Here is a 144,179-nt window from a genome sequence, read left to right on the forward strand (position 1 = left end):
TGTATAGTTTCCTAAAGGGACTGATGGGCCTCGGTGGATGTATGTGACTCTCTAGTTTATTTCTGTTTCTTCAGTTCAGCTCTAGGGTTTTAAATCAGATCTTACAACAGAACAGAATTTCTTTTCTCTGACTCTTTAGGTGCTTATTATTTATGTTGACCTTAAAATCATCAAGATCTACCACTAAATTGACTGTGAGCGGAGATGGAATATAGAATTTTTCACGTTTAAACCAGTTTAAAAGCTAGAACACGAATTCTCCCCCAAACAATATTGGCTTTTTCAGTTTTTCCACATAGTGTGATACAACACGGTGAGTAAAAGATGCTGAGGAAGTCTTCAGGAGTAATACTCCCCCTGGCACTATATCATGTGACGTAAGGCAATGAAATAAAGGCGAGATGATGCAGAGAGACCTGCTGAATGCTACCGTGATGAATAATATCAGCATTAGGGTCACATGTCTCCGAATCTAGCCAACGAGACCAATCAGAGCCTGTCTTCCCTCTAATCTGTCACTTCAGTGGAAAGTTTAAAACAAACATGTCGCTCGTGTGCGTCCATCTGTCTTGATGTTAGCAGAGAATGGAGGTCTGTTTCCTCATTAGCAGCTTATTAACAGCCCCGGCCCAGCAGAGAGCACTCTCCCTGGAGGACGGCGGCTCGGGGGGGGGGGGGGGGGGGGTTGCGCACATTCGAATGGCAGAGAGAGCTTTGTTTCTGGGTCTGGCCTCCCAGACCGACCCCCTGTCCGGGCCTGCCCAGGGGATGCTATGTTATGCGTGGAGGGGATAAGGAGATCCAGAGGAGAGGGACGGAGAGAGGAGGAGAAGGGAGGATGGAGCGGGGAGGTGACGGAGAGGGAGAGTCGAGTGGAGGTCATCCGTCAAACCTGCTGTCAATTTGACCGCCTCCTGTGGAGAAGGAGATTAAATACTGTCGACAAACAACCAGACCAAAACAATTCAGAGTCAAACTGAAATGTATTTGTTCTAATAGGTCAGCATTGTTTTTTAAATGTTTGTGTACTGAGCTGCCAGTAAAATGATAAAAATCTGAAATCAATCAAAAGGGACTTTATAAAATTATAAAACTAAAAAACACGATCTAAAAATATAATATAAAAATAATATAATATTGTCACATCTAACCAGCTTTAAGCAGCTGAAATTGAGGCCACGACTTCTCGCTATTTGAGACATTTGTCCCTTTACGTTAAACTTGAAACTCTTCTTCCTGATCAGAAGTGGAGGACAGCAGGCTAGGCTAACTAGCTCAAGCACATAAAGTGGAACCCCCTTTAAAAGCACAGATGTCTCAATGTCACCGTGAAACAGCAGTAGAGCTTATTTTCGTCAGCGATGCCACGAGTGAAACAGAATGTGTGGGCGATTCGTTACGAGAAGGATTTAAACCAAATGGTGGATGTGAGATAGAGTTTTTACCAAATAAGTCCAAACACACATCTCTTACTGTACCAGGATATTGCTCTGCTAAATATAGCTAATGGTCATGTGTGGTCTTTTAATGTTGGACGGTGTTATTATTATAATGGTGTTAATGTGTAATTGACAAAAAAGACACCGACAAGAAAAGAGAGAGATTATGATGTGTACTTAATCTTCCATGTATAAATAAAACGCATCTGGCTGTAAATCACAGTGACCAGTATAATGAGGATTTGTTTAAATATAGGGAAAAACTGTTTTGTAAAATAAATCTACTTAAAATAAGTAAATCTACAGATTCTTGAAAGATTAACGTAGGTATAGTAACGGAGTAAACATGATATCCCACCACTGGAAGCTGTCAGATCATGTCCTATCAGAACGAGTTCCCAAATTTAAGACAAACACAACCATGAGTTCATATTAACTAACAGATAAGAGAAGAGGTATTTAAATTAGTTTGATTTCCAGGGACCTGACTCACGCCCTGAGGTCTTTACCTCGACAGCAGCGACTCCTCTGCACTTCTCTGAGCTGCGATTGGTCCCCGGATTTGAATAACACATGTGTTCAGTGAGTGTTGGTGCCAGCACAGACATGTGTTGACCAGAGCTGGACCCTGCAGGTCTCAAGGTATTTGTTGGGTATGAGACGGCGATGAGGGCGACAAGGGATCAAGTCTCTGATGCTCACACCCATGCAGCTCCCATCTGTCCAGCGTGGCAACATGTGCTGTACATGTACGACCAATTGTGAATACATACAGTGCCACAACAAACACATGCAGACAAAGACACACCGGAGCGCATAAGTTCAGGGACACACACACACACACACAAATGTGGCCAGCTTCCCAAGAAACACACACTTTAACAAGGAAAACACCATATTCCACTGGTTAAGTGTCTAATTATACAGTCGTCCTCGTATTTACAGAATTGTAGAAGTGAAAGGCAGATGACACAAGCTGGCAGTTCCTCACTGTGCTTTACTGGGCTCTGTGAGGCAGCTGGTTAGCAGAGGGCCCGAGTAGGAGGAGGGAGCCAGCAACAGCTGCTGGGAGGGAATGTGAGTAGTTAAACAACAAGTCCTCCAGGGGCCCGGCGTTTGAGATGATCACCTGAAGCTTTATATTCCTGCACGATGAAGAAAATAAAAGGGAGACGAGAGTTGTGGGAGAAACTAAACTGTTTCTAAATTGTGTTAAATTAATACATCCTCTGTTACTGCCCTGTCTGACCACACATTGATATTGGGACTTAGTCCAATGACAACTACAGAAGAACTTTATCCACAAGTTCACTAAAAGAAATGACAAAAGCCCTCAACACAATTATTTTACCGTCATTCAAAATGCGACAAATTGTGTATTTTGTTGTTTCATTTGACTTCCTGCGTAGAAGCTAATTCCTCATGTGACAATGAGCGTCATTCGTCTCTGTCATTTAAACTGTTACAGATAACGTGATGAAAAAAAAAATCGGTTTTATCAGTCAATCATCAGTCAATCAACTTTATTTGTACATCCCATTCTCACAAATCACAATTTGTCTCAAAGGGCTTAACAACAGGGAAAAACACCCCCCCCCAAAAATCGTAAAAACCTCAGAGAGAGTGACATGTGAAGGATCCCTCTCCCGAATGGACAGAAGTGCAATAGATGCCGCGGGTAACTGAACACATCACTAAAATAACATACATCCAAATCCCTCTGGAAACACTATTTCCTCCTCTCCTCCAATTCCTATATTAGAGGCCTTTGTCGTTTGAATATACATCTGTCACTTTGGGACTTTTACTGAAACATATGATTCTGTTGTTATTGTCCAACACAACATAGTTTGAGTTCAATCCCACTTTCTGCTCCTGCTCTCTACCGATTGTCCATTCCTGCTACTCTTCCCCCTTCCTCCTCCTCCTCCCCCTCTCCTCTGCAGGCCACCCTTCCCTTCCCAGCCTGCCTTGCGGTCCCGGAGGCGCCAGCCGCACCCTGTCCCTCGCAGTCTCCCGCCGTCCTGCTGAAGACCGTGAAATCAGCATGATTAATAATTATAATTATTGGCAAACGTGCCAGCTGCTCTGTGGCAATGGGCACCTCTGATTTATGGTTCTGTAAATGCAAACAGTCATTGTCCATATTCAGAGAAGAAAGGAGGGAAGGCAGGAGGGGAGACGGAGGCAGACGGGGAGTTTTGGACGCCTGCCCTCGAAATATGATTTTATCTTCGGAAGTCAGCGGCCCTGTCCTGCAGGCATTGTCCCGTGTCCCTCCCTCCTCGCTTCCAACCATTCGTCTCTTGTTCTGCCCATACTCCTCACCTAGTCTGTGCTCCATGGAGCATTGCTTTTTGATCTCAGTGTGCTTCAAAGGCGTCTGGGGCCACAGGGTTTCGAGCATTGTGCAGGCCGACTGCTTCTTTATGGACGGCCGATCGTTAGCATTGTATTACCGTGGTCTTAGCCCTCAGTGTTGAGGTGTACGTCTGCAGGGACAGAGGAGAATTAATGATCCAGAAGAAAAGTAAAGCTGGCCGTCGAAAGATGAATCATCAATTATCTCGGAATAATCCAGTTTTATCTGATCTGATGATAAACTGGAACAAAACCAGGAGTCTGTCACAAAGTCCACAGCAGTTTCCCTTCCTCATTTGTGTTTCCCTTTGTGTGTGTGTGTGTGTGTGTGTGTGTGTGTGTCTGTGTCTGTGTGTGACTGATGGAGCTGCGCAGTCTGTTCATCAGGCTCTGGGGGTCTGTTGATGTGTCTATCACTGACAGAACGAGACTATGGATTACCTCGCTCATTAATCACCATCACTGTGGCAGCGTGCGCGCACCCCCTCTCACAGACTTGTGTAACACATACAGTACATTCACCGACACAAACTCACACAACTATCCCTTCATGCAAACACACACACACAGACACACACACACAAACTTACACACACATAAATCTCTCCACACATAGACAGAACAGTTGTGACAGCTACTGGCCACCAACCTGTCCGCAGCCTAATCTCATTAGGGTCCTTCTGGCATCTGGGCCGGTTCTGCTGAGGGATGGTCTATGATGGAGTGAAGAAGACAGGGCCGTTCAAGCGTATAATAGATGTCTAAATCATCCGGCCTCAGCCAGCGGGTTCTCTTCCTCTGTGAAGGTCTAGTAGCATGCAGAGGAATACCCTCAACTATCTAAAACCCATCAGAGGAAACAGATTCGTAAACCTTGAATCTGTAAAGTTTTATATGAAGATGGTTTAACAAGGCGGGGACCACTTGGCCACAGTAATAAAGTGCATGTAGCAGTGGTCGGTGGTGGCCCAGTGACACTGATCGCACCTGTCTGCCACTCTCCAGTCTGCTGCAGGCCTGTCCTGTCCTGTCTGCTCCTGGAGTGCAGTGCTGTACCTGTCAGTGTTGTGCAGATGGGCTACAGCTCCCCCAGGTACCTGGGCTAAATACCCGTCATTAATCACCACATAAAGCCTCCCCCAGCGGGAGATGCCCCAGGTTAGACCACATCAAAAAATAAATTGGCTGAAAAATGGCTCTGGATGAAAGCTCTGTCCCAGGAGAGGAAGAGGAAGAGGAAGAGGGGACGGGAGGCAAAAATGTGAAAGCCGCCTCCTCCAGCCCGCTAAGTGATCTGTCAGCCAGCTAAGTGACATCATCATTCACTTGGCCCCTATCACGTTCCCGCTGGTGCTGACAATCTCGGCTGTTTGCTTTCAGATTTGGACTCATTCATCTTCTTTATTTGCCAAAGTGGCGGAAGGCTGAGTTTAACTCTTGGAGTGTGGCGGCCTGTGGGTCCATCAGGCTTTAAATAAACACCCCTGAAACATAGGAAGCAACAGAAGAGGAAACACAGATTGAAAAAAGATGCAGAAAGACAGAAAATGGAAATAGGACTAAAAGTTTCTGCATTTTTTAAAACCCCAATCTCACTGGTCAGTATTGGATCCTTTGCTTTATCTCTTTTTCTGTTATTTTCCAACATCTCTCTATCTTTTGACAATAAAAACAAGGTAACTCTATCCATATCCATATCCATAATAATCTTCCCACCTGACCCACTTTCAGGTCATGATCCAATCTCACTGGTCAGTATTGGGTCCTCTGCTTTATCTTTTTTTTGTTCTTTTCCAACATATGTATATCTTTTGACAATACAAACCAAGCAACTCTATCCATAGGCATATCCATATCCATATCCATATCCATAATAATCTTCCCACCTGACCCACTTTCAGGTCATGACCCAATCTCAGAACAACATTGCTTTAGGGCTCACACTGATTTCGGGCCCAATACCAACTGAAAACCTAAATTGGGACACTGACCTCTGCTACACGGGGTCGTATCAGCGAAAGAGCGAGCCGTCATCTGTCAGCACTTAATCAATCAATCAATCCAAATGTACCCTCGTGATATGTTTCCTCCATGAATCGTGTGAAACAATGGGAAATAATCAAGCAACAGAGATACGTAAGATAAAGGAGTTGCTGAAATAAAGTGGCTAAAATCAAAGATAAGGTCAAGGACATGCTGCGCTCCAGTGGCCCAGACCTGTCCACCTCGGAGTGACGTGTCTGCGGCTGTCCAGTCCTATGATTAATGACCAGAGAGATTCCCCTGGTCACTCACTGAACCTCCGCTCTATCGAGGCCGGTCCACCTCTCACTTCCTGATGGTCTGCAGCCCCCTCAGGGCCTCACAGAGCCGCCAGCGCTGAGCTGTACATCTCCTCAGACAACGTGACAATCAAACATGTAATGATCAGTGTTAATCTGTTTGACCTGCTTTGATGATTTATGTGTCACATTTAGTAAGTGGTACAGAAGGTTCTGCACAATGCTTATCTGTACATTAATTTATTATATTTACTCAATCACTTATTAACTGTTATTTACATATTTGTACTTGAGTTGAGTATTTCAATTATAATCTCTGCTTCGTCAAAGCTACAGTTATTATGTATATTTTGCAGATTGTGTTTCATGCAAGACATAATATACCTAAATCAGTTGAGACCTTCACATTTCAAGAGAGATTCTAATCAATTAAAAAAAGAAATAATCATGTTTTCACCCTAAATATGTTTTTTTGTTCGTTTGTGTCTTTTTGTGAGTAAGATTACACAAAACAATTGATTTGGTGGAAGGATGGAACATGGTTCAAGAAGGAATACATTCAATATAAAAAAAAATGGTGTATCTTTTTTTTTATTTTCACAGATTTTACAGGGATTTTACAGCTTGACAGAATGTCAGGGACTCTCTACTGAGTGTCCCTGACGCTGCAGGGAAAGACTTGACGATGTGTTTCAACCCTGTGGCGATCACAAGAACTGAAATCCCTCCATAAGTCAGCCCGGACGTGGAGCTGACACATTTACCTCTCTGTCTCTGCACATCACAACATGCACTCAAAAGCCAGAGCAGAGGACCAGAGGCCATTATGTATTTTAAAAAGAGGGGCATGGTGAGCGGCCAGGTTATGCTCCTCTATTCTTCTTGTTCTCCCGTCACCAGAGCGCTGGGTGTCAGTAGGAGATGGCGGCACAATGGAGGTGATCTCTCTGATCTCAGTGCTTCTATTGTGGCGGCTCGTATTATTAATGTTCATCTCTGAGAAAAGCCACCGCCTCTGTCTCGCTGCCCCTGCATCGCTCTGTCATTTTCTCTCTGCTGGACTTTCTCTCTTGTCTCTGTTGTACTTTATCTCTTTATGTCTCTGCTGTATCGTCTCTGCCTTAAAAAAAAAATAACACAAAGCACCAAAGGAAATTTAAATCCTCGGACCCGTTTCATTAGGGTCAGTTCTGTAGGGAAAAAAATCCACAGCCACATTCCACTGTTGTTACAGTCTCTTAATACACATTAGGTCTTGTCACTATCGCTGATCTTACATCAAATTTAATCCTTTTTAATCTTGTTTTTAATTCAGTCCAAATCTGTCTCATTACTCTGTCGATGTCTGTCATTATTTTGTCTTGTTTACTTTTATTTACTGTCTTTTCTTTGTGTCTAAACTTGTTTTTCCCTTGACCGTGATTGAAAAAGCACTAAATCTATTTCATAATCTGTTTGAAATTTATAATCTTTTTCTGAGATTCGCTTTCTTGCCCTTGCAGTGTTTCATTTTGCTCAATATGCAGAAAAACAAATATCACAGTTGCATGTTGTTCCCGAGGATGTGAGAACCCAAATGTTCATGGCTATTTCCACAGCAACACCCGGGTGTTCAAAGCACGTCATGACATTGCACAAAAAAAAAAAATGCAGCGTCAGCATCTAGACTGCCGAAATAGAGAAGAAGAAATAAGCCCCTTTCTTGTGAGCCACATACTGTAAAAACCTGTGTCTACTGCAAAGTCATTTGAATGGCTGCCAATTGCATCCATTCAAATTGCAGAATAAAGCAAGATAGTGGGTTTTGTGACCATTGAAAAAGAGGCTTCACATGCACTCTGGTAACTAATCAAGTAGCATTTTACCTCTGAATACCAGTAGGTCGGTGTCATTCTCTGGGCGGCTGATAGAACCCTTAGCTGCACAGAGGTAATATCTTTAAAGTACTTCACAAAGTGCCCTCTCTTCAAACAACCTTCCCACTGACGGGAACACTTTGAAGGTATGCCGCCCGCTCTCCATGCTTCTCTTTTTAAACACACACAAACAGGGGGGGGCTGCGGTATCTGTGGTTCATTTATCAGCCGTACCGTGGGCCGCTCACGCCTTGCTGTGCCGTGCCTGGGGTCAGGCTTCCTTCACTGTGAACTCAGAGTAATTATTAACCCACTGGGATTGTCCAGCAGACCCCTGCTCATCTGGGAGCGCTGGGGGTCAAAGGTCACGACAAGGCAACACAGTGATGAAGAAGGATTCAGAGGGTGAAAACGGACAGAGGCAGAGGCCAACTGATGATTTAAGACCCAACTGGAAAATTGGATCACAAGGACCGTGGATCACCGATGACACACTTCTTTTCTCTGTGCCAACATTTAAAGGAGAGGTCTGTCAATATATTTAAATTTTTCTTGTTGTTGTACCAAAAGAAGAGTAAATTCAACAATGAGCTGATTCTTTTATGAAGAGCTTGTTCCTCTGCAGCTTAATCAGCAGCAAATTAAACCTATTTCCCACTCGAATTACACACAAACACCAAAACTAAACACAATCAGCATTCACTCCGGGTCCAAGCTGTTTTTATCAGCAGATATGTAAACATGACGCCTGACACATGACAGCACGGTGAGAGAGCGCCTCAGTTTCCATCGAACATGACGCTCCAGAGGGAAAACCGGAATTGACTCTGCATGAACCCCCCAACCTAAATTAATACATCTGTGGAAAGAGCAGTGTGGTACCGTCTCCACCACTGCAAAGTTGCAATATCTAACTTTTGTGCCTTCTTAGCTGTGGTGGTAATGGTGGCTGCTGCACACTCAGGAACCAGAGTGCTTCACTGTGAGGGCAGGAGCATCCAGTCCTGCATCAAAGCCGCACAGGTGGCTGCGCTGCTGGGGGGGTGTTGTTGAAGGCACCAGTGGGACCATGAAGTCCAGTTTGTAATAGATTAATGTGTTGGAAGTTTTAGCACCGACGACGGATTTTCATTTTGCAAAGTAATCCACAAGGGAGGTGCACTTACATGCATATGACATTTTGCATGATGTTGCATTGCAGCAAAACTTGGGCCTGGGTTTTATTGCTGGAGCAGCATGAAGCTGAACACGTTCTGAAGCTCAGTACTGATGGTCAATATATATATATATATATATATATATAAATGTACGTTTTATGTTTGTTTAAATGCGCTTGACAGTTGGAGTTGGACTGTGTTATGAAAGTGAAGTAGAAAGTATAATAAAAAGTAGTGTCAATTCCATCATCTTCATCTTTAGTGTTAAAATGCAATTATTGTGTTAAAAGCCTCCCTGTGTCATAGCAAAATTAAAAGGCATTTTAATCAGATTATAATGTTTCATTAGATCTTGTTTTTTCTTTTAACATTTTCATTTCTGTGTCCGTGCTCTTATGCTGTGTGAGCTTCAAATCGTGTTTTATTGTTTGCTTTTGAATTTTTCATTCTAAACTTGTAAAGCCCTTTGTCACTGTGTTTTGAAAGGTGCTTTAAGAATAAAACTTATTTTATTTTTCTTTATCTTTTCAAATGTTTTTCTCTTGCACTGCAGCTTGTGTTTTCTTAACTTTGATTAAAAGGCTCTTAAGTTCAACTGTTTTTAATGTGCTTTATAAATAATCCGACTTGACTTCTTCAATTACAGGTGCGATGATGCTCCGGACTAAAGATTTAAATTAAGACGTTTGATATTATTCATTCCTGTGATTTTACTTCCTCCACCATGAGTCCTGTATGTTCTCTCTTGTTAGTATATCTTCTCCAGATCCTTCTCTGAATGATAATCTTTGGTCGGACTCTGACTCTCTATTTGAACTTATAACTAGACTAGACGCTTCTAATAGTTATTATTTATGATTATCTGTTATAGAATACCCATGAGTGATGTGACCTGAATTCTACACGTGTTTATCTTTTGTGATTTTGTATCACAGCTCTTCAAACAAACTATAAATGATATAAAATCAGGGATAGAGCTTCTATCTGCTTCCCCCAGTTCACTCAGCCAGACCCCCTGTGTGTGACATAACCTGGGAAAAGTGCTTTTTTTTTATCATGGGAAGATCAGTCACTGCATGTTCTCTACATAAAACCCCGCCACCTCAAACTGAAGGTTATTTATACTGCTGCTGTGACATTGTGGCCGGCAGAGCCTTTGTCAGGCTGCGCACAACGCATCTTCAAAAGATGTTTGGGTTTTGTGGGGAATAAATCGAGTGGTTTGTCCGCGGCCCGGCTCTATATCATATTCAGCTAGCTTGTCGTTGCAACTGTGGTGGTGAATGGGCCACTAGAGGCCCAGCCACTGGCGGGTGGTCTGACACAGAAAGGTTAAATATGGTTCAGCCACTGACGCTCTCAAAGGGCCTCGCTGTTAAAAAAATAAGTTATGGCGGCAGTACGTCTTCACGCAGTCAATAAATTGACAACACTGGCGCAGGGAGGCACAAGACTGTCCCAGAGCTGAACTTCATGGTTGACCGTCCTATTGAAGAAACGAGTCACAACAACACTTGTTTCCGGTGGATTTATTGACAGCTCATCAAAGCCCCGGCTAGACAAGAGGTGTAAAATCACCACAATGACCATGTGTATGTATTGGATTTGTTCACTGAGTGATTTTGTGTGATTTTGTGTGATAAACTTGAACATTTCAGTGACAGCAGAAATGGAAGTCTACAGAAGTGTGTCAGTTTTCTCACGTATTTTATTGAGGCGGCGGCAGAAATCTCAGAAGCAGATAAAAGGCTTGATAGATGAAAACCAAACTTTTAGCCTGAGCAGCAAAAAGAGATGAATTTCTGATGCTGGTTAAAAGCAGTTGCAGTGTGGATCACTGAGGGAGAAAATCAGTCAGTGCAGTAAAGAGCTGAGCTGAATTGGAGAGCAACTACTGACCCATCTCCCAGATGCAGGTCAGAGGAAGGGTCTTCATCTTTTCTTTGAGGACTTCGTCAAAACGCTGATTCTGGGCCACAGTCAAGTGATTCTTCCAGTCGCCCGCCACCCCTGTTCATGTAAACAATTAGACTGCATGTTTGCACGGTGTATACAATGTAAATAAAGAGTTTAACCAATGCAACCTCAGTGGGGTAACAAACCTTTACGCATGGTTTCCTTCTTGTAGCGGTCTTTTTCGATGAACTCCTTGTAGTTTGCATTGGGGTTGGTCTTCATGTTTTTGAAGGTGGAGCTCTCCACCACACGATCGATGGCTTCATCCGTCAAGTCTTGTCCAAGGAAAGAACAGATCTTCACAACTTCCCCTCTGAGGTCCTGTTAGTGGCAGATGTTTGAGAATAATTTCATGTCATTATTTTGCTGAATTTATGAAACAGAATGTCCTGAATCCAAAATCTGCAGGAAGCATTCAGGAGCTGTAAATCTGTAAAAATCTTTCTGACATACACGTGCACGATAAGGACTTTTATAAACTTTATAAATGCAATAGATGAAAGAATGTCCCAAACCTTCAACAGGTTCTCATACTGCACAAAATGGATGTTCAGTTGGTTCTGTGCTGCGGAATACTCGCTCACATGATCAAACCATGATCCCATGTAAACTGTTGAAGAAAAACATATGTCAGAGCTGAAAGAAAATATTTAAAAAGTCAATGAAACTTGTTACTATTCTAGGTTGTTTCATAAATACATACTATCAACCTTTTAAATCAAGATTCATAAATACATATTTTCTACATGAATATTGGTTTCTTAATTTGTTGGAATTTTTTTCTTTAACTAAAACTTGTATTAACACATTTTTTAAATGTTTCTGCAGCAAGTTGACTGAATTGAGCTTTGTCTCTTCTCACCGAGTGAACAAATACACCTGAATAAAGGATGTTAATGCACGTAAGATGAATGGTTTGCCAGAAATGTTTTCCTCATACAGACAGATGTCTGTGGAGTTACTAACAAGTTCCTGTGAACTTACCTTTACCATCCAGGAACTGCTGGAAGAATTCCTCAAAGCTCTTTGGCGTTTCCAGTAAAACCCAACTCTGGGCAAAGTGATATAAGGACACCAGGACATCCTTCGGGTTCCTCCAGACATAAACAGCCTATTGCCAAAAAATATTAATACAATCTTGGCTTCAATGTTTTTTTCACAGCTCAACAAAAATACTCTTTTCTTTGTCAATTCGTTCACACATGAATGTCCAGAATGTTTGGACTAACTCAGTTCATGATTACAGCAAAGTGCATATTACCTTGATTTGCTTGTCTTTCACTGCGAGGGGCAACATGTCAGGGGGGAGATGTGTGCCAAAGATCCGAGGATCTGGCCTTTCTCGGTTCGGGTCATCTGCAGATCTTTCCTCCAACCAAGGAACTCGGATCCTGTTGCTGGCATCTTCTGCCTGTTCCGGGTGGGCCTCATCCATGATCTGGACAACGATCTGTTGCATCCAAACTGTGCCTGCAGAGTAACATATGTAAATATGAACATATAGATTGACCCTAATGAGCCCAGGTAGCACCTACCAGAGAAAGGTTTCCGTTACTAATCATTCATAGGATTTTGAATCTTTAGCACATTTTTGTTCACTTCCTGTTCGTAGGTTGGATTTTCTACCTGACTTGGGGTACGTGATGAGGAAGACATCAGTTGGACGGAGCTCAAAATGCTGGAGAGTGTTGAGGTCGTTGGGTCGCAATTTGTCCTTAACCAGAAAGTTCCTCTTTTTGTACGTGAACAGGTAAGGGCTCACTAAGTCCAGAGAATCCATGGATCCTCAAATTAAACAAAGGAAAGAGATTCATGAAGCATTTGTCTTTAAGTCACTTGATTTGCGTCATCGAAGATATCAAAGCGACTTTCAGTCATACAAAGTTATAACCTGCTGACACCTCATCCTTTCACTGCTCTGAGATGGCAGCTGCACAAAATCTTCCTGTTATTGATTTAACATTCAAGCCAGTACATCTGGTGTTTCTGTTCTTCTCTAATCCAATTAAATGTTTATAGACTGACAGCACAGACTCTTTATCTCAAACGTGAATTTTCATTGCACCAAACAACTAATTTAAGCAAAACTTTCAGAAACAAACACTTGCACATATAATCAATGTGAACAAAACTACCCAAAATGACAGAAACCATCTTAGAGAAAAAATCATTTGACACAAGTATAAGCAAAAGCTATTGATAGAGCAAGATAAGGCTCGTTGTCACTGTGGAAGCACACTGACTGCTGCAGGAGCACAAGTGCTGCGACAATTCAAACAATTTAACAAGAACTCAACTCAGCCACCAGAATAAGAGGAGAAGGAGGACATAACTCAGTTGATGTGACTGACTGTGTCAGGAGCATGTGTGTTAAATCAGTGGTCCCCAACCCCCAGGCCGTGGACCGGTACCGGGCCGTGGGTCATTTGGTACCAGACCGCACAGAAAGAATAAACAACTCACATTTTTTCTGTTTTATTTATTATCTGATTCTGAACAGTGTTTTATTTTTGAAAAATGACTGGATCCTCTCAGTTATGCCTCATGCTTTATGCATATCAAGACGCTTGTCTCGGTCACATGAATTTTTCGCTAAACACAAACCTACACGGTATTTTTCAGACCCATTTGTCAACAGACCAGGTGATCCAGCATGTCTGTGCTGTGCAAGAAGGAGATTAGCTGCTGGAGAATGCAAATGACGGCGGCATTAAAAGTATGTTCGAGAAAACAACTCTGCCGGTGTTCTGGATTAAAGTCAAGGCAGAATACCCTGAGATCGCCACAACAGAAAGGTCCCTTCATATGCTATCACTCTTACACAAATACAAGATTCATAAACATATTTATCACACTAAGAGGTAACAACCTAAACTTACATCAGGAAATAACTGGCTTTGAATTTTTGCAATCTTATATCCAAAAGGACTCCGGTCTACAGTCCGGCTTGCCAGTGGGAGAAGTCACTTCACATGCTTTCATCCTTAGACAAATATAAGATTCATAAACATATTTATCACATTAAGAGGTAACGACCTAGACAATCAGGAAATATCTGGCTTTAATTTATTGCAATTTCATATCCCCTGGTAGAAACCCTCTGCCTTAACCTAAACGCACATTAGCAAATGTTAAGGATGTTTCTGCAGCAAGAAGAGTTAATGAACACATATAAAGGCTGTGATCCTACATATAATGAATATACAAACATCTTGTGAACCAGGTACTGTTCATTTCAGGAACAAATTTCTTTGAACCTACCTTTGTCATCCATGACTCTTAGCCAAGATACCAGTAAATCCTCAGAGTTCCTCCGATCATACGTACACAGCCTCAAGGTAAATTTGCACGTTCATGCAGGTACGACTTGTTTCAATGTTACCTGCAGCTCAAATGCTATACTTTTGAGTAGTTGGTGCTTAAATACTGCAACGTGTTGTCAACCTTGTTTTACCTGACTTGCAATATGTCATGGGGAGTGAGCAGGCGTGGCTCAGAAGCATCATCTAAACCTCTTCCCCTGGGCCTGTACTACACAGCAGGATTTGCGGTTACAGAGGTATTTTCAGGTTTAACTCAGTCCTACGAAGCTCATTCACTTCTTCTCGCAGTAAATCAACATGATAACTACTGCAAAACGGCTAACCGGCTCCGGAACAGGCTAAGTTGGAGACAAGAGATCAACCCGTATAGATAAAGCAACTTTTTGGTTTTCTACTTCTTTTCATTTAGTGTCTGACTTGTTTACAACCCTCGTTGTGCATTGAGGGTTGTACAGGACAAATGTCATGTCTAGTACTACACAGCCCATCTGAAACACCAGAGATTTTCTGCTTAATAACATAAAAAGGCAAATTGTTGATATGGGTTGTTTTTGCAGCTGACATGGCAAGTAAAATGTTTTGCAAGGGTTGCAGGAAGTGGACTAAGTCACGATCATTTTTTTAAAACATCATCGTATCAGGCCGTCATGAAGTACCAGGAGCGGGCGAGTGTGTGTGTGTGTGTGTGTGTGTGTGTGTGTGTGTGTGCGTGCCCCAGATAGCGCACTGGTCCCGAGGCTCCGCCCCCCGCGCACTCGCTCAGAGACACAAGACCAGAGCTCCTTCACGTGAAGGAGCTGGTCACTGACTCACCGGCTGCTCAGTGGAAACAGTGAAAACACAGAGTTTCTCTGGTCTCAGCTGATCAGAGCTCAGCGTCTTGATCAGAGCAGAAGCTGCAGTTGGTTTCTACCGAGCTGCAGTTTCTGTGTCCGCCTCCAGCCTGACCTGCTCTCACTTTTCGTTTAAATATTTCGCCAACTAAAATATATATTTTTAAGCTATTAGGCTGCAGCTATATGTTTTTATTTATTTAAAAATAGGGTACTTCTTATTTCATACATTTTCCACAAATACGGGGAGGACTCAAATAACCCTACAAAGGTCTGTGTTTAATTTATTTCAAAGTAGGCCGACACTTGCCTGTGTATTTTCTTCTCTTCATAAGCGTTTGGTTTTTCCTTTGTTGTAACAGGTAAAAATATCAATCAAATGTCAACAGTTTTCTTTATTGTTGTTCGATAATTTCATAAATGCAACAAACCATAGTTTAGTATAGTATAACTTTATATAAAACTTTATTAGCTTTGTTATCAAATATGTTTTGCGGCTCCAGACAAATTTTATTTTGGGGAAGAGGGTCCATTGTGTTGCTTAAAAAGGCTACTGTTTAAGCACTTTATTTGTTGCACTTTTTTGTCTGATGGAAAGTGTGGTGGGAGGCGAACATAAATCATTAACTGCTCTTAAGAATAAAATTATTTAAAATATAGGTTAGGTTTCAGTTCAGAATCAGTTGAAAACCATTGCAATCAAAATGTCAATCAACCTACCTTGGTCAAATCTTAAACAAAGGTCTATTAATTAGGCTATATTGTGGTCATTGAGGCACAACAATAGTTTTCTGGTTGAATGTTCAGCTCAAGGCTAGAAGGCCCTACAAGTCATGATCAGAGGAACATGAATCAGAAGAAGTTCAGGTATTGCACATCTTTAGCATACCACCCAAAAATCCACTAGAATGCAGGAAACAACATCTACTTAAACCAACATTTCCTGGGGGTGGACCTTCAGCTATGTCTTTGCGTCACAGAATGTAACCAATGTTGTCCATCTCCAGTCGGCCGCTCCTATCAACGACTTCGGGCCCCAAAGGCCACCAGAATGCAGCGAACAACATGGATACAACGCCAAATTCCAACAATTCCCTGATATTTGAGCCAACGTGTGTGGCTGTGTGCGCGGCAAAATGTTGGTCACCCCCGACAAAATCTCACTCCAAGGTTTTTTGAAAAGTTGGCAGCTCTGCAAATGACTGACAGAAACATGTAAGTAGGAGGACAAACTGAAAGATAGACACAGTCTTTCAGTCAGAAGGACACGACCCATCAGTCAGTCAGACATCAACAGCAAAAAGAAGGTTCAACACCACCAGTGTGGTGACGACAGGAACTAGCATTAGCATCACAATGCTAACTTATCAGTGACATCAGAATTGGAAGTCGACAGAAGTGTTGGAGTTCGAGTCAGTTTTCTCTTACTTCACATATTTTATTGAGGCGGCAGCAGAAATCTCAGAAGCAGATAAAAAACTGGACAGATGAAAACAGATGCAGCAACTGAGCAGCAAAGAGAAATTAATTTCTGGTTCTGGTGAAAAGCAGTTGCAGTGTGGATCACTGAGGGAGAAAATCAGTCAGTCACTGCAATAAAGAGTTGAGCTGAATTGGAGAGCAGCTACTGACCCATCTCCCAGATGCAGGTCAGAGGAAGGGTCTTCATCTTTTCTTTGAGGACTTCATCAAAACGCTGATTCTGGGCCACAGTCAAGTGATTCTTCCAGTCGCCCGCCACCCCTGTTCATGTAAACAATTAGACTGCACGTTTGCACGGTGTATACAATGTAAATAAAGAGTTTAACCAATGCAACATCACTGGGGTAACAAACCTTTACGCATGGTTTCCTTCTTGTAGCGTTCTTTTTCGAGTAATTCCATATAGTTTGCATTGGGGTTGGTCTTCATGTTTTTGAAGGTGGAGCTCTCCACCACACGATCGATGGCTTCATCCGTCAAGTCTTGTCCAAGGAAAGAACAGAGCTTCACAACTTCCCCTCTGAGGTCCTGTTAGTGGCAGATGTTTGAGAATAATTTCATGTCATTATTTTGCTGAATTTATGAAACAGAATGTCCTGAATCCAAAATCTGCAGGAAGCATTCAGGAGCTGTAAATCTGTAAAAATCTTTCTGACAAACACGTGCACGATAAGGACTTTTATAAACTTTATAAATGTAATAGATGAAAGAATGTCCCAAACCTTCAACAGGTTCTCATACTGCACAAAATGGATGTTCAGTTGGTTCCGTGCTGCGGAATACTCGCTCACATGATCAAACCATGATCCCATGTAAACTGTTGAAGAAAAACATATGTCAGAGCTGAAAGAAATAATTCTGAAAGTCAATGAAACTTGTTACTATTCAAGGCTGTTTCATAAATACATACTATCAACCTTGGAAATCAAGATTCATTAATTTATATTTTCTACATGAATATTGGTTTTTTATTTTGTTGGAATTTCTTTCTTTAACTAAAACTTGCATTAACACATTTTTTTAATTTATTCGCAGCAAGTTGACTGAATTCAGTTTCGTCTCTACTCACCGAGTGAACAAATACACCTGAATAAAGGATGTTAATGCACGTAAGATGAATGGTTCGCCAGATATGTTTTCCTCATACAGACAGAAGTTTGTGGAGCTACCAACAATTTGTTGTGAACCTACCTTTACCATCCAGGAACTGCTGGAAGAAATCCTGAAAGCTCTTTGGCGTTTCCAGTAAAACCCAACTCTGAGCAAAGTGATATAAGGACACCAGGACATCCTTCGGGTTCCTCCAGACATAAACAGCCTATTGCAAAAAAATATAAATACAATCTTGGCTTCAATGTTTTTTTTCACAGCTCAACAAAAACAAGCTTTTCTTTGTCAATTCGTTCACACATGAATGCCAAGAGTATATGAAATTAACTCAGTTCATGAAGACAGCAAAGTGCATATTACCTTGATTTGCTTGTCTTTCACTGCGAGGGGCAACATGTCAGGGGGGAGATGTGTGCCAAAGATCCGAGGATCTGGCCTTTCTCGGTTCGGGTCATCTGCAGATCTTTCCTCCAACCAAGGAACTCGGCTCCTGTTGCTGGCATCTTCTGCCAGTTCCGGGTGGGCCTCATCCATGATCTGGACAACGATCTGTTGCATCCAAACTGTGCCTGCAGAGTAACATATGTAAATATGAACATATAGATTGACCCTAATGAGCCCAGGTAGCACCTACCAGAGAAAGGTTTCCGTTACTAATCATTCATAGGATTTTGAATCTTTAGCATATTTTTGTTCACTTCCTGGTCATAGGTTGGATTTTCTACCTGACTTGGGGTACGTGATGAGGAAGACATCAGTTGGACGGAGCTCAAAATGCTGGAGAGTGTCGAGGTCGTTGGGTCGCAATTTGTCCTTAACCAGAAAGTTCCTCTTTTTGTACGTGAACAGGTAAGGGCTCACTAAGTCCAGAGAATCCATTGATCCTCAAATTAAACAAAGGAAAGAGATTCATGAAGCATTTGTCTTTAAGTCACTTGATTTGCGTCATCGAAGATATCAAAGCGACTTTCAGTCATACAAAGTTATAACCTGCTGACACCTCATCCTTTCACTGCTCTGAGATGGCAGCTGCACAAAATGTTCCTGCTATTGATTGAACATTCAAGCCAGTACATCTGGTGTTTCTGTTCTTCTCTTATCCAATTAAATGTTTTTAGACTGACAGCACAGACTCTTTATCTCAAACGTGAATTTTCATTGCACCAAACAACTAATTTAAGCAAAACTTTCAGAAACAAACACTTGCACATATAATCAATGTGAACAAAACTACCCAAAATGACAGAAACCATCTTAGAGAAAAAATCATTTGACACAAGTATAAGCAAAAGCTATTGATAGAGCAAGATAAGGCTCGTTGTCATTGTGGAAGCACACTGACCGCTGCAGGAGCACAAGTGCTGCGACAATTCAAACAATTTAACAAGAACTCAACTCAGCCACCAGAATAAGAGGAGAAGGAGGACATAACTCAGTTGATGTGACTGACTGTGTCAGGAGCATGTGTGTTAAATCAGTGGTCCCCAACCCCCAGGCCGTGGACCGGTACCGGGCCGTGGGTCATTTGGTACCAGACCGCACAGAAAGAAAAAACAACTTATATTTTTTCTGTTTTATTTATTATCTGATTCTGAACAGTGTTTTATTTTTGAAAAATGACTGGATCCTCTCAGTTATGCCTCATGCTTTATGCATATCAAGACGCTTGTCTCGGTCACATGAATTTTTCGCTAAACACAAACCTACACGGTATTTTTCAGACCCATTTGTCAACAGACCAGGTGATCCAGCATGTCTGTGCTGTGCAAGAAGGAGATTAGCTGCTGGAGAATGCAAATGACGGCGGCATTAAAAGTATGTTCGAGAAAACAACTCTGCCGGTGTTCTGGATTAAAGTCAAGGCAGAATACCCTGAGATTGCCACAACAGAAAGGTCCCTTCATATGCTATCACTCTTACACAAATACAAGATTCATAAACATATTTATCACACTAAGAGGTAACAACCTAAACTTACATCAGGAAATAACTGGCTTTGAATTTTTGCAATCTTATATCCAAAAGGACTCCGGTCTACAGTCCGGCTTGCCAGTGGGAGAAGTCACTTCACATGCTTTCATCCTTAGACAAATATAAGATTCATAAACATATTTATCACATTAAGAGGTAACGACCTAGACAATCAGGAAATATCTGGCTTTAATTTATTGCAATTTCATATCCCCTGGTAGAAACCCTCTGCCTTAACCTAAACGCACATTAGCAAATGTTAAGGATGTTTCTGCAGCAAGAAGAGTTAATGAACACATATAAAGGCTGTGATCCTACATATAATGAATATACAAACATCTTGTGAACCAGGTACTGTTCATTTCAGGAACAAATTTCTTTGAACCTACCTTTGTCATCCATGACTCTTAGCCAAGATACCAGGAAATCCTCAGAGTTCCTCCGATCATACGTACACAGCCTCAAGGTACATTTGCACGTTCATGCAGGTACGACTTGTTTCAATGTTACCTGCAGCTCAAATGCTATACATTTGAGTAGTTGGTGCTTAAATACTGCAACGTGTTATCAACCTTGATTTACCTGACTTGCAATATGTTATGGGGAGTGAGCAGGCGTGGCTCAGAAGCATCATCTAAACCTCTTCCCCTGGGCCTGTACTGTACAGCAGGATTTGCGGTTACAGAGGTATTTTCAGGTTTAACTCAGTCCTACGAAGCTCATTCACTTCTTCTCGCAGTAAATCAACATGATAACTACTGCAAAACGGCTAACCGGCTCCGGAACAGGCTAAGTTGGAGACAAGAGATCAACCCGTATAGATAAAGCAACTTTTTGGTTTTCTACTTCTTTTCATTTAGTGTCTGACTTGTTTACAACCCTCGTTGTGCATTGAGGGTTGTACAGGACAAATGTCATGTCTAGTACTACACAGCCCATCTGAAACACCAGAGATTTTCTGCTTAATAACATAAAAAGGCAAATTGTTGATATGGGTTGTTTTTGCCGCTGACATGGCAAGTAAAATGTTTTGCAAGGGTTGCAGGAAGTGGACTAAGTCACGATCATTTTTTTAAAACATCATCGTATCAGGCCGTCATGAAGTACCAGGAGCGGGCGAGTGTGTGTGTGTGTGTGTGTGTGTGTGTGTGTGTGTGCGTGCCCCAGATAGCGCACTGGTCCCGAGGCTCCGCCCCCCGCGCACTCGCTCAGAGACACAAGACCAGAGCTCCTTCACGTGAAGGAGCTGGTCACTGACTCACCGGCTGCTCAGTGGAAACAGTGAAAACACAGAGTTTCTCTGGTCTCAGCTGATCAGAGCTCAGCGTCTTGATCAGAGCAGAAGCTGCAGTTGGTTTCTACCGAGCTGCAGTTTCTGTGTCCGCCTCCAGCCTGACCTGCTCTCACTTTTCGTTTAAATATTTCGCCAACTAAAATATATATTTTTAAGCTATTAGGCTGCAGCTATATGTTTTTATTTATTTAAAAATAGGGTACTTCTTATTTCATACATTTTCCACAAATACGGGGAGGACTCAAATAACCCTACAAAGGTCTGTGTTTAATTTATTTCAAAGTAGGCCGACACTTGCCTGTGTATTTTCTTCTCTTCATAAGCGTTTGGTTTTTCCTTTGTTGTAACAGGTAAAAATATCAATCAAATGTCAACAGTTTTCTTTATTGTTGTTCGATAATTTCATAAATGCAACAAACCATAGTTTAGTATAGTATAACTTTATATAAAACTTTATTAGCTTTGTTATCAAATATGTTTTGCGGCTCCAGACAAATTTTATTTTGGGGAAGAGGGTCCATTGTGTTGCTTAAAAAGGCTACTGTTTAAGCACTTTATTTGTTGCACTTTTTTGTCTGATGGAAAGTGTGGTGGGAGGCGAACATAAATCATTAACTGCTCTTAAGAATACAATTATTTAAAATATAGGTTAGGTTTCAGTTCAGAATTAGTTGAAAACCATTGCAATCAAAATGTCAATCAACCTACCTTGGTCAAATCTTAAACAAAGGTCTATTAATTAGGCTATATTGTGGTCATTGAGGCACAACAATAGTTTTCTGGTTGAATGTTCAGCTCAAGGCTAGAAGGCCCTACAAGTCATGATCAGAGGAACATGAATCAGAAGAAGTTCAGGTATTGCACATCTTTAGCATACCACCCAAAAATCCACTAGAATGCAGGAAACAACATCTACTTAAACCAACATTTCCTGGGGGTGGACCTTCAGCTATGTCTTTGCGTCACAGAATGTAACCAATGTTGTCCATCTCCAGTCGGCCGCTCCTATCAACGACTTCGGGCCCCAAAGGCCACCAGAATGCAGCGAACAACATGGATACAACGCCAAATTCCAACAATTCCCTGATATTTGAGCCAACGTGTGTGGCTGTGTGCGCGGTAAAATGTTGGTCACCCCCGACAAAATCTCACTCCAAGGTTTTTTGAAAAGTTGGCAGCTCTGCAAATGACTGACAGAAACATGTAAGTAGGAGGACAAACTGAAAGATAGACACAGTCTTTCAGTCAGAAGGACACGACCCATCAGTCAGTCAGACATCAACAGCAAAAAGAAGGTTCAACACCACCAGTGTGGTGACGACAGGAACTAGCATTAGCATCACAATGCTAACTTATCAGTGACATCAGAATTGGAAGTCGACAGAAGTGTTGGAGTTCGAGTCAGTTTTCTCTTACGTCACATATTTTATTGAGGCGGCAGCAGAAATCTCAGAAGCAGATACAAAACTGGACAGATGAAAACAGATGCAGCAAAGAGAAATTAATTTCTGGTTCTGGTGAAAAGCAGTTGCAGTGTGGATCACTGAGGGAGAAAATCAGTCACTGCAATAAAGAGTTGAGCTGAATTGGAGAGCAGCTACTGACCCATCTCCCAGATGCAGGTCAGAGGAAGGGTCTTCATCTTTTCTTTGAGGACTTCATCAAAACGCTGATTCTGGGCCACAGTCAAGTGATTCTTCCAGTCGCCCGCCACCCCTGTTCATGTAAACAATTAGACTGCATGTTTGCACGGTGTATACAATGTAAATAAAGAGTTTAACCAATGCAACATCACTGGGGTAACAAACCTTTACGCATGGTTTCCTTCTTGTAGCGTTCTTTTTCGAGTAATTCCATATAGTTTGCATTGGGGTTGGTCTTCATGTTTTTGAAGGTGGAGCTCTCCACCACACGATCGATGGCTTCATCCGTCAAGTCTTCTCCAAGGAAAGAACAGAGCTTCACAACTTCCCCTCTGAGGTCCTGTTAGTGGCAGATGTTTGAGAATAATTTCATGTCGTTCTTTTTCTGAATTTATGAAACAGAACGTCTTGAATCCAAAATCTGCAGGAAGCATTCAAGAGCTGTAAATCTGTCAAAATCTGTCTGACTAACACGTGCACGACAAGGACCTTTATAAACTTTAAGAAATGTTTCTTTGTTGACTATTAATTGCTGCAATAGATAAAATAATGTCACCAACCTTCAACAGGTTCTCATACTGCACAAAATGGATGTTCAGTTGGTTCAGTGCTGCAGAATACTCGCTCACATGGTCGAACCATGATCCCATGTAAACTGTTGGAGAAAAACATGTCAGAGCTGAAAGAAATTATTCTGAAAGTCAATGAAACGTGTCACTATTATAGGCTGTTTCATAAATACATATTCTCAACCTTTTAAATGAAGATTTATTAATACAATTTTTTTCCATCAGGGGTCTTCAAAGTTTTTCAGGCCAAGGACCCCCAAACTCATGGAAAGATGGAGCAGGGACCCCCTACTATATATTTTGTGTAAAATTGTGTTTTATATTAAACTTGTCCTAGTGCTATGTAAAAACATAGCTACCCTGTTATTGTGCATTCAATACTAAGCTATTCAAATAATACACAGGTTCATATATTCCTGTTTTTCTTACTGTGTGTCATTGAATGTGTGCATTGCTGACTGAAAGATAACGTCTTCTGCCTCCATTTATCCATTTGCTACAATATGTCCGATTCATATTAATGTATTTTTCTCACAGAGTGTGCAAATACACCTGAATAAAGGATGTTAATGCACGTAAGATGAATGGTTTGCCAGATATGTTTTCCTCATACAGACAGATGTTTGTGGAGTTATTAACAAGTTCCTGTGAACCTACCTTTACCATCCAGGAACTGCTGGAAGAAATCCTCAAAGCTCTTTGGTGTTTCCATGGGAACACAACTCTGAGCAAAGTGATAGAAGGACACCAGGACATCCTTCGGGTTCCTCCAGACATAAACAGCCTATTGACAAATAATATTAATACAATCTTGGATTCAATGTTGTTTTCACTGCTCAACAAAAACAAGCTTTTCTTTGTCAATTCGTTAACACATGAATATCAAGAGTATATGAAATTAACTCAGTTCATGAATACAGCAAAGTGCATATTACCTTGATTTGCTTGTCTTTCACTGCGAGGGGCAACATGTCAGGGGGGAGATGTGTGCTAAAGATCCGAGGATCTGGCCTGACTCGGTTCGGGTCACCTGCAGATCTTTCCTCCAACCAAGGAACTCGGCTCCTGTTGCTGGCATCTTCTGTCTGTTCTGGGTGGGCCTCATCCATGATCTGGACAGTGATCTGTTGCATCCAAACTGAGCCTACAGAGTAACATATGTTATATATGTAGGAATACAGATTGACCCAAATTATCCCAGGTAGCACCTACTTTTATTCACTTCCTGGTCGTAACTTGGATTTTCTACCTGACTTGGGGTACGTGATGAGGAGGACATCAGTTGGACGGAGCTCAAAATGCTGGACAGCATCAAAGTCCTTCGGTCGGAATTGGTCCTTAACCATAAAGTTCCTCTTTTTGTACGTAAACAGGTAAGGGCTCACTAAGTCCAGAGAATCCATGGATCCTCAAATTAAACAAAGGAAAGAGATTCATGAAGCATTTGTCTTTAAGTCACTTGATTTTACCTGCTTCATCAAAGATATCAAAGCGACTTTCAGTCATACAAAGTTATAACCTGCTGACATCTCATCCTTTCACTGCATCAAGATGGCAGCTGCACAAAATCTTCCTGCTATTGATTTAACATTCAAGCAAGTACATCTGGTGTTTCTGTTCTTCTCTTATCCAATTAAATGTTTTCAAACGTGTAATGAAAAATCATATAATCATACTGTTCTATGTATTATCTCTGCTCATGCGTACCATGTGTGATCTGACAAGATGACAGTTGGTGACCTGCCTCATGGCAGATTTATCATGATCTTTATTTACTAGTATCTATGATTTGGTGCCTTATATCCTGGAAGTTTACTTCGTACTCAATTCTCACATACACACATTTTCCTCTTCACTAAATCTGCATAAAAGATAAACATAAAACATATTTTTCACATTAAGAGGTAATAACCGAGAAATACATACGGAAAAAAACTGGCTTTGATTTATTGCAATTTTATATCGCCTGGTAGAGACCCTCTGCCTTGAGCCATATTAGCAAATGTTAAGGATGTTTCTGCAGCAAGAAGAGTTAATGAACACATATAAAGGACTGTGATCCTACACATAATGAATACACAAACATCTTGTGAACCAGGTACTGTTCATTTCAGGAACAAATCTCTCTGAACCTACCTTTGTCATCCATGACTCTTAGCCAAGATACCAGGAAATCCTCAGAGTTCCTCCGATCATACGTACGCAGCCTCAAGGTAAATTTGCATGTTCATGAATGTACGACTTTTTTCAATGTTACCTACAGCTCAACTGCTATACATTTGAGTAGTTGGTGCTTAAATACTGCAACGTGTTATCAACCTTGATTTACCTGATTTGCAATATGTCATGGGGAGTGAGCAGGCGTGGCTCAGAAGCCTCATCTCAACCTCTTCCCCTGGGCCTGTACTGTACAGCAGGATTTGCGGTTACATAGGTATTTTCAGGTTTAACTCAGTCCTACGAAGCTCATTCACTTCTTCTCGCAGTAAATCTACATGATAACTACTGCAAAACGGCTAACCTGCTCCGGAACAGGCTAAGTTGGAGACAAGAGATCAACCCGTATAGATAAAGCAACTTTTTGGTTTTCTACTTCTTTTCATTTAGTGTCTGACTTGTTTACAACCCTCGTTGTGCATTGAGTGTTGTACAGGACAAATGTCATGTCTAGTACTACACAGCCCATCTGAAACACCAGAGATTTTCTGCTTAATAACATAAAAAGGAAAATTGTTGATATGGGTTGTTTTTGCCTCTGACATGGCAAGTAAAATGTTTTGCAAGGGTTGCAGGAGTGTGTGTTTTGTGTGTGCTGAGTGTTGTGTGATGGGCCAGTGCTGAAACATGAATTGCTGACTGAAAGATAATGTCTTCTGCCTCCATTTATCCGTTTGCTACAATATGTCCGATTCATATTAATTTATTTTTAAAGACATTTAAATTCGTGGAATAAAATTGGTTAAAACAAATATTTAAAATTAGAAAATTTATTAAAATTGTCTAATCAACCAAATATTTCGCGACCCCCTGCAGTACCTCCGCGGACCCCATTTGAAGACCTCTGTTCTACATGAATACGTCTTCTTCTCCAGGTGGAATTTCTTTCTTTAACTTAAACTTGTATTAACACATTTTTTTAATTTTTCCGCAGCAAGTTGAATGAATTGAGCTTCGTCTTTTCTCACCGAGTGTGCAAATACACCTGAATAAAGGATGTTAATGCACATAAGATGAATGGCTTGCCAGGTATACTTTCCTCATACAGACAGATGTTTGTGGAGTTATTAACAAGTTCCTGTGAACCTACCTTTACCATCCAGGAACTGCTGGAAGAAATCCTCAAAGCTCTTTGGTGTTTCCATGTGAACACAACTCTGAGCAAAGTGATAGAAGGACACCAGGACATCCTTCGAGTTCCTCCAGACATAAACAGCCTATTGACAAATAATATTAATACAATCTTGGATTCAATGTTGATATTACAGATCAACAAAAATAAGCTTTTCTTTGTCAATTCGTTCACACATGTATGTCAAGAGTATTTGGACTAATTCAGTTCATGAATACAGCAAAGTGCATATTACCTTGATTTGCTTGTCTTTCACTGCGAGGGACAACATGTCAGGGGGGAGATGTGTGCTAAAGATCCGAGGATCTGGCCTGACTCGGTTTGGGTCATATGCAGACATTTCCTCCAACCAAGGAACTCGGCTGTTGTTGCTGACATCTTCTGCCTGTTCTGGGTGGGCCTCATCCATGATCTGGACAGTGATCTGTTGCATCCAAACTGAGCCTGCAAAGTAACATATGTTATATATGTAGGAACATACAGATTGACCCAAATTATCCCAGGTAGCACCTACTTGAGAAAATGTTCTGTTACTAAGAATTCATAGGATTATGAAACTTTAGCATATTTTTTTTCAACTCCTGGTCATAAGTTCGATTTTTTACCTGACTTGGGGTACGTGATGAGGAGGACATCAGTTTGACGGAGCTCAAAATGCTGGACAGCATCAAGGTCCTTTGGTCGGAATTGGTCCTGAACAATAAAGTTCCTCCTTTTGTACGTGAACAGGTAAGGGCTCACTATGTCCAGAGAATCCATGGATCCTCAAATTAAACAAAGGAAAGAGATTCATGAAGCATTTGTCTTTAAGTCACTTGATTTTACCTGCGTCATCAAAGATATCAAAGCGACTTTCAGTCATACAAAGTTATAACCTGCTGACATCTCATCCTTTCACTGCTTCAAGATGGCAGCTGCAAAAAATGTTCCTGCTATTGATTTAACATTCAAGCAAGTAAATCTGGTGTTTCTGTTCTTCTCTTATCCAATTAAATGTTTTAAAACGTGTAATGAAAAATCATATAATCATACTGTTCTATGTATTATCTCTGCTCATGCGTACCATGTGTGATCTGACAAGATGACAGTTGGTGACCTGCCTCATGGCAGATTTATCATGATCTTTATTTACGAGATTTACTAGTGTCTGTGACTTAGTGCCTTATATCCTGGAAGTTTACTTTGTACTCCATTCTAACACACACAGACACACAGACATTTTCCTCTTCACTAAATCTGCATAAAAGATAAACATAAACACATTTTTCACATTAAGAGGTAACTGAGAAAAACATCACCTCTGCAGGAGTACAAGTGCTGCGAACAATTCACACAATTTAACAAGAACTCAACTCAGCCAACAGAATTAGAGGAGAAGGAGGACATAACTCAGTTGATGGGACTGACTGTGTCAGGAGCATGTGTGTTAAATCCCATGTTACATGTTTTGAACCTGTAATGCAGGATATGTCATAACAGGTTCTGGTTTATTGCGGGAACTGGGTCAGGTCTGTTGCAGAGCTTTGCCAGCGGGTTTGCAAAAAAGGACCCGTGCAGGACTCCGGTCTACAGTCCGGCTTGCCAGTGGGAGAAGTCACTTCACATGCTTTTATCCTTAGACAAATATAAGATTCATAAACATATTTATCACATTAAGAGGTAACGACCTAGACAATCAGGAAATATCTGGCTTTAATTTATTGCAATTTCATATCCCCTGGTAGAAACCCTCTGCCTTAACCTAAACGCACATTAGCAAATGTTAAGGATGTTTCTGCAGCAAGAAGAGTTAATGAACACATATAAAGACTGTGATCCTACACATAATGAATACACAAACATCTTGTGAACCAGGTACTGTTCATTTCAGGAACAAATCTCTCTGAACCTACCTTTGTCATCCATGACTCTTAGCCAAGATACCAGGAAATCCTCAGAGTTCCTCCGATTGTACGTACGCAGCCTCAAGGTAAATTTGCACGTTCATGCATGTACGACTTGTTTCAATGTGACCACAGCTCAACTGCTATACATTTGAGTAGTTGGTGCTTAAATACTGCAACGTGTTATCAACCTTGATTTACCTGACCTGCCTAGTCAGGGCACTCCCGCTGACATGTTGCAGTCCTACGAAGCTTGTTTACTTCTTATCGCAGTAAATCAACATGATAACTAATGCAGAACGGCTAACCAGTTACAGAACAAGATAAGTTTGAGACAAGAGATCAAACCGTATAGATAAAGCCCCTTTTTGGTTTTCTACTTCTTTTACTTTAGTGTCTGACCTGTTTACAACCCTCGTTGTGCATTGAGGGTTGTACAGGACAAATGTCATGTCTAGTACTACACAGCCCATCTGAAACACCAGAGATTTTCTGCTTAATAACAGATAAAGGCAAATCGTTGATATGGGTTGTTTTTGCCTGTGACATGGCAAGTAAAATGTTTTGCAAGGGTTGCAGGAAGTGGACATGTGTGTGTATGTGATGTGTTTCTGTGTGATGGGCCAGGGGGTCAAAGAAGCTGTGAACGGGATGGGAAGGAGTTATAAAGCCCGGGGAAGAGGTCCCTGGCCCCCTACTGCAGCCTTGTTCACATGAGAATCAATCTGGTGCCAGTGTTTGATGTGAACCGCAGATAAAAGGGACGAAGCAAAGAGTGACAGCGGGGATATGGAATGATAGGGCACACACAGACAGGGAGATTAACGGGAAGAGCAGATACAAAATGTGGAGGTATGAAGAGGTGCCAAAGGGCCACATTTACCAAAGAAGGACAAGGATATGATGCGTGAATAATAATCTGGGACAAACATCATCATGTATACAGGTACGGAAAAAAGAGGTATGAAGATGCTGGAGGCAAAAAAAGCAACTCAACCCAAATGACTGACAGAAACATGTAAGTAGGAGGACAAACTGAAAGATAGACACAGTCTTTCAGTCAGAAGGACACGACCCATCAGTCAGTCAGACATCAACAGCAAAAATAAGGTTCAACACCACCAGTGTGGTGACGCCAGGAAATAGCATTAGCATCACAATGCCAACTGCATTATCATCATTACCATTATCATGAAAAATGGAAATCACATTGAGTTTGGAGCAAAGCCTTCAGTTCGATAACTTTCGATTAAGGATTCACCCCCACATAGGAATATGTATCCATTGTTCTGCATTTCTGGTTCTTAAGAGTTGTAAATTGAAAGAATAAATATATGAACTAACAAACGCAGAGTGTGAAAGGAAGATATTGTTAAAATGAACATAAGAGCACAGTAATAAATCAGAATCCTCTTTTTTAAACCGTCATGATCAGAGCTGAGAACTCAGATCAGCCGGTCGTCATGCTCCTCATGGAGCAGTGTAGGAATGTTGTTTTATTTGTGGTGAGCTGAACAGAACAGTGCTCTGAAATCTCAGCCTGCACTGGGACAATGAGAGGTGGAGTGGACGTCTTCGGTGTCTGTTCTTGTTTTTAACCCTAACCCAGTCAAAACAGGTTTCGACATTGTTGTTTTTTCTGCTAATTAAGCTGTTAGAGCGAGGGACTGGTCTGACAGGGCCCTGCTTGGCAGGGAGGCAGAGAGTCAATGGGCCGAAGCTGAACAGGAGACATTTATGAGCTGCCTTAAGCCATTGTTTCCCCCCACCGAGGATCTTTTCAGGCCAGCCGCCTCTGTCTCGGTGACCTGTACAATGAGAAGAATGCCACTCTGAGAACCCAGAGCCGGCTACAAAGAGCAGCCCCCGCGGAACGAGGATTTCACGGCACTGGGCCGAATCCGGACGCTGGCAAGATTCCACAGATACTTCTCACTTCTTCAGATCATCAGACACCCCAAGCCACCCTGTGTGTGTGTATGTGTGTGTGTGTATACATATTTTTGTATACTTATTTCCAGTATCAACACTGACCTTGCCAGGACCAGTAGATCTGATCGTGACGAAAGCCCAGTTCTTATGAAGCAAAAAGTCATTTCTGAGGTCCTGGCTATGGATAGAGTTAAAATGTGAACCTTTTAGACTTAGGCATGAACTGGTCATGGTTAAGGGTTTGGAAAAGATTTCGTTTTGGCTGTTCACAACTGGTTTTGTAGAACATACTATTGGTGATCAATGGATGGGCCTACATGTGTATCCAAAGCCTGACCACAAGTCTCCTGGGGTCCTTTACCTCTTTGCACCTTGGTGTGAAACCTACACCTGGACCCAACTTTCAACCATTATTTGTCACTGTGTGCATCAGGACCAATGAGGTCACCAGGCCAACATAACCACCTCTCTTTCTTTTGTTTGTCATTCCCCAAGATCTGATCAGTAGTTTCACAACAACCTGTGGCCACAAACCAGCACGATAGCTTGGCTGGACTTCAAACCGCACCAACCAGACCCTTTCTCCTCTGCTCCCATGGACTGGAAACAAAACTGGCCTGGTTAAACTTAGCTACACAAAAGGCTGTTATTTGATTAGTGTTTTTTATATTTATAAGTTGGATCTGTGTTGCTTTGATATTTTGGTAATAAGTTAATGAAAGATAATGTTAGTTATTTTATGGTCTTTCTTGCCATGCAATTAAACACTTTCTTTAAAGTGGGACCAGCATCGCACACACACACACACACACACACACACACACACACACACACATACACACACACAAATATCTCCCCTCTAACCATTCATTTTCATAGTGGCCACAGTTCTTTAACCAGACACAAACACACAAACACACAAGTTTTACCAAGTGCAACAAAACAAACTTCCTCCAAATATTTCCTGCTGTCTTACTAAGTCACTTGAAAAGTTTCTTCCCAATCAAAGTATTCTCCTAAAAATCTAAATCTCCAATTCATGAACCCAGAAATCTGACTTGGGGAATTAATAGACAGAATGGTCTCTTCAGTTTCTCCAGCAGCAGTTGTGTGAGCCACCTGTTCCTGTTACAGAAACTGTTGCCCAACCTTGCAGATTAAACAGGTGAGATTAAGGCAAAACTCTGGGCAGCTTGCAAGACATCCTTTAAAACAGGCTACAAACACCCCCTCTGTGAATGTGTAAATGTGTGTGTTGTATGTGAGTGAGTGTGTGTGTGCCGATGTCTGTGTGCATGGTCCATTTGATGGTCATCCAAGCGACTCTGTGTGTTCCCTTAGACTGCGAGGCAGATCCGCACTCTCTCGCACTATCACACAGTTCTGTCGCTGGCCTGATTTGTGATCTGCATCATTGTTGTTGATGCAGAAAACTTTCTTTTTTCAAATTGTGGTTTTCTAGTGACTTAAAACAAATCATTTCTGTGTCAACACCACCTGCTTGTGTCTTATCACGGTGCCAGTTTCTGCTCCTTTAGCAACTGCCATGTGTTGTCATAATGCAATTCCATTTACCACAAAGTGTTGAACGGCACTTTCAGACGAGCCAGCGCCTCACACAACAAAGCGGCCCAATTATAGAGCCATTTATGTGTTTGTCAGGGGCTTCAAATGGGCACTGGTTTCTCAGGGTAGCCATATTGGCGAGGTCAGGCGCAGCATCTGAAAAGGCAGCTTTATTACAGAACAGCCCATCCCTCCGTTAGATGAACGGAAAAAAAAAGACAAAAATAGGAAGAAATGAAAAAACATGACAACTTTGTTCTTTACAACAGTTTGGCTGAGCCTGCCTGTCTGGCTGCTCTGCGGACCGCAGCAGCATGTGTTTCAGGGATTGTTCTGGAAGAGGGAGTGCAGAAACAGCAGGGAGCAGAAGACAAACAGGCAATTCGTGACTCATTAAACACGGCGACGGTGGCCAGCACAGTGGAGGGGTGTGAGGACCCGCGTTCCAACCGGGCGATAAACCCCCCCTGTACCAGCTGGAGCAGGCATCTGTCAGCCGCACGCCGCACCACGCCGCGCCACCGATTATCAGCAACAAGCCATATCTGAGTGGCCGGCCACCGCCATTTCCAAACACCCCACACTTACATAACCGCCCTGATTGGCCCACAAGGGACCTGAAGGTCCACTGACGGGCTTCATGTTGGGAAATTGTTGCAAGCAGAGACGTGGAGAGAAGCAGGCCTGTCTGCTCTGCAGAGCTCAACACCCGTCATTCAGTCTTTTCCTTATATGAGCAGCAGGATGGCAGTTTGGTCTGAAGGCTGTATGAGACATTGAAAGATGGTTTCCACGGACCATGTGTATGATTCCCTCCTCGAAAATCCAAAAGACGAATATCGTATATTATATGTAGCCGAGAGGTAGATTTTGTTGTAGAAGTTGTTGATAATGAAGGAAGGACTCCAAGGACCTATTACTTTCAGTATAACAAAGTTTATTACACAGAAGTTTCACAGGTCAGGACGGGCATCTAGAAACCCAGAGACATCACACAGCCAAATGGTGAAAATCTGACGTGCGGGGGTCTTACACACAGTTATATAGGGACATTGGTTCCGCCTTTGACTTCAGGTAAATTACGTCCCCTATGGAATGTTTAACTAAATAAGGGCACGTTTTTGTGTACGAACATGAAGACACACTGGTCAAGAACATTCCTTCTGAACTCATCCATTAGCTGGTCAGAGATAATTCCCTAAGTCAAAAGTCATCCCAAAAAGTGAGAGTGCAAATAAGATGAACACCTGGAGAACTCTCCAAGAATGTCTGAGAGTCCAGAAGATAGGCATCATAAATATAAGCCTGTCTTTGTGTTTAAGGGACGTCCCAACATGGTCTACTCTAACGAATATACACGACATAAACCCCCCTTCGAGACTAAACAAAGTCTCGAAACAATCAAAAGAATAAAACATACAGGTATATGATCATGACAAAAATAACAAACCGTCTACAGCATAATTTTAACAACATAGCAACAGTTATGGAGTTTAGGAGTGAGAGTGAAAAACCTGTCAGGCAGCTATCTTTCCTTAAATATCCATCAAACAAACTAGACAGGAAAATTCTCTCACGACCCCTCTGCCCAGGGGGTCATACATCGTACTCCGTGCTACTGAAATGAGGGATTTTTCAAATTGTGTAAGGAAATTACTTTAAGCAAATACATATGGAACTCTCAGCAAATAAAAACAAAATAATGTCCAAAGTCAGGCTGGTCGTCCCATCGGATCTTCCAATGGACCTTTCCCTGCCTAGCACCACTATCCTTAAAGATCACGGAAAAGAAAACATCTGAGGTCCCAGTATATTTACTCAATAGCAGAAAATGTAATTTTCCAAGTAATTAACATACAAAGAATATAATTCACTTTTAATATGACTTCTACATTATATAAGAGAAAACACAACAATATAGAACACTACAGTTTCTCAGCAGCATTGACTCTCAGTTGTAGTATCGATGACATGTTGAATCTGGATATTTTATCTTTGTTCAGAGTCCTTCAGTCCATCCGTATTTTTCATCTTTGAAGTGTCTGAGTCCCTGAACATCAATCACCCTCTCAGTGATCTTCCCCCATTATGTTCTAGAATGAAAGAAAAGAAAACCAGTATCTTTGCATACAAAACAGATACAAATTAAAACAAATATAGATTTGGAACAGACGAAGCACACTGTTGTACTGCGACGTTGACAAGTTAGAAATCTTGGATGAATCACAAATCATGTCATCCTCCGTTCTTTCTTTCGCTGATGTTTCTTCAGTATTCTCCTCCTCGATATTCTATCCAGCTGTTGCACTCACAGGCAAACTGTCCACATTGTCAACAATTATAACATTCTTCTGAATGCTGTTCAAAATTTGGATCGAACCTTCCTCTCTGTATTTTGGCTCTCAAAATTGACTGCTCCATTTGAATCAAATCAGGATCATTTCCTGTGACATTTCTCCACACTTGATGAGCTCTGGACACATAGGCCCTCGGGTTTTCTTACTGTCCTAGTGGTTCAATAAGAATGTTGTCAGGATGTACATTTGTCGGAAACGTCTCTTTCAGCGCTCTACACACTCAACCTCTATTTGCACAAAACAGCTCTGAATCATTCACAGCAGTTCCCACATATTGATTAAGTCCAGCTTTCTGTAGAATATCTCCCATAGCATGAACTCCAAGGAGATTAGCCAAGAGTCTCTTAATATCTCCAATGGCAAGTTGTTCTCCCACCATGATCTCTTCCAACTTCGAAATCCAAGAATGTGCTCCATCTTAAAGAGTAGGTAACTTCTCAATTATGTTTGACATATCTGTAGTCTGCCAAGGCCTATACTCCAAATTCTGCCCTCGGACGACCACAGGAAGCATCTTCTTGTGTGTCAACTGTTTTCTTGAGCGCAAAGTATTTTCCATGCACAGTAATTGGAAGCATTTTTTCTGCAGCCCTTCCCTCTGTGTCTACAACTCCTTTACCTGGTTCTTCAGCGTTATTTGTCTTTCTGTTTGCCCTGTATTTTCAATGTCCCTATCTCTCTTATCGTTTGCAGCTTTGATCAGTTTCTGTCCCTCATTTTCAAACAACTGGAGAATGCCAAGCTCCACCTGTTTCTTTTCTTTGCGTTTCTGACCCTTCTTGCCTCTCTTTTGCGCTGCCTTGTACGTTGACACAAGAACTCGCATTATTCTGATAACATCTGGGTTCATAGTTCCCTCTACAGGCCATGGTCGTTCAATTTGAGACCAGCGTTCATGCCATTTTTCCGATATTTTTGCAATGCCTTTAACTAAAGGATTATTCTTCTGTACTACATCAACAGGAGTAATTACTTTTGGACTTTTAGTCTCCTTTTTACCCATAGTAGCAGCTACCTTTTGCTCCCTTATTGTAAATTTAAAAAGTAATTGCTAAGATTTAAAGCTGCTTAAAGCTTTTTAGATTACTCCTCCCCCCTTTTAGGAATTGATTAATCAACAAATCAATCAAGCACTCAACAGCTCAACAAATTAATCGATTCATAAATCATGTAGTAAAAACACAAATTTACCACAGCAAATTCAAATGAAATTGACTTCCCAACTGCAAAAGGAATAAAAAAACAGCACAACCCAAAAGTCCCCTTATAATATTCGACAGAAAGATGACGCGCTCCCAAAAGTGACTGACTGTCACCAAATGTTCTCTTAATTGCAGCAAACAATCACCCAATATTCACCTCAAATCATCAAAAAGTAACAATAATGTATCTCCCACACAGCTCAGATCAGAATAAACCACGCTCAAACAGTGAAACTCACATTTTCAACACTCAGCGGAGTTAAACCAAACAATCCTTTTCCATTAATTAATTAAATGCATTAACTGGTCAGTCCGTTGTCAATCCTCTTATTTGTTTGACTACAGCATGTAGTTTTTCATGTGTATGTAAGCAGATGAATATGCTCTCTCAATCTCCTATAATAGCTCACAAATGAAAGCAGGTTGAAATGGTTTTCAGCAATAGTAACTATAAATGAGAACAAATACAAATATGTAAGATGCAGGTGTTTGCTAAAGAGTTTGTGGATAGATTGTACCCGCCTTGATCAAACAGGAGACTGAAGCTGCACACACTGAGATCAGCAAGCCTCAGGCCGAGACCTGTAACGGCCAACTGTCGTTAAGGCCAACACAAGCGGTTCAGTATGATTTGCATACATTTACACCTTTTATTGGCCAGCATTTTAGGTCAACAGACGTTTTTTCTTCTTTAAACACCCATCATAATTTCTTACAACGCATCATCAATGTATACCTTAGTTTATTTCAGTCTAATAATATCTTTAAAGTTCTCAATAGTTTATTATTTATTCACGGCTGTATTAAAAACTCAACAGTCCTTTCGTAAACAAATATATATTTATGATTCTCCGTCTGTGCATCGCACATTTGTCACACCCAGTGAGGAAAAACAGATATGTTATTCTTATTTTATATCAGCCCATAGTGTAGATGTTGACACACTTGATAAAACATATTTGCACTCTCTAGTAAATGCAAACAATCTTTTCACATTATCACCTGAAAACAGAATTCTGACTATCTCTCCTTCTATCAAAATTATCATTATCCAGCATTTAAAGCCCAAAATGTCAAATTAAACCCAATTTGTTCCCAAAGTGAACCCTTAACTAAGTATTGTCGAATTTAATGAAAACCAAATGAAACAAGAAAGTTCAAACAGTTAAAGATTTTGTTTAGAACTACAGACGTATCCAATCTAGTTGAATCAAACAAACAACTTTATTTCCTAATATTGTCTGCACAATTTCGCTATCCCAAAAACAAACAAAGAAACAAATTGTCCTTTTTAGCTTTAACTAAAACCCCATTAACGAATTGGTTTTAAAACACTTTGTGACTTTGTCCCTGTGACTCACAGAAGGTTTGTTAATTACAGTGCAAATCCCCCTCACGTTTCTACACGCAGAGTCATGTTCATGCACGAGAGACACACAGACACACACACACACACACACACACACACCAGAAAGGTGGGGGTTGTGAAGACAAGGGAAGACAGACTAATGCAATAGTTCCCTGAAAGGGGCTGTTTGCTTTGTTTAATATAGAGAACAAAATATCAGTCCTTACAAGTTATCAAATTTCCCGTTCGCAACCACAACATATATATAATCAATCAATCATAAAACATTTTTTGTTATTAACTGTAGATCACAAAAACCAGCGCCTGCTGCAGTTTTCTCACACAGCTTGAACAGAGCAATGTCCACATTTATCACACACACAACAGCACATGGAGAGAGTGGTTACCAGTGGAGGGAATTAAAGGTGTGGTTATATTAATTAAGTCCTCCTAAGGAGATTCATTATTTCATTACGTCTACTTTATAAGAGCAGCTCATAGTTTCAAGTCCCCTTAAATAGAGTCTCATTGTGTAATTAAAAGGCTCATTTTTTATCAGTCCTTTCATATGTTTATATAGTTATATTGATTCAATCCCCGACCGGGAGACAACAAAATACACACACAAACAGCACTTATCTCAAAAACAACTTAACAGTCACACAGCATATCCCTTCTGCATTTTTGTCTCACACACACACACACACACTCACAAACCACTGTTTGAGGGGGGGGGCTATTCCTGTTACACACAGCCCCTCGACGCCCTGTACACAGACGCACACACTTTCTCTCAGCCAAGGCTCTCATTCACACCCGAGCATGCTATTAGCCGCTATTTCTCTCTATTTCTATTAAAATTTGTGCTACCTTTATGAGATGTAAATCATCCAATGAGAGGCTGCATCAGACACTGTTCGTCAACAAATGTCAGAGTGGGAACATCAATCGAATTTTAAATTTTACAATCTCCACTTATTAAACTGACCTGTGGTGAGGTTTTTACGGCCCATACTAACGCTCCTTCACTGAGGGCTTCCACTATCCAAATTTGCGGCTCTTCCTATGATCATTTCCTTACTCTTATTTTTCTCTTTTATTACTCCGTCTCTTATCACTTTACACTTATTTATTAATTCATATCCCCTGGATCCAGGTTTATCCCAATTTTTCTCTTTAACTCAATTCCTGACTATGCCTTAGCCAATTGTAATGAGTGATTAATACACACATGTCTTACCGTTAAAAAGTTGAGGTACCGTCTTTTATAATCTTGCAGAATGTCATTTAACCACCTTATCATTACAATTAAGCTATTCTAAACTATGTCCTGTACCTTTAGTACTGTTCTTCCTTTTTTCACACTTATATCTGTTCTATATTACTCCCCCCTTTTATCTGCGATGTGCACTTCGTAAATAAAAACTAATTTAGCACGGAGCTTCACTTCAAACACCAACACAACAAGACATGTCCCCAAAAACAGGTCCTTTAACGGTGTGACCTTGCAGCAGACACAGAACAGCCAAGTGAGAAATGCTCACCCTGGTTGAAGTTGTCTGAAGATGCAGCAGGACAAAGCTCGACCAAGTTCGTGACGTCAAGTTCTATCGTATATTCTATGTAGCCGAGAGGTAGATTTTGTTGTAGAAGTTGTTGATGATGAAGGAAGGACTCCGAGGACCTATTACTTTCAGTATAACAAAGTTTATTACACAGAAGTTTCACAGGTCAGGACGGGCATCTAGAAACCCGGAGACATCACACAGCCAAATGGTGAAAATCTGACGTGCGGGGGTCTTACACACAGTTATATAGGGACATTGGTTCCGCCTTTGACTTCAGGTAAATTACGTCCCCTATGGAATGTTTAACTAAATAAGGGCACGTTTTTGTGTCCGAACATGAAGACACACTGGTCAAGAACATTCCTTCTGAACTCATCCATTAGCTGGTCAGAGATAATTCCCTAAATCAAAAGTCATCCCAAAAAGTTAGAGTGCAAATAAGATAAACACCTGGAGGACTCCGAGAATGTCTGAGAGTCCAGAAGATAGGCATCATAAATATAAGCCTGTCTTTGTGTTTAAGGCACGTCCCAACATGGTCTACTCTAACGAATATACACGACACAAACATTTGACACCTTCATGGAGCCAGTTCCACAAACTGTAAGTTTAGAAAGCGTCTGGTTTACTTCGTCAAATTTTTAATTGCACACCAATGCAAAACAGATATGAATACATGATCATCCTTTGAAGGTTGTGGGGGGAAATGGAGCCAATCCCAGCTGACATTGGGCGAGTGGCGGGTACAACCTGAGTAGGACGCCAGTTTACCAAGAACCATTCACATGTGTGGTCAAATATAGAGTCTCCAGTTGACGTAATATCAATCTGCATGTCTGTGAGAGGAGGCCGGAGAACCTGGAGAAAACCAACCCAAGCACGAGGAGAACATGCAATCTTCAGACTCCGGCTGAACTGGGACCGAAACTGGGATAACTGACGATAATCAATATTTTATAATAACCATGGATCTAATGAGTCCCTCTCACTGAGAAGTATCGCTTGACTCTGCAGCTTCCCTAAGATCTACAGAGCATTGCAGCATCTTTTATCTCAAAGTTTTTTCCCCTGAAAATATAATGTTGAGATTGACTCTGCTCTCTTGTCTGAGATGCGTGAACAGCAGGCAGAGCTTATCTGTGACATATTAAATAATTGCTACATTCTTGCTCTGGGGGAGCTGTGATCATAAATACTACGTGCGATTATAAAATTCAAGTCCAAACTTGTGCAAACATATTCACACAGCAATGAAGCTAAAGCATGAATTCCTTTTAAACTGACGTGATCAGTGGTTTTAAGAGACTACAGTTTCTTTAACAAGTATTTATTCCTCCATCTGTCTCAATAAGAAGGATAAAACCTCTGAAGAGAACATTCTCCCTGAAAAGATGAGGTGCTAAACCACAAAGACGACATAACTCAATAATAACTTATGACACTCTGGATGCAAGGTAATCAAAAATCCCCCGTCGCCTGGAAAAGCTCGACATCAGCACAACTTTGCAACGAGGCAAAAGTTTGCTCTCAACAGAATTTAATGAGCTGCTAACTGCCTAATTAAACGCTGAGTGCAAATAAAGGCATGAAATATAGATAAGCTGGAAACGCTGCCTATAGCTGCACGGTCCATGCAGAGGAACGCGGTGATGTCTCCTAAAGCCACAATCAGCCGAGCGGGTGAACTGCGCCTCGTCCTCCGCTGTGAATGTTTGATAAGAAAGTGAAGCCGCCACGGATGCCATGAATAAGACTGAATGACCAGCCAGTGGAGCAATGTGAGAAAAAGACGGTGTTAATGCTCCTGGAGCTTGTGGCTCTCTGCAGGACTGAGGGCTCGAGCGCTCGTGGTGCGACAGAAGGGGCCTCTCCCTCTCCTCGCCACTGATAGCCAGGACTGTAATTTTGACTTTAGCAGCCTTTATGACTCCCTCTCCTCATTTCTCTGGAATATGAAAACATCAGCATATGGCTGCCGACAGCACTGAGGCTAAGGAGTCAATTTCCCACATGTAACATTGGGACAGGGGTGACATTCGCTTCTGTACTGCCCCCCTGGCTCAAACAGGAAGACAGAGAGTGAGACTCAGCCCGAGCTGCAGAGCGAGAGGAGACAGATGGTGAGACGCACAAGGACAGAACAACAGAAAAGAAAGAGGACGGCAAAGATGGTTTGACTCTAATTTTCTTGCACCAGAAGGTCTTCATTGCCTCGCTGTCTCGGTGCGTTCGGTGTGCAGTTCACAGAGTGTCATGTGGCTACCAGGAACAGAAAATCTGTCCATCAGCTGCCAAAGGGTCCAGCTCCACTCCGTTCCTCTGAGCGCTCCTAAAAACCCGCTGTTTCACACCCATGAATTACACTATTTATGGCCCTGGTTAAAATGGGCAGTTTCTGGGCACGCCGCATGTGTGTGCCTCCGTTTCCGCCTGTGAGTGTGGGTGTGCCATGTGGCAGATGGGAGGCAATATGGCACACCTCTGCCCAGACAGATGTGGCACAGCACATCACAGCGAGCCACAAGAGGGATCAGAAACCTCAGGAACATCTGGACCTGTGGCAACCTTCACCCTCGGCCAACAAGCTAACTTCACCTAGCTGCTTAGGACCTGTGAGGAGAGAAGGGGAGGAGTCACCGGCTCGTAACGTGTCACATGTCCCCTGCGATCCCTCGCACCGCGTCTTCATCTCCAGCGGCATGTTGACTGACAGATGAGGAATCCCACCTCCCTCAGTGAGGGCTGTCAATCACTTGCTCTGTGGAGTGGAGCGCTGAGGCCTGTCCCAACATGGGCCTGTCATGGCCTGTTGCACAGGAGAACATTCCCACCACTCAGGGGGCAGCCTGGCTGGGACAAACTGGGGCTTCTGCGAGGGCCGGGGGTGGCGAGAGGTGGGCCAGAGCCGGACAGGAGAGGGACTGATGGAGACAGGCTGGAGAGTTGTAAATGGGACTTACTGGGAAGACACTACGAGGTGTCTATAGTTCTTTTCTTCTGATCCCATAGGCTCCGCTGATGGCCCCTAACACATTTAATCCTGAATGTGGCTTAGAGGCTGACCTATCATTGAGATCCGGAAAAAATGTTTAACCCTTTATTCATGAAGACGAAAGATCAACCTATGATCCTAAAATGTAAAAACACTGCGGCTGTCCATTTCTGTTCTTCTATCTCAACATCTGCTGGAGGGATTGTTTTTAAATGTTGTGCAGATTTTCATGGTCCCCAGGGGCTGGATCCCTTACTGTCACCAGCAGGTCACAGATTTCACTTATTCACCGAAAAATCTCAACCTCAGTTTATCCTAAAATAATAAATAAAAAAATACTCTGAAGCTCAATTAACTAATCAGATAATTTCACAGTAGAGCAGACAACAGGTAATTATCCTCCAGGGTGAGGATGAGGAAAACAACTTTATTTCGTATTTATATTACTATATGTTGTAAGACATTAACATGGGTCAGGGTCGCAAAAATAAGTGTAATCATACAAGGAAAACACCTCATGTTGTTCTCTTTGTGTTTTATAGTCGACTGAATAAAATAAACATGTTTTCTGGATGTTATATAAAAGTATTCTATGACAATACTGCCCAGACATAGACTCTACCAGAGTTCAGCACGAGGAACTTCCGCATCCGGGCATAGGTCAAAGGTCACATCATGTGATGGTGTTGTATTAGTTCCCGCCTCGTAAGGAAGCTCCTGTGGGAGTAAGAGCCGGCATATGTCGGACAGAGATGCGCAGGATGCACCAAAGACTGTAGCACAGATGTCCTCCCGTTCACACAGAGCCACGTCAGTATGGATCACATCTTGTCCCTCTCACTGCAAAACAAAAGTTACCAAACTTTAAAAGCCGCTCCTTTGAGTCCTTTAAAATCTTCGTGGCAATTTTAAAGCAATCAATCACCAGGTCGTAAGGTCACGTGACTTTATTTATGTGGTGTTGAGACAAGCTGAGGCGATAATGATTTAAGATTTGTACTGTCAGATCTATGGTTGAAAATGTGATATGAGGATGAAGACCCTCTCATCACACATTGCATTACAGGGAGAAAACCGACCGACCGACGCCTCGCTCGCTCCCCTGCTCCTCAGCTCCCTCTCTCCCCTCGCTCAGCTCTTTGAATAATTAGTGATGTGTGTCAATATTGTGGCCCATAGTAACCATATGGTGGGTGCAGGCAGACAGGCCATTGTTGGGAGCTGTGAAATATTGTGTATCCCTGCGAGGGCTGGAGCCAGCAGAGGCAGGAAGTGTTGTCGGGACTGACAGGGACATTGTGCGCCTGAATGGACGAGTCCGCGGTGGCAGGGAGCACCGCGGACCCAGACAGAAAGTCTTGACCCTGGCGAGAAAGCCTGATTAGGCATGGTGCTGCAGGCCTCTCCTTCATCCACCCCCACCACCACCCCTCTCGTCCACACCCCCCACCGGAGGCCGTTAGAGCCGGAGCAGAATACAACAAGGCCACTTAACTCAGCGACGCCTTTTCACTGTGCACATAAAAACACTCATATATTCATGTCAGGGGTGGAGAGCAGAGGAGAGGGACGGGGGCTCGGGGCGGCACAGTCAGTGTGTGAACTCACGGACGGTGAGTGTGTGAGTGAGAGAGTGAGAGAGAGAGAGAGAGATTTGCGGGAATGACAGTGTTACATGGAGAGTGTGAACCCAACAATACAAAACTATTCTAATACCTCTAACACAGAGCAGAACAGGAAAAGAATCAAATCGAATTTTTCTCGCTGCAGTCACGTCTCACTTCTGCACGAATGGAAACTAAACGATGTCATTGGCGTGATGTGTCGAGGACAGATTGGAAATTGAGCCGCAGCTTTTGTTTTACAGTCTTCGTTTTGCCACAGGACAATCAGACAAACACATTAGTTCAGATGTGATAGAAGGAGGCTGACATTATCCTGCCACATTAACAAGCTGTGGAAGCCGAGCAGCCAGTGCATCCCGACGCTACGCAACAAATAACAAACTCTTACCCAAATAAAATCCTTCAAAACGTGAAGGTGAGACGTCTGACTGTGAAAATGATCTGATCTAAGATTACAATTTTTGAAAATGTCTTTGAAAATTTTGGTTTTTCTTAAACTTCTTTCCACAGAATACTTTAATTTGGATTTTTCATCAACACCTAATGCTCAGTTGAAACCTGTGAAGTTATAGATGGAGGAATTCATTTTTTGCAGAACAAGCTGCATCGCCTCAACCAGTGGAGCGAGTTCATCTGCTCAGTTTTATTTCACTGGCGTCTGAATCCTGTGCTCTTCTATCCGCTCTACCACCGCCCGATCAAATACGCTTCCATCCACGTCCACTCTCTTCCTCGTCTCCCTCCGTCTTTCCCCTCTTTCATCCCATCCTCCTTTCCCCTCTCTGCCAATTATCTCTCTGTCAGTCTGTCACACTTTGTAGTCTAATAAAGGCGTTCTAAATTGATGCCCATCCCGCCTTTATTCCCCTGATAAAGCACAACAATTAAGGCCCATGTCTCTTTGCTCAGGGCCTTTGATGGTGCACAAAGCTGCACGCAGAAAGAGGGCGAGGTGGTGAGGCTGTGCTCATGTTAGCAGACAGCTCCTCTCTCTCTCTCACACACACACACACACAATCACACACGTTCACACACACAATCTCCAAACCAGCTTACACAAATGAGATGCGGGTATGGCCAAATTTAAAATCCTGTGCATCTCAGAAGTGAACACTCACTTTAATTGAATTTAGCAGCTCGACTTGGACTCAACTGAAATCTGACTTCACTGGGACTAACTTACCTGAACCCCGGAAGCAATTCTTCAATGGGGCCCTTTTTGCCAGCAGCAGTTAAAGAAACTAATCTTAACAAATCTTTAAATGTGTGGGACCTGACATGTGACACATTACTGTATATCTGCCTGAGCTGTGGATATAAATTACCAGTTATCATCCACCCAATTGTGGTGGGAGACACAAAAACCCTCTTTGTGTCCAAAAACATTGTTGAACAGGTAAAGAGGTTTGTTGTTTCGTGTTGTGTACTGGGATGTTGTGTGAGTACATTTTAGAGTTAAAATTACAAAGGAAGTTTCTTTTTCTTTGTTGGTTACTTTTTACAGGGACAATGTAAAACAGGAGATAATAATAATAATAAATGACAATTACAACAATATAGAATATGAACAATACATAGAGGCCATCAATGTGAACTTCACATTATACAAGCTACTGTGATACATAAAAGTTCAGTAAATATGAGGCTTAAAAACTGCAAAGCTTCCTGAGTCTCTAATGTTTCCCCTTCTCCAGTTTTAACTGAGAAAGCAGTGGGACCAAAGGCGCAGTCTTTCTGAACAGTGGTAACCAGTCACCCCCAGTAGACGCTGTGGTCCTACCGACACTGCCACTGCTCCCATAGGCCAGGCATCGCCTCAGGGTTGGGGGTGCAAGATTATCTACAGATTCAAACATCAAGAGTCAAACAAGTTTTTGTTTTTCATTTGAAAGACATAAAACTCCCTGTTCACCTCTTCTCGAGTTTCAAACCTTTCAGATCCTCTCGATGGATCATCTTCAGGAAACTCTCTTTCTATTCTGAACTTTATAAAATGTAGTTCTCACACCGTGAACCCTGGACTTTCGATACAAATTATATGCGTACACATCAGCTTTATGTCCGGCATTCCAATGGTCCCACTCTCTTCCTCAGGGCCCATGTTATCGTGCTTTATATTGTATGTGAATGTTGTAAATTATTTATGTGCCTCATATTTCTCGTAAAACGAGATGATGTATCTCAAGAGGCTTCCCGGTAAAATAAAGGTTAAATGAACTTTGATGCTAAGGCTCTCCGTCTGACATGTCAAACAAGGCATCAATAACCACTGGGTTTATATAGTGTGATAATATCCCACATTATGAGGGGACAGTGTTTTTATATTTACAGCTACCTCGGTCAGAGCTGTAAAATAAGACAGTTTCTGCTTTTTTTTATCGGAGAAGAGAAAATTGTTTTGAAATGATTGACAAGAATCTTGAAACAGCAACAATCATATTTTCTCTGTGCATTTCAAATTTGGCGGATGAGAATTAAAGCGAAGATAATAACCGAGTAAATGCAGAAACATTTAGAGACAAAAAGGGGAACGTTTAAAAAACACAGCGTGACTCCTGCAAGAATGTTCAACATGTTACGTCTTTGCTCGGTGAGTTTCTGTTTGCTTGTTGGTTTTGACACCGGGGGGTAGAAGCTTTAAATTTGAATTGTAGGTGAAGAAAAGCAGAAGACAAGCGGAGCTCTAACGCTACGGAAAAACAACTGACATCAAATCCGCACCCTGTTATTACATCGCATCTTTACCCCGGAGATGGTTATGAGAGGGAGTGAACACACAAATACAATAATAATGATGCAAGACTAAATATATCTATAGAATATCCCACTGTATATGTTAGATAGTCAACACAATGTACCTACAATTCAAAGTACTTGATGCGCAGAATGGTTCCAAGCAGCCTGTTATATTATTTTATATATTATGTTTGATTGACTTAGTATTATAATTGATGCATAACCATGTAGGGAACAACGTGATGGTGTTGCTGACGTGTTTCAAGTACTTTTAGGTTTTTAATGTTATAACTTGTGTGTAAAATCTCAATCTGTTTTAGTTGTTTGGCAACTATAGCCTTCAAATGAATGCGGTGGACCTAAAAGTACAATATACTACATTTATGTATGAAATAATGTACTTATTATCATTATCATATTTTTTTTAAGTTGTCTATAGCTACAGTTTGGTATAAATTGTTCACTTTACAGAATATTGTTTCAATGTGCAACAAAAATAAATGTTAGGTCGGAAAGTTTGAAATGAAATACTGGTATATTTATTTGACGTTACTGGATCACATCAAGAATCAAATCATATGAAGACATCAGTGACCTTTTCCCCCTTTCAGAGTTTAATATTCATATTTATAATAATGTATAAACAGTATTTAAATTCTTGCTTTGTTTTATGGACTATTGGACAGTTTAATGTGTAACAATGAACATGCTCTATAGACTGATCGTAAAGTTTGTTTTGTATTTTCACATCTTTGCTGGTAATGTAGTTTTCAGATACATGTAGTGGAGTGGAAAGTAGATTTTCTTCGTGAATGTAGTGGAGTAGAATAAAATGGAAATATTGAAGTAGCGGACAGTTTTCTAAAAAACTGCTTCTCTGTGCAGTACTTGAGTTTACTCTGTGTTTTTCGACAGTATTTATTTTTACTCTCACTTTCTAGTCAAGTCGGTTGATGCACTTTTCTTCCTCTGTGGCCATCATGTGGTTAATCCATGTTTGGAGAGGGCTGTGATGAAGTGGCGTACTGTCCCACCCCGCCCCCCCCCACCCCCTAGCAGCACCAGCTCAGCAGTACAGTTACCTGGGAAGCAGAGCCTTGTGAGTGAGTAATGCCACTGAAACAAAAGCCCTGACAGCAGAAGTGTGGAGAGAGTGATGAGACCCCCTGCTGGCGTGTAAGCTGGCCCGGCCTCGGAGTCTCCTCCCTGGCTTTCCCTTTTCACACCCCTGCCCCTGAGAACCTGCCGCCCTGGAGACACCAGGATCCCAGAGAGGCTCGCCGCCCTCGTTTACCATCGGTCAACGGTCAACACCAACGGCGCTTTAGTCTTTTACTCCAACACATTTCAAAGGGAAGTCTTGCACTATTCATTGATGTGAAGGCCATAGATACTTGCAACTTGCTACAGATTTGTATTTTAAATACAAAATAATCATATTGAACCTAAAAGCAGATAAACTACTTAAAACACCTCAACCCACTGCAACATCACCACGCTCCTTAAATGCTAATGTTCCAATAATAATCCAATAACACATAATATATGATAATATAATAGACTGATAATGGCTATCCTTAATTACATATACCTTGAATTTTATAAATTTGATGTAAGAGAACTTTTACTTCTATTTTCATTAGAAGTACAATCTTCCTCCACTGGTCATAATACACAAATATGCAACTTACATTCAGATTACATAGAAATTACATGACAGGACAGTAAACACTGCATATTGCAGTACAGACAAAGAGTACATTGGATAAGGATTTATTTCTTAATGTTTTTAATTATATGGTTGTGCGGTTTCATAACAACAATACTTATAAAACTTAATTTCAACAGCACTTATCTAAAAGAGGTTAAAAGTACTTTGCAAAGTACATTGGAATAAAGCAACCCAGAACAAAATAAAACCGTTTTTTTTTTTGCCTGTGAGGTGGTCAGGGCCAAACTCTAGGCCTGAGTTAAGTTGACCTAAAGTTGACTCTGATCAGAAAACAGACAACGTGACGTGTTTATAAATATTTTTCAACTATGTTAGAAAACAGAGCCTCAGTTAAAATGTGTGTATTTTACTGTTGGGATGTCTCCCAGTGGAGACCCGGCCCTCAACCCTGTTTCTGTTAAACACTAGGGCTACAACATGAGGTGACCCATCAGCACCAGCTCCTCCTGCCTCCCCTGCCTGTGCCAGTCTCTCGCGGGTTGCCAAGGTAAACGTCACGGCGTCCATGGGATCCGGCTGCAGGCTGGGAGAGATGGAGGTCCGGCTGTGACGGGGCGCGTGACATGATACTAACAATCAGACGCCATGACAACCCGGCAACAATGCTGTTGATTCAGCAGCACGACCGAACTGTATGAGGAGCTGGACCCAGGGGGCAACAGACCTGGTGCAGAGTGGAGGCAGCACACTGAGGTGTTAGGTTCAGTGTAATGTAAAGATGTATTTTAAATCAATACCTGCAGAGGAATAAACAGGAGCTTCATGGTGAAAGATATTTTCCCGACATGTGACAGCTCTTCTCTGTTCCTCTCTTCTCGTAACTGTACTCATTCGTATTCAAGTACTGTGCTTGAATACAAGTTTGACATACTTTACACCACTCCACTATAGTTCAGTGGGGATTATTTAGAGCTCGAGTGATATTGATACTTTTGGGACGATACAAATACCGATATTAGTAAAGTTATGAATTTCTGATATCGATGCATTGGCCAAAATATACATCTATTAAAAATGTAATGATTCCAAAGATGTTGTTATCAAACTCTGATGACAAAGAAATGGGATTGGGGCTTAAAAACACCTACAAGTAAAATTAAATTAAAACACCAAATGACAGATATATAGAACTTGAATTATGAAAAAATTAATGTAAATGTGAATCTTTTCTTTATTGTTTCTTCTGTAAAAAAGAGGATGACATTTCTTAGTCAAATTTTAATTACTGGTAACTTCACCGATTGAAATTTCAATATCAAGATCTTACATTTAATGATACAATAAGGTAGAAAGATGTATTACATGGTTTACAGCCATAAATCTTAACATTTATTTATTAAAAATGATACATAATTATTTCATACATTGCATGTTGTAGATTTACTCATTTGAGTTTATTCCTTTATACATTTCCGCACAAGACAAATGTCCAGTTTTAGTCTGAAAGAATTGAAGTTACTCGAGGAGATTTTTTATTTCTATTATTTAGATATTAAAGCTGGATCCCATTAAACAAATCATCAGGAAATCAGTTAAGCCTTTGGTTCTGACAGACTAAAAATGTATTATGTCCAGAGAGTTAACCAGCATCACCACCGAAATATTATTCATAGTCTCTAAGTGGATGAGCCCAATGTAAATGTTAAAGAACAGCTGAAGTTGTATAATGTTCTTTCTGAGGGAGACCAGACTGGAAACTGTTACAATGAATGTGTGAATGACTTTCTCTAAATCTAAACCTGACGTATCTGGTTCTTTCTATTTGTTTGATGAGATCAAATGATGACGAGGTGTAGTAACTGCCTTGAAGTGGCAGCAGAAACTCGGACTCATGTCAAAACACATTATTCTTTAGGTCGAGATGAAGTGAAAGCTGGAGAAACAGACACACACACATGTTATCTTTACTTGTTGTGAACTCTTCTCTGCCTCTGAGTTCAAACTGACTCCTGCACAGAACTGAATCAGGCCTACACTGCCACCATGTGGAAGCAGGGGGAAGTCTTCCCTCTGACCGCTTGCATTTTCTAAAGTAACTCTCACCTCTAAGTTGGTGCACATATAAGAATCCCAAAACAAAGTATTGACTGATAGTGTAACACATAAGGTAGTGATCCAGTCAGTGGTTATCATTGTCATTGTTGGTTTCTGACAATTGACAATACAAACATTTAAACACAAACACAAACAAAGTTGATTCTTTTTTTTTATATTTCATTTATATGTAATTTTTTTATCTCCTGTATTTCCTGTATCTCCTTCACATTTTTGGAATGGCCCTGCATATATATATATATATAGATATATACCTATATCTATATATATTTATACCTATATTGATATAGATATAGATATAGATATAGATATATAGAGAAAGCTATATGAGAAAGGTCCCATGCAGGGCGAAAACTCCTGGACAGCTCCTACACACAAACACAACACACAAATTTACTGTATAAACATATGTCCAGTGCACACATCTGGAGGTTAATACAGGTCACAGGGTTCTGTCACTGTTCTCTGACCCTGTCTCTAAATTTATCAGGGCCTGTCAGCACGTGTGTCTCTCATATTTCTGCCATCACACGGGGCCGGCTAAGAATAGAAGAGACCTGACACAGATTAACATGGCTCGTCTCTCTCTCTCACAACCCGACTCTTTATTAATAATAATAAAATTCTTATTTTTCTTTTATGGCAATGAACTTCCTCTTTATATGTGACCTTTTCCTAGTTAAACCACACTGACCTCTCCCAGTACATTATATGGAAGAAGGGGGAGTACGGAGAGGAACCTGTAGTCCAGATAAACAACCAGGACCACAACAATGACAGCAGGTTCTGATATATATATATTAGTTATAAATTCCTTGAGCATCGAAGTTTATGTGGTGGCGGATGAAAAAACATGTTTTCTGGCTTTTTTTTCAGCTGTCAACACTGGGCAGCCAAATTCAGAACGAGGAAACCCCCTTGCCCTGAAAACACAGTAACTGTGAATGTGTGCACAGGACAAACAAGAGCGTCCGTCTGTGACCCCTAAATGTCACATCTAATCCCAGGCTGGAGCAGGATCCCCTGGATATGTGGGGTTGTTCCTCAGAGAGAGAGAGCACGTTGATCCAGCACACAACAGACGCACCATCACACACGACCAACTGATACCCGATGGCTCATGTGCAGTGTTATCTAGGGCGAGCTTTGAGTCCATCTTCTGTTTTTATCTTTCCTGTGTCTTTATCTGGCCGAAGTAAAATAATTGAATCAGCGACTTGGCAACAGCTTCTGTATCACGTGACCATCCTCAGCAGATGGAGTCAATGAACCGTGGATGTTTAGATTTACAATTTTCTGAGCACATGTTGTTGCATTCACAAAAAAATTTAATTGGGAAAAGAAATGGTTACATAAGCAAAAAATGTTGGTCATGCAAATCAGAAACAAATCAAAATCACCACACCCTTTATTTTGCCTGCTGGTTTTGTGCAAAGCTTTTGGAGCCACATCCTTCCAGCCACTAAAACCCAGGTCTCTGCAGCCAGGTGGAATTTCACATAAGGATTAGAAGGTCTGAAGAAAAGCTGCTCTCCTATTTCTGAATCTCTGACAGCGGATATTCTCTCCACAATGTCAGTACATAATGAACAGCTGGGTAAACACATGACGCCAGTGCATCCACTGAAGTGAAGGGGATTTTATGAGACCTTATGTTTGGCAAACATAATCACAGAGGGCAGTAAAAAGACTGTAAGGTTAGTGAGTAGAGGACAACATATCTCTACTGCATCATTGATATGAACACAGGAGAGAGGTCTTATCTTTATTGTGGGAACTGTGCACGCAGTGTTAACCTTCATCAAGGTGGAGTGTACAGGAGTTAAGTGATGATATGAATTGATATGTTATACTTGTGATGTCTAACCAAACTGTAGTACATCTGTGTGTCTGTGATTGTGTTGAGCTAATTACCCTGCGTGCCAATGAAGCATACAGCCACTGTGTGTGTGTATGTGTATGTGTGCAAAATAACTCAACAATACATGGATAGATTTGCACCAAACTTGGTGGGTACATTATTTGGAAGGGTTTATCTAGATGATGACATTTTGCAGCTGATAGGTCAAAGGTCAAGGTCAACATGAACAACTAAAATGGCCCAAAAACACATTCTCCAAGGCATCTACACATATAATTAAACTGGAGGGACAATTTGAGAGTTAAAGTTATGCTCATATGGTAAGTGACGTCACGATAGAAGTCAAAAATGTATTTTTCAAGGTATCTCTGCATCTCACAAGACTGTGGACCATATACTTAATGTCATCAATTTGTATAAAAGACATCATAATGACTTTATTATTAGATGACATTATTACAATATTAAAAACATGATTGGTGTATATTCGTCTCAAGAAGAGAAGAGACGAGAAGAGAAGAGAAGAGAAGAGAAGAGAAGAGAAGAGAAGAGAAGAGAAGAGAGGAGAAGAGAAGACTGAGACTGAGACTGAGAGACATACTGAGGAAATGGATCAAATTTCCTCCCAGATTCATATCTGACATTCTTGGGATGGAAACCAGTGTTGTTAATGAGGATAACATTAGTGGTTGAGTTTCCCTGCAGACTGACCATGAAGCTCTGCTGTATTAAAGCAGAGAAAGACGGTGATGCAGTTTCAGAATAAGTTAAGCTGCACCTTTTAAAAAATTAACCTGAATATGGATTAATATAAGGTTTTCAGGGAGACATAAACATGTTTAATTTATCTATTAATTACTTCGGAGGATCTCGCTGTTATGAGAAAATTACGTTTTGAATATTAAGTATCCAGAATAGGGCTGAACGATTTGGGAAAATAATGTAATTGCGATTTTTTCCCCCAAAATATTGCGATTGCGATTTAATATGCGATTTTTTTTATCCTATTTCCCCCCCCCCAAAAAAAACATAATGAATGATTTAAATATGACACAATATTAGATACATTTACTGTACAATATTCTTTCCCACATTTTAATTGAACGGCTCATTACAGAAACAAGAACAACAAATCAGTGTGGATTTAAGTAATTTAATCAAAGTCATTGTAAGTATAAACACAAGGCATGCACATTTTATAACCTGTGTGCAAAATTGCAGTGCAGCTTGCGGATCAGCAACTTCCCGTTCATGTCCGGGTGGTCGTGCAGCAGTATGGAGGCGCTGGGCCTCAGCAGGAACACCCCCATGCTGAACACCTACGTCTCGCAGGTGTGCATGTAGGTGACCGGGGGGCTCTGGAGATTTTCAGGTCGATTTTCAGGTCCGCCAGCCGCACCGCGGTCAGCAGCGGGATGAGCTCGCTCTGTGAGTCCGCCACGTCGGCGAAGACTTTAGGACCCTGTAGGTGATGCAGGCTTGCTTCGCTATCTTCTTGATCAGAGGAGTTTTGTGGTCTCGCGTTTTATTATATCGCGTTTTTATCGCAAATGCAATTAATCGTTCAGCCCTAATTACCGCCATCTACTGGATCTCAATCTTTCTGCATTGAGGTTCTTTAATCTTTATAAAGAAGTGCAGGCAAGGTTTAGGAAATTATGACGGATCATTTCCTGTCCTTTAGAGCTCTTTGATCTGTTTTGCCGTCTTTGTATGCTTTGATCTTTGTTGATGCTGAATTCTTTGAAATATGAGTTTGTAAAGGCTTGGGAGAGGAATTAAATACACTTTGGTGTTGGTTGCAAGCCGACAACTTGGGACCAGTCTATTATCACCAGGAACAAACCGACATCAAGGTGCCAGTCCATCATAACATGGATCCACGCTCCAACATTGGACCAGTCTATTATCACCAGGATCAAGCCGACAACCAGGTACCAATCCATCATAACATGGATCACCTCGATCAAGGCGGTGGTCACCAACGACCAGTCTATTATCACCAGGATCAAGCCGACAACCTGGGACCAGTCTATTATCCCCTGGATCAAGCCGACAACCTGGGACCAGTCTATTATCACCTGGATCAAGCCGACCACCTTGGACCAGTCTATTATCCCCTGGATCAAGCCGACAACCTGGGACCAGTCCATTATCCCCTGGATCAAGCCGACAACCTGGGACCAGTCTATTATCACCAGGAAAAAACCGACATCAAGGTGCCAGTCCATCATAACATGGATCAATGCTCCAACCTGGGACCAGTCAATTATCACCAGGATCAAGCCGACAACCAGGTACCAATCCATCATAACATGGATCACCTCGATCAAGGCGGTGGTCACCAACGACCAGTCTATTATCACGAGGATCAAGCCGACAACCTGGGACCAGTCTATTATCACCTGGATCAAACCGACAACTTGGGACCAGTCTCTTATCACCTGGATCAAGGCGGTGGTCACCAGGGACCAGTCTATTATCACCAGGATCAAGCCGACAACCTGGGACCAGTCTATTATCCCCCGGATCAAGCCGACAACCAGGGACCAGTCTATTATCACCTGGATCAAGCCGACAACCTGGGACCAGTTTATTATCAGCAGGATCAAGCCGACAACCCGGGAGCAGTCTATTATCAGCAGGATCAAGCCGACAACCAGGGACCAGTCTATTATCAACCGGATCAAGCCGACAACCAGGGACCAGTCTATTATCACCTGGATCAAGCCGACAACCCGGGACCAGTCTATTCTCACCCGGATCAAGCCGACAACCTGGGACCAGTTTATTATCAGCTGGATCAAGCCGACAACCTGGATCCAGTCTATTATCAGCAGGATCAAGCCGACAACCCGGGACCAGTCTATTATCACCCGGATCAAGCCGACAACCAGGGACCAGTCTGTTATCACCTGGATCAAGCCGACAACCTGGGACCAGTCTCTTATCACCTGGATCAAGGCGGTGGTCACCAGGGACCAGTTTGTTATCACCCGGATCAAGCAGACAACCAGGGACCAGTCTGTTATCACCTGGATCAAGCCGCCAACCCGGGAACAGTCTATTTTCACCTGGATCAAGCCGCCAACCCGGGACCAGTCTATTATCACCAGGATCAAGCCGACAACTTGGGACCAGTCTATTATCACCCGGATCAAGCCGACAACCCGGGACCAGTCTATTATCACCCGGATCAAGTAGACAATATTAACACAAATATTGAGTTATTATTTGCTGTTTTTCAATTAACGTGCTGAAACGGGGAATGTTCATCTCTGTCTGTTGTTGGGAGACCCCGGAGCCAACGTCCATTGCCACAGTTTCTCTTAGATTACTGTTTCAATTTATATTTTTGTAAAGGTTATATATAATAAAATTTAAAATAATGTTATTATGTACGTTTGTCTTATTAACAGATTGTAATGGTACAAAGCCTAGAAATGATCTTGGCTCAGCAATATTTTTTCAATTTTTCCCACAATAGAGATTTTATCAGGTAGGGGAGTGCGGGGTAATGTAAGACATTTTTTAAAACATTTGCTCCCCTCTAGGCGAGCTAAAATAATATATCGGTAAAATTAACACATTTCACATTAATTCAGGATGTGTCCTAGCAATGGAAATGATCAGGATGTCTTCAGCACAAAGGGCAGTGAAAATATAAAAAAGTGGTCTTATGTCTCACTTTACCCCGGCTTAGGGGTAAAGTGAGACAGACCAGAGAAATCAAGGGGGTAAAGTGATCCACTTACTTTTTCCACTTTAAAACTATCATAACAACACACATTATAATAGTTAAAATCCTGACAGCTAGATTGACAACCACACATTCCAAAACTAATATCGGACTAATAACAGAATCATGGGGATTGGTCAATTAAGCACATTTATAATTATTATGATTAATGTGATCTCTTGCACACCCTAGCTTACCTGCACATTGTTTCTCTGTCCAATTGGCAGGAACAGGGATATTGTTTTTCTCTGCGTATTCAAAGGCCAGTTCACGGCACTTAACTGGAGCAAGGCCATGGAACTGGTCAGCTAGTTGTTTCGAGTGTCTGGTAAGCTCCTCCTCCATCTTATCTGTGAATATTCTCTTTGCCTCAGCTACTGCACCCCAGGCTACTGATTTTACCTTCCCTTTCTCTTTCTTTTTATGAATCTTTTGAGGGTTGTCTTATCAATATTTCTATCCCTTCCAGTTTTTCTTAAGGATTTCTTTCCTTGCATGACCTCAGCGGCACTCTCCATCTCTGCGAGGGGTGTTTGGCCCCAGGTTGTATTCCAGAATGACTTGTTTTCTACGCACCTGGAATGTGCATATAAGCATCACTGATTGCTTTTACAATGTATAAACCTTTAAAAAAAAACTTTAGATTGCTCCAATATTTGATTTGTCAACATTATCTTTCACGCTATTTCCTGACCGGGACAGTAAGTAAATCTCTCATCTCTGTAAAGCGTCTTCTGTTGCACCAAACTGCTGATTTTTCCAGATGCACAACTGAGGACATGACCCCGGCGTCCTGCGCATATATATATATATATATACATACTATGCAGTTATAAGGATAAGAAAAGTTATCTTCATCAAGCATATCTCAAGGATGCATCTTTGCAGGCATCTCTCCATCCTGCATGACTGTGGACAATAACCTTTAGTGACACCATAGTGTTTAAACGAGATCACGATGACCATATATTGTTATTAAACGTAAACTGGCTGTAAGATAATCTCTAGAGAAATAATGCTAAGTATTTTTCCTGAGGACATGACCTTGCTTTCCTGCACAAACCGATATTGATGCAGGGGGAGCCAAATCCCTTTCTGCAGACCTCAGGCTGCAGGAAGCATTTTTTATTATTTATTTTTTTAAGGTTTTAAATTGAATATGCACTGAAAAGAATGCGTAAGTAACAAAAAACAAAAACAAAACCTGATTCAACAATCAGCGATGCGTTTTTTTTAGTTTTTTAAGGTAATACTTTGCGGCAGCTGCGCGAGCTCCGGGCACAGCGTGACAAGAGAGGAGCTCCCGTGACGTCACACACACGTTAGAAACCCAGTCGTCCAAGATGGCGGAGGTGAGCGGGATGAGGGGCAGAAATCACTTCAAGCCCGGACACAAGAGCCGCGTCGCCGACGAAGGTAAAAGCCCGCCGCCGCTCGAACCCGTGTCGCGAGGGACAAGCTAAAGTTTGTGGAGTTGAGTTGTGAAGTTGTTTTTGTTTTTGTTTGTTAGTCGCCCGTAAAACTCTCGCTTTCCCCCCCCCCGTTAGTCCGCGGTTTGTTTTCCGTTGGGGACCCGTTGTGTTCTAGTGCTGACAGGGGGAGTGAGTGGCTCTTCCAACCCCCCCGCCGGAACAAGCCTCCTCTCCGCTAAACTCACACAGTCTACCCGGTGAAAACTGTGGGACTTGACCCCAGAAAGACTCGCGTTGGGTTCATTGTTCGCTTTCTGTTTTTTGCGGAGACGTGTTTTCCCTCCGTAACTCGAGCTGGGACAAAAAACCCGTCTCTTGACCCGGATACAGGATTCAAGCGCGACACCTGTCGGCTCATGTGTCCCGGGTTGTCTCCCTCACCTGGCCCCGTGGAGGACCACCGGAGTCCGGGGGGGTCTTTACTCCAAAACAAGCCTCTACAGCCGGGATCAGCTTAAACCGCCCTGGTGTGTTGTTCACTGGTTTTCAGTCCACACACACACAAGCTAATCTTCTCATCCCACTAATGACTGGGATATTTTTAAAGAACCTATAATTAGTGTGTTCCGTTTGCCAGCGGACTGATCCAGGCTCACTCGGACCCTCAGGATAGAACACAGGTTTACACTGTGCGGACTTTACGGTCATTAAAAGTGGATCATTGATAATGGACTGGTCCTATAAACAGAAGTCAGATAACATCAGGCTCCTGTTATTTGCTCTGACCATTCATCGTGTTGACACTGGACAGTATAGATCACGGTAATGTTATATTGATTGGATTTGTTGAAGTCATCAAAAGTTTATTGTTTCCAGCTCCTGAGATATGAGGCGTATATGTTTTTCTTTTTCATTCTATGTATGGTGGTTAAATCGTTCACTGCCAGTCAATCGAAACAAGACATCTGAAGAAGTCAACTCAGTCTCTGTTAAAACACATTGCGATTCTGAAACTTATATACTAGTGGATTGTAACTGTGGAAAATATCAGTGAGAAAAACTGCTGAAGCCTGATTAACTTTAGATAACGTTCAACATAAACTTAAAGTCAGATTAAGGACACTGCTGCACTTGCGTTGAATTGGGAGCCTGACTTCTGATTCGAAACAGACCTGAAATATCAGTCTTTATGCCAGCTTTTCTTGTAGTGAGGTATTTGTACTATGCAGTTTAAGTGTCAACACGGTGTTGATCTCTAATGTGAATATCTCCAGTATCTGTCATAAATGCAAGTAAACTAATCTAATAGATTTCTTAGCTGTGACTAACTAGTAACCGTTTCTTTGACATGGCTCTTAGGCCTTGGGTTTAAGGTGTTATTGTTTTTAACGTCAGATTGTTTACTTGGTGGTTTCTGAATGAGAACCTCATGTTTTGCTCCATCTTCTCATCACAGTGGTGCCATTATATTGGATTTTGAGCTTAGGTTTGTTATTGCTACCATTCTCTTAACATTGACTGGTTAGCAAATAGTAACTATTCAGTCTTCAAGGCTCATCACTCATATAATGAGTACCTTTATCATGATAACCCTTATGTCTACTTCCACGCAGGCAAGCTAACTCTGTGGCAACAGCTTTCACTAACTGAGGCTGCTCTTAATCTGCACTTTGTCCTCACAGACTCCCGATTGGTCTGCTCTGCTCTGCTGCAATTGAGCATTTGACCTCGTTGAATCGAATCCAGAGAGGCAGAGTCAGGTTATCCACTGGTGCTGGTTTGCAGAGAAGTCAGTGAACCCGCATTTCAATAAGTTTCAGTGGATTCCTCACTCTCTTTCACATTGTTGTCTAACAATCCAAATTATAGCGTGAAATGTCGTAATCAACCGGGCATCGGCCAATACAAGTTGAATGCAATGTATTTTCTGCGACCAAATGGTTGTTCATTTCGTCATTCCTACACTCAATCGTTTGAAAAAGCCTCTTCACCTCTTTAAAGTGAGAGACCTCCAGTATTTAGACAGCTGCTTTGAGTTGAGTGAAACGTGGCCTTATCAGAGTCTACCTCAGATATGGTGCTGGAGTCCAGGGGAGGCAGACCTGATTTGGGACGCTGTGCTGAGATAGACGCACACTATTCTTACTGTGCATAGTTAAAGATAGACTCCCATCAGAAGTGGAGCAACTGACACTTTGCCTGCATGATGCACAAACACATCCCTAGGTAACTTTGTGCGTGAGCAGGAAAACATGTAGGCCAGTAAATGTCTACTAGGTAACGTGGCTAATTTTAGTTCTGCCCTCGTTTTCTGCAAGCTGAGGAGTGGGACAGTGCATGAGCCACGTTATCATGATGTGTGAGTGCATATCAGCAAACTTATGGCTTTTAACTGGCTTCTTTTTTAATGTTTCTTCGCCTGCTTGTGTTTTTTTCCTTCCACATTCTTCCGCAACACAGTTCAGTCCCAGCAGAATAGTTTCTTTGTGTGGGTCTCCTCTGTGGCTGCAGTCTGTGCCACTTCATCCTGCTGAGTGCTGCTCGGGGTTTGCTGGGGAGCTGCACTGCAACAGATTGAGGAAATGTGCAGGGCTAATTTGTTTGCTGGGCAGCAGGTTACTGTAACAGCCCAGCGCTGACAGCAGCATCTCAGACTCGAGCACAGCACTGCTGCAGCCCTTGGGAATTTTGCACCACGTCCGACTTGATCCTTGAATGTCCTTGTTCTAGTTTTCAATTATGTTTTACTATTAATCATTGAGTTAGTAAATGGTGAACAAGTTGATGTCCTGCTTTAGTTTAACTGTCCAACAGATGCTACAGCAGCATTGACCTGTGTATGAGCCGCCATTGTATAACAAACAGTTGCTCCTCGCTGTTGTCATGCCAAAGACTAGCAGTACTTCTTCCCTCATAGGATGCTGATTGGTCCTTTTCAGCCTAAAGCAAATGGTGCAGAGGTTGGAGCACATGGAATGGTGAATGTTAAAAAAACTTATTGAAAAAAGTGTTAATTAATTGATTATCAAAATAGTTGAGGAGTCAACTAATCATTTCAGTCTCATGTACGACCTTCCCTCCCTGTGCTAATGCCAGGATGCTGTTATCACTCAAGGTGGGACAGCTGCCGTCTCATAAAGACAGTGCAGTTTGGCAGTTGGTTTATATAGAAAATTCAAATAAGGTTATGATAGTCTGGGGCAGAATAAACTGCCGTATAATCATCTGACACATACAGCGTTGACGCAGGCGTTTACCAGCCAGAATGGAAGCCTGCTTGTGTTAGACTCGGCTAACCTTGTGTTTACCACAGTGTTGCCCAGGATTTACACTGTTGACTGTGATGAATGTTATGAGACTATTTGTTCCCACATTTTAGAGCAGTTGTGTGTCTAATCACTTAAACATTTGGATGAGCAATGCACAATACTTGTTGTCATACCTGTTTCATTGACCAATTGACCTGCCGCTTTCAGGGCGTACTGTTAGGGAGTGTCATCTTAAACCGAAACTTAAAATTTTAGTTTCAGGTTCTCGAATGTGAGCTGCTTTTCTGTCGTATTAAACTGAATACTTCATGAAATGTAATTGTTAGAATCATATCTTTTTTTACTCTTTTCCGGCATTTTATAAACACAATAAATTAATCAAGACCATTATCGGCCTCTAATCAATAATGAAATGAGTTGGAATATGCAGCACTAGATAAATCTCTTTAATAAATATCTTTATTATCTTTGAAGACATCACCTTGGGCTTTAGGTCAGTTTCACCATTCTATAGACTGGTAAATCAATGACAGATTTCTGCACATTGATAAAGAAAATAATTATAATTTGTATTTTATTTGATAGCTTTATTTGACAGGTACGGTGGGTTAAAACGAACATTTGTGAACATATGGCAGACAGGCTTATTTGTGATACTGCTGATGTGGCAGTGTGACAGTGAGGAAGACAGATGGTTTTAGAGGAAACACGTGTCACAGAAGCAGCAAAATAACAGAAGAAAAGTGTGGAAGCGCCGTCCTTGTTACCTCCTTCTCTTATGACCTTCTTGTTGGTCCTTTGTGATTTTCAGTGCTAGGCTATTTTCAAGCTTGACCTAGATGTGTAGACTAGAGTGGATAACAGTATTTAGCCCAGCGCAGAGGGCTGGTACAATTGGGAATTTGACCCGTATAGGACATTTCCATTTTTCTTTATCTCAGAACAGTGGCTTGTTTCTCACGGCTTATTACAATGAAACTCGCCAGATTAACCCTGTCTCCACAGTCTTCTCCCTCTTCTCACTTTCCGCCCATCGTCTGCACACTGACATGCAGCATTGAGCCATCTAACCAATTGTTATTCGATCTTTTTCTCTCTACTTTGTTGTCTTATCCAAAGGCTTGAGTGGCATGGAAGATGTCCCCATTTTTCAGCATAAGAAGAGGCCTCCTTTAGCCATGGCCAAAGATCTGGAGGATGATATCCTTCCCAGGACCAAGGCACTGAACTTTGGCAAAAATGCCAGCATCACCCCCTCACCTGATGAAGGGATTCACGAAGAAGAGGTAACGTGTAAATGTGTTTGCTGACACATTCCTGTTTATAAACGAGCATGGTTTCCATATCGAACCAGAACTGAGCATAATATTTTCCCAGAGCCTGGAGACTGAGTCCACAAGAGAAAACAAATGTCTTATAATAACATTATGGCACTCAAAGATACCGCTACCATTGCTAACGCCCTAACATGCCATGTCAGAGAAATTGAAAGATAAATTCCTGGTTCTGTTTATCTAGATCAGCTCCGAATTGTGGGTCATGCCACACCCCTCCGCTAATCCTGCTGACAGACAAATATACAAACAGTTTGCAATAAAAACATAACTTCCTTGGCAAATGTAATAAGACATTGGAGGAGCTGAAACAATCAACATTTGGCATCTGAGTTTGAAACATTAGGATTCAGCTCGAAAATAAATCCTGAAGAAAGATTGGAGGAAAAAGAAACGAGAAGATAGATGAACTCTGTATGAACAAGAGCAGGAACTATTACATGTACAATGTGGTGATCTGGTGATAACAGACTTAAAGCTGCAGAGGTGCTCACAGCTGAAAAAAGAGAGTTCCTTACCTCGCTATAAAGCATTAATATGTAATGTTTTAAAATACTTAAAATAGTCTGCCTTTATGTTTATTTTATCATAATGGATCAATTCTAGCTTGGTCCTTCCTTTGTCATACTCCTAAAGGTGCTTGGTATGCTGACATCTTTGTAATTTTCAGTTCCCCGTCTCCCCCAAGTAACCTGCCTTGTCATCACAGTGTATTCACTTGAACTTCTCTCAAGCCGTTGAAAGCCCTGATTGATTGAAACCTCATGTCCTCAGGTTTGGATAGAGGAAGCAAAGGCCAAGCCCATCCAGGTTGTCCTGGCCAACGGGGACGAGCACAGCTTTGAGCTGGACGCTGCAGCGCTGGAGAAAATCCTGCTGCAAGATCACGTGAAGGACCTGAACGTGGTGGTGGTGTCTGTGGCTGGGGCTTTCCGCAAGGGCAAGTCCTTCCTGCTGGACTTCATGCTGCGATACATGCACAGTCAGGTGAGATGGTGTGAGGGTTTCACACTGCCTGTGGACATACAAGGGTACATAAACAAAAAGGACACAAATTCACATTGTCATATTCTCGTTATATAGAAAACAATAAAGTAATATCCACTACAAAGTTAAGACTGTGGCTATTGAAAAGTTTAGTGCTGTCAAGTTAATTGATACAGAGATGATATGGGATCCGTTTCTTATTTGAATATATGGTGACATTGTTATTGGATCTTGTTTAATTTTCACGGTACAATTTCATTCATTTCTATTCAACATTCCTTACGTTTGTTACACATGTCCTTAAAAACCTGTTTGGCAGAATATTAGCAGGACCTCAATATAGTGCACTTCAGTGTAAAACACAACTATCTATGATATCAATGATAGAAGGGTTTATATGTGCCAAGTTAATGTACAAGACCTTTAGGCTAGATGAACAAACGAGGCAGATGAAGACACAAATGTGGAACCAGTTTTCGCATCCGCTCCACACTGTGACAAGCAAAGACAAGTTCTTTCTGTTGGGTCTCAAACTTTAATACTTTTGTATGACACAAAGTGGTACGTTGCATACCCACACAGTTCATAGAAACACACACACCCACACACTCTCTTGGGAGTACATCTTACAACTTTGTCCCACTCAAGTATCAGCAACTATTTCGCCAGACCTTCTAGCAGCAGCTTGACACTGATGAAGCCAGGATCACCTTACATCACACGTACGCGCACACACACGCACACAAACACAAGCAAATGTTAGGAGTGAATGTTAAGACCCTTTCTCACAGCTGTTGGGCAAAATGAATATGAGCATTATATGCAAGTCTGACCTGATCTGCACATGTTCACATTTCTCCCCAAACACTGGTGCTATTTATTCTGTTGTTCTCTATATTCAGTTCTATCAAGCAGTTGTTACACATCAAATTCTGCTACTCGAACTCTCCTTGTTCTGTCATCAAATTGTGTTTCAGTCGAGCAGGAGAGATCCACTCTAATGTTAACTTGCGTCACTCGGAATCAGTTCTGTTTTTTTGACTTCCAAATGAGAGTTTGCATTTATATTTCCTGATTGTGGTCAGAAACTCTCCTTACTTGTCAACAGCAGATAGGGACAAGGGCACAGTGTGTTGCTTTTTATTGACGCTTTTTATGTTTGGTTTTTGGAAAGAGTGACAAGTGCCAATATAATATTTAAACCTTTGTTCTTTTATAAATACTCATTATACTAAATAGCATTGTACCAAGCTTCAAGACCCATGTTACTGTGTCTAGGGTCTGATGCTATAGTTCCCTGTTAGATTAGCAAATTGGCAAATGAGAGATTACACTAACAGACCATTACTTTGGCCTAATATCATCCTATTAAGTAGCTACCTGCCCGGGCAACATTGCACTTGTAGATGACAGGGTGGTTATGTAAGGCTTGATACAATGTGACCTGATGGTGGTGTTGGATCAAACTGCATGTTAACAAAATAATTTTCTTTATGAATATGCAGGGGAAACTTCACATAGGGTTTGGAGATGTGCTTAGAGACCAGTACCGATTACTGATCTGATGCTAGTCTCCTTCCAAGAAATTGAAAAGTCTTTCTGTGTCTCTTCCCTCTTTGCCCTTTGCTGCAGAGTGATTCGTGGATTGGAGGGGATGATGAGCCTCTGACAGGTTTCACGTGGAGAGGAGGCTGCGAGAGGGAGACCACAGGGATTCAGATCTGGAGCGAAGTGTTTGTGATCGACAAGCCAGACGGCAGCAAGGTAGAGAGTTTTCACACAGTTAATATCGTCCTTAAAAGAGCTAAATTAGAAATGTTTACATGAAAGACCCCTCGGATTTGTGTTCCAATTGACACAAATGCACAAAAACCAATGCGAAGCTGGCAGAATATTACATTTAGTTGTATCTTTACCCAACAGGTAGCCGTCCTCCTCGTTGACACTCAGGGAGCGTTCGACAGCCAGTCCACCATAAAGGACTGTGCCACTGTGTTCGCCCTCAGCACAATGACCAGCTCCATGCAGGTGAAACTTAAAGCATATTTACTTTGGAATATTTGTTATTCCTGTTCACTCTTAAAAAATTACATTTGTTTTACGTTGTGTTTATTACTTTGTATTTTCAGGTGTATAATCTCACCCAGAACATCCAGGAGGATGATTTGCAGCATCTGCAGGTTTGTGGCATTTCACCTACTGTCAGCAAAGAGCAGAACATCATAACATCTGTTACATCATCCTCTCCTGTTTTCTGATGGTAATTCGTTTTTCTCTCACACGTAGCTTTTCACGGAATATGGTCGACTGGCAATGGAAGAGATCTACCTGAAACCTTTCCAGGTACTGACTGCTTTTGTGTGTACATGCATGTAGCTGTACAACAATGAGAAAGTTAAAAGATTATTTTGTTTCCTAAACTGTAGATTATATATCATGTGTCTCTCGTTGTTGGTTATTTTTTTAGTCCCTGATGTTCCTGATTCGTGACTGGAGTTATCCTTATGAACACCACTACGGTCTGGAAGGAGGCAACGCCTTCTTGGACAAAAGACTACAGGTGAGAACGTTTTCTTTTGAAAAACGCGTGTTTGAGGGATTCTTGTTTGGGCAGAGGAAATATTCTTCTGTCCTGATATTTGTTCACCTTGATGTTAATGCAGCAGCTCAAACTCTCCTTTGCTGTCGGAGAACCACGCCTCCTTTGAAAAGCGCAAACATACTTAATGTCATTGCCTGTTCAGATGTTTGCTTAGTCAAGCGTGTTTGCACAAATTCACACAAAGATAACACTTTGACTGAGAGAGCACATTGTTGTCTGCTGACACAGGTTAAATGCAACCAACATGAAGAGCTGCAGAACGTGAGGAAGCACATCCACTCCTGCTTCTCGAACATCGACTGCTTCCTGCTGCCACATCCTGGCCTCAAGGTGGCCACCAACCCCTACTTTGACGGCAGGCTGAGAGGTGTGATAACAGGAACCTACATACCTACTAAAGGATAAATAAGTAGAACTCAGAGAACACATACCGTCACCAAGGCTAAACAGTCGTCTTATGAAATCACATTTAAACCCACTAGATCCAGATTTTTATTTGAATCATAAATATCAGTCGCCTAAACATGGCAGATTTTTTTCATGAAGATCCTTGAATTATTGGCTAACAAATCAATGAAAATTATGAATAACATTCTACATCACAGCGTTAAAGAAAGTTTCTAAAAAAACACCTGTATCTTCCCTTTTCGTGGAGCCACACCAAAATGTAATGGGTTCTTTCCTGACCCATATCACATCCTTCCATCAAGTTGTGTCAGTTAGCAAGATAACACTAAAACTACTAAAATCAGACGGAAGCAGCCTCCTTTCCTGAGCTAATGAAGAGTGAAAGCTAAAGTCTGCTTGACCAAAGTGTCATGCTCCGATCGACAATGAGGATATATGTTTTTGTGTTTCAGACATCGATGGTGATTTCAAGAGGGAGCTCACCAAGCTGGTTCCTCTCCTCCTGGCCCCAGAGCGACTGGTAGTGAAGGAGATCGGAGGAAACAAAGTCACCTGCAGAGATCTCCTGGAGTACTTCAAGGTCCTGCAGGATTTCACATAAGTCCATTGATTTCCACAGTTTGTATGTCACAATAAGATAATATACCAAGCCTCAAAGAACACACTCGGCTGGCTTGTCCAAATAAACGGCACAACATTTGTTTAGATAATTAGCCACAGTCGACTGGGAACAGTGGCATCCTTGTAGAATAAACAGAGAAAATTTGAAAACCGCATTAATGAAGACGTGTTCAAATTGTGGTTTACACATTTTTTGTTTAAACTTTCCGGTTTGACAAAGACACACACGTGGAAGGAACACGTCTGCTACATTACAGATGCAGTGAATTTTATTTCACTGCTGGTCTTAAATCCTGTGTTTGTATTTTATTTAAACGTTGTCGGGACACTGTAACCCATAGAACGTGCTCTAACCTCATACTTACCAGCTGGTTCACGTGTTTGCTTCCAAAATATTTACATTATCCTTATTTCATTTTACTGCAGGCTTACATAAAGATCTACCAAGGGGAGGAGCTGCCTCACCCAAAGTCCATGCTGCAGGTGAGTGTCTCAAACCTGAAAGAGCTTATTCAGAAATCAGTGTGTTTAGTGACATCCTGTGGCCAAGTTGAATATTGCAACCAACTGAATAGCCATTGCCTCTGCTGTTTGAATTCCATTGTTTTTTGTTGTGTCCCAATTCTCAGGCGACGGCAGAAGCCAATAACCTGACAGCTGTGGCAGGAGCCAAAGACATGTACGGCAAGAGCATGGAGCTGGTAAGGACGTGTTTCTTTCGAAGGATTCCACAACCGTTCAAATCATTTAATGTCAAATAGAAATCCTGTGAACTAGTAAACAACCTCGTTCCGTGCTCCTGTTATATTTGATAAAACCTTTGTCTTTCATGTCTCCCCCCCCTCAGGTCTGCGGTGGGGACAAGCCGTACATCGCCCCAGCCGACCTGGAGCGCAGCCACGAGGAGTTTCGCGATCACTCTGTGGCCCACTTCCGCTCCGTGAAGAAAATGGGCGGCGACGAGTTCTGCCAGCGCTACCAGAACCAGCTGGAGTCCGAGCTGAACGAGGCCTACGCCAACTTCTCCAAACACAACGACGGCAAGAACATCTTCTACGCAGCGCGCACCCCCGCCACGCTGTTTGCAGTCATGTTCGTCACCTACGTGGTGTCGGGGGTGACGGGCTTCATCGGCCTGAGCACCTTAGCCGCGCTGTCTAACTTTGTCATGGGCATAGCGCTGCTGTCACTCTGCGCCTGGGCCTACGTGAAGTACTCTGGAGAGTTTCGGGAGCTGGGAGCGATGATAGACCTGGTGGCCGATACGCTCTGGGAACAGGTGGGTCCACGATGTCTGTCTGTGTGTGTTGGTCCTGGTTCAATCACTTTTGATTTGTTTGAATGTAACTTTTCAAATGTCTTCTGATGGTTCTTCTTGTGGTCTTTAGGTATTAAGATCATAGTAGTTTTATTTGGTACTTTGGTCTGAAGCGGATAGATTTGAGGTCAAATGTTTTTCAACTGAAAAGTTCTGAAAAGGCAGATCTGGAAAAGAGAACCGCATTATATGTTTCAGCAGATTTAAGGTCATCATAAGTAGTTTGGTGTCAGAGCGTAAGTAAGAAATGTTGCGTGAAAAACTACAGTGCAAATGAATGTGATGATTTTGCAGGAAGTTGATGTTTTGACTATGAAATGTGAGGATTGTTTAGAGTCTAATATGATATCTTCAGGTTGTTTTTTTATATCATAGTTCTCCAAAACCTAAAGGTTAAATTTTAACTTTATTTCAGAGCTTTGTCAGCTAAAATCCATCAAAACGATCAGTTATGAAAATAGTTGGTGTCACAGGACAGACTTGTTTTTATTCAACTGCCTGTGTCACATTATAACAAGAACTTTCTGGTTTTATGTTTAAAAATGAACACAAGCTCATATATTTTTCATGGTTTTTAACTTGAATATCAGTTTATCTGCATCTGCTGTAAAAGTCCAGTATTAATCTGCCTTTAATATTGGATTTAGATTTGATTTTTCATTTAAATTGACCCTTTTTGTAATGAGATGTACGGATTTTTCTTAATGTTAATACCAGGATAAAATTTGTGTGTTGACATTTGCTGCTTGAGCGGCTTCATGTGAAATTCAGCTTTATTTTTTTTCTTCAGTTCTTTTCTTGGGGTCATTTCTGAAAAGTGTTAAAGCATTCACTTCTCACTAAAACATAATCTGACCTGAAGAGGTGTTTAAAAAGAAAAACGTTGAATGTTGAAGTCAAAGCTTTGAAATAAGAGTCGCATCATGTTTCCTGTCATCTTCTTTCTCTACGATGGAACAATGAGGTGTTTTTAAAGGCCACCAGTTTTCCTTCTCTCTGCTGAATCATCCACTTCACTTCATTACCTCTGACTCACCTCCCAGCTCCAAACTGAAACTCTGTCAGCACCTTCTTTATATTTTCCTCACTCTCTCTTCATTCCCTGTTGGCAAGTGTTTCCTCAGCGTTTGTGATCCACAACAAACTCGTTTCTCCTCTGACGTCTTGGTCTGACCCTCCTCCCTCCTTCCCCCCCCTCCCCCTCTCTCCCCCCCTCACATGCTTTCAGCCGACGGTCAGAAAGGTGAGACGTGTCGCTTCATGTTTCTCTGAACTTCTGCCTGCTGTCCTCGACATCCTGTCCTGATTTCCTGTTTCCTTTCTCTTTACTTTCTCCTCCACCTCCTGCTGCCGCCCTCCTTGTTTTCTTTTTGTTTGTGTGGTTTGAGGTCAAGACAAATTATTTTCACTCTGTCAACATTAAGCTGTTTAGCTTTTAAAATGCACAGTTGTTGGACAAAATATTTACAATCTTTATCAGATGATTTTTATAAAGACCTTTGCCCACAGAAAAAAACTCCTTAATAATATTTTAATACAAATTGAATCGTATCAGTGGACATGCTCTGTCTCCTCCTGATTCCAACTCTTTACTTCCTCTTTCTGAACGTCTGGATCCGTCTCATCTCTCTTCTCGTCTGTTCCCTCGTTTTACTCTCCCGTTCCCTCTCAGGTGTTTTCCAAACTTTCGGAGCCCGTCAGGAGCCGCCTGGCGTGGCCCGCCTCTCTCCTCCCATCACTACCATCACTCCCATCAGCAGCGACGCTGGGACTCGGCGTTCTGACTCCTCTAAACAACAACAACAACAACAATTACAAGAAGATTTACTAGCCGTTCAGTGACCAGTGGATTCAGTGTCAAACGCTCCTCTCACATTGAAGCTGCTGCCGTCTGTTGCTTTCTTTGGTTAACTCTCACTTGAATGGTGCTGGACTCTGACACTTTGTCCTCTGGCTCTGAAAACTGACAGGAGCGAATCTCCTCAGGATCTCGAGGACGTGGAACTCGCCCCAACGGTTTTTATTCATCTTATTCTGATGAATGTGGAAAGGATGGTTCTGATTTTAAGTTCTTTTCAGTTGAAGAGGTTTTGTTCAGTTGTGGCTCGTCTGTGCTCAGCATGTTGGTTCCATTGATTTTGACTTTTTTAAGGTTTTTCTTCCCTAACTTAATTTCTTTCAGTTTCCTTGTCCCCTTTCATTATCCGTTTTTAGACAATTTAAATTATTTGTCCTATAAATAAAATCTCTCTCCTCTTTCCTCTGCTGCAGGTTTTGAAGCCGCTAAGTGAACATTATATGGAAGACAACGTCAGACAGACGGTGGTTAACTCTCTCAAAGCCAGCTTGACAGAACAAGGCTCGCAGCACACCAAGTTAAAGACTCACTGACACTCTTCCTCCTCCTCCTCTTCCTCAACACATTTATCCTCCCTGCCCTCCTCGCTCAACATCCTAGAACTGTGGAACTAGTTCAACACCAAAGCTTCTTCCCCCCCCCACAAAAACTCACCATGACATCGTTGACCTGTTTGCCGGCTGTGCTGCTCTTCATCGCCCCCCTGTGCCTCAGAGCAGAAACTGCACGTTCATTGAAGGAGCGAGGAGAGGAGCCGGCAACTTCGGCCTCTTGCCAAAACCTGAAGGAAGATCATCTCCTCCTGTGTGCCACGCTGGGATAGTTGCTGTAATGCACACTGTACACACACACACACACACACACACACACTATTTTGCTGGCTTTGCGATGGAGCTGTAATTCAGGGAAGTCTGTCACGTCTGTGCAGCTGTATCAACAATAGACGCCAACACTTCTCTGTGCGTTTAACGGCTCAGTGACGCAGGACAAACCGTTCAGAGCTCACGGTGCAGGAACGTTTCCTACAAGCACCAGTGACCAATCAGCTGAGGACAGTAACAGGGAGATGATTGTTTTTCTGTTACCTCAGTAAATCCAGAAAACAGATTTTAAGATTGCGAGTCAATGCGGATCACATGTTCTCGTTGTGAACGAGTTAAGTCTTAACAGTTAAATTTCCTGCCTGTTCTGGTAATCGATTCAGTTTCTCCCGACATATTTGATATAAACAGGAAGTGAAGTATTTTATTTCTCCTCTGACGGATTAATAACTCACCTGCTTGCCTCCGTTCATTCAGTTTTTAACTCTAAAATCTGGAAGCTGTGTTCACCAGGTAGAATCAAACCTCTGTTCACATCTGTCTCACTCTTGGATACTGACTGTGTCACTGAAGACGACTGTAGCAGACTTTTTTTGGCTCTTTGTTTTAGAACTGACGTGTTTTATTTGGCCTCTAGTGTCTTGTAGCAGATCCTCTGCATGGTGCTGTGTTGTAGCATTAAAGCTCAGAGCTTTTTAGAGCCCAGCGATTGGTCAGGTGTCCTCCACTGCCTTTCATCATATCCACCTCAGCTCCGACTGCTTCCTCTCGTCCGACCACATGACGGCTGCAAGTTGGATTTTTGCCTTTAGGGAGTTTTTAGCTAAATCACTGTTACAGGGAAATTCGGGCATTGCGAAAAAATCCATTTATTTGCTTTCTTGGGGAATTGTTTAATAAGACGATACCCAGTGAAATCTGCTGGATAAATATGAAGCTTCTGCCTGAAGCTGCTTAGCTTTGACCCCCTGTCTTTATGCTAAGCTAGGCTAATTGGCTGCTGGCTATAGCTTTGTATTTAACTGCTGAACTCGTTTTCTAAAACTTTTCCTTCTAGCTGTCAACAGATTGTCTCCTTATTTCTTCTTATTTTTCTTTTCTCTAAAAATCTGAATCCAAATGTTTTTTTCTTTCTCTCAAATCTAAATCTTTAATACTTTTCCATCGGTGTCCACACTTGATGTGATTTAATGAGGTGTAGAAATGTGCTGCTCCCTTCTGTCTCTTGAAGTTAACACACAAACAGCTGCATCACATCTGTTTGAGCTCATTGATTCCATCCACAGTGTTTCAGTCCTGTTCGGTCTCTGTCTGTGTTGACATATCACAGAGCGGGCGTGTATGTTGGATTCAATATTTAAATAAACTTTGGATACGTTTTATAGTGAATCACTCGACAGTGGCTGTGTTTTTTTTCTTTTTTCTTGATTTAACAGTTTGTGCTTCGTTAGACAAGTTGCTGCTTTAGGTTCTCGTTAGTTTTTCAGAGGACGAACGTCCATCGTGTGAATATTTGGATTCTGACAGGAAACCGTTTAGATCGTGACGAGTGGGTCGGAGACGACGACTGTCCGACTTTTTAAGATCTCTGGTAATTTATTTTTGAATGAAATGTTTTACCTTAAGAATAAAACATCAACACAACTCTTCTGGCTCCTTTTTTGTTTCTTTTAGGCAAACATTTATTCAAAGGGTCAAACGAGGCAGTTTATCACATTTCAGCTTCATCATGAGCTCAACTCCAAAATCAGAGTTTCTCCAAACTAGATTTGCACATTTCATACGTTCACTGCAGGAATCAAACTCTGCAGTTACATGTTTTCTGAAGGAAACGGAAGATTGTGCTTCCATTAGTAGGGATTTTAAGAATAGAAGTGACGTGTTAAACAGCACACTTTATAAAAAGTTCTCAACTCTATAGTTTGACTGTTAAATCTGTTGTCTTTGTTTCAAGGACTCATGACATGTTTTTATATTTCTCCGTCACAATGTGGAATATTTCCATTTCATCAAAGTAAATACTGAGAAGGTGAGAGTTCAAACAGAGGTCACTGAGGAGGAGGAAGAGGAGGCTGAAAGCGTTTTCTGTTCATGTCTCCTGGACTCAGTTAAACTAACTTCATTATTCAGTCCCATGCAGCAGCAGCACACGGCAGAAATCATCTGTTATCACCTGAGTGATGCAGCTGCTTTATTCTGAACGTCCACATAAGTCTAACTAAATATAAATCTGACGTAACTCCAGTATTTTAATTTACTTCACTACAATCTGCCACTGTCTTGTATTTTATATTGGCAGTTTATACAAAGTACATTTACAAAAGGTTGACTAAATCCTGAAGGTGTCACTTGAAGTGCTCATTACTCACTTTCTGAAGTTTTAATAATGAATTAAGAAAATATTCGATTAAACTGTGATGAAAAGACATTAGTTGCAGTTTAATATTTCATTATGACGTGTATCTTATATCTCAATGTGAGTATGTGCATTTCATATCTATTAGCTTTTAAAAGGGTTCCTAAGGTCATGAAAAACCTGGAAAAGTCATGGAATTGTAAAATGTTTATTTCCAGGCCTGGAAAAGTGCTTTAAAAAAATTAAATACTAAAAAGTTTTGGCGATGTCATGGAAATTTGTTATATTCATATTTTCATGTCGTTAATTTACGCTGAGTTTTAAATAATTCATATGCTTTTAAAAGAAAGACACTCAAAATATAAGCAGTTGGTCAAAATGTGTATGAACCCTGCTTTTATCTGACAACTATTTAAGGCGCTATACAATTTGAATGTGTTTTTAAAAAGGTTAAAAACTAGATGCAGTTTTCCAGATCATACTTAGTATATTCAAAGCTCTTGGCATCATCAGTGATAAACTCACACAGACGAATGCGTTTCCACAAATGACCAACAGGAGGAGCCAGAGTTTTAAAAATACAGTTTTTATTTTATCACTGAACTGTTTGAAGCTGCAATTTAAAGTAACATTTCCACGGTCCGACAAACAGACCCACGTTGTGCTTTCAGACAAACGAGCTATGATGATGGACGCTGCTGGCTTCGTGAAAACTGTGTAGAACTAAAGCAGACAGGTTTTTTTTTATTAAAAAGCCACAAAAATCCAAAAGAGACCAAAATATCACACCAACAGGCGGACAGCTTTTTATCCACCTTCATTCATTAAAACATAAATGAACTAATAACTACTTGTATAAGTTCTCATCCCACATGAGAACACGTTTGAAGAAAAAATTGGCACAGACAGAAAAACAAAACAAAAAGGCAGAGTGAAGTTTAAAAAGTCTCACTCACTCATTATGGCACATTGACAACTTTTCACTGCGTTCAAAAATACTTGGTGCGTTTCTTCAGGGAGACGCGGTGACGTCACACGTCCTGACAAGAGGACGAGGACCTCAGAGGACGGGACAGAGGGCGTGTCCAGATAAACAGACATAGTGGTCAAACTTCATATAAAACTGCAGGAGAGGAATTTTTTTACCGATACTCACAATGACCATTCAGAGGGCAGGTGAACGGCCCATGAGATCTATTTAAACGTCCTCTGCAGGATTCAGTCCTTGTTACATTCATTGACAAACAGAAGCGGCCCCGAGGCGACGCTGAAGCAGACGGAGGGAGCGGAGCGGCTCTGCAGGGTCGTGACCTTCCCTCCAGAGTTTCTCGTTTTCCCACGTCTTTGTGTATTTGGCTTGATCAGAGTTAGAAGCTGCAACAGTCACGGCCGAGCGACGTCCTGCTTGTTGTTTGAAAACCAACGTGGAGGATCCCGGTTCACTAACGAATGAGCTGAGGTGTTCCAGGTCACGTAGACGAGCCGAACACCTGCAGCGTTTCAAATGTGTTGAGACTTAATTTACACACCAACGTGACTTCATGTGAATTATTATAAAAAGGCAGAAAAAATAAACTGTTTCAACTTCATTAACACAATTATCAATATTCTTTTGTGCAAAGGGTTTATAAATGAGGGCTCTTTGATGCTAAGTGTGCAGAACGTCTTCGTCTGGAAAATTGGAAACTTTCAGTCGTCTTCTACGTGAGTTCACTTCATCGGTCTTCTTTTTTTTTTCTTTTTATCTTTTGGTTTCATCTCAGAGAAAACAGCCTCTTTGATCAGTAGCATTGATACAAAACAATAAAAACAAACATAAAGCCCAGAGCAGCTTATGTTTTTGGAGCAAATAAAAACAGATCAGTAACTTTTCAGCTCATTTTGATGCCATGTGGTCCGGATGAGACGAGGCGGTCCTCGTCCTCCGGTCGTCTCTGCTGCCTCCTCTCAGGCCGAGGGGCTCAGTTACTCCAGATGTTGAAAGGTTCATGGCGGTGGAGGTTGTTGGAGGCCGGGCTCGTCTGCTCTGGGTCTGCTGGAGGTTCTAGATCATGGCCCGGAAAGCAAACGACACCGCGGCGCCCAACGCCAAGCCGAGGGACAGGAAGAAGGCCATGATGGCCCCCGCCGTCTCCGCCTCGTGCTGCGGCACCTTCCTGTACGCACACAACACAGGGAGGGAGTTCATTAAGATCACATGGTTCACTCCGAAACATTGTGTGTGTGTGTGTGTTATTTACTTGGGTCCGAAGCACATGCACAGACTGGCCAGGTATCCGTTGGAGAAGGAGAAGAAGATCATGAAGATGATGTACCAGGCGTCATGGCTGAACCACACGGGGAGGTAGTAGCGAGGCTGAACATTACACAGCATGAAGAGGGGGATGAAGACCACACGCAGACCCACGAGGACGGGAAGCCAGAGGCTGTCCTTACCCGGCTGAGGAGAGAGAGAGAGAGAGAAACAACATTTAGGTGATTCTACTTTGTGTGTGTTTGAGTGAGAAGGGGAGTCTTTAACAAGTGGTGCATTACTCCATTAGTTAAATCAAGTTATTTATCAAGATTATACTAAAGAATATTCAGTGGTTTTGAATCATCAGCTTGTTTCTGTGACGCACATTTTCACAGTTTTATGACCTTTAATAAATAAATTGAATAGATTGAACAGTGGATAAGCAGCATTTAGAACTTTGGATGCACTAAAAACTAATGTGTCTGTGTGTTTTAACATGAACATCGTTTTAGAACATTTAGATCTATCAGCTGTAAATGTATTATATTAAATTTGGATTTTATATTTTGAACGGTAAAGCTCATATTTCCACGTCCTCTCTGCTCAGAGGAACCGTCTGGATCCTGTTTCCTGACGATGAGGATAAATAATCTCACATGGTGGTGGAGCAGCTGACTCCTGCCATCTGCCCCCGAGAGGCTGCATTCCTGCTCAGGTCACACTGTGTTAACGAACCCTACTCAGTTTGTACTGGGAGACTTAATTCCATTTGATCATTTCCTGTGGATTGCAGGAAACTCAGACTTGATGTTGATCTGTTTCTGGATTTAGTTTTACAGTGGACTGAACTTGTGCCGAGACCAGAAAGACATTATGATTATTGTTTTATTAAAAAAGGAAATCTGCCTGACGTACTTTTCAATGTTTGAATATAAAATGAGACCAAATGAGGAGAATGAAGTATAAGGAGGAGAAATCTGAATATATCTGGAGATGAAGGATCTTCTCGGGGCAACGGGCAGTATTTTGGGTCGTGTGTTGTAAACAGTGGAGATCAACGCCCGGACTCTTCCAATTGACATAGAGTTTCCAGTCTGACAAGTTTATTTTAATCCCAAACATTTCTAATTATAAAACAAACAGAATTATGTTTGTGGGTGTTTTAGATCCAGAAATCATTCTGTCTGACCTCCATCTACATTAATATTCAGATGGTTGTTCAGCTGAAAAGCAGACGCCAACAGATTCTACATATTCACATGCAGAATCTGTTTATAGAGATTATAGGAGGTATCAGCTAAAAAAAAAAATCAGCTGGAAATAACCTATAACAATAAACTCTATAAATACACTCACAGCCAGAGGTGTACAGATGTGTAGAAGAGCTCCAGGCTTTTCAGTTGCTCACTAACGTCTGAGCTGCCAGCGTCTTTCACAGAGTGTGTCACAGAACCACCATAAAAATCACCAGCACCCAAACCACTTCCTTTACACACAGTTGACTCATAGGAACACACCCACATCTCCAACCAACCAAACCGTGGGCGGGCGCAGTGCATTGTGGGTAGTTTAGGCGGCAGGTTTTGCCGCCTAAACTACCCACGGAATTGGAAGTCGTCCAGAATGAGACTGAGAGCAGCAGGAAGAGTTTCTCTGCTTCTGGTTACAGCTCAGAAACCTTCACAACTGAAGAATTAACTTGATCCAGACTCCTCTCTCTAAAACAAACCTGATCTCAATGGTAAAATATGTCTTCTCTATTTTCACTCCTTACTCCATTCCACTCATGGCAGATTTATCTACATGTAAACATTTACGCAGGCTGAGTTTTTCATTAAAACACCAACCAGTGGGTTTCCAGCACCAGCAAGAAAAACAGCAGATCCCACTAAATATTTTGATGTGGTCATTTCGAATGGACTTTGAGATTAATGTGATTATAAACAACACACATCACTGGATCGGCTCGTGTATCAGCCTGTGTGAGGTGATAAAGTCGAAGCGGTGGTTATTACCGTTACTACATGTTCGAAAAACTCAGGAGTCTGCACACGAGAGCTTGTGTCCTGAAGCCGGATCAATGAGTCAATAAACTAAGTGAAGGTTCGATTCCCGACTCTGTTACGATGTGACCTCACTGGAACCGAGCTTGATGATACAACATCTCATTTGTGTAGAACTCACCCACATACAGACGGCCGTCAGACTCCTGCCGGCCCAGTCCATTGTGTTGAAGAGGAGGAAACATGACACAGGGATGAAGTACATATCTGAAGAAGGAGCAAAACAAAAATCTGTTGTTAGAAAACAATTCTGCAAATGCTTGAAGAAACTAAAAAAACAACAACCTCACATGAACATCTGATTCTGAAAGTTTGCAGCTTTCTCCTTCCCTGCTGTCGGTTTGGATTCACAGCTGCTTACCGAGGATTCCAGATGTGACCCTGAGTCACGATGCTGACAAGTATCAAAAGATCCTAAACAACTTTTCTTGCTACTTTGTTGTTTTGATACTTTTCCCCCTGTGACTCCAGATCCTGTGAATCCAGGCCAACAGCAGCTTCTGGAATCCTCCAGGGAGAAAGCTGCTAACGTTACGGAACTTCACTAAACACTAAACGATGATATAATAGTTTCAGTTTCAGTTTCCCTCATAGGAGATGCTGTATGTGCAAAGAACTAAAATGTATACATCTGTATTTTCATGGACAGCTTTCATATTTATATATAAAGAATAAAGGCAGAGGCAGAGAAGGAAAAATACACAGTAGAGTAAAAGTCAGTTCAACTGTAGCCCGAAGCTTTCTAACACAGTTGTGCTTAATTGCCTGTGTGAGACAGTTTCCAGTTTTTTTAAATGATAAATAATAAGGAGATGAAGTCATTTGAATTGTTTTTGATTGGTCTTGCAACTCGTTCACATTAAAATTAAACATCTGCCTTGACAGAGCGCCCAAACTTTCTGTGTGGGACGAGGATTCAACAGTTTTCCAGTCTAGAAGCAAACTAAAAACGTTTGAAGACAAAAGGACCAAAAACGAGTGCTCGTCCCTCGAAGACGTCAGGTGGACAGAGTCACTGGTCTTTGTGCTAATGAAGAAAACAGAGACTCACCCCAGCCGCCTCCGTTTGCTACTGTGGACTTGACGTCAACGGTCACAGCTGGGAAGGTTCCGATGGTGACGGTGAAGATGAAGCACACCGACAGGGCCATCACCCAGATCTGATTAGAGAGCATCGGAGCACGTTATCAAAGTGATGCAACCAGTGTCATCTCCGTCACAGGTGGACGCTGGTGAAAGCTGTGTCTGTAGCTGCTCTGCATTTCTAACTGAACCACAGACTGTGAGGACAGACAGTCGTCGTCGTCTCACCTGTTTGAAGATGTTGATCACAGACACGCTGGGTTTGGCCTCGTCATCCATCAGACTCACCACCGGTCGCTTCTCTGCTGGAAAAAACATCTGGCTGTCATGGCTTTGTCCCAGTGACGAGTGGAGTTAAGTTTCATCGGGTGCATGCACAAGATCTCAGAGCACACATTACATCATTTGTACCATTTTTGAGAAAGTCCAACTTGTTCTCTTCATCCTCGGATGGTCTGGATCTATTGCTCTCTGTGTAGTACTGGAAAAACTCCTGTTGACAAAACCAACAGCGGTGATGAGTCGAGTGCACTGAGCCAGTGGAGCAGCGATCAGGGAGGACAGCCTGTTGGCTGAGATGCTGCAGACTTTGAATATCAGGTGTTTACTTTCTCCTCAAAGGCTGCGGAGGAATTCAAATCTTATCGAGACTTTACAGAGTTCTGTCCAAATGGGTTGTAAAACCAACACCGCACGATAAAAACAACCATTTAACTCTTTTTGATAAGGTCTTACCATCCTGGGCAGGGCGAGGTAGGACATGATGGCCAGGAAAATAACAACACAGGCAGTGATGAAGTAACCAAACGCACTGTCCTGCAGGGCCGATCCAGCTGCACACAAACACAAGGCACATGGAATCATACGGGTTCTTAAAACTATCCTAAAGTATTGATTTAGCTGATTTAAGTTCTTCTTGCGGAACACTGAGGTCGCGGAAATATCCTGAGAATTCCATAAACTCTCCCTCACAGCTTCACCAGCTAATGTGTCATTTCCTGTGAAGTCTGGTGAAGCAGCTCGGAGAAAAATCTCAAGAGTCAAAGGGAATTCTGAGGAACTAAATCTATTTTCCTAATTATTCACTGTAAGAGGCCGAATTCAAAGAGCAGCCAAACAGGTTGTTATTTCTGATGACTTAACCTTTGGCTGAACTTCCCACTAAACAAAATTAATAATTAAAACACATTTAATATTCAAAGGTATTTGTATAATTGCGTGTTTCAAACTCACTTAATGCAAACAATATTATAAATCCCTGTCACTTTATATCTTATGAGCAGTTAAATTACAAATTGCTGCGAAAATCATTACACTGCAGGACATGCAGCAGTTTTTTTATACATAGCACCATTGCTACTGTGTGAGACACGTACAGGCCAGAGCGCAGATCATGGAGAAAGCAGCGAAGGCGCCGGCCAGCCCCTGTCCGCTCATGATGGGGGTGGTGTAGGAGGCGGGCAGTAACCCCGCCAGCCCGAACAGGCTGCCCTGAAGAACCGCCCCGAACGCTGAGCAGGAGCACAGGACACAAGAGGAGCATTAATAAGAATGAGAGTCACTGTGAAAACCAAAATAAACTCATTGTCCCACAGAATCAGGTAAAAGGCCCCATGAAATATTTACAACCAGTGAGATGATTTCTAAAATCTTGTAGCAAATATTTTGTTACTCTTAAATAATATCTCACTTTCCTTATCTCAGTTTACACACAGCCAGTGAGACACAAACCTGCATCCCCCCAGTAGATTACTACAGTGTATACATTTTAATTAGCTACAGAAATCTTGCAACATGTGTCCACAAAGAGGAATGTGCCACTGCTGATATCAAAGCTTCAAGGTCACAACGTGCTCCCCTCTAAATGAAACATGATGGGCTGATCCTCCCGAGGATCTGGGGGTCAGGGCTGGCCCAACAGGGGACAGGGAGGGGGGGTGAGCTTATCCCTGCTGCTCATGGTCACATAGAAAATAAACAAACTCAGCGAGATTTTCAGATTGTGTTCTGAAGCTCAGCATCGAACAACAGCGCGTGTGTGTGTGTGTGTGTGTGTGTCCATATGAGAGGGACTTTCCAACACAGTGGATGCAGAAGAATTTGATCAAAGAAGAAGACACACGTGGAACTAATCATTTGCTCGAGTTCCACATGGAAATGACGTCAAGATGCTCATGTCATGAAGGTGATGGATGCTCTGCTGCTGGGAATTAAACTATATTTAATATATCTAGTATAACCTTACTGATGTAAATGTGCCTTCGTTGTCAGGCTGTGTGAGATGTGCAGTTTCCAAATACAAGTGTCTCGTCTTTACGCTGGTTAGAGAAAACTGAGGAACAACAATCGGAGCTTTGTGGACGGGACTGGGAAGGTCAACGTCGTCTTCCTACATAATCAGTTTGGATGAGATCCACACAGCTGCACACGTGAAGAGCTGCTGATGTCCAACCTCACCAGCGTCAGCTTGAGATCACATCTTTGAGATGGATAACTAATTTGCATCTGAATGGTTGGAACACACATCATCCAAATAGGAATTCAGCAATCATAACCAGAGGAATGATATTATCATCACGCCAGCCTTTGAGAGTCGTCGATTTGAAGCCTCAAGTTCGTCCAGCGCCATTTTGTTGTTTAAAAAAAACAACGAATTAACCACATTTGGACGAGCAGGGGGTGGGAACTGTACACCTTCAACCTGCACCCATTTGGCAGTACTAGCTGTCAATCACATTGTAACCACAACCTAATGCATACCAAGCTGCAAAATGAACATCGTGCTGCATTGAAGAAGACTTGAAGCCATTAAGATCAAACTCTTTAGGAAAATGTTAACTGAGTTGACTAGTTAGTCGTTTTCTCAAAGACTTTATAGAAACTAAAGTAAACAGGTCTAGAAATGTCCCTGCTGTTAAATAGTTTCGACACAGAAGAATCATATAATCATCACGTATTTGGAAACTCACAGTTGATGCAGATAATTTTGATCATAGTGACGGTGAAGAAGGTCATTGGGGTCATGTCCACCTTGACGAAGACAGCCGTCAGCAGGAAAACCACCAGGATGACCGTCAGGCTGCCGGAGATCCGCAGCTTCTGAGGAATCCTGAGACACACACGGTGAAACAAGAGAGAAATAAAACAAATTGAATAACCAGGAAAACACAGCCATCCTGAAGCATGGGTCAAAAACATTACCCATAACCATTTAATGATGCTTGAGGAGTTAATTAGGGCCCGAGCACCGAATGGTGAGAGGCCCTATTGAATCTGTAAGGATTTTTATTATTAGGGCCCGAGCACCGAATGGTGAGAGGCCCTATTGAATCTGTAAGGATTTTTATTATTATTATTATTATTATTATTTCCCTTTGGGGGGCTTTTTCAGGGTCTAGACATGCTCAAAAAGTTATGAAACTTTGCAGGAAATTCAAGGTCTGCGGATATTTTAGTATTCTGGAGTAATTGGAATTGGGCGTGGCAAAATGGCTCTACAGCGCCCCCTGGAACCAGCCCCTAGGTTTCCACATAACGGATTTTCATCAAAATCTGGATATAGGTGTATCGTGACCAGTCATGAAAAAAAGTCTCATGGAGCATTATGAAAAACGCAACAGGAAGTCCGCCATTTTGCTTTTAGTGGCCATTTTGGCAATATCCCACATTTTTACTTTTACGTACTTGTCCCAGGGCTTTCATCAGATCAACTTCAAATTCAGATGAGTGTCATCTCAACAAGATGGAGATAAAAAATGATTGAGGGATTTTTTTTTTATCACACCGTGTGACCGTGGCATGGCGTTAAAAATTGGTTACACGCCATCAAAACACGGGCATCTGTATCTCGGACATACATGTTCCAATCAAGTCCAAACTAGACATGTAAGACAATAGTCCCCGCCTGATGACATCTATGCATAAATGATGACTTAAAACCGCAGCGCCCCCTGGTGGCAACAGGAAATGTCTTGTTTTTTGCTTGTCTTACAATTGGATGAATTTCTCCTCATCCACTGACCTCAACCATGTCAAACTGTATCAAATGGGTCCCAAGACATTGACAATGAAGACATAAGATTACCGTGACTTTTCGTCAAACGCCATATGAATGGCGTGGCATTAAAGTTCATCAACTCGCCGTGAAACACGAAATTGCTGTAACTTCAGTGTTCATGATTCTATCTCTCTCAAACTACATGTGTGTAACAACAGCCCCCCCCTGAAGATATTCATATGGTTTTAAGAAATGGGCGTGGCAAAAAAACTGACCAGCGCCCCCTATAGGGCAACCCCGGCACTACGATGGCCGACATTTATACAAATCTATCGGGACATGTGTCGTTTCATAACAAACAAAAAAATATCTTGGATAGGTATGCTTGACCAAACAGGGAGGCCGCCATTTTGGATTAAGTGGCCATTTTTTTTCCATATTCCACATTTTTACTTGATGCACTTGTCCCAGGGCTTTCATCAGATTAACTTCAAATTAAGATCAGTGCCATCACAACAAGATGGAGATAAAAAGTGATTAAGAGATTGACCTTTCGTCACACCGTGTGACCGTGGCGTGGCGTCTTGAGTTTGATTAAACGCCATCAAAACACGAGGTTCTGTATCTCGGACATACATTGTCCAATCGAGTCCAAACTAGACATGTAAGACAAGGGTGCCATCCTGATGACATCTACACAGAAATTATGACTTGAAATTACAGCGCCCCCTGGTGGCTACAGGAAGTGACATGTTTTATACTTTGATGAACTGCTCCTGGCTGCTTTACGATATACAGCTCAAATGAGCTCAGTCAAGTCATTGAATCAAGGTCAGAATTGTGACATTTCCTCAAACCATGTAAACATTGATGTTTGGCGAAGGATCATCCTTCGCCAAAGGACACGATGTTTTCATAATTCCACTGTGCATTGTCCTATCACTACCAAACTTCTGTCACATGATAAGAGTACAAGCCTGAACAGCTCTATGTGTCAATATTTCCTCAGTGTCATAGCGCCACCTACTGATTCACCAGGAAACAGGAAGTACTTTGTTAATCCACTCTGCATTATCCAACCGGCTCCAAACTACTGACCTATGATCACAATACTGATCTGAACAGCTCCACATATAAATATTAGTTCAGGGTCATAGCGCCACCTACTGATCAGTGTGAAAATTCAGTTGTGTTAACATTGTCCAATTGACACAAAATTGCTCACGCTACATCAGAGCGCCTACATGAAGAGATCTATATGTCTGTGCGTAATAATAGTGATGGCGCCACCTACTGGCAAACCTACTGCCGCAGAGCGCAAAACGCATGCAACGTGGAGAAGTGCATGCTCGATCGATGATGTGCGCTTGGTCATCGATCGCTCTCTCCACCGACCGCAACAGGCTTCAACGTGCGGGTGCTCGGGCCCGCAAGTGCTACAACGTAGCCCTAGTTATTATTATTATTATTTCCCTTTGGGGGGCTTTTTCAGGGTCTAGACATGCTCAAAAAGTTATGAAACTTTGCAGGAAATTCAAGGTCTGCGGATATTTTAGTATTCTGGAGTAATTGGAATTGGGCGTGGCAAAATGGCTCTACAGCGCCCCCTGGAACCAGCCCCTAGGTTTCCACATAACGGATTTTCATCAAAATCTGGATATAGGTGTATCGTGACCAGTCATGAAAAAAAGTCTCATGGAGCATTATGAAAAACGCAACAGGAAGTCCGCCATTTTGCTTTTAGTGGCCATTTTGGCAATATCCCACATTTTTACTTTTCCGTACTTGTCCCAGGGCTTTCATCAGATCAACTTCAAATTCAGATGAGTGTCATCACAACAAGATGGAGATAAAAAATGATTGAGGGATTTTTTTTTTATCACACCGTGTGACCGTGGCATGGCGTTAAAAATTGGTTACACGCCATCAAAACACGGGCATCTGTATCTCGGACATACATGTTCCAATCAAGTCCACACTAGACATGTAAGACAATAGTCCCCGCCTGATGACATCTATGCATAAATGATGACTTAAAACCGCAGCGCCCCCTGGTGGCAACAGGAAATGTCTTGTTTTTTGCTTGTCTTACACTTGGATGAATTTCTCCTCATCCACTGACCTCAACCATGTCAAACTGTATCAAATGGGTCCCAAGACATTGACAATGAAGACATAAGATTACCGTGACTTTTCGTCAAACGCCATATGAATGGCGTGGCATTAAAGTTCATCAACTCGCCGTGAAACACGAAATTGCTGTAACTTCAGTGTTCATGATTCTATCTCTCTCAAACTACATGTGTGTAACAACAGCCCCCCCCTGAAGATATTCATATGGTTTTAAGAAATGGGCGTGGCAAAAAAACTGACCAGCGCCCCCTATAGGGCAACCCCGGCACTACGATGGCCGACATTTATACAAATCTATCGGGACATGTGTCGTTTCATAACAAACAAAAAAATATCTTGGATAGGTATGCTTGACCAAACAGGGAGGCCGCCATTTTGGATTAAGTGGCCATTTTTTTTCCGTATTCCACATTTTTACTTGATGCACTTGTCCCAGGGCTTTCATCAGATTAACTTCAAATTAAGATCAGTGCCATCACAACAAGATGGAGATAAAAAGTGATTAAGAGATTGACCTTTCGTCACACCGTGTGACCGTGGCGTGGCGTCTTGAGTTTGATTAAACGCCATCAAAACACGAGGTTCTGTATCTCGGACATACATTGTACAATCGAGTCCAAACTAGACATGTAAGACAAGGGTGCCATCCTGATGACATCTACACAGAAATTATGACTTGAAATTACAGCGCCCCCTGGTGGCTACAGGAAGTGACATGTTTTATACTTTGATGAACTGCTCTTGGCTGCTTTAAGATATACAGCTCAAATGAGCTCAGTCAAGTCAATGAATCAAGGTCAGAATTGTGACATTTCCTCAAACCATGTAAACATTGATGTTTGGCGAAGGATCATCCTTCGCCAAAGGACACGATGTTTTCATAAATCCACTGTGCATTGTCCTATCACTACCAAACTTCTGTCACATGATAAGAGTACAAGCCTGAACAGCTCTATGTGTCAATATTTCCTCAGTGTCATAGCGCCACCTACTGATTCGCCAGGAAACAGGAAGTACTTTGTTAATCCACTCTGCATTATCCAACCGGCTCCAAACTACTGACCTATGATCACAATACTGATCTGAACAGCTCCAAATATAAATATTAGTTCAGGGTCAGAGCGCCACCTACTGATCAGTGTGAAAATTAAGTTGTGTTAACATTGTCCGATTGACACAAAATTGCTCACGCTGTATCAGAGCGCCTACATGAACAGATATATATTTTATAAAGTAAGTCCTTAAAATATAAATATAAGATGTTTAGAGTGAATTTAACCAAATGTCAACTATTTGTCTTATAATGGACAATAAATCAAGAGAAAAATACTGATAAGAAAAGTAAGAAAGTGGGAAACCGGGGAATGATTCCTTCAAAAACAAAGTTCAAATCAGAAATATGTTTCCTTTATACTAGAAACAAAGCTTTTATTTATCTGAAAAGTTTTCTGCTGAAGTCACTCCGACATAGAGCGCGAAGAAATAGGAAAATAGAGAAGCTGTGTCAGTTTACAAAGGCCTGTGTTCATGAGGGCAGGAAAAAACGTCAGCAGAAATGAAGTGAGAATATTGAGGGAGAGCGGGACAGCAGGAGAAGAAGAACAGAGGCAAAGTTTGGAGGGAAGAAGAAGAAGAAGAAGAAGAAGAAGAAGAAGAAGAAGAAGAAGAAGTGAAGCTGAGAACATAAAAAGCATTCCTGGGTGTGTTTGTGCAGGGGAAGAGTCGGCCATGGTCGGGGTCCACCCCAGATCTCTCCCAATCCAACTTAATTAAAGCAAACAAACTGGAGGCACACAGACCCTCATTCACATAACAGGATCATGTTACCTACACTGGGTCGAGGGGGGGCAAAAGATAAGTAGTGGGGGGTGGGGGTAGAAAGAACAGCAGAAATATAGATGGTGGAATGCGATAATTGTCTCAACAGGACAGAACCGAGATGCTACTGATGTTGTAGCAGATGTTGTGATCTTCAGGTTTAACTCATTTTAGAAGATATGACAGTGAATGACGCCAAATCATCTTGATCTCCCCCTGGTGGCTGGCTGGAGTACAGATCACAAACCTCACCATAAAAACTGTTTTTATCCAAAGATGATTTCTGTCATTTAAGTTTTTTCTTATCACACTGATGTTTGTGTCCATTGTCCGACACGTTGGGTTTTAAAACAGTTATTTGACACAAGGCCGCAAGTTCTACAATTCTCCATGCTCCTTGTTTTCGTTGGTGTGAACGTGTCAATAATGCAGCCGGGGGAATACCTCTGGTGAATGAAGGAGTTGAGGCAGGTGAAGATGAGCAGAGGCACCATGGCACAAAGAGTCATCACGTTGTTGAACTTGGACTCCAGCACATTCCGGGTGTCCACGCCCTCCATCGTGCTGTTCGCCGTGACATTGGTGGAGAGATCGGTGGGCGGGTCCTTCAACCGGCTGGTGAAGTACTGCAGAGAAACAAAAGAAGGGTGTGCATTTTTATAACAATGGTCATCAGTTCTAAATGAAGCAGTTGAAGTGCTGCATCAGTGTAATCTGCATAAGAGGCCAATGAGGAAATGAATCTATCTGTTCAACATCCCAGGTTTAAACAACTGGTTCTTCATGGCGGTATGATGAACTGCAGGACTGCAAATAACCAGCCAACTTGGTGTAAATATAAACAAAGTGGGAGGTGGCTTGATGAGAAAGCTCATGATTTTAAATAATGTTCAAAATAAAACCATCTTTTGAGAGAAAAGATACAAAAGATATCCACATTCTACGAATGTACATGTGACGCATTCAAGCTGATGTGAAACCCTTATCTTTCATTTATAGATTGTTCCATTTGTAGGTCTACTTGCTCAGCATAGTTGTATTTATGTGGTTTGAGCCATTTGAGCTACAACAAAAACCTTCCTCAGGGTGGAACCAAATGAAGTCTGCCAGGAAAATTAAACAGAAATTCCACATTTTGAGAATTTAACCCTTTAAGGCTAAAGAACAATAGTGGTGGGGGATTAGAGGGGCTTTCATGTAAATCCACCTGGTTGGGGTCAGGTCAGACATCCTGAGTGAAACCAGGTGGATTTGGAGAGAAAGGTAAACAAACATCTGTATTTTCTCTAAGTAAGGTGACCTTTATCCAAATGGAGTCCAACTTTTTGATTAACTCGTCACTGCCTCCAGGCCACCAGCAGGACAGCAGCTAAAATTCTCAAGAGGTTTGAAGCCGTTGCCTAACTCACCATTGTCGCCGTCATGAAGAAATTCCATGGTAAGAGGGTTCCAAGACCCAGGATGAAGAAAATGATCCACACTGCATTGTATCTGGGAAAAAGACCAAAAAGGAAGTTCACAGCAAAACCACATCAATTAAGTCATTCAACGTCTTATCAACAATTTAGATCATGGCCTTCGTTTGGGTCCCGTCCAAAACCCTATTGTACACAATGAAGCAGAAAATGAAAACAACATCAAGTTGTCCATCGAGGATTTTGACAAAGGAATGTCCTTCCTTTAAGAGTTGCTCTTACTTGTCGCGAGGAGCGTTGATGGCCGTCATGGCTGCTGTTGGTGAGGCGGGGTCACGTGTTCAGTTAGAGTTGGATCAGCGCAGCACCAGGTCTGAAACACACAGATAACAAAACGGGTTCTAAGCATAAAATATCTCTGCCGAACAACCTTTTAATCATCTGCTGCCATCTGTCCCCTCCTCTCCCTCATTTAGATTTAGTTTGGCACCACTTGTATGTGCAGACCGTCGCAGCAATTCAATAATGGGAAATTGAATAATGTAATTTGAACAGGCACAGTAAACCAATTCGTGCAAAAACTACCAGTATGCTCCCAGTTTGGTGGCGTCACGCCAGCAGCAGTGGGAGATAACCTCAAACTTCACAACACTACACAGAACAGTAACAACTCAGCCTCCAAGTTTGTGCTTTAGTTTTTAAACGCTGAGAAAAAGCTCCACAACAGGACACAAATAATTCTTACTGGTTTGTGGGGAAGTTGCATAAAAAGTTACAAAACTCACAAGACATACATCACAGTACCAAAACATGTGAGAAGGTTTCTGCTCACAAATTAAAGTCACGTTCTATCATCGTACTCACAGTAATCAGTACAGGGGGTGGGGGGGGGGAACCTCCTCTTTCCTCTGGTCAGATGCAACAAAGGCTGAACAAGCCGCACATGTTGCGTTTTATACCATCCAGAGGTTTAGTAGGTTGACACCCCACCGTCTGCTGCACATTAGACCGGCCCCTCTGTGTATCTCTGAGTCCATCCCTCCGCCCCTTTACCTCAAAACAACCCGTTCTCTCTTTCTCTCTCCGCCGTCCAACCTCTTCTACACATTTACACATTTCTCTGGTACGTAGAACGTCAACGCCCGGATTTATTTATTTCACTCAAAAAACAGAAAAAAAACAGAGGGCATTGGGGTGAGACCCTTCCTCGAGAAGAAAGCTGCGAGGATTGAACAATCAATGTGAGATGGAAACTAGAGGTTAGAAAAAGACGCAGCTGAGAGGAGAAGATGAAGGGTTTGTTTTTCCAGATTGTATTAGTCCACAATGTTCTGGAGTGAACTCATCTGTTCTGCTCTACATACGACCTCAGTTTTCAATCCACACACCCAGGGCTTCTTTATTTCTCCCTCCACTTCCCCCCTTCTGTTTCCTACTGTCTAATTTCTCGCCTCGCTGGATCGACCATTTCTCCTCTAAACCTTTTTCATTACTTTCAAGTCAGTTGCTCCCTTGGCCTTCATCTTTTACTCCCCATCCATATTTTTTCCATGTTATTCTGCTTTCATACCCACTCTTTATTCATGCTCTTGCTGCCCTCCTTCTGAGCATCTTCTCCCCCTGGATGTGATGGAAGACATGTGCTCAGATAGCTGTGTGACACCTTCTCTAAACAGAAAAACCTTTTCCTCAGCACACTTCCTTATAAAAGGAAAACACACAGACCCATTGGCATCAAATCAAGCTAAATAATTCAGAGCAGAGCTAAGGTTGTCTCATTAATACATGGATCATGACTTCTTAAATACAACAGCTCTAAAAAGGACACACACAGACACCATCACCCATTATAATAAGCTCACAAAAGCTTTTGACTACAAGCAGAGCTATGAGGAGATGATTTATTTCCTCTAATGCTCGACAACATGTTCGGTTAGCGCGACACTTTCCTGGCAAAGGGAGGGCTAATAAAAAAAACATGGAAACAAGTGATGGATACGAGAGCCGGACTAATATCTGTGTTTGGGGTCCATGCCGATACCTATATAAGGAAGTTAAAACTTTTTCTGATATTAATATATTTAACATACATCTTTTATGGCAATCGCTCATTACATGCCGTTATCAAACCCTTATTACAAAGACGTTAATCTAGGTCATAATTTGAATAAAGAAAATATAAGAACAGATATTTTCTGTACTGTTGATTCTAAAATAAAAGTTTGGTCATATCAGTTCGTATCGGCCAACAAATGCTGACACTGTTATGTCGCCTGATTTGAAAACTAGTCGGACTCTATTTCTTAAACATAAGATTGCCATGTGTGATTTGATTTATTCCACAATAAATAGACTGTGGTTGGCAGCACTTAAAAAAAAGCACTGAGTGTCTTTTTGCTGACAGACACGAGGAAGCCAATGGTTGATGTGGCTGGTCATGAGTTTTACCCTCAGAGAGGACAGAGACGGCCCTATATGAAGTTGGCCACACACACACACACACACTACAGGCCATTAACTAACATGCAACTCCTAAACTCTACCAATTTGGCTGAACCTGGAGTCTAACTCTGAGAAACCTCTGTCTATGGGAAAGATCTGCACGAGTCCAGCATTCAGAAGAAGGTATGTTAATCAACAAGTCTATAGGTGGATGCTTACACAGAGATTAACCACAAGACCAGGCACGAACTGAATGAAAACTAGAATGGACAGATTAATCAGAAAGGTCAATGGGTCACTCCATCAGTGAAAAGGTTAAGAGGCAATACCGGGGTAAAAATTGGCAGCACCTGCAGTAAAAAGTGTGACCACCAGGGAGCCCTGACAAGTCGTATCACCTCCTCCATGGAGGGTTCTGTTTCTGCCCCTGGCGGCTGGCCATGTTTTTTTTATTGGTTGGTTTGTCAGCTGGGTTGCGCAATAACTACAGAACAGATTTCCATGAAATTTGGATGGAGCTTGGAGGGAGGATGGGATACGGAGCAAGAGAGAAATAAATAATTTATGACATGGATCTGGAGAGAGGATTTTCCTTCCTCTTTCTTTGGCAATTTCTGAGAGAAGAATTCCAAAATCTTACAGGGGAAACAATCTGGCAGGTTTATGGGACTGATGTCTATGTGATAATATCCGTTTCGTTGTCAAAAAGCCTGGTGAGCCAAACAGATGGAAGATTCTCTGTCACGTTTGAGTGTAAAACAAGTGGAAGATTTTGAATGTCTTTCAGGAGATGTGCTCTGAAGATGTGGCCCCCATTATCACACTATCTGGCAATATCTCTCGAAGTCAGGCCTGGCTTGTCACTCCACCTTCGAGTGTGGTCGGTGGGTTAGAGTAATAAACACTTCCCAGAGCAGTGAGACAACATATCATTTGAACTAATAGAAACTAGCGTAACCCAACTCCACTGAGCAGTCGGTATTCAACTCACCCTGTGTGCCTCCTATATACTTTTGCCAGTTTTGAGAAAACCATACCCAGATCAGTATTTTTAACACTCTGCCTTCTACATTTCTCTCTACCAGGGGACATCTCTAGGACTTTAAAATATACTCTCTTAGTCACGTCCCAGATTCCTGTATGGTATCCCCCTCTCAACCAAAGGAGCCAACTGGCATAAGTAGCCCGGTGTTGACTTGGTGCCCACCACACACACGGGCACTTTGTAGACTACAGAGTGGTACGAAAAACTCCAGTTTGGCATCGGCGTGCCACTTTTACAGCCCGGACCACTTTGTAAAGTCCAGCTCCAACAGCCATCGCTCCAATAGAAATAAGAGACAGCTATTTATTGCTTCCGCCAATAATGTCAAATCGTGCCAAACAGGAAGAGTTTGAACTGGTTTTCTTGCCATCCCATTAGGGAAGTGGTCACAGTTGTGCCCAAACGTTTACGGCCTCTTACCATAAAGTGCAGGATTTCCCAAAAGGTGTCTGCTGTTGGTCAGAAATGAACTGAGCTCTAACCTTCCATGCCTTACAGGAAACCTCTCCTTAAACCAACAGCATTATTTAAAATAACGTTGGCACACTCATTATTGGGTCCACTGGTCTCACATTAATAATTAATGACATGTGTTTCCATTTCGTGACAAAGTATTTCCGGTGGATTTTAGCACAAAAGGTACAAGAAGGAATTGGGCTTTTTTGAGCAACTTCTAACCAGCCAGACCTTTTGAATAGTAGACGAGGAGTTAGGGGGATTTATATATTAAAAAAAGAAATAGCGTGACTTTGACACACTGATGTTAGCAAGCAAAAATCCCCAGTCTTGTTCTCTGTAGTAACAAATGCTTGGCTGGTCCCAGTGTAGAGTGTGAACCTCTTGCACATCACACTCTCCCAGTAAAAGCTCTTTACTGGCTGGTGAAAACAAGTAGCTGGTAACACCATGTGTCCGATCTGACTGTAGACCAGTGAAGACAGCAGTGCACAGGGAAAGCAGTGCACAGGGAGGGAGACAAAACAAATTAGGGAGGTACAAAGGGAAAAAAAGTTAAATTAAATGTTTGTGTGACTAACATCAGAGGGCGTAATCTTAATAGGAAAGGACAAAACCACATAATTATCTAATTGGAGTACCTGTTTAACAGGGTTGCCTTTAGTCCCAGACTGACACATAAAACATGCTGATTCTGGTCATGTGATCAAGGGAAGGAAGGCCAACTCTTTCTCTCGAGGTCATTTCCCAGCACTAACGGAAAGCGAACACTTATCTTACTCTCAACAGTATTAGACTGCAATGACATGCATAGAACCAAGCAGGGTAAACTAACAACATTGAGGCATTTCTGTTTATGTCATTAGCGGTGACATATTTCCATATTTTGAAAAAGTTGCTACAAACACTCCAAGCTCAATTTAGCACGTAAAGTACGTAAAATACAAATATAAAAGTAGTCCACAGGGTGATTTTTTAATTAGCTGGTTATATTGGTATACCATGGGAATTTGGGGGAAGTTTTAATGGTGTCAAACAGCGACACCACCCTGAATTTGAATCAGAATTAGCCCCATTCAACCCCATTTCCTCTGAAGGCCTTCAGGTCTTCATCAAGCATTTTGTGGAAGGTCACACCATTTAGAAAAGCTTCCTCCCTCAAAACTCGTAAAACTGTACAGAAATGATTCATGCTGTTTACAACTGTGCCTGACAATCAAGTTTCCGATTGCACATCCTTCCCTAGGAATTAACGACACATTGACAAACACGCACACATAAAATGCAGGTTGCTCAACAGCCTGGTCCTAGAAGCCCTAACACATATCTGTTACGTTGCATAGCAGTGATTTGAAGACCTGAGGACATGCTGATCTGTGCCTGGATTCAAGTTGTGTGACTAACACAACTTGAATCTTAGATTGTAGAGATTGTCGTGCTCTGTAGAATTGGGATGTCATCATGGTTTATACAAATAAGAGCAGGAAACAGTGGCACAGAGACCGGAAGAGAGATTTTCATGAGAAACTATTGAAAGCAGCATTAAGGTGAACCCTGGGGGAGAAACCCTGTGGGGTGGGGTGAAGGGGTTTATCGACTCCATTGTCTCCAGCCTCACCCGACGCTGTGTGCCTCAAATCATTTCCCGCCACTCAGAGACAGCGAGGACAAAGCCGGTCTCCTGCTGGCTGTCTTTTCAGGGGGGCTCAGGAGGTCTGAATAAATAGCAGACTGATAAACTGGCAACTCCAAGAAGCAACTCATCTGACCAGTGTGACCATTACACTCACAGCACCGATGGATTTGAATGAGTCAGACTCGGGGCTGCAGGGGGTGCATGTATCCTGGAATGAGTCAGTTTAGCCTGATCTTATCATCACACGAGGTGGCACCACCAGCCAAGAGATCAACACCTCACTGAGCCAGCGTTGGTACTAATAATAAACCACACGTCTTTATTGCTTTGAGCTCAGCGCTGGTGGTCAAGTCAGCAACTCAACAGGTGGGACAACGCACCCCCCCTCCCCACTCCTATAAAGCAGATGCTCCTGTGGTGGGCCAGTGCTGCTGTCCCATCAGCTGCTTGTGCAAAAACAAAGCCACTATTCTGGCGCGCTCGGCGACTTGCTTCAGGGGTCAAGAGATTCACAAACAGCACTGACAGAGGATACACTGACTAACTCACAGCCCGGGACATTATTGTGATGTGGAGGAGTTATAATAATAATCATATTCTCTAAACGGTAACGCAAGACAGCATCAGCCCAAAACCTCTATAAGTGATACGGAAGATTAAATATCAATATGAATTCATTCACTATGTGGGCCAACTAGTGACTTGTATTGCTGATCTACATAAGGGGGAGATTTGTAACCATGCTGCTACAGGAACATCTGTGCCCCCTAATAAAAAAACCACTTCTGCTCTGAGTCATCACTAACAAGCTTTTTCAACAGACTCTTCACACAACGTTCTTCTGCTGTCAGGTCCGGGGATACAACAACTCACCACGTGCTGCCACTGAGCGTAGCATTGAAGCTGCCTGTCACGCACATGGTTTCCCCCCCGAGGGCAGCGACAGGCTCCATGTGCCCCACGCGGTGCTGAGACCAGAGAACTTGGGCGATCACGTCACTTTAATTCAAATTAATTCATTCAAGATTGCCACAATTATTTCTGTAATCCTGTTATTTACCACAATTTTTAACTATTGACCGCAAGCGAACTATTCCTACAATCCAATAACCAAGATTACACATTTACTACGGGACAGATTAACACGGAAACTTGGCAGAAGGCAAAGAACCCAATAAATCCATGAATTTTTAAACTCACTTTCTTTAACATTGCGAGATAGATTTAACATTCCAGTGAATTTCACAGGAATTATTCCTGGATATTGAACAAAAAAATGTAAACCAAGCCCATACAAGGCCCTGATATCTGAGAGAGTGGGGAACTTGGTGCAGCTTGATTAAATTGAAAAGGAGCTGTGGGACCTTGGCTGAGTCACATGCTCTAAAAATTGCAGTTTTACAAATAAACCCCTTTGTTCAATTAGGAGAACAAAAACTACAAGAATACTCATTTTACATCCATAACGAGAATTGATAACTTAAATGAGTCCAATTCTAGCTACCAATGTAAAATAAGTATTTCCTAGTTTCTGTACTGCTACTGGAGGAAAATAGTTCATTTGAACAACAGAACTCTGATTGAATAAAAATGACATATTAATGAAAAGCTGTAGAGGACATAATGAGATGGTTTCAATTGGTAGAAAACATTAAAATTGAAGGGGTAGTTCACCCAAAAATTATCTCCTCACCCCTGTGCCGATAGAAGATTGGGTGAAGTGTTGAATCCACAAACTTACAACAATAACAACAAACTCACAACAGAAAAAAAACATAAAAAATGCCGTCATACATCCAAGATAACATCTTGATATAATAACATCCAAGTCCTGACATTCAAATTTGCAACATTCACACCACGTTTACCCTAAATTATTATTGTATTATTATTTCCTGTTGTTTATATTATTTATTTATTAATTTTCCTAAATCGTATTGGATTGGGTTAGAACGCTGTTTACCCCTGAAACACCTGACAGTGTTTTATGGAATCAAACACTTCAACCCACCACCTCAATCAGGTGAGGAGATAATGTGTGACTTTTCATTTTCAGGTGAACCATCCCTTCAAGCAATCAGAGGAGCACATTGAACGCATCTGTTTGCCACTGATATAAAACCACAGATGTTCTCTAGATTCATCCATCAGGTTGATCCTCAGCCCCCCGCTGGGTGAAGCTAACACTGACCTAGCATTAAGCTAACGTGGATAGCACGCTTCATTATGGCGCTAAATTTAATTCCGCCAGAAGCCGTCAACAAAAGGAAGCTCGCGTGCCGCCGCTCAGCGTCACACCGCGGGCGCACGGTCCCGGGGCTCAGCCTCTCTGGAGTCGGGTCAGACACACACGCGCGGACCCGGTAACACGAACCCGACACCTCCCCCGTGACAGCGAGGACAGGAGCGGGATGCGACACCAGGAACCAGCACGCGACACTTTCTGATAAAAATATCCGTCTTTCCGGGTCGAGTTCGAATTGGAGTTGAATTGGAGTTGGTTGAGTTCGAGCCCGCGGACGGTTCTGGTCGGTTAGCTGGTGAACCCGCACAGCGGGGAGTCCTACCTGCGGCCCGGGTCAGTGGAGCAGCTCGGGTCTGGTCCGGTCTGAGTCTGTGGATCCACGGGAACCCGCTCTACACTGCGATGCCTTCATGGCCCCCTCGGAAATCTCCGTGTCGCCGCGCACACGTGGTTTCATACGCATCATTTATGGGTTTGAAATACGAATCATGCGACACATAAAAGTCTTGTCTCCGCTAATAATTCAATTTGTAGGGACTGAGCGGGAATAATGCTAATAGTGGAAAGCAGGACTTCTATATTTTTTTTTTAACTAGTCAAGTTACACTTCTCCTGTAAACCATTTCCAGTTTATTGTGTACATTTTGCACTTGTCATCACAATTCTGTTGTGATTGTTGATGCCTCTTGATTGCTGGTAATTTCCCACAAGTACCACTGTATCTGGATTATGCACTTTATTATTTTTATTTTACGTATACATTTTCTAAAAAACAAATTCCCCGAGAAAGAATAAGTACAGATTGGTTAAAAATAAACTAGAGCACATGAAGTCTATTTCTAATTCAAATAAAAAAAACAGCCACAAGGTGCATAACAAGTTAAAGATGAAAAATATGAGGTAAACAACAGGAAAAAGTTAAAAACAAGCAAACAATAAGAAACTATTCAAAAGCAATTTGAAGATCACAAAACAAAAGAGCACCTATACAGATTAGAAAATGATAAAAACAAATTAGAATAAAACATTATAAGATGGTTATAATAGAGGGTAAGATCAGACCTAGGAGAAAACACCGATTTTTCCAAAGACAGCCAGGACTATCAATTAGAGAGAATAATATAAACACCTGTCTGTATCTTGCAATGCAATTCAACTTCATCTAAAACAGCCATACATCTGAATAAACACCTCTTTACTTAACATTATAACAACCATGAATGTAGAACCTATTACAATCCTGTCTTACTATTATCTATAGTTGTACCTAATAAACTGCTATCAGATTGATTTCCATGCAGTCTCTGAAGGCGGCAGCAGCATCAGTCATGTGGAGGCGGGGGGACATTTCTCCGTATTTTGATGTGGGAAGACATTAAAATGTCATCTGCAGCCCATTACTCTCTGAATGTGCAACTCTCTGCCAACTGTTAGAGAGTTTCCCAACCAGCTGTGAAGAAGAAGAACCTCTGTGTGTCGATAGATGAGCAGAAACATCCAGTGATAATCTGGTTGTGATATCAAAGATGCAGCTTCCCGACATTCACTGATTATAGTGATCCCACATTCCTTCATAACGTTTATATGGCTGATTTTTTGTTCATGGATTATAAAACTGTGTAAAGTTCTCATGAGCTCCGATTAATATTAAGTTTGTTTTATACACAGTACTTTAATGCATCAAGTTTCATAAACTTTATTACATTTTACTGGTCTGTTATGAATATTATGTTGCTGACCTGTTCTTTTATTTAATAAACCTTGTTTATTTAGTTATTGATGCCTTTAAATCTTTTTTTACTGAATTTCATTATCAGCCTTTTTATGAATTTGTCTTATTTACGACTCATCAGTCAATTGTGGATTTTTATTCTAAACAGCACTAACCTGTGTGAAAATTGCTCTAAAAATAATATTGAATAAATGATTTTTTTTCAGTTTGCAAAGTTTTTAATGGCTTTAATATTCAAAAATAAACAAATTATATATATTTCACATTCTCTCTGCCAGATTGTTCTTCGGCCATGTGCCATAGCTTCACAGTTTTGATCCTCAGCTTATTTTTGTGTAATTTATTTATTAAATATTTTTTCACCTCTCCTAAGGAGGTTATAGTTATATATATATATATATATATTTTCTGTTTGTTCATTTGTTGTTCATAAGTAAGTTGACATAAAACTTGGTGGAGGGATGCATTAAGATCCAGGGAAGAATCCAGATCAGGGGTTGGGTCCAGGAATATGTTTCGCTTTCTTTAACATTGCACGGTCAAGCATTTTTTGTTGTTGTTTTTGTTGTTGTTGTTGACATTTTCAAGGTTTTCCCGGGGAATAATTCATGGATCTGCATGACAACAATGTACTGGAGGACTGTTGGTGCTGTTCTCTACTTAGAGGCATTCTTGTGATTATAATCGTATGTAATTTCCTTTCGTCTGACCCCTTAGTTTTTTCACCTGGATCTTTATATGATTGTTTCTTTTTCTCCAATGACCGGAGTCATGCTCTTAGAAAAGAATGCTTGAAACACTAGAACAAAAATAATTCATTGGAAAGTCTGATGAGCTGTTTTCTCAAACCGCCCTGAACGCACAAGGAAAGTTTGTTCCAAAGAAATAAGGAAATGTGGATGTGCATGGAGGGAGCTGTTTGCTGTTTGATCACAGTGTCTCTTCAAAAGTAGCATGTGATTTCATGCAAGAGGTCAATGCTGACTGTGTTTCCCAGTGTCAGGCGTTTAGTCAAGGACAAACCAGAGAGCTAATGAAAGAGGAAAGAAGGCTTTGCCTGAAGGGAGTTTGTTTTCATGCAACTTACGAGAAAGCAGAAGTTACTTCCTGTACAAATAGCAATTACAAATACAGAAATTCTTAACCTGACACGAGAGCCGTGAAAACGACTAAGTAAACACATAACAGTCGTTTCTTTTACTGCTTTTTGAGTACATATTGCTTTCCTAAGTGTCTGTGAGAACTCACACCAATGTATAATTTCATCACAACACGTGAGGCCATGCCGAGGCGTTGTTTTTTGCGCCGTGTCTGAGTCTGGACACTAAGTGTTGGTCTCCTCTGTTTGCTCATATAGTCGTGGTAGGTACACAGTCATCCACACCCTGTCTCCCCCGTCTAAAAAAAGCCGGCTGCGGTTCTGTGACACAAATCATCTGTGAAGGAGCTTTGGTGCGTCTGCGTCCTCGCTTTAACCCAAACCCCAACGAGAAGAGGCTGGAGCCGCGGAGAACTGAGGGACGACTGTGTCTCTGCGCAGGTGTGAAGACACAAAGACACAAAGCCTCACTTCATTTCATCAGCGTCTTTATTTTGATGCAGTCGAATATGTCCACTGCCTCGCTCGTTTGTCTGAGCCTCACACTTGTTTATTGGCTCGTGTAGCCAGAGCGGAAAGTCAGTCAGCAGTTTACCCTTGTGTCAGGGCACAGCCTTGACTGTTTATTTCCACAGAGAAGAGAGAGAGAGAGAAAGAGATGGAGAGTGGAGGAAAGAAGAAGATGAAAAACGAAGAGGGAAAGAGTGAAGCAGAGACAGGAACAAATCGAGAGGATTGTTTTTACTCCGGTTCTGTGCAGACATGTGAAATTGGAGCGGAAATTAAAGAAAGAGGACAGAGAGGAAAACAAACGTGGACTGCAAAACTAGAACCGGTGTTTGTGTGGTTGAGGTTCTGCCAGCGGGGAAAACTCCAGAAAGTGTCTGGAGCATCTGACTCAGACATTTGAGTAAACTCCAACAGCAGCATTGGATACTTATCAGGAGAATATCCCAAGTTCAGTGCACGTCTTAAAGCAGTTTATCTCTTCTCTGTAACACCTATGCGATTATAAAATGTAGATTTTCCGTGACGCTATTTATAATGTCTGCAGAAGCTGAGCATTCAGCAACCTTTTGACAAATCCACATTTCCCCGTGGTATGTAACATGCATGTGAGGAAGAACACAGAGGAACTTTCAGTTGCCTCCTTTTCCTTGCGTGTTTGTATGCATTTCTATTGTCGGACAAAAAATCCTATGTGGTCAACTCCTCTGCTTCCTGCTGAACCCCAGACAGTTCCTTCTAACCCCCATTTTTAGAACACAAGCTTATGAGCAAATAAACATCGTACACGTCTAAATCGAGAACATCTTGTGAAGTCAGGAGGCATACGAGTCGGGCCGGGGGAGAGCTGGAGGGCATGGCATGAATGGGCTGGAAGTGGCTTTCTAAACACACCCTGAGGTTTCAGAGGACATAGGTAGAAAAGAGGAATTCCAGTGGATGGCCTCTTCAAGCCCGACATGGCTCAGGGGACACAGACAGGTCGAAGTAAATCCCATTTGAGATTAGGAACTTTGGAGACCCGGCTCTGTTCAGGAGGATTAAGGTTTGGAGAGAGGCGACGAAGACAGGAAAACAAAGAAAAGAAAACTCCTCAGGGAGGCCTGCAGGTCTGAAATGCCTCCTCATCTTTACCTTTGGAGCCCTTTGGAATTCCCAGCAGAGTGTGAGTGGTCTGCAGAGGTCACGCACTGGTATCAAATCCCTGTCACGATGGTCGAAGCCCAAAGCTGCAGCTGCACGGACAAAGAGTTCCCTTCAATCAATCCAGTGGTGCATTTAGGGACAAGAGCATTCACCTCTTCAGTTTAAGTGCAGTTTAAGTCACCAATTGGCACTAGTCCCCATCTGTCTGCAGCTGTGATGGCTTGCGGCTCACATTCTTCTCTGTGTCCATGGAACTCGCCCCAAACCCTCACAGAAATATATCAACTTTTATCTGTTGAATTTCGTTTCGTTCCCTCCTTCCATCTTTACAGCTTATCTAAAAAAATAAAGCAACACTGCCAATGTGTCTGATAGATTTAGGAGCACGTAGCTGAAATATTTACCCAGAGGAGTTCACATCTATCATTTTGGCCAACGATGAATTCTTCATCTTCCTCCTATGAGTGCTCAGAAGAATGTCAGACTTATGCAACGGTTACAGATGAAATTCTGATATGAGGTGGAGGAGCTGTGTGGGCGAGCCTTCCTCTCATTTCCCTGTGAATTAAATGTGCAGCAACAGTTGTTGTCCTGATGGCAAGGGTCAGATCCAGAGGGTTTTGAGGTTAAATCCAAACCTGACTCCTGTGGCCAGAAAACATCTGCAGTCAAACATGGTTCAATTTACGAGCGTGATTTGAGGTTAAATCCCAAATCAGTGATGTTACAAACAACGTATTCCCTCATGAACTAGAACTTACTGTTATACATCTCAATACAGTCTAGTCTTTGCCCACGAACACTGATTGGTTTAGAATTCAGTTCAATACAACAGCTCATTTAGGTTCACGCTCATGTTTCACAACAAAATGGCGAATGAGATGCAATGTGTTTGCTGCATGATAATAATAAAAAGGGGTTTTTGAAACTTTTACTTAGAATCAAGCTGGAAGTGAGCCTTGCCTTACATGTGGTAATGGTTATCTAGATATAAAATCATCATTGTCACTTAGTTACTTGTTGGTTGTTTCCACATTTTTTGCAAAACACAAACGGGTCATGAATTGCAATCACAGTTTTTGGGACAAGCTGCTACAAATAGTTTCCTGCTGACTGAATGATACAATCTCCGTCCTCTCAGAGTGTTTAAAGTACATTGGCAGAAGTTTAACTTGTGAGTCATAGAGGAAATACTACTACAGTAACTCAATTCTATTATTAATGATTTATTAGGTGTTTTATCATCAACAACATGTTAGTGGTTGCTATGCTGTTGGGATTATCCCAGTCTGAACCAGCATGTGAGGTGTTCAGGTGGTTTTTGTGTGTCTGCTCGGTCCTTTTGCTGCACACGTGACAATTTGTCCGATTCACCACACAGCAGCAGTGTGTAACGTGGATGTAGGGAATCAGATGGGTTTTCTTTGTACAGTATGTTTGTACAGTATGTTCCCATCTGCATAACATCACCTGTTAGACCAATTCAGGAAATCTGAATTCCCCGCTGACACTCTCAGCTGTTGACATTCTTCTGCTCCTGCAGTAAATCTTGTTTCCACCTAGCGATGTTTTCGTCTCCTCAGTGATTTGTGTTTCTTTGTCACTCTGTTTAATTCAAATCATCTTATCAGTCCTCTTCCTGGCCCATCCCTTCATCTTATCACAGGTTATCAGCCATCCTGTTGGCCCGTCCTCACATGGAAAATAGCACAAGCAGAAGTAACTGAGGGCAAAGTTTTATTTTTCTTAGGGATTTTGGAGCGTGGCCAGTTTCTGTGATTTCTTTGGCGTGTCCATTTAACATCTTGTTTGCCCATTCGAAACCCATTACTCAATTGTTCTCTTGATTGCTGCGTGAGACGGCACCAGTCGTACTTTCCAGTCCCACAGATACACCAGCCCATTGAACCTTGAGCCCGCTCCACTTGTTTCCTCGAGTGTCTGGAAGCTGGAGGTCATCTGCTGGAGCCATCAGACCCACGAAGACGTTCTCAATGTTAGAATTGCTGAAGAAAACTACAACAAAATCGAATAAGGGGCAAATAGCTGTGTTTATCTCCTTTTAAAATATATATCATGTCTATAGGTGTCCACAAAGCAAACTTTTGATGACTTTAACTCTTCATATATATATATGGACTATTCTTCCAATAGTTTGCTGATGTCCATCCATTCATTATTTATATCGGTTATCCTTTCACGGTCATGTGAAAATCTGGCATTGGGGCAAGAGGCAGGACACACCCTGGGCAGGTCGCCAGCGTTTTTTTGGTGATACAGACTAATGCCAGTGTTGATGTGCTGAAAACAAAAACACATGATCACCTGATGTGTTCTTCAAATGTCAAAGACGAACTCTGATAATGTCCGGACCCAGTTGTGCAGACATTCTCCAGACTTTACTTCTTCAAGCGGCCACACAGGGACAAACAACCATTTAGACATACGGGCATTTTAGAGTCTCCAGTTAAAGAACATTCCCATACGTTCTCTTTCCCCCCAAAAAATTGGCAAAACAGCTACATATCTATAATGTATGTGGTGTATTTTACAGGCTGGGGTTAATGCAATTTCACAGGCGGTCACCAGATCCCTCAGCTGTGTACGGACACATGGTTGCATGACACCCGTATGATCAAGTGAGACGCATCTGCCTCATGCACGACGAGCACCGCGTGGGGAAATGTCACCCTGACATGCACGGTTCAACTCCACATTTCTACCAGGCAAGATCCAAAAGTAACGTTTCAACGTCACTATCAAAGATGATTAACTTTCATGTTCTCAAATTGAGTTCAAGTCACATGACTGCATTTCAGACACAGCTTGGTTGTTGCACCAGGGCTGTTTTTAGTCGTGCATCCCTTACGTTGCTCCGGGGTCACGACACAATGAAAGGTGAAACCGGTTTACACTTGGAAGCCCGACACAGGTTGGTTTTTACAGATAACAATAAAAAAGAATAGCAAGGTAGACCAACGTTAGGCAACAGGATGTCTCCCTTTCATCTATTTCTGTAACTTAGCTGGTTCGGTTCTATTTACACGAAACTTCTTTGAATGAAGTCTGTCACTTCAGATTAAAGGTAAACTGTGGAGATTCTCACCACTAGTGGCGCCGTAGAGCAAACCTGTAGTGTTTCTCTCGTGTTCATGCAGCACGATGAGACACATGCAGCCCACATTCATTGGAGGGATGTGACACACTTATTCAACCAACTGCACAACTGGGTCGATAGATCAGTGAGTGGTGACGTGCAGTGAAAAGAATGAATGTGAGAGGAACACAAGAGGAACAGCAAAGACAGCAGGTGGATTTAATAATGCTAATAATGGTTTGCAAATGTCTTCTGAGGAGGGAAGATGAATTCAATCTGTCTGTAAGGCCTCAGAGGAGAACATGCCCCACACTCAGTTTTATGATGTATTTCATGGCTCCGGGGGGGACAGGGAGGGTGTAATAGTGAAAAACACACAGTCCTGTTAAAGTCCCTTCACAGCTTTTGGAAAAACAACCAGTCACTGAGAGAGCCCACACTTTGCCCAGCAGTCTCCTAGCAAAGCCACATTTAAATTCAATAGATCTTATTTGGATCTGAAAATGCGGAAAAAACATTCCTTGATCTTCCCCCTGATCCAGATCCAAACGTCTGCATCACCCCGAATGCCATTTAGAACACATTTAATATGGTCCAGGTAAAATGACACTAGACCAGGATCTGAATAAAACAGAGTGAAACATATTTACCCCGTAGCATCAGTGTGAAACAAAGACTACAGAGAACAGCTGCTTACAGAGAGACAGACGTATGGACAGTTTATATCCAGGTCGTGTGGTTTCAGAGTTTTGGGTCTTAAACCAGGTCAGGCTCCCGGTGCGTTGTTTTTATTACATCAAGACTGAACAGGAAGCTGAGTCCAGCTGTGGTCGTCTAGAATAGCAAAGCAGTCGCAGCCACATTGATGTCAGAATCAACAAAAATAACCTCAAACCTCAAGGAGGGTGTGTGTGAATGTGTGTTTGTGAATTTGTGTTCCCCAAACAGAGCTCTGTCAGCGAGCGCTTCATTTGTCAAAGAGTGCAACAACATTATTCTACAGCTTCTAGGTCTTGAGTCTGAGAACTCACAGGCCGAACACACACTGACCAAACAATGTACTGAAACGATCATTGACCGTTCCACGACATATACGAGTCATATCTGAGGGACAGGACATATTACACGTATGTTCTTTTAGACTGAAGGACAACATGTAACTTTCTCCGACCTGTAGATGGTGTTTTTTTTTAGCCAACATTAGAAAACACATATACAGGCTTGTACAGAAAATATTATCCCGACCTTCTAATCCACCTTGACTTTAATCCTTCGAGTTTCACAACCCAAACTCTGTGTGCGGTCTTGGCTCGTTCTCACACAACACAAGTTTCCCTTCTCAGAATCAAAAGTAAACACGACAGGCGCTTAGTTTGTAGCACATGGTGGCAAAAAGGCAAAAAGTGCTGACATCATAAATGTTACTGGTGTTGGCTGTCAGCTGTTTTAAGGGACCACCACAAACTTCTGTCAGCAGGTCCAACACATATGAAGGTCTGTGACAGAACAAGCTGGAAACCTACAGCAGAACAAACAATCAATGTGATCACAGCTTCAACCCTGCATGGGAATCATGCTCATTACATATGTCTGGTGTGTTTGGTGCCAGTGCGTGAGAGTGTGACCTTTAAAGTAAGGATGGAGGTCAGTGGGCTGGATGCACGGGGCCTGCAGCACGTTTCCTCCAGCTCCCATGATTCTTAGTTATTAACCATCACCGTGAAGATTCCCTGAGGCTGGAGATGTCCTTTCCATCACAATGTTGTTGATTTCACAAACCAGCCATGATGGAGCCACGAACCTCTTTTCCTGTCGTGATCTCAGAAGTAGCCGGAGGCCTCGCTTTGTTCTTATTTACAGAATACAGTCTGAGTTCTGTTGTGTGCCCCCTAGTGGAATACTATAGTAGCACGCCTAGTACATAGCGAGTGTGAGAACTTTTGTCTCAGTGAACATGTGACTAAAAAGGCCGAACCCTATCTGTACTACATCTGACATTTACCTCAGAAATCAAACATTTGAATCATTGTATTTTTCTTGACATTCCATTTCAAATTTTTTTGTCTCACAAAACAGAAGCAATTCCCCTGTTTTCTGTAGCAGATTTCTAAAACATGTAATTAGATCAAAGTAACACAACTCTCATGGAAAAGTCATTAAGTATCCAACTGGACAAATGGGCTGCAGGACCCAGACAGAACATCCATCCATTTATACCACTTATCCTCCGTCAGGGGTCAGGGATGCTGGAGCCAATCCCAGCTGACATTGGGCACGAGCAGTGGGGGGACTGGGCAGGTCACCAGTCTATCGCCAGACCAACATCCAGAGCCAAACTGTCATTCACACACACATTCAACGCTACAGTCAATTTAGAATTTCAACATTCATGTCTTCAGACTGTGGTAGGAAGCCGGAGAAAACCCACACAGACACGATTAGAACACATCCTGCAAAACCTGGATAGGAACCAAAAGCCTAGGCCCAGAGTATTGGCATTAAAACTAAAAGATAAATATTTTTTGAAGATTCCAAACCTCTAAACATATGTTTCTAATTATTCCCTGTTTTTCTGAACTATTAGGGGGATTATAATCTCATCCCCTCATGAAAAAATATCTTTCTTACCCTCTCAGTCTTTATGCAGAAACATTATCCCACATTCTCTGAACTATGGTATTCATTTAATCAGTGTGATGAATATAAATCTGTGTGAATATTTGCTAATGAAAACCCAATCCTCCCCAGTTTGCCTCCTTTAAACTCAACAAACTGATACGTGTGTGTGTGTGTGTGTCTGTGTGTGTGCGTGTGTGTGTGTGTTGCTTTATTCAAGGTGTCAAAACAAACCCAAGCTTATTTTCTTATGGAAAGTTGCTAAGACCACATTCCAGCATGTTTAAACTAAACTGACCCGAGGAAAGCTCTTTTCTGAACAAATATGATTTAAGAATTTCAACATTGCATTTTTCTTAAATCAGAATTCTAAAGTTACTACTACAGGGGTGTTTTCAGTTTGAATCCCTTCCTTTTTCCTTCCCTCAGCCAATCTGGCCCCACTGGAAATCAGTAGATGTGAGATATTTCACTGGATAATTGAACATTTTAACTTGCTAATGTTGCTTGAGGAGATGTCAGTTGATCACTAAAGTCATTAGGATTCATCCTCTGGGCTCGATGAATGTCTGAACAGAAATTCATCTCTCCATCCAATATTTGTTGACATATATAAAGCTGCATGGACCAAAGTGGTGGACTGACCAAATAACCTTATAGAGCCATGGTGCTAGAGAAACTTTTACCAGTTCCTGCCCCTGACGTTTGTGGATTTCCTGATTGTGTGGTTGTTATATGATCGCGAATCGAATATAAAGATTTAACCATGGATTTCTTTTCTATATTTTGCAATTTCACAGGCTAAAAAAGTTACAAAAGAATCCCAGAGTAGTAGTAAACTGATTGGTGTGCCCCTGTCCTCTTGTCCTTGTTTTATGGAGATTTAAACAAACGCCTTGCAAAGTGCAGATTAGTCAAAAACTCTAGTTTCTGTGTAGCGATGACGTCACAGCTTACTTTGTTCTTCTCTGGTATTTCATGTGTTCTTGTCTCGATGGAAATATTTAGTAAAAGGAAGTGAACCTGATGAAAGCCATGTGGGCAAATCAGAGGGGAAAATATCCAGCATAAAAATATATATCTGCAGTTGGGGTAACAAGGCCATGGGCTGCTCCTCTCTGTTTCCCTGATGTGCCCTGAGGAAATCTCCCTGCTTCATCAATATTCCAGACCTTGTGTTCCACAGGGCGTCTGCTATATGAACACAATGACGCCCTTTAATGATCCAGTCGGGGTCACCTGGTTTCACAGCACTGCCTCACATTACAGTGCTGCTGCCCCGGCCTGCGTGTCTTCAGATACAACTCTCTAATTATAGTGGTCTGGTTGTCTCGGGACACAAGGTCCTGCTGGGACATCAGGTGTTTGAGAGAGAGAGAGAGAGAGAGAGAGAGAGAGAGAGAGAGAGAGAGAGAGAGAGAGAGAGAGAGAGAGAGAGAGAGAGAGAGAGAGAGAGACGCTTAAAGGGAGAGAGCAGCCGTGTTCAGAGATGAAGGCAGCACTAATGGATGATCACAAGGCAACAGGACGTTCAGTGTCTTACTCCAAGTCTCTCACACATGACACCGCTAACTCCAACCTCATGTCCGTGACCTTTGATTTTCATTTTTGAAGAAAGAAGTGGAAACGAGCATCTTTATTTACAGTCTATGATTAAGTCAGAGAAAATAACCTCTGATGATGTGAGTGATGAGGGTGTCAGGGGTTAATGATATAACTTTTAATTGTCTGCTTTATTTTTAAATGGTTACTTACTCAAAAACAATGAACTAGTTGTTAAAATCAATCTGCTCATTATGTGACTCTCTATGGAGCTTCCACCCTCTCAGCTCTGGCTTTCTCGAAGTGGAGCTGAGCATCTGGAACTTTTATCCCGTTGACGTGGTCGGTGCTGTTCACTGCAGGTGACAACAGACAACAACAGACCAGCTTATCACTGTGAGAAGAGCAACTTTCTCAAAGCCACAGGACGGCTGATAAGCAAGCAGCTTCGAAAGTTATCAAACACACTCCACCGACCTGGTGCCAAGCTGACTGTGGAGAGGTGTGTGTGGTCGAGGTATTACTCCTGTTGTGGGGACCTAAATCAATTTACACAGTCACATTATGGGGTAGGCAAGTACTAGGAGAGTTGTGGCAGTAGTTGTGGTCACTAGTCTCCAGGAAATCAGTGTTGTTCAATGTTATGACAACCGGACTGTGTGTGTGCTTGCAACATTTTGAGCATAGACCTGATGGTTTTTAGGGTCAGAATTAGGTTAAGGGTTGGGTATTTGTGTGTGTGTGTGTGTGTGTGTGTGTGTGTGTGTGTGTGTGTGTGTGTGTGTGTGTGTGTGTGTCCCTCTGGCTCATAGTAACCTTGAGTCAGGTAAGATTCCAACCCCCTCCGCAGCGATCACAACAACATTGTCCGCTGCTGAATTACTGACAGAGATTTTCCAAGTACAGTCGGACCATTAGAGCAGCAGCACTCGTGCATTCACACAGTCTGAGGTCACATATCTAGAACAGCTATCAGCAAACACACTCAGTCACACATCAGCTGGCACAGTTTCATACGATGCTCCGGTCACGTCCAGGCTGCAGCGCACTGCGCCTTCATGACCATTTGACCTTGTCACCGTTTTTCCTGGTGCTCCTACACCAGCTGAGCGCAGCGAGCACAACAAGGTGCACTTACCCTCCACGCTACACCCCCACTCCCCCACCTCCCACACCAGCTCAGTATCTTTGGCACACGCTGCACAACGCCTTTTACTTTTTGCTATCGCATGATGCATGAGTATCACACACACTTACCCTCATATAACCGGCCTGCGATGCCCTCACATGTGAGCAGCACGTCCGTGCGTAGGCAACAACGCTCATGCATGCATTCGTCTTGTTTTCTTTTTTCTCTCGCTCAGCAGCAAAACTCAACTCAGCGCTGTGTATGGATCCGTGCAGCTGGCACATAGAGAAAGAGGAGAGAGAGAGAGAGAGAGAGAGAGAGTGAGGCTGCAGGGGTGCAGAGGGGAGGCAGGGGGGAGGCAGGGGGGTTCCATGACTGGCCCAGATTCTGACAAATAGCAGACTAGCTGGTTACATTGGATTTTTACAAATAAACCACCAGACTATAATCCCTTTTCAAACATGCGTCAGAGTCCCCAAGCCAGATATTGGATCAGAGAGTGGAGACGTATGTTGCTCCACTCAAAATATATTTTCCCATACAACAAATCCTGGACTGGCTCTGTAACACACACTGCTATGAGCTGGCAGCTCAGCAGCAGTACGAGACGTTTCTTCTTCTTTCTTTTCTTCTCACGGTACAAAGTGCAAGTCACAGGGAAGTGGTCAGTGTGGACGGTGAGGCCACAGAGCTCAGATCTTTAGATGAACAGACTCTGCTCTTCTTACGCAAGAAGAGCACTCTGGGTGAAGATAGAGTGTCAGTATCATCAGTGCTATGGGTGCGTGAACAAAACCATTAAAGGTCTTCATTAAAAAGTATATATCATACAGCTTCACATGTGGACCAGTACATAACAGTGAGTGAGATGAATGTCAGTATTAACTGTGAACTTGTGATAAGTGGGAATTAATGAAAAAGCATATCAATAGGACAGCTGGGGTCAATCTGATAGTTGTACTGAGAGGAGAGGGACAAATGGAGGAGGTGGATTGAAAACCCTCCCAATGATTCCTCTTAAAAACTTCCCTTTGGGGCATCTCACAGTAAAGCTGCTTTCAGACATGCACTGAGCTCTGGAGATCCTCCTGACCTTCTCTGGAGGGACTGAATGTTTGCAATGAGAGACTTGGGACACTCTGCTGACTTTCTCCAGCCAGTCCCCTACAATAAAGTCTGCAGAAGGTCCAGAGGATGTGAGAAATAGTTACCTCCACGGCAGAATGAATATGTTACATCTAACCTGCTCCTGCTGAGGAGAATCTCCTGCTGTGTTGTGCATGTGTGAAAGGGAACCTCCGGAGAAAGTTCCCAGTTCCCTTGGTCTGACAAGGGCTTAACGTAGCCTTCCTGTGAGGGCACCCTTCCATATCTGTCGTCCATGCTCCTGACTAAAATCATCTAGTGAATCTGACTGTATAAATAAAGCAAGAGACGACAGGTGAGGCTTCACTTGAGCCAGTAATCAGATCTGTGTCGGGGGGGGGGGGGGGGGGTTGTGAGGAAACTGTGATTGGAACTCTTCCCGTCCACTGACACAACTGTAGCCGCAGCAGCGTCACTCACTCTCACTGCTTTTAATAGCCGAGCCCTTCGCTGTATGAAAGGTCCAGCATGTGATTTATATACACTGGGATTAGCAATAGAGAATAAACAACAGGGGAAATGTATTCTCTGGATCCCCCCCCCCCTCAGGGATTTCCACAAAATAAACATCGTTGAGTTTACGCAGTGGAACTAATACATAACAGCATGACTGGGAAATAAAAAACAGAAATCTGCACTTTCACATCGATGTTAAAGTCTTTATCCAATAAAAAGAAAACATGAATCACTTTGATTTTCCTGTCTGACAATGTCTTCTCCCTGAGACGCCCACATTTCAGCAGATGTGTGAAATGATTTAGAACAACAGGAACATAAATACAGTAAAGCTCTGCTTGTAGAAATGTGTATCTCCATTGCTCAACCCTGCAGTTTGTTGGATGTCTACCAGATGTTCTCCCTCTCCTCCTCCTCCTCCTCCTCCACATCGAACCCATGAGGGCGATCCTGTCAGATCTCCTCCTCCATCCATTCATCCTCTCTGCAGTAAACTCCATCACCACCTGGGCGTACAGTACATTCTGGATTCCCCTCAGATTCTTGAAGCCGGCTCGGTCCTGCGCAGAAACTTTACTGGGCGTCGAGGTGAAGTAACTCAATGACCCAGTTATGCAACCCAAAGGCCGGAGGAATTCCTAATGAATGCCGCTTTCGAAAACATCGCGTATGTGCAAAAATGTCACTTTCTCTCACACCCACACACAGAAAAACCTATCGGTGTGGACCCGTGTCATTTTAATCTGTGAGACCCAGTCTGACCCACATAAAGAAAATCCCTCCAGGTCCCTGGACTCCACAGAAGATTAACCTCTTGCCCCCTTTTCTTCCTTTTTTTTACATCAGAAAAGAACGGGGCAATTTGCTGTAATAACGTCAGTCTGGGTCAAATGCAGAGGAATGTACAGTTCAGTGCAACGACACCCTGCAGCTCAGGCTAGCACCTTCTGAAGTTAAGACGTGATTCGAGGTCATGATGTTTCCAAAAAAAAACGTCTGACTGGATTTTGGCTTTGGACGAGAGCTGAGCTGACATGTGGGAAACTGTACCCAGAGGTTCCAGGGCGGGTTGCAGGCGATCCAGGGTCTATAGGGGAGGATTGCATAACCAGATTAGAGGCAGTTGGTTTTAGGCTTGGAGGTCACTGGGGCCCGATTAGCCCTTTAGCTCTACAATCTAGACTCTAAATCACCCGAAGCAGCTTCCCAAACACAGAGATTCCTGAATGAGCTCCTGTGTGAGATAGAGGCCACCGGGGAGCGGTCCCAGCTCAGCTTTTTATGCCTTAATGGTCCTTCGTTAAACCACAAGGACTGGGTTTAATGGCTCAATCCTGGTGACTGTGAATTTCATTTTGCTGCTGCGATTCCATGACATTGAGAAGTAGATAAACGGATATAAAGTCGTGGAATAACGATGAACCTGTTGCATTTGGAATGAGAGCTTGGGACAAAACATGGAGCTGGAGCAGCTTCTCCCTAAAGTGGAGTTTAATGAAATAACATTTCAGTGAGGTTTGCAAGATCAGCTAAATGTTCCAGATAATAGTGGAATTGTTCAGTATCTTAGGAAAATATTTCATCACTTGAGTAATGTGATACAAACAAGGTCAAACAGCAAACACCTCCCTTCTGCTCGCTTTGTTTCAAACGCTTGGACAAGTCTGTGTGAACTCCAGGAAATAGTTCGATGCGTAGAGGCTCCTGCACTGCCACCTACTGGTGGATCGTGTTCCTCTCAGACCAGGACTGAATTTAAAATAATCCATTGATCAAACAAACTGTATTTGTGTATTTATAGGAAGGGATTCAGCAAGTGAGAGGTCAGAGAAGCTGACTTTATCAAATGACTATAGAGACTAGTGCAAATAAGAAATAAAAGCAATTCATGAACAGATCAAAATGTAATAATAAAACCAAAACTAAAAAATATGAAGGAATAATCATTTAGAAAAACATTCAATTTGATTAAAAAAGATCGTTTTTCTGTTTGGTTGTATAATATGTAATATTTAAGCTGAGGTATATAAACATTACGTACATGTAGCTTTAGGACATCTATAATGTAGTTTAGTGCAAGTGTGTTAAATAATGAGTTAGAAGTCCGTAATGATAGTGAATGACAATACAGACAAACACATTTATAGTGATATATGTGTGTGTGTGTGTGTGTGTGTGTGTGTGTGTGTGTGTGTATGTGTGTGTGTGTCTTTACAGGGGATTTGAATTATATTATATTTACTCTTTGCCTTTACAATTCATTTCAGTTTTAATACATTTCACACAAATGTGCAGACGTGTTTCTGTAAGTCTAAACTATTTCAACAGTTCTTTAGAAAGAAATTAAGCCAACGTGAGAATCCCAGCAGTTAATTCAAGGTCATTCTGACCCTTTTAAGTTATAGTTTCCCCCCAAAGGAATTCACAGCAGCAAACAATGATGACGTGTTTTCAAAATACTTCCGAGACTTTGAACTTGAAGTGTTTGAAGTCAGTTTGACTGGGGTCAGGAGACATGCTTGCTTTGTTTTTAGTGAGGATGATGAGAAAAACCCTCCTCTCTGACCTCCCTCTGGAATGCATTGTGGCAGATCCGGTCCTAAAAAGATATAAATCAATAGATGCAAATGAAATCAAAGACGTAGTGGGATGTTTCAGATTCATAATTCACAGACTCATGTGACCTCATATGCAGTGTGAATGCAAATATTGCACCAACCACACACGTCAATTTAGCAGTCTGCATAAAGCTGCTAGATGTTTTCTGATGTTACCAAATGATCACCAAAAGAAAATAACAGCTGTCACAGTGACCTCTGCTGGATATTAAAGATCAAAATAACAATAAATGGAAGTTGAGCTCTGCAGTGCTTTTTAGCTAATTGTTTTGGTTTATGCCCCATATTTTCTGTAAAAAGCAGATAAAAAAAAGCAACTAGCTTGTGAAGTAGGTAAAGCAAAGAAGCTAAACAACCTGATACTCTCCTCAGGAGTTGGTTGAGACCAAAAACAGTGGGTGAATATTAAACTTAAATTGATCAGACAATGACAAACATGACGCTAAGCTTTTCTAGATGTGTAAATAATTTCCACGTTCATATCAACTTCAGAAAAGATTTTTAAAAAGTGTTTTTTCTTTTTCCCACCATGATTTAAAAAAGGAAAATTTACTTTTTCCTATAACTTGTATCAAATTACACAGTTCCTATAACGTTATTAGCAATAACAATACAAAAATGATCCAGAATATATCTGAATATAATCTGTTGTTTAACAATACAGTTCCCAGGTCTGAACGTTGTCTTTTTTTATCTGCACTAGACAAAATTCTGCAGAAGCGAACAGTAAACCTGCTAAATCAAACTTCACATGATAAAGTAAGATTTGCTTCCTGTTCCCGTTTGTTCTCAGTTAAGTTCTGTTTAAAGAAACTTTGAACTCGATCATCAAAACAACACACAGGGTCAACATCAATCAAACGATGTCATATAAAAAAACAAAGAATACCGACAAAGACGGTTTATTTATTTTTTATGTCAACGACAGTGTTATTACTCTTACTGGAACAAAGCACATCTCTGTTTGTTGTTAATGAGTAAAGATTTCCCATCAGAACAAAAGGTCTTATCAACAGCCAAGAGGAACATGTTGTAAACATCCGGGCCAGAATTTATCAAACCGCTAACAGAGAAAGGTTTTTCTGAACCAGAGAAGTCAAAGTTTAAATTCTTCCTTTCGACAGCAACTCTCAAAACTTAAATAATGTTATTTTAAATCAGCATTGAAATAAAAACGACCTCAGAAAATCCTAAGTGAGAGCGGGAGAGGAAAAATGGTCAGAGCCCATCTTCACTGTCTGAATTATACAAGTGATATAGCTGATCATGATCAACAATGTGAGAGGAAGCAATAAGTTAAACAACAACTTTGTCAATGGACTTCTTATTTAAGTAGCGGCTCAGGAGATAGAGTTGGTCGCTAACTAATCAGTAGGTTGGGGGTTCGATCCCCGGTTCCTTAAGGCCTGCCTGCCAAAGCATTCTTGGGCAAGACACTGAACTTCCAATTGCACTTGACGACTATTCCTTCATTAAAGTTAGAGTTAGTAATCGGTTTCTGAAAAATTGGCTGTGGGCCCTGGTGGATGAGGATAAATCAGTATTTCTGTGTGTGAGTCCCTAAGTGGTACTTGAGGTGTGCGCTCTGTAGATATCCTTTGCCGCAGACGTTACACCGGTGGGGTCTCTCCCCCGTGTGGCTTCTCAGGTGCTTCTTCAGATGTCCGCTGTGGGTGAAGCTCTTACAACAGAAGGAGCAGCAGAAAGGCTTCTCGCCCGTGTGGATCCTCATGTGGATCTTTAAGTCTCCTTTCCGGCTGCACTCCTTCCCACACACCTGGCAGCGGTGCAGCTTCACCCCCGTGTGGCTGGTCATGTGTTCCGCCAGAGCCGTGCTGCTGTTGCACTGTTTACCGCACACGTGACAGCACCTGGAGGCCTTGTGTGACTTGAGGTGCACGTTGAGACTATCGGTGGACTCCAAGGCCTTTCCGCACACAGCACAGGGGAAACCTGCATCCATCGAGTGCATGCGCAAAGCGTGGTTTATCAGGTGGTGTTTGGAGGCAAAGGATTTATCGCACAAGTAGCAGTGATAGCCAGGTGCGAGGGAACTCAAATGAGAAACCTCAGCGGACTCCCTGGAGGTGATGATCGAACCCTGGTTTTGAAATGTCTTTGTTTGGTTTGACGTGAAACTCGCAGCAGCTCGTTCGTGTTCCCGACCATCTTGGATCTGAGTTTGTGGAAGTGGGAATGGGGCGAAACGGGGCATGAACTGTAGAGCTTTGGTTTCGGGTGACTCCTCGAACTGGTCCTCGCTGTCACTGTTTTGAGTTGGACTTTTCGAAGACGGTTTTGTGTCCTCCTGCTCGTGTCCGTCCCACACAGCTGGAAGGGGTAGATACATGTCGTTAGCATCCCTAAACTCTCCAGCCGGTTCTCCATCTTGTTCACAGGCCCAGACCTCCTGATCTTCCTCTTTAATGCGTCTCGGCTCTGGCTCCGTCTGACTGGGGCTGAGACTGGGCTCGTGCTCACAGTGGTGCCGCTCAGCGGGGGTTTCCTCTTTACAGATGGACGACGGAGGGAGGTCTGGAACAAAAAGGTGAAGAACTTAAAACTTCTGCAACTATAATATTTATGTAACAGCAACCTTCAAGTGTCTAGAATCCACTGATAAACAGTTTTACTCAACACAATGACAAATGTAAGTTAATTTCCCTAAAATCAACTTACTGATTTATCAATGGATTGTTACACTTACACCAGAAACGTTTGAGGGATGATCCTTATTGAAAATGTGACGTTACACAACTAAATAATAATCAAAATATCAACCAATATCTTTACCTAAGTTGTAATCGATTTAAAAAGTATCACATATATATATTTAAAGATTTGTATCAGCCTCTCATCAATCAGGGAGTCAATCAAGTTGTCCATGTTGTGGTACAGATGTTGTGCACGTGCGCATATTAGCGATTCAAACACAAACACCTTCTTAAAATACACATCACAAGTAAACATTTTACTTTTCAGGACTTCAGGGGATCTGAACCTAACATTTCATGGACTGTAGTTTTGTTTTAAATCGAGTTTAAGGTTTATAAAACAAATAAAACCTCTGTCATTACAATCAGGAATATTCTAACAGCTGATTCCTGACAGTGGGAACTCAGTGTTTATTAATAATAATATAATACAGATAATAACATTCATCTCATCTATAACGGACCTCTCTGGTGGGAGAACTCCTGCAGTAAACCTCTCAGACGAGCGTTCTCCTGTTTGGACCTGGAAGCTTCTTCCTCGTATTTCTCGATGGTTCGTTCAAACACCTGCAGAATCTCCTCGGCGGCAGCTGTTAGTCTCTCCGTCACGAAAACCCTGAGGAGCAGCGGGGCGGACATGTTTACTCTTCCCCCCCGGAACAGCAGCTTCCTACACGGGGCCACTTCTCTGGGCTGTTAGCTGACAGGCTACGGAAGTGGTGATAAACAAAGCGCAGTGCGCATGTCAGGGATCTGTCGCCCCCTGCAGGAACACAGCGGCGGTGGAATAACTTTATTTATAGAGCACAACGTCAAAGAGCAGCACAACAAGAAAACACATGATTAAAATACATATATAGACACATGATAAATAATAATTATATTGCTAAGGATTTATAAAAATATACTAATAGCCTGGCGCCCCAGGTCAATTTAGGAATATTCCAAACATAATAATTTTGCGGATATGTCAAAGTTAACTCAAGTAATTCATGACTTGTAACTTGTATACTTATAAAAAAAAAACTGTCAGCGCAATCGGTACATCCCCAAACTTATATTATTATCCTTATATTATATTATATTATACTGTTCTTGATGGAAAAGTTACAATTTTGATTTATAGTCCATTTATTTCTTCTTATGGATGCAAACGTCTCCCAATAATAAAAATGCATGTTTTCTTGAGAAGAGAAAGATAATCACATGTTGTTTATAGATAATATGAGTTTATTGTTAAACTACAAGTAAAGGGAAACAGGATCGGCCCTGGGACTGAGTTTTTAATTTATTTTGATATCTCAGGTAAGTGTGTTGAATGGTGTTCTACTTACTTTGTCTATTTTTCCTGTTTTGTGATTGTCTGATCTCCCTGGTTTGTTTCACCTCGTCCACTGAGCCCTGTCACCACTCAGTCATCTGTCAATTCATCTTTGTTTCTCCTCAGTCAAACCTTGTGCTTCTGCTTCTGTCCCCCAGTGTCTCTCAGTGCATTTAGAGTTTGGATTTTCTGTTTGTCTGCCTATACCTGCCAACCGGAGCCCTCTATAGTCCCTCGTTCATCTGACCATTCTCATAAAACCCAGGTTTGAAAACCCTGGACAAGTGGCGTCAGTTTGTTTATAGCAAAGGCTTCTGTTCGGAGGAGCCTGAGTCGTGACCTGTGCCCACTGCTCCCTGCTCTGTCCCTCCGTCCACACCCACACAACCATCTGTCCCACGCTGAGCTCAAAGGACAGGAGAGGACAGTCGTGATGGGAGCTGTACCTGGCACTGTGCTCCTCCATCTGCAGCAGGTTCGAATAGACAAAAACAAAAAAGTCTGCAAAAAATAAAACAAAATGAGTGAGAATGATTTTATGTTGCTGTGACAGTCAACAGGTTTGTATTCAGCACTCAGATAATTTGAGGGTTTTGCTGTTTCATGTTGTTATTTGGCTATATGTTACCTCTCCTCGTGCAGCAGTGACTTAATGAGTGTAGCCACATTCGACTCAGGTTCTGGTTCAGAACCCATTTTCAGCCTAATGCTCAATAACATGAGCAAAGGGACACTTGCATGTATTTTTGATCACCATCAGAGGGAGCCAAATCATTCAAGATACAACACATCGAAACTCACACGATGATTTCCAGTGTGTCACCTCCAGTCAATGTCTTAACCAAATACCAGCTGCACATTGAAGGAAAACAGAGAAGTGATGAGTTCAAAGTCTATTGTCCTGTCCATAATATAAAATCCACTGTGCTTTATGATCTGTACATGCAAGTGTTTGAAGATGGCAACTTGAACCACTTCAAATGCTGTATTTCTTGTAGAGCCTTACTACACTGTGGCAAGTGTCTTGTGGGTATTGGGGTTAATGGGGGTGGGAGTTTACCACATCTATGTTTGTTTCCCAACCCACATCAAGTCTGTAAACCACAAATAACATATTCGAATTTAAGTTGCTTTGTTTGTGAGGGCTATTGATTTTTGTGGATGCATCCAGAAATAAATAATTCAAACGATGACATGTTCTTTGAGTATACCAACGGAAACGTACGCAGATGATGCATATTAGAGAGCTTTGGATAATGTTGGAAGGATGATGAAGGTATCAAACATGTTTTGTCACCCTTGAAATATGTTATTTCTTCTCTTAGTAGCTTCAGGCTTCCTCAGCTCTCAGTCTTCAGTCGTATTCACTCGCACTGGAAACATCAGAGCTGCACTGGATCATCATGAAGCGACTGCAGAGACGTGAACACAACATCTGGCTTTAAAAATCACTAAGTCTTTTTTTTTTATAAGATCCAGAAGAAACTTTTTAATGTAAATTTCATGTAAATATGTCGTTGGTTTTATTCTATTTGTGTCACTGTTTCTGTTCTGTTTGTGTTTTTCCTCTTGATCTTTATAAACACTACACCAAACATAGACTAATTGAAATGAGCTCAAACATGAAATCATTATCATGACCTACATTTACAAAACATAATTTAACCGGCTGAACTTGTTTCTTACCTTCGGCTTGTTTCTGTTCTGAACATCTTCTCCAAGCAGACGAAGGTGCAGCTTTTTTACGTCTTGGAAGTGTCACAGGAAATTTCACTGTATTTTTCACTGAAGGTTTTTCACTTGATGTTTCCCTGGATGATTAACTTGATGTTTCACTTGAGCTTTCACTGGATGTTTCCCTGGATGTTTCCCTGGATGTCTCACTGGATATTTTACTTGATGTTTCACTTGATGTTTCATCGGATGTTTCACTGGATGTTTGACTGGATGTTTCACTGGATGTTTGACTGGATGTTTGACTGAAAGTTTTCCCGGATGTTTCACTGGATGTTTAACTTGATGTTTCACTGGATGTTTCCCTAGATGATCCACTGGATGTTTCCCTGGAGGTCTCCCTGGAGGTTTCACTGGATGTTTCACTGGATATTTTACTGGATGTTTCCCTAGGTGTTTCTTTTCTTTGAGCTCTGACCTTAATGCACCTCCAGTAAAGTGGGAGGGTCTTCAAAGATTGTAAAAGCATCAAGAGGATTCACCTCCTATCTAATTCCAGAAACCTACAAGTAAAAGCATTATACATTGTTGTACATTGGTTATTTGATAACCTGGTAAATAGAATTTGACTGAAGTATAAACAGGCCGCTGCTCATGTCTTTCACTTTATTTGTATTTCCTGTTCACATACAAGAGAGTAGCGTTTTGTTAGGAGATACTTGTGCGCATGCGCAAGGTGTGAGCTTCCTCACGTATAACAGTGCTGTGGAGCTTTATGGGCTCCACCAGGAAATCATAAACATGACCCACCTTTACAAAACATAATTTAACTGGCTGAACTTGTTTCTCACCTTCGGCGTGATTCTTTTATGAGTATTTTCACGGATCAGACGAAAGTGCAACTACAACTACTTTTTTACGTCCTGGACGTTTCACTGGAAATTTCACTATGTTTCACTCTATGTTGAACTTGATGTTTTACTGGATATTTCACTGGATGTTTCACTTGATTTTTCCCTGGATGTTTCACTTAGTGTTTCACTTGATGTTTCACTGGATGTTTCGCTGGACGTTTGACTGGATGTTTTACTGGATGTTTTACTGGATGATCCACTGGATGTCTCCCTGGATGTTTTGCTTAATGTTTCACTGGATGTCTCCCTGGATCTCTCCCTGGATGTTTCCCTGGATATTTTACTTGATGTTTCACTGGATCTTTCACTGGATGTTTTACTGGATGTTTCACTGGATGCTTCACTTGACGTTTCACTGGATGTTTCACTGGATGTTTCCATGGATGTCTCCCTGGATGTCTCCCTGGATGCTTCACTGGATATTTTACTTGATGTTTCACTGGATGTTTCACTGGATATTTTACTGGATGTTTCCCCCGATGTTTAACTTGATGTTTCAATTGATGTTTCACTGGATGTTTCACTGGATGTTTCACTGGATGTTTGACTGGATGTTTCACTATATGTTTCCCTGGATGTTTCACTGGATGTTTCCCTGGATGATCCACTGGGTGTTTCCTTGGAGGTCTCCCTGGAGGTTTCACTGGATATTTTACTTGATGTTTCACGGGATGTTTCATTGGATATTTTACTGGATGTTTCAGTGGATGTTTACCTGGATGTTTATTTTCTTGAGCTCTGACTTTAACGCCCCTCCGGTAAAGTCGGAGGGTCTTCAAATATTGTAAAAGCATCAAGAAGTTTCACCTCCTATTTAATTCCAGGAACCTACAAGTTAAAGCATTATACATTGTTGTACATTTGTTATTTGATAACCTGGTAAATGGAATTTCACTGAAGTATAAACCTGCCACTTCTCATGTCTTTCACTTTATTTGTATTTCCTTTTCACATAGAAGTGCAGTAGCGTTTTGTTTGGAGATACTTGTGCGCATGCGCGAGGTGTGTTACTTCCTCGCGTCTAACGTTGCCGTGGAGTGGGCTTCTCTCTGAAGTTAGTTTACCATTGGACGGTTGGAGGGAGTTAGGTTGTCCAAGACTATTTTCAGATTTGCGAACGCTTTGTTTTATTCTTAAAAATAAAATAAGGTGATTTCACTGTCTTTTCTCAACAAATACACAAATCAAACAAAGGTCTCACAAACCTGACTCTGTGTTTAAATCTGAATTCAAATGCTCTGGGTTCATCTGAGTCTAATTAAAAAATACAGTGTTTTCACAAATGACATAAAAGACTCTGGGTCAAATTATATAATATAATCTGGGTCTGTGTTTTAAAGTTTTTTTCTAGTCCAGGCTAGACTCTGTGAAAGATGTGGCATGTCTCCTTTTTGTGTGTTTCTCACAAATGAAATAAAAGTTTCACTCATCAGAGGCATTATAATAAAAACAGTGTCATCGTGTATAAAATAAAGGTCTCACAGATCTGAAGATTTAAAAGAGCATCGAGACAAAAAAAGATGTACTATTATTATAATGTAATTATTTATAAGAAAGTGTTTATTGGTTAATCTAGTCCAGGTTTGACAAATCTAACATGTGGTTTTTGACCTGTTGTTGTGGTCTGGATGGTAAAATCCGTGTCATCATGTATAAAATAAAAGGTCCAAAAGATCTGAAGCTGTGTTTTAAAAAATAAGTATCGTTATTATAATGTAATAATTTATAAGTAAGTGTTTATTAGTAAATCTAGTCCAGGTTTAACCAGTATACCTGGTGGTTTTAGGCATGTTGTTGTGGTCTGATGGTGAGAATACTTTCAATGCCACTGGTGATAAATGAAATAAAGGTTCCACAGGAGGTGAACGTGGATTTTCCTTCGAACCCTTTTTTCACAAAAAGATAAAACCATCCGACTCTCGACCATCGATCGCATAAAAGGGAGTCGACATGTGAACGTGCCTCCACCCGTCGAAGCACAGACTAACTTCAGCCTCTCGTCGGTGCGGCAGCGCGTTAGAGAGACTCACAGGAGTGAACCAGCGAGCCACCGAACCACCGAGCCAGGGACCCAGCTGAGATGTCGGAAAGCGGGAGCCAGGAAGCCGACGGGGCCCCGAACGGCAGCGGGGAGACACGGCCCCCTCGACCGCCCGTGGGCAACAGAGTGACCGTGGTGCTCGGGGCGCAGTGGGGCGACGAGGGCAAAGGGAAAGTTGTGGATCTGCTGGCACAGGACGCGGACATGGTGTGCAGATGTCAGGTTGGTGTTAGCTCCTCCGTGCCGCCGTCATTTGTCAGGCTAGTTACCGGGAAATCGCCACCCCCTCTCCGCAGCAGCAGCAGCGCAGGCACCGTCCAGCACCGGAACACCGCGGCGCCAGGTTGGGGTGTCAGACCCGGGGAGCGGCTAACGTGGAACCGGCTAGCTAAGCTGCTGAACCCCGGGGTCTGCGTGCTGCTCCCGCCGTGTGTGTTTTGCTAATGTCACCTTGAATTCTCCGCTAGCTGCTTCCCGGAGCCTCGCACCTCCAGCGCTGCGGGGAGTCGTCTCCTGTCGTGTGCACATGACGAGGAGGACGAGAGCGGCGTCTTCTGCCTGAAGTGACCGAGAGCATCACCTCGCACGGCGGCTTCAGTCCGGCCACTGCCCCCCTCCCTCCCCCGCGTAACAGCAGGAAGCCTCGCTAGCAAACATGGACTCGAACCGCAAACAGCCTGAATTCATTCAAGTCTGAACTGTTCAGTACATGATGAGTTCCATTAATTAGAGTTGATTGTCTCCTCCAGTATCTGGGATGACAGCTTCCTGACTCCCTGTCGGCTCCATTACACCGATCAGGCAACAATTAGACACTGGTTTATAAACAAGAACTAATGGGTTTGTTAATGAGTAATACATTATTTATTACAGCTTTTTAAGAACAGACACAACGATTCATGGATTAGTCAGTCCACAATTACTAATTAATCATTTAATAATCCCACACGTTTCTTCTGGAGAAAACAGGGAAAAGATGAATAAAGTCAGTAATTCATTGATAAGAGCTTTTTAAAAAGGTTTCCTAAAATCCTCCTCTGGTGAGTCAGTAATAGTCACAGGCATTTTGGATGAATAACACAGAAAGGACAGGAAACCTATGGCTGGTGTGTTGTTTTATGGCCTTGAGGAAAATACAGATTTTCTCCTGAGCTTATTCTATTTTGAGCGATGAGCAAAGTGCCACAACCTGGCAACCCAAACATAACTCATATTAACAACTTAAAGATCGACAAAGCAACAGAAGTGCCCATTGGGTGTTTTTTAATCTCTTATGTTACCGTGTCCTGTTGAAATCCAGTGTTTTGATAATAATAACACGGCTGTGAGTTAATAAGCACTTTGGTTTTAATAAGCCTCGAAGGTTTCATACTCAAATGTTTTTATTTGGCTTGAAAACAGTTTTCGTCCTGATCCTGCAGGCTGCCCCCCCCCCCCCCCACACACACACACAAACTGTAGATGTGTGTTCACCACACGCAATGTCCTGCTCTGCCAGTTCATGCACTGGAACAGGCTGGGCGGGGACGTGGTGCAAAACAAGATAAGTGACAACATGCGTTGATAACCAACCAATGACGCTGGTTGTCAAAACCAAGTGGAACACCTGGTTTGAGGGAATGTGCACAGTGACAGTTCGTCTTTGAGGGATCACCAACGTCTTCAGTAGTCGCTGCGACACACAAAGCGTCTGATGAAATGCTCTCGAGGCTCAAAGCACATCCACTCCAGAGGGGAGTGGTTTTAAAAGTTAATACGGTCAAATTGACTGGATCGTAACCTTATGTCTTGGCATCGCTTTATGTCTGGGCACCGCTCAGCTGAGTTCAGTTTGGCTGACAGCACTATGCAGTTCATCCTGTTCTTGCTGCTGTGGAGTCTGTACATGTTCTGTGGGGAAACACTCTTCTGACAGTGGAATCAAAACTCATCTGCGCTGCGGAAATAAGCTGTGAGCCAAAACCTGCTTGCTCGGTTCTTTATGCCTCCAGCAGTTACAGAGCAGATTTATCATTCATTTGCAGTCAAGTCTTTTTTGCCACCTATTGAATCTAAGTTTATTGCCCTCTCTCCTCTTTTGCTCTATTTTGGTCTCCACCAACTCCTGAAGGAAGTTTCAGGCTCTTTGCTGCGTTCAGGAACAACATGTTACCCAAACAGTTAACTTGGGTTTAAACAATTATTGTTGTGATACATTTTCTGCTATGCCTCTTGCGGAGACACACAATATAAAATCGGTGACGAATTTTTAAACATGAAATCAATGAATAAAGGAACCAGGTTAAACTTACTGATGTTGAGGTGGTTGTTCTCAGTTGTAAAATAAAACTTTCTTGCTGTAATTTGAAGTGAGTGTAAGGTCAACAAGTGAGAGATAGAGCGAGAGCACCCGGAGCCGTAAACAGCTGTTTCTATGAGCCTCCCCAGCTCTCAGAGAGATGTCAGTACTATGGTGAAGATCCTCAAACTGTAGTGACAACACCAAGTTAATAAGTTATCAAGTCTTTGAAGTTTGGGATCCGATCTTTAACGATGAACTTTCATATTTTAGCATTTGCAGGAACGGGAGCTGCCACTGTTGCGGATGAACCTAAACAGTGACTCATTCTCCACACATCGATGTGTTTACAGTGTGACATCGTCAACATGTCATTCCTGTTGTAATCCTAATATTTATACAATGAGCTCAAACTTACAAAGCTGAGAGGAGCTGCAGTTTCAGGGAGGATTCTCTGTAGGTGTGTTACTATGATGACCACTCTCACATTGTTATGGTGAACTATCAGTTAAAGCTTCGTCAAAGTTTGAGCTTTCTTTCGGAAATGGGCTCCATCATAGTTTACTCAGTTCGTTGAGTTACTTTTGGGTCGTGTGAAAAATCAGATTGATTTGAAAAGCTTGTTTGTTTGTGTGTCAGTGTTTACTGACCTTAAATGAGTGACCCCAATAGTTTCACTTCTACTTCTAATCATTTTAAAATGTATATGATTGTTGTGTTGTGCGTTTTTTGTCCAGTGGAAACAGTGAGAGGATATTGACATGTAACAAATGTCGATATTGATCAATCATTTTGAATCACAGCCTCTAATCTATAAGGATCTGCTGCATTTGATCAAAATTATCAAAATTATCAAAATTAAATATCATTGACTGAAATAGGATGAAACAAGCAATTTAAATTCATCACTTTGACTTTTCTTCGAACAAAATGATTTATTGAGGAGATAATCCACAGATTTATCAATTAAGAAAATCAATATTTCTTTCCTCCTTTAAACCACCTTCATTAGCATCTGTCATAATACACCCAGTCTTCTACTTATCCCATCCCAGTCTGTATTAACTCTGTAAAGTCAGATGCCCGATAGTTGTGTCGGTCGATAACAAGTTGGCATAACAGACATTCTCCTGAGCTTCTTTATTTCCTCATGTAAAAATATCCACAACGTCTCCTCCATACGTTACAGTATGTTAGTGTGTATGTGTGTGTGTGTTTGTGTGTGTGTTAGTTGGGGGCGTGTCGATGTGGGACTGTGGGCTGAAGTGCTGCAGCTGATAGCATTGATCTTTTTATAAAATAGGCTTTGCCAGCATTCTTGCTCGGTGTAACTTACGGCTTGGATGTCTCCTTTCCTAAAAGTCCGAGTTGGGGTTACGGTGTGTAGCTGCAAAACGTCTCAGGACACTAGTGGCACGATCGTATAGAAAATAATTATGATGCTTCACCACGAATAAAACAAACTGATGTTTTTCCACAGATCGGAGAAAGTGCATGTTTCGATCTTCAGGAGTTTCTTCTTGTGACGAATGAATACATATTTTAGAGGCAGTTGACAAAAACCTAGTACTACATGTTCTGGAGTCTTGTTCGGACAAAGTGAGCAGTTTTAATGTGTTGAGTTATTATGGATTCTTCTTTAACGTCCTGAGACATTTTAGAGGCAGAATATTGAATTAATCAATCTAGAGAATAAGCGACAGCTGGAGAAATCAAATAATCTGCCAGGAGCCACAGAAAGGTCGATGAACTGTGAAAACACGGAATGATTTTCTTGCCACAGTCATTTTTTCTGAGATATTACTCAACTACAGAGCTGAATGAACCAAAGGGGAAGTAGAGTTCAGATTCCTGAAATAACAGAATCAAGAGGATGCCTGTAACTGCACAATGCTCCAAGAACAAAGTTTCAGTGGTCCCTAAAAAGTCTAAGATCTAATAATATGAATTTTAGAACGACAGGTCTTAAAAATGTATTCCATTATGGAGTTAATCACTTTTATAAAGTTAAACTTCAGACCTGCTTTTAAATGTGTTTTGGGGGAAATCACGCTTTAACAAGAAAATGACACAATAAATTCAGAAAAAATGAAAAACACACGGATTTTCCTCCATATCCTTAGATTTTTAATAGTCTCAAATATAACTTGCTGTAACCTGAAGCGTATCTGGATTAAAAGCTTTGAAACAAGCACATCAAGTTATGTCCTGCCTGTAGGTGTACATTTTTCCAAGAAGCCCTGTTGTGTTTACATGACGAGTTAAGCCAGTATTTTGTGTTTGTTCGCCAGGAGACACTTAACTTGCCATTTGTTGTGTCATAACAATAATACACAGTTTTGTGGAAGCACTGGACTTGGGTGACTATGGAGAAGTTTGCTGAAACCAAGCCTTGGTTATTGCAGTGTTTGTCCTTTCACTGGACATTTAGGTAAATAGAGTTTGTATGCATGAAGGTATTTGGATTCTTAAACATACTAAATGTAGCTTTGTTCTAACTTGAAGATCCCGTGAAGCAGCATAGGATCATGGGAGATGTCTTTGTCCTTCATTTCTTGACCCATGATCCTCTTGGGTCACCTTCCTCCCCCTGTGGATCTACGCTTAACTTGGGGAGGTTTGGTGACACAATACGCTGAGAACGTCAATGAATAGTCGTGATCCATTACGAGGGAACAATCCAAGTTGTGGGAAGACAAACAGACGACTGGCTTTGATTTCTTGTTTAAACATTATTCGATGTGGTTGCCAAGGGCTCGAACTTGAGACCTTGAGCCTATTCAGGAGGCGGTTTCTGTTTTCACCAGGTGACCCGGCTGCTCGGAGACACGGCGCCATACATACGCAACACACACGTTTTGATACAGGATAAAGAATTCAATCTGGCCGTCAATCAATGAGCACAAAGGTGTTGACTAGAGTGCTCCTTGTGTTTGAAAAGTGGTTACCAGCCAACATTTGGGAATTTAACGGTTGCTGTGCCACTCAGGGGCTGAGGAAACAAGCTGTAAACACATCTGACAGCTGCTAAAGGCTCCAGTAGTTCACCATCTAGATGCTAACTACTGGTTTTCAGAGCTTTTAAGCTAATAACCCCTGGTTGCTGCAGATGAAAACATTTGAAAGCCATGAATCCAAAGCAAGGTACTGAAAAGTCGCAGTAAAGCTTTATTTTCTGGGGACCAACTCATATCTGCTCTTCGATTCCAAAGCTGGGGAAAGTCAGACCCAAGGTGATCCGAGCTCAGATCGGGTCTTGATCCATCAAAGCCAACAGGAAACTCTCGCTTTATTCTGAAAGAGGTGTTAGAAAAAACTTCCATCTGTCTGTCATGCAGAATTCGTATCAGACCCTTGAGTGAAACAAACCACAGGCCAAGCGTTTGAGTACCAGAAGTTGAGCTTCACGTGATAAGAAGCCGATCATGGGACCGACTGAGAAGTGGAGTTAGGTTCTGTGGGGGGTGGGTCGGATCGTAAATGTAGCTAAAAAAGAGAGGCATCTGCCCCCCCGGCTGCTCCCCCCCTCTCCACCTTCAGGGTACTGCCGTGGCCAGGAATAACTCCATGTGGTCGAGGCACATGCTGAGCTTCATTTATATCCACAGGGTGAGGAACACATCCCGGTCACGGGACGGCCTAAGTTGAGTCGGCACCTCAGGTAGTGAGCTGTGACGCAAGCTGCAGAGGCATGAATGGACCTGCAGCTGATATCATCGCCACGGGAAAAACAAAAAACAAGCAGCATCCACATTACAGCACCCGCCAACACAGTGTCAGTGTCTGTGCCTGTTCGAACACTCAGCTCCCATCGGGCAGTGGACATGATCAGGACGTCCCAGACAACAGAGAACATTTTAACAACTTACCAACTCTACCTTTAACAAGCATGACTATGTGATTCTGAAAACACTGGAATGCATTGATGTACTGCATGATTTGGACTGCAACTGACTGTCATAGTCCAAAGTTCACATGTTGCTCAATGTGTTGTCTTCAGATGTCTTATTTTGATCAACCATCTAAAAGTTGACCGAATTTATATTGTTCTTCTCCAGTTAATGATCTCACACAGGGCTAAACTCTACAAGTCACAGTCACCCATACACACACACACATTCTTACAGTGCGTGTGTAAGGACTTGAAGTTGGGTTTTAGTGTCTGGACACTTGCAGACTGGAGGATCCGGGGATCGGACCACTGACCTTTCACTTCCTGAGCCTAAAAATATATCCAGTAAAAACATCAACTCCAATAAAACTATATCTATAATTGTTGCTATCTCAAGAAACAAAAAGTTCAGTACATGTCAATGCTTATGCTTTGTGGAAGCAGGGTGAGAAAGTATAACACATAATTAATCAACCTCTATTTGTAAAATGTTTTGTTGTTTATGAAGTGTTTCAGGCCCTCGCACGATTTCATCACATATTGTGTTGAGCGCTGGAGGCTTAGAGGCTGAAGTTTACTGACAATGAAGAAACACAGTCAGTCCTGGATTATTTAGATTATTCTTTATGTGGTGGAAGGAGCAGCAGTTCTTGACAAGACATGTCCTTGGTTAGAAGGTTAGTCACCCTCATGTTCAATCCACAGCACCGACTCCCTTTGACCTGTCCTCTGCTGAGCCACGTGTCAGTTGGTTTACACTGGAGCGAGGCCTTGAGATGGGAGTGCTCAGTGAGCAGGCCTCTTCCAGGCTGCAGCACAGGGTTACAGACACAGACCACTGACAGAGTGGGTCGGCCGATTGTGTATTTACTTGTTGCTGCTCGCCAAACTATTCGTCCTGCCTGCCAGCGCCATCAAGCCTAAGTCGCAGCGCCTCCATCGATCTCATTCCTCTGTGTGTTTCTGCTTGTCCCCGCTCACGGCTCTCTCTTGTGTCTCTTGTCTCTCCTTCGCAGGGAGGGAACAACGCAGGACACACCGTGGTGGTCGGCTCGGTGGAGTACGACTTTCACCTCCTCCCCAGCGGCATCATCAACCCCAAGGTCACTGCCTTCATTGGTGTGTAACGTGCACCGATGCAAGCACGCAGAAACACTAAAACTCAGTCTGACACACACACACACACACTCACACACACATCGTTCCAAGGCCATCTTTCCTTCCTCTTGTCGATGCTCGTCATCACTGTTACAGCTTCCATTTTGACGACTGCTCCAGTGAGTGTGATTGTCTTGACTCGGAGCCAGACTGCAGGCTTCGCCTCAGCCACTCATCTGCAGTAACTTCATTAGCTAATGGCGTCTTGCTCTTACTTTCTGTCTCCTGAGCTTCCACATATCCACATGTATAGATACTGGACGTGATCTGTCGATATTTAATCACATTTCAGCTTTTTTTTTCCTCTTTTGATTTACGACACATCGATGTTCCTCTGCAGGCACAGTGGGTGAAATATGAATTGCACTTTAGTCGATGGTGTTTCGCCACATGGATCCTGTTCCTCCATTTATTAGTATTTTTTTTATTTTAATGTGTAAAAACAATAGAAACAGGAGGAGAAGTTTTGTTTAAATATAAAAATGCAACTAAATATTGATCAAATATTTTTTATTCAGTATCTATTCCTTGAATTTCCCTCTGATGGGGGTGTGGTTTTGAGGAACCACTGACGGATGCTAATGACCCCCCGAGGACTGTTTCACGATCCCTTGGCTTTACCTCTCACTCCATCATCAGATTATATATCTATATCTATATCTGTCCAATACTTTGGTTGATAACCAGACTGAGATACTGAATATGGTAAACACATAATCAAAGAGTAAAAGAATAGGTGCTGGTTATGGCAGTGAAGTAAACTGAGGATAAGATCACCACACATTAAACTCCAGTGATTTTAACATTTCAACCACACTAACATCCTTAAGTCAGGTGTCAGATACTGCCCTGTGTACCCGGAGGTGATCCATGTTAGCATTTAGCTCAAAGTACTGCTGGGCCTAAGAATCCACTCAGTTCAGTGCTCTGTATTCATACTCAGTTTTATTTTAAATCTATCAGTGTTTTACTAATGTAGACGAGAAAATCAACAGAGTTATATACAGGTATCAACGTTTTCTGTCGCTATGATAGATTTCGTGCAGGCAGATTCCAGAGAGGGGTCATCCTGCAGAGCACCACTTTAGATGTCCTGCTCCTTCACATTCCTGCTGGGCTCCTCTGTTGGGTCCTGTCTCGATTGGACCTGAGCGAGCAGAGCCTGCAGCAGACACGACCCGACAGAGGAGCCCAGCGGACAGAGCATTCTGCAGAGAGGCCTCTGATAGTCACGTAGCCTCAGGGTGTGGAGCTACACTATGTCTGTTCTTCTCTTAGAAGCCTTTTGCCCTTTTCACAGAAAGACTTATGGGGATCGACCGGCAGAGCTGGCTCCAACTACTCAATTAAGTCCAGCTGGCTAATTATTTTAATAAAATATGGCAAGCTGCTGTAGAGAGGGATGTGAGGAGCGCCTGCTGCCACTGCCACAGACTAGCAGCTCCTGTGTGTGTGTGTGTGTGTGTGTGTGTGTGTGTGTGTGTGTGTGTGTGTGTGTGTGTGTGTGTGTGTGTGTGTGTGTGTGTGTGTGTGTGTGTGTGTGTGTGTGTGTGTGTGTGTGTGTGTGTGTGTGTAAATAATAATAATAACCGATGACAAAACGTATTAACTGTTATTCCAGCGACACAGGACGTCCTCATCAGAACACAAACATATGATAAGGTTCTAAAATGTGGTGATTAGACAAGACTAAGACTAAGACAACATGCTGATTACATGCATCTGCCATGACAAGCCATTAAGCCAAGTAATGAAATATACACTCTTTATATTGAGATGTATGTACTTCAAATATTTATCTAAAAAATATATTCCTGATAATACTTGTCAAAACTTACTTTCACTGAAGTAAAGAGTCTTCTTTACAACTGGTCACAACTCATGGATGTATTTATATCAACCTTAAGAAGAGGGTCATAAGTCAATGCTTGTTTTTTGGGGGATATCAAACTGAAAAAGTTCAAACCATGTTAAATGAAATCACATGTAACGGGTGCATCTCCATACACAACCATCAAACTCTGTCTTCCCCCGTTTCCTTTGTTTTTTAGGCAACGGTGTGGTGATCCACCTTCCAGGCCTGTTTGAGGAGGCAGAGAAGAACGCACGCAAAGGGAAGAGTGAGTAAACAGTTGTTGAACACACATTTACACACATCTACACACATAACAACAAGAACAACAAGCCAGCGCTGTGTGTTTGTGTGTGTAGGTCTCCAAGGCTGGGAGAAAAGGCTGATCATCTCAGACAGAGCACACATTGGTAAGTTCTCCTCCCCGGTTCGGTTTCTTAAAAACTTTGTGTGAATGTTTGAATGTGTGCATGCAAACAAAGTGTGTGTGTCGGTGTGAGCCCTGCTTTTTTCTCGAGGTGTGTGAGAGTGTGTGTCCCCTCTCTCCCTCCTCCGCAGTGTTTGACTTCCACCAAGCTGTTGATGGTGTTCAGGAACAGCAGAGGCAAGAGCAAGCAGGCAAGAAGTAAGAAACCAGTTGCTTTGAAAATGGGTGCCACACACACACACACACACACACACACACACACACACACACATGCGTCGTTTTAGTGGAGTGTAAATCAGCACCTTTTACACTTTATGGTTACATTCTTCATATAAAGCAAAGCATATCCATCTACATACATATTGTCTAAACTGTCCTCTGTGGGTCAATGTTAACATATTTACATTCACATAACATACCGTATATATGTTCAATTAATGACGGAAAATAGAACGACGTTATCCATTCTTCATTTGCACTCACATTTATCTTCATCTCCTGTATGTAGATGAGTTTATTGTGACACACACACACACACACAGACACACACACACACACACACACACACACACACACACACACACACACACACACACCTATAATCTAAGCACTGCTCTGCCTGAAGGCTCCTCAGACTGAGTGTATCAGCCCTGGAGCAGGTGGAGCTAATGAACCGACAGATAGACGAGCGCTTCTTTGTCTCCAGGAGACTGGATAAACCAGTGTGTTCCCTTGTCCGGGTCACATTGTGACACACACACTACACAATGACATTTCATTTATCTAATCCACACTGTGACACACGACACAAATCTGTGACAACGACATAAATCTCATTTATCTAATCCAGGTCAGAGTCACTGTATGTTTCAATCTACACGATTTGAACACTATTTAGTTTGAATACTTTGTTAGTCCAGGCAGTAATTCATGTGCAGGATGTTTAGCTGAGCCTGAGGAGTGTTTAGAATATTAAACTCAACGGAACCCGACTCTAGTGTGTGTGTGTTTGTGTGTGTGTGTGTGCGTGTGTTAGAGAAAGAGAGAGAATGCATTTTCACTAGTGTGTCATTATAATTGTTGTCTTATTGCTGTAGATAACCTGCTGTTGGAACTCAGAGCACAGAACAGTCAGGATTTATATCAATCAAAGATATAAGAGACTTGTACCAGTTTTGTAAACCTGCACATTCCAGTTCTGTCAACAGCTCTCGGGATTAATTAAAGTGCAAACGTTGGTGTTTTGTGTATTTAGTCAAAACTGTGTTGACTCTTCATTCACACCCTGAACTGCTGATCGGACACTGCTGCTGCTGCTAATGATGAAACCAAATAAACCCCAGAGGATCTTTGGCCGTTTTCCACTCTGTAGTTTGCGTGTGGTGTGTGTAGATTCTGCTGTGCCAAGACTTTTCCTTTTTATAGGTCAAGTTAAAAAAGGGACACGTTGAGTGTGTCATATGTAAAATGGTTAACTGCTTTAACGGGTTATGTACATCGATCTTTTACTCTGTCGTGCATAAAGGGAGCAAACCAGCAGGAAAAAGTATAATTCAAGGTAATAAATCAGTGTGAAGATTTTTAATGTCTGCCTGATTTTGCTGACGTTAAAAAGTCTGATGTAGAATCTACATGTTTCTATCCTAAAGTCATATTTAAACTACTGCTCATTTTTAGTGTTTTACAGTAATGTGTGAATGAAAAAAGAAGAAGCATGTTGTAGATTGAGATCACTCACCAGCACTGCTTCTATTTTTATTCTCTTCCCTTCCTCCTCTCTTGGCCCCGCCCAGTCTCGGGACCACTAAGAAGGGGATTGGTCCGGTCTACTCGGCCAAGGCTGCACGCAATGGTCTCAGGATATGTGACCTGCTGGCTGACTTCACTCACTTCTCTGAAAGGTCTGTGCCAATCCACAGGATCTCTGGGTCTAAGTGAATTAAAGTGTGTGTGTGTGGGAAAGTGCTTCAAAGACCTCTGGGCAATGTGTTAAGATATTATTATTATTAACTTATTAAATCTGATGTAATTGATTATCCTATGACTCAGCATGCCCCTTTCCCTCGATGAAACTTTGCCTTTATTTTGACGGGAACAACTCCACTTTGAAAAACAGCCCGACAATAAAACAACACAGCAACTGGTGAAGAAGAGAGCTGCACAAACAAAACCTTTGTTATCTAAATAAATTGGCTAGTCAGTCCTTAAACTGTGGAATCAAATACCAAATATCACTGTTACGCTACATGTACACCAATATGTTTGCACATTTTTGTGCCTCCTGTGTTTGAATCATTTACAACACGATGTATCTTATTATTTCAGGTAGTGGAGTTAATGACTGAGAAGAAGTTATTAAACTGATCGATGATTCGTGTTCCAGGTATAAATCATTGGCCCGGCAGTACAAGTCGATGTACCCCACTCTGGAGATTGACATAGAGGGAGAGCTCCTCAGATTAAAGGTAATAGAAATACAACAGAAGAAGAATTCTGGAAACTTGAGTGTCCTTTGTGTAGTAACCTGTGTGTGTTGTTTAGGATTATGTTGAGCAGATCAAGCCCATGGTGAGAGACGGAGTGCACTACATGTACGAGGCTCTTCATGGTCCTCCAATGAAGATCCTGGTGGAAGGAGCCAACGCAGCGCTGCTGGACATCGACTTCGGTCAGTTCATGTGTGCACATTAATCACGCCTTACTCTTAACTTCCTTGGTTTCTTATATTTGCCAATGATCCTTGTGATGCTCAGACACCTTCCTTGTGCTAACCTGACAATAAATGTAATTTCTTATTGTATCAGCACCGTTCAGTGCATCTACACTGACCCAGTGATATTGCCCGGAAAACATTAAAGCTTTGTGATGCTCTTTACAAAAGCCTGCTTGGAGCTCAGACTAGGAATACCGGTAAGTCTGCTAACTGCTACTCACATGGCATCCAGGCTTCACGTGCACGCTCACAAGTTACAACCACTCAACGCCACCTGTCTGTGCATGAGCACGAGGGCACCCTGTGTCGGCAGTCCGGCAGAATGACAGAGTAAACATTAAAACCAGAAACGCTCACGAAAAAGGTTGATGTTTGAAAATGTGACAATATTTCTCCCAAGATAACGAAACCTCAAACTGAACTTGCTCATATTCTCTATATTTTAATTAGTTACTTTAACAGAGCAGATTAAAGCAACAACTTTAAAACTTTTTTAACCTTAAAATATCAGCTTAAAAAACGAGTTTGATGTTTCTCTGACTTGGAGCAGGGAGAATGTTTCCTCTCTCATTCCCACTCCTCACCCTCAACGTACTTCTCTGTGTGACTTTGGTGAGTGGATACGATCTCCTGTGAGAAGTATTGACCTGAATGATATCAGCTGCAGTTGTCAGAATCAAGCACAACAACTTTAAAAGTAATTGTAGATCAGTTAAAAAGACTCCAATTTCTCCAATATTCAGCCAGGAAAGTTTTAAACTGAATAATTCTTAACAGAGTTTGATGGATTGTTACAGTGGCAGCTTTTCTGGTTCAGGAAGCCGGGGATCATGGGTAATATCCTCGTTTCACTGGTGTTTCAGCTCACTGAAGAGATTGACGGACTGGTTTTTATCTCTACAAAAAAAACAACTTTCCCAGAGAACGATGGATGTGTGAGAGCGGTTGTCCCCTCAGGCCTGTCCTCAGGGATCGCTGTACACAAGGTTACCTGAGTGTTTTGACCTTTCAGATCATGGACAAGATTTTTTCTGTTGAACGAGTCCCAATTATCGAGAAGTCAGTTTGTCGAGTCGAGCTATTTCACCCGTTTGGTTGTTTGGATTTGTGTTAGTTTGGAAATTCTGGGACATTTTCACAGGTTGAATAGTTAAAGAATAAAAATAGTTCATGGATCTTGATGAAAAACTCCACCGCACTGGAGATTATGATGACATTGTCTGCATTGTTTTGTTGGCTCAGCTACAAGGCTTGTTGCACCTTGGTGGGGATTGTTTGCCACTGAGAGACTTTCCCGTTGTGTCAAGTTTTAGATTTTCCTCCTGGGACCACACCCAAAGTGTATTTGTCCTAATGAGGTGTGGTTGCAAACCTATTTATATCACTCGTTTCATTCAACAGGTGTAGACTCAATGCTGTCCAGTCACTGAAAGAAGAAGTAGGTCAGAGGTATCAATCCAGGCAGGATCAAGCTCAACTTTATCATGACAAGTGCAAAAAAACTTACATTTCTCCCTCGTCAAAGTCCTACTACAAAGACCTAGCACCAATCTGCTCTGCTCCTGCTCAAAACTGTTTAATTTATAGAGTAATATATAGAGCCCGATATCCCATATACGCCTCAGGAGGTTATACAGCCCCTTGGATAAGGAGAAACTCCCTGAAAATACATTTGAACGGTGAAAAAAAATTGTAGAAACCTCAGCAATTGCAGCGGAGTAGGAATTTGAGGACGCAAAGAAACATCCAGGTGCAGCTAAACAGATTTATGTCACATAACCTCCTGTACACCAAGGAGTATATGATCTGTTCAATGATCTGAGGTGTCAAATAAAAGAGCAGGAACTCTGTTTAGAAACCAGATTAAAAAAAAGTTCTGTAAACTGACGAGGGAAGAGGGTCCTGGTTAAGATGAGTCTGCTGCTCATCTGCACATAGTTTCCTGTTTGGTTTCTTCAGCTTCCTGCCGCACCGTCTGTCTCCAAACACTGCAGCTTCCTCCCAGCCGCTGGGCTCCATGTCTGCCTGCTTCATGTCGTGCTTGTAGAAATCCATGAAGCACAGACGTGAGCGACCAGTAGTCCTGGAACCCGCTGACTCCAGCCGGCTGCCCGTCCAAGTCATTTGAAGTGGTCACTTACTTAGTACCACAGTCGTCTTAATGTTCCGGGGAGTTCACAGATCGAAGCTTTGGAAACCTGTGATGCGGACAAACCTTTTTTCCACGTGTTTCTCAGCCAACATCTACAGCTCCACAGAATCTCATCAGTTCTCTTCTTCTTGTGTCTCTGCAGGGACGTACCCTTTCGTGACATCGTCCAACTGCACGGTGGGCGGGGTGTGCACAGGTCTCGGCATGCCACCTCAGAATGTCGGGGAGGTTTATGGTGTGGTCAAGGCGTACACCACCAGAGTGGGCATCGGAGCGTTCCCCTCAGAGCAGTGCAACGTGAGGACACACACACACACACACACACACACAAACACACACGCACACACGCACACCACACACACACACACACACACACACACACACACACACACACACACACACACACACAGACTTCCACCTCCCATCAGGATACAAACATGTGGAATTATTAAGTATAGACAATGTCAAGGATCTGGTTAAATGGTTGTGATTATTTCCATATAATCTTCAATCTAAGGGAATATCTTCACATGTTGAGAATCTGTGTGATGCAGAAAAGATTATACTACTACTTGTTAGAGCTTGATTTGAAAAAGAAAGTTGTTGGAAAGGAGAACTTGTTTTTCCTCCACTCTGCATAACGTCAACACAATCATGTGATTCTCACCTCCTCTATTTTCTGCTCACTGGAGTAAGGTCTGTTTTCAGACAGCGCCCCCCAGAGGAGGTTCAGCTTCAGTAAACTTTCATTTGTCAGGATCCACATGTATCTGCCTGTGACACCTGCTCACACTGACGCCTGAGCAAAGAGGCTGGTGTCTCATGACTGAATCACTGAAGTCGTGACACTCACACTGTCGGCTCTCGTTCGCAGGAGGTCGGCGAGCTGCTGCAGACCCGAGGCAAGGAGGTGGGCGTGACCACGGGCCGGAAGAGACGCTGTGGTTGGCTGGATGTGGTGCTCATCAAATATGCACACATGATTAATGGCTTCACAGCGTGAGTATGAAGCGGCTGTGTTGTGTGTCTGTTGATTCGAGCTTTGTTATGTTTTTTAAAATCGTCAATAATTAGGAACTTTATTTACAAATATATCCTTTAAAATAAAGTGCTGAACAAAAGAAAAACTAGATTAAAAGAGATTTGAACTACATATACTGTAAATGAACATTAAATGGTATCTTTGATTAAAAAGGAAACAGTAGAATTGGAAATAATATATAGATTTATGGACAAACAATTTGCTTTCTTACTTCATTTAAGGTAGACCAGTCCAGTTCAATGATTTACTGTGTTTGTAGGTTTTCTTAGTATTTCTCCGTCCCTCCTCTCTTTCAGTTTAGCGCTCACCAAGCTCGACATCCTCGACGTGTTCTCTGAGATCAAAGTGGGCGTCGCCTACAACGTCGACAACGAACCTATACCTCACTTTCCAGGTGAGTTTCCTGGAGTGGGACCGAAAGCTCCTTCTTGTCTAAGTGACAAAAATCGAGTTTTTCCTCTGCTTTGCATTTTTTTTTTTTTTTATGAAGATTGAAAATGTTCCCTTTCCACCCACACACTCACTAATGGTGTTGAGATGCAGTAGTTTTCATTCATCATCCAACTTCTCAGTGGATCTGGTCATTAAGTTTTGAAGTTAAGTCTCGACTGATGTTGGCAGATGCATCTCTAACTTTTTTTCTTAACCTCTCTTTCACCCACATCCAACTTCCTCTAGTCTGTATGACACTGTATTGAATGCTCAGTGTTAAGGTTGAGACCTATTGATAACCTGGCCTTCTCATTGGTCCTTTGCCAGCCAATCAGGAGGTACTGCAGCGCGTGGACGTCCAGTACGTGACGCTGCCCGGCTGGAACAGCGACACCTCGGCCACCAGAAGCTTCGAGGAGCTGCCTGACAACGCCAAGAAATATGTCCACTTCATTGAGGATCATGTGGGAGTGCCTGGTATGGAAGTTTGATTGATAAATGTTTGGAGACTCTATAGTTCCTTGATCAGGGAGTAAGGTTTTTAACACTTTCCTCTGCATCTCTGTTTCCTTCAGTCAAATGGATCGGAGTGGGCAAGTCTCGGGAGTCCATCATCCAGCTGTTCTAAACGGAGGGAGGGGCGGACACACAGCAGCGAATCAACTTCTTTCCCTCCCCCCCCCACCACACACACACAGCCTACCTACCTGTCTCTGCTCTGTGACAGAGAAACGACCACCACGTCTGTTCTTAAAGCCTGCGTGCCATCGGACTGTACCACGTCACGGACCGGTCCTCTCTGGGTCGGACTCCCCTCCCGGTTGAAGTGGTTCCCTCCGTCTCCATCTGTGTTTTTAACCGCCGTAAACCTAAAGGACATCAGTTCCGCTGTCGAAGTCCCTCTGTAATTTGTTGCTATTTATGTCGCAGCCATTTAATTTCAGACATTCACACTCAGCAACACCAGCTGCCCTCAGGTCTGAGAGAGGAGACGTGAGGGACACACACAGACAGGGGTCACTGCCCTGCAGGGACTGTCCACACACGTACGTTTGTCCGGTCAAACTTTGTCCAGGTGTATTTTATTTTTGTTGATCTATGCTGTGGTTTTAAATGCGCTGCGCCACATCCGGTGTGAATCAGTAAACAATCATGTCAATAGGTTTTAACTTCTTAACTCTTCAGATGCTTTGGACTTTATCCGCTTCGTGTTTGACTTTGCCAGGTGTACGACACATCCTGACTTGATAAAGGGATCCTTTAATATTTTACATGTGTTGGTGTTTGTTTTACACTTTGATTGCCTTTGCATTCACCCCCCCCAAAAAAAAATTTGACTTTCTAAATTTCCTGTAGCTTGTCACTTATCACTTTATCGTATCTTACAACCGGAATTGATTAATTTGTACTTTTCAGTGCATTGTTGAGAAGAATGAGGAAGACAACTTCTATACAGAAAGAAGAAAAGTGTATATTTGGACTTCAGCCGTCGTTATGAAACCGGAGGGATGATGATGATCACAATGTTGAGCACACATTGTTCTGAGATTGTTCCCCCCCGACTGTTAAATCATCTAAATTTCTTCGCAGCCATCGTGAGAACAGTGAGAGAAGTGCGTCGCTGTCAGAGCTTCTCCATTTCTCTGACTTGCAACCAGCCGGCTGTCATGTGTCTCTCTGACCCGGTTCCTCTTAATTACAGTCTGAACTAAACGATGTGTAGGTGGTGCAGCGCTGCTCTTTTGTTGTAATGATCGTAAGTGAAGCAGCAGAATATATCTTTGACTTTTACTCAGCCTCAAATGCTGGATCCTACATTTCCCAGAATGCAACACAATGGGCTCCTTCATCAGGCCAGATTTAAATGGACAGTGGAGATGGGAAAGATTTACTTTTTATAAATCAGGATGGTCGGGTAGTTGCAGAATTAGTAATGAGAGTTTAAAAAATACTTTGAATTGACACTCAGTCAGATTCCCAGTCAAATGATGACATGGACATTTATAAGACATGAATGTGGCACTGGAGCAGCTGCATTGAAAATATAACTGTTGTCAACTTATTTCATAGTTTCACAACATTCATTTCCCCAATTTTGACTTTTAAATCAAGTATCTCTTGATGTGATTTTAGTTTTTTTAATCAGCTCAGGAGTAAAACAGTTCAGGAATTTCAGGCTCAGCAATCCTCTTCAATCCAATCAAGCTGCATCAGACTTCACATCAGGATCCATGAATTAGTCTCTGAGTTGAAGTAAAAAAACATTCAGTCTTGCAATGTTAAGGAAAGTGATAAAACAGTTCCTGGATCTGCGTCTTGATCCGGATCTCCATTCTTCTTCCAGGTTCAGTGTTAATCTGTTCTGTAGTTTTTGCGTAATCTTACAAACAAACCTACTAACTGATGAACGGGGGTGAAAACATAACTTCCTTGGTGGAGGGAACGATGACATGAATTAGATTTTGTCCATTTTGCTCAAAAGCTGCTGGTTAAATATGTAATTTTACAATAAAACTGGTTTGTCAGTGTCGGATATAAACAGTCTGAGCCACTTCTCTGAGGACATTCATATTTACTAACACTACAAACCACCAGGTGCATTCTATAAAATGTTCTTTCCTCTCATTGATGAAACAAAAGAAAATCATTCACAGAACTAAACTTAGAGATTCATTGATCCACTGATGCCCAGTTCTGCCCCCTGGTGGTGGTGAAGAGGGATGCAAACAGTATCTCCTGTTTGGTTCACACTGGTTTTTACTCCTTTACATGTAAAGTAGTAACTTTACATGTTTCACTTTATCTGTGTCACTGCCAATATCCACAGAATCTCACGTCCTCCTGCTGTGGCCTCTGGTCCAGAGACTAAATGAATGTTTTAGGCAAACACACAATATATAATTCTTCTGTTTTTCATAGTTTATGTGCAGTTTTTATTTCCAGTAAAAAAAATTCTGGTTAAAAACAAATCATCACAGTTTGAAAAAAAATCATTCTTATGTGATAATTTGGAGAGACAAAACACAAATCCAAATTCAGTAGCAGACAATGAGCGGGAGAAGACAGACACTGGAAAAAACATAGAAAACTAAAAGGCACACTTCTGCTCTTCCTAAATTTCAATTGAACCTGAACTATTTCAATAAAGAGTGAGGAAGGCAGAGAAGACATAACACACGTGATCTATTTATTAAGACAATCTAAGTGTAATGGCAACAGGAGAAGAAAAGTATTTATTTTACCCACAGAATAAACGTACATTCAGGAACCTTTTAGTAGAATATTTATATTAATATTCACACTACACATAAGGAAAGTCAGTCATGTTGTCTATATAGAATATGTATGTCCAGGTACTGAAGAGAGGTCCTGCTGTGGTTCAGGTACTGGTTCTTACAAACATCACAACATTTAACACAGAGAGGAAATGAGTCCAGCTCACATCCACAGTCCAGGAGACATACACTGTGTGTGTGTGTGTGTGTGTGTGTGTGTGTGTGCGTGTGTGTGTGTGTGTGTGTGTGTGTGTGTGTGTTTGAGAGAGAGAAAAATAAAACATCTCTGACATGGATTATCAGGTATAATCTATAATTAGATAATTATATTAATAATAAACAATTTTGTTCAATGTTTTTATTTGTTATATATGTATTATTATATTATATTCTGTAGTTTTTCATATATATATATATTTTCTTTTTCTATGAAGTCTTTTTTTTATTCAGAATTTCAGTATTTCATTCTTTTGAATGTTGAATTTGTTCTCAAATATCCTCTTATGATGTTAATGTTGAGAACAGGCTGTGGCTCAGGGGTTAGAGCGGGTCGTCCTCTAAATATAAATTCGGTAGTTCGATCCCCGCCTCCAATCCTTGGGCACAATACTGAACCCCAAATTGCCCCTGACAGTTGTGCCTGTTGTGTGTTGTTGATGTTTCTGCTCATGGACGCAGTGTCTGAATGTGTGTGAAGGGTCAAATCAACACAGATCATTTACCGTTTCCTTAATGAGCACTAGAGGGAGACATGTGACTACGAATGACTGCGCTGCACACTTGTTAATGAGCTGAGAGCACGAGGGGGAGACGGAGCTCTGACGGGAAGTATCATGAAGTCACTGAGGAGATCAAATAAAGGTTTTATTGGTCAGATGACTGAAAACAGAACGAGGCATCTGAAACCAGGAGCTCTTCATCTCATCCCTCCTCTGTGCCACTGGTTCCCATCAAACCTCTGACCACAGGCTCACCTGCAGCTCATTTCCCTGCTGTCACCCAGCTTCCTCTCCAGCATTTGACTACATCTGAATACACACACAACAACAACAACCTCAACAAACCCACACAGGCAGGGTTCTCCCACAGGCGTCTGCTTTTCTGATCAGGACCAAAAAAAAACTTGCGCCTGATTTTTCCCGAGACAGGCCAAACAGCTGTAGTACATACTGAGGTTGTGTTGTTGAACAAACTGTCACCTTGACACACACAGACAGACACACACACACGCACATGCTGGCATCTGGCATGAAGCCCAACCTTCCTGAGTATTGTGTGACCATGTTGATGAGCGGCCGGGCCAGAGGGCACCGCTGCCCCTCGGTTCTTTAGGTTGGGGTTGTGCTAATTTTGTAACTGGACGCCCCTCCTTCCTCCTCGCCCCTCATCATCTATCACCCCCCCCCCCCCCCTCTTCTGGTTCAATTCCCCCTCTAACCTCCGAACTCGACCTCAGTGTCCCACCGAACCACCCCTCCGTCCTCCTCTGCTCCTCGTCCTCCCTCCTTCATTTGAATCCCACAGTGAGGCCTCTTTGTGCGGCCGCTGCTGCAAAGGGAAGCAGAGTAAATGGACAAGCAAATGAGTTTCATCCCTCAGCCAACTGCAGAGGGAGGACACACACACACACACACACACACACACACACACGTACGCTCTGACGCACTCATCTGTCAAAAACACTCGCGCGCACACGTACGTGCACCTTTTCAGCTTCTGTACAAACTGACCTTCTTTCCTTTGCACGTTCGTGACCTCTGACCTGGACGTGCATGATGACACAGCAGCGTAGGAACATATCCTCCTGCTTCACTTTCACATGTCACCATGATCCTGCACACTCCACTTAAAACTCTTACTTAAGTTAAATCTTGTTTAAAGTTGTATTATTTGTTCTTTTCTTTTTGTCATTAGTGGACGGTGTGTGTATCAGTGGCTCCAATCGCTTCAGGGATATTTTAGCTTCTTTTCGGAAGTGGAGCTGCGTCGTCCATCTTTATTCCCAGTCCGTGCTTTTCACAGCACCAGGCCACATTCGCTGGTTCACCTTTATTTCTAAGCTAGGCTCCCCGGGCTCAAGCTCCATATTTGTCCTGTGGATATGGAGTTGGTATCCATCCATTTCCTTAAAATATCAGGCCATTCCTCTACGTGACAGCGGAGACTTGGTTTAAGGTGGAACTATGCCCTGGTGGGATGAGTTGACACCCTCCTCAGCTCATGTTACCTGCGCTCTGTTAAGGTGGCCTGACAGCAAAGGTCAACATCTAGAAGCCTGGGGGGGGCTTTCTTCAGGCACATTTCCCTACATTCAATTCCCACGTCACATCGACCAGTAAAGTTAAAGGGTTGGATCCCAACACTTATTTCAGGGTTAGGGTTAGGGTCTCTCCTGTCTTCCGCAGTGCTCTCGAGCAAGCCAGCGAACCTCCACCTGATCTGACCTGTGACGGTGACCTCCCTGTGGAATGCGCGGTCGTAAAAAGACACACAAAGTTGTTTTTACCCTACTGTCTCTCTCTCTCTCGGGCCCTCGTTCACCTGCTGCACCTCCTCTCTCTGTCCCTCCCTCTCACCCCTGTCCTCCCCCCTCCCCCCTCCCCCCGCAGCCCCTGAACTGTGGCCGCTCTGTAAAAAGAGGCCGCGGCAGCAGATGTGTGACGGCCGACACCGTTAACAGCTGTCGGCTCCTATATCAGCTCCTGCTAAAGGCCAGAGCCCCGCACGCCAACATGTCCTGTGAACAACAGTCGCAGCACAAACGTCAGCAGTCGACTCAGAAAACTAAAAAGTGTAACTTCATATTTTTTGTACTTTTCTGCTTCCTGAGGTTCAATTTGTTTAATCGAAACATTAATTTAGTTTGTGGTTATTTAAATAAGGCAGAACAATGATTTGCAACTGTATTAAAAAACGATTTTTAATGTGAATCATATCATATCTTTAGAAAATTACCCAGAGGGCCTCGTTTTTTTCAAGAGCTTCCTGTGAGCGTCGACAAAGGCAGAAGCTTCGGCTTGACCATATTGCGACTGTACCTTTCCAGCCATTTTAGTTCTGCTCTGTAGGCGACTGTTGTTCAGAGAGAATCCCCGGAGAGAAGAGGAGCAGTGAATAAAGAGGAAAATCCATCTGTCTGCGGTTTGCTGTATTATTCCTCCTTCACTGAAAATAACTTATCTTGTGACAGCGTGGAGGGTGTTTGTTTTTCACCTTGTGTGTGTCATCCTGCTGAGATGAGACCTTGCTCAGTACTGCGGTGTAACAAAGTACATTTACTTGGCTACTGTACTTCATGTATATGTACTTTACATCTGTAGATTTATTCATTTGGACTTTCTACTTCATCACATTATTATGCAGAAGTTTGTATCACCTTGGTAAGAGGTGACGTTAATTCATATTTATGTGATTTCAGAAGCATCAAATATTTCAAAGACGGATTTAGATTCTTAGAACATTGTTTTTTTATTTACAGAAGCTGATAATTCAACCTTCATCAGTTCACAGTGTGATTAGAGCTTGCTTCACTTTTCATGGGAGCAACATGCAGCACTATCATGAGCACGTACTGAGGAGAGTCCTGCTGGAGGTTTGTGTTGTCACGTCTCCTCTTCTGGTTTCAGCCACAACTCTTCTCTCTACACATGTTCAGATGAAACCGAATGTGTTTCAGTTTGTTTCAGACTCCTGCTCTGCTCTGTCTAACCTCATTGTTTCTGTCTGGCATCCACACACTGCACAGCACCTGGCTGCTGTCCAAGGCCTCACTGTCCATCTCTGGCCCCTCCATTCCTCGCCGGTTTCCCCCCCGTCGCCTCTCTGCCCTCTGCTGAGAACTCACTCGTGTCCGGCTCTTTACCGAGGCCCAGACCCCAGCTACTCCAGGCCCGAGCCCGAAAGCGTCAACCCCCCCTGGCCCCAGCGTCGACTCCAGCCCCAGGTCCCAGCCTCTGGCCTTGAGCTTTTTACCTTCTCCCCGACCCAGCTGCTGTCACCTTCCCCAGCCGTCCAGCGCGGCATGAGAAGCCGAGCAGCTGTTGATCAATGGGCAGCCGGGGCCAACGCCTGCCTGTCCCCTCCCCTGACCTCCTACTCTTACACACACACACACACACAGATGCACGCACACACTCCCCAGGGAGGCAACAGATGGGGGTCAGCCAGAGGAGAGGGGTGTGGTGGGCGACAAAGGGCTGGGTTAGGTGTGTGTGTCTCAGTCTGTGTTCGGGAGACGTCATGTGTGCGTTCGTCCAATAGCTTCCTCCACAGTTAGATAATATCACGCGTGTTCTTGTGATCCTGTGTGTGTGTGTGTGTGTGTGTGTGTGTGTGTGTGTGTCCGTTTGCAGGGCTGTGGCTGGACATTTGCTGGCCCCGTGTCTCCAGTATGGACAGGTGTTGGTGTCAGCAGTGTCCAGACTCATTTC

At 42.2% G+C, this 144,179-nt stretch overlaps 7 protein-coding genes across 13 annotated transcripts; 2 read left to right on the plus strand and 5 right to left on the minus strand.

Moving 5' to 3' along the window:
• Positions 1-10,799: 10,799 nt before the first annotated feature.
• On the minus strand, positions 10,800-19,862 carry LOC128453002 (uncharacterized). Its single transcript, XM_053435579.1, has 12 exons — positions 18,525-19,862; positions 18,160-18,368; positions 17,881-18,007; positions 17,412-17,506; positions 17,043-17,217; positions 16,840-16,950; positions 12,678-12,836; positions 12,313-12,521; positions 12,036-12,162; positions 11,567-11,661; positions 11,198-11,372; positions 10,800-11,105 (listed from the first exon to the last, which is right to left on the minus strand). The coding sequence occupies exons 1-12, from the start codon at positions 18,676-18,678 to the stop codon at positions 10,987-10,989; spliced, it is 1,755 nt and encodes a 584-aa protein (XP_053291554.1). The 5' UTR covers positions 18,679-19,862; the 3' UTR covers positions 10,800-10,986.
• Positions 19,863-22,661: 2,799 nt separating this feature from the next.
• On the minus strand, positions 22,662-24,679 carry LOC128453790 (amine sulfotransferase-like). Its single transcript, XM_053436880.1, has 6 exons — positions 24,526-24,679; positions 24,212-24,420; positions 23,934-24,060; positions 23,268-23,362; positions 22,873-23,047; positions 22,662-22,780 (listed from the first exon to the last, which is right to left on the minus strand). Exons 1-6 carry the CDS (start codon positions 24,677-24,679, stop codon positions 22,662-22,664), a joined length of 879 nt encoding a protein of 292 aa, XP_053292855.1.
• A 1,113-nt stretch (positions 24,680-25,792) lies between these two features.
• LOC128453848 (amine sulfotransferase-like) lies at positions 25,793-27,384 on the minus strand. Its single transcript, XM_053436943.1, has 4 exons — positions 27,231-27,384; positions 26,861-27,069; positions 26,584-26,710; positions 25,793-25,797 (listed from the first exon to the last, which is right to left on the minus strand). Exons 1-4 carry the CDS (start codon positions 27,382-27,384, stop codon positions 25,793-25,795), a joined length of 495 nt encoding a protein of 164 aa, XP_053292918.1.
• A 29,135-nt stretch (positions 27,385-56,519) lies between these two features.
• On the plus strand, positions 56,520-71,495 carry atl2 (atlastin GTPase 2). 3 transcript variants are annotated; one of them, XM_053435825.1, is made up of 15 exons: positions 56,520-56,637; positions 61,022-61,188; positions 62,011-62,223; positions 63,856-63,987; positions 64,147-64,251; positions 64,353-64,403; positions 64,510-64,566; positions 64,691-64,783; positions 65,054-65,192; positions 65,686-65,813; positions 66,281-66,337; positions 66,484-66,555; positions 66,702-67,133; positions 68,401-68,415; positions 68,845-69,414. In XM_053435825.1, the coding sequence occupies exons 1-15, from the start codon at positions 56,565-56,567 to the stop codon at positions 69,001-69,003; spliced, it is 1,893 nt and encodes a 630-aa protein (XP_053291800.1). In that variant the 5' UTR covers positions 56,520-56,564; the 3' UTR covers positions 69,004-69,414. The 3 variants fall into 3 exon arrangements, with proteins under 3 accessions (XP_053291800.1, XP_053291798.1, XP_053291799.1); XM_053435823.1 differs by lacking the exons at positions 68,401-68,415; positions 68,845-69,414 and adding an exon at positions 69,444-71,495; XM_053435824.1 differs by lacking the exons at positions 56,520-56,637; positions 68,401-68,415; positions 68,845-69,414 and adding exons at positions 56,966-57,455; positions 69,444-71,495.
• A 1,282-nt stretch (positions 71,496-72,777) lies between these two features.
• On the minus strand, positions 72,778-107,932 carry LOC128453121 (equilibrative nucleoside transporter 1). Of its 4 annotated transcripts, none has more exons than XM_053435828.1 (13): positions 107,773-107,932; positions 87,235-87,325; positions 86,947-87,028; positions 85,982-86,163; positions 80,559-80,698; positions 78,966-79,100; positions 78,325-78,422; positions 78,001-78,082; positions 77,818-77,894; positions 77,558-77,666; positions 76,628-76,713; positions 74,448-74,647; positions 72,778-74,363 (listed from the first exon to the last, which is right to left on the minus strand). In XM_053435828.1, exons 2-13 carry the CDS (start codon positions 87,261-87,263, stop codon positions 74,252-74,254), a joined length of 1,332 nt encoding a protein of 443 aa, XP_053291803.1. In that variant the 5' UTR covers positions 87,264-87,325; positions 107,773-107,932; the 3' UTR covers positions 72,778-74,251. The 4 variants fall into 4 exon arrangements, with proteins under 4 accessions (XP_053291803.1, XP_053291802.1, XP_053291804.1 ...); XM_053435827.1 differs by lacking the exon at positions 107,773-107,932 and adding an exon at positions 95,099-95,210; XM_053435829.1 differs by lacking the exon at positions 107,773-107,932 and adding an exon at positions 87,817-88,047 and having other exon boundaries at positions 77,818-77,891.
• A 4,828-nt stretch (positions 107,933-112,760) lies between these two features.
• LOC128453407 (zinc finger protein 32) lies at positions 112,761-115,289 on the minus strand. Its single transcript, XM_053436298.1, has 2 exons — positions 115,043-115,289; positions 112,761-114,399 (listed from the first exon to the last, which is right to left on the minus strand). Exons 1-2 carry the CDS (start codon positions 115,215-115,217, stop codon positions 113,402-113,404), a joined length of 1,173 nt encoding a protein of 390 aa, XP_053292273.1. The 5' UTR covers positions 115,218-115,289; the 3' UTR covers positions 112,761-113,401.
• A 5,263-nt stretch (positions 115,290-120,552) lies between these two features.
• adss2 (adenylosuccinate synthase 2) lies at positions 120,553-137,745 on the plus strand. 2 transcript variants are annotated; one of them, XM_053436274.1, is made up of 13 exons: positions 120,553-120,750; positions 127,715-127,817; positions 129,908-129,976; positions 130,068-130,118; positions 130,267-130,333; positions 131,929-132,036; positions 132,519-132,600; positions 132,677-132,803; positions 135,143-135,297; positions 135,875-135,999; positions 136,339-136,436; positions 136,802-136,951; positions 137,050-137,745. In XM_053436274.1, exons 1-13 carry the CDS (start codon positions 120,568-120,570, stop codon positions 137,100-137,102), a joined length of 1,371 nt encoding a protein of 456 aa, XP_053292249.1. In that variant the 5' UTR covers positions 120,553-120,567; the 3' UTR covers positions 137,103-137,745. The 2 variants fall into 2 exon arrangements, with proteins under 2 accessions (XP_053292249.1, XP_053292250.1); XM_053436275.1 differs by lacking the exons at positions 120,553-120,750; positions 127,715-127,817; positions 129,908-129,976; positions 130,068-130,118; positions 130,267-130,333 and having other exon boundaries at positions 132,461-132,600.
• Positions 137,746-144,179: the final 6,434 nt, after the last annotated feature.

This window comes from Pleuronectes platessa, chromosome 12 (genome assembly GCF_947347685.1).
Source record: "Pleuronectes platessa chromosome 12, fPlePla1.1, whole genome shotgun sequence".
Lineage (NCBI taxonomy): Eukaryota > Metazoa > Chordata > Actinopteri > Pleuronectiformes > Pleuronectidae > Pleuronectes > Pleuronectes platessa.

Excerpts from the sequence above, each read along its gene's own strand:
- LOC128453002 (XM_053435579.1), bottom strand. The coding sequence starts at position 18,678 with ATGGATTCTCTGGACTTAGTGAGCCCTTACCTGTTCACGTACAAAAAG. Across the intron at positions 18,369-18,524 it reads CATCACGTACCCCAAGTCAG|GCACAGTTTGGATGCAACAG; the intron begins GTAGAAAATCCA and ends GTTACTCTGCAG. Across the intron at positions 16,951-17,042 it reads GAAGGAAACCATGCGTAAAG|GGGTGGCGGGCGACTGGAAG; the intron begins GTTTGTTACCCC and ends TTACATGAACAG.
- LOC128453790 (XM_053436880.1), bottom strand. The coding sequence starts at position 24,679 with ATGGATTCTCTGGACTTAGTGAGCCCTTACCTGTTTACGTACAAAAAG. Across the intron at positions 23,363-23,933 it reads GCAGTTCCTGGATGGTAAAG|TTTACATGGGATCATGGTTC; the intron begins GTAGGTTCACAG and ends TTTCTCCAACAG. Across the intron at positions 22,781-22,872 it reads GAAGGAAACCATGCGTAAAG|GGGTGGCGGGCGACTGGAAG; the intron begins GTTTGTTACCCC and ends TTACATGAACAG.
- LOC128453848 (XM_053436943.1), bottom strand. The coding sequence starts at position 27,384 with ATGGATTCTCTGGACATAGTGAGCCCTTACCTGTTCACGTACAAAAGG. Across the intron at positions 27,070-27,230 it reads CATCACGTACCCCAAGTCAG|GCTCAGTTTGGATGCAACAG; the intron begins GTAAAAAATCGA and ends GTTACTTTGCAG. Across the intron at positions 26,711-26,860 it reads TGAAAGACAAGCAAATCAAG|GCTGTTTATGTCTGGAGGAA; the intron begins GTAATATGCACT and ends ATTTGTCAATAG.
- atl2 (XM_053435825.1), top strand. The coding sequence starts at position 56,565 with ATGGCGGAGGTGAGCGGGATGAGGGGCAGAAATCACTTCAAGCCCGGA. Across the intron at positions 61,189-62,010 it reads AAGGGATTCACGAAGAAGAG|GTTTGGATAGAGGAAGCAAA; the intron begins GTAACGTGTAAA and ends TCATGTCCTCAG. Across the intron at positions 64,784-65,053 it reads TCTTGGACAAAAGACTACAG|GTTAAATGCAACCAACATGA; the intron begins GTGAGAACGTTT and ends CTGCTGACACAG.
- LOC128453121 (XM_053435828.1), bottom strand. The coding sequence starts at position 87,263 with ATGACGGCCATCAACGCTCCTCGCGACAA. Across the intron at positions 79,101-80,558 it reads CAAAATTATCTGCATCAACT|CGTTCGGGGCGGTTCTTCAG; the intron begins GTGAGTTTCCAA and ends GCTCCTGCTCAG. Across the intron at positions 74,364-74,447 it reads TGCATGTGCTTCGGACCCAA|GAAGGTGCCGCAGCACGAGG; the intron begins GTAAATAACACA and ends GTGTGCGTACAG.
- LOC128453407 (XM_053436298.1), bottom strand. The coding sequence starts at position 115,217 with ATGTCCGCCCCGCTGCTCCTCAGGGTTTTCGTGACGGAGAGACTAACA. Across the intron at positions 114,400-115,042 it reads GGAGTTCTCCCACCAGAGAG|ACCTCCCTCCGTCGTCCATC; the intron begins GTCCGTTATAGA and ends TTTTTGTTCCAG.
- adss2 (XM_053436274.1), top strand. The coding sequence starts at position 120,568 with ATGTCGGAAAGCGGGAGCCAGGAAGCCGACGGGGCCCCGAACGGCAGC. Across the intron at positions 132,804-135,142 it reads GCTGCTGGACATCGACTTCG|GGACGTACCCTTTCGTGACA; the intron begins GTCAGTTCATGT and ends GTGTCTCTGCAG. Across the intron at positions 136,437-136,801 it reads ACCTATACCTCACTTTCCAG|CCAATCAGGAGGTACTGCAG; the intron begins GTGAGTTTCCTG and ends GTCCTTTGCCAG.